This window comes from Argiope bruennichi, chromosome 7, assembly GCF_947563725.1.
Source record: "Argiope bruennichi chromosome 7, qqArgBrue1.1, whole genome shotgun sequence".
In the NCBI taxonomy this organism is placed as follows: Eukaryota; Metazoa; Arthropoda; class Arachnida; order Araneae; family Araneidae; genus Argiope; species Argiope bruennichi.
This window is the reverse complement of record NC_079157.1, coordinates 104,227,715-104,344,483: the sequence shown is the minus strand read 5'-3', so window position 1 is coordinate 104,344,483 and position 116,769 is coordinate 104,227,715. Positions and strand designations below refer to the sequence as shown.

General features: G+C 37.0%; 216 non-coding genes across 216 annotated transcripts; all 216 read left to right on the top strand.

The window, feature by feature from the left end:
* The first annotated feature begins 24,059 nt into the window (after positions 1-24,059).
* Trnak-uuu (transfer RNA lysine (anticodon UUU)) lies at positions 24,060-24,132 on the top strand. Its single transcript has one exon. It is a non-coding gene; the product is annotated as a tRNA-Lys (tRNA).
* Positions 24,133-24,244: 112 nt separating this feature from the next.
* Trnak-uuu (transfer RNA lysine (anticodon UUU)) lies at positions 24,245-24,317 on the top strand. The gene has a single exon. It is a non-coding gene; the product is annotated as a tRNA-Lys (tRNA).
* A 116-nt stretch (positions 24,318-24,433) lies between these two features.
* Trnak-uuu (transfer RNA lysine (anticodon UUU)) lies at positions 24,434-24,506 on the top strand. The gene has a single exon. It is a non-coding gene; the product is annotated as a tRNA-Lys (tRNA).
* A 115-nt stretch (positions 24,507-24,621) lies between these two features.
* On the top strand, positions 24,622-24,694 carry Trnak-uuu (transfer RNA lysine (anticodon UUU)). The gene has a single exon. It is a non-coding gene; the product is annotated as a tRNA-Lys (tRNA).
* Positions 24,695-30,431: 5,737 nt separating this feature from the next.
* Positions 30,432-30,504, top strand: Trnak-uuu (transfer RNA lysine (anticodon UUU)). Its single transcript has one exon. It is a non-coding gene; the product is annotated as a tRNA-Lys (tRNA).
* A 115-nt stretch (positions 30,505-30,619) lies between these two features.
* Positions 30,620-30,692, top strand: Trnak-uuu (transfer RNA lysine (anticodon UUU)). The gene has a single exon. It is a non-coding gene; the product is annotated as a tRNA-Lys (tRNA).
* Positions 30,693-30,807: 115 nt separating this feature from the next.
* On the top strand, positions 30,808-30,880 carry Trnak-uuu (transfer RNA lysine (anticodon UUU)). Its single transcript has one exon. It is a non-coding gene; the product is annotated as a tRNA-Lys (tRNA).
* Positions 30,881-30,994: 114 nt separating this feature from the next.
* Positions 30,995-31,067, top strand: Trnak-uuu (transfer RNA lysine (anticodon UUU)). The gene has a single exon. It is a non-coding gene; the product is annotated as a tRNA-Lys (tRNA).
* A 304-nt stretch (positions 31,068-31,371) lies between these two features.
* Positions 31,372-31,444, top strand: Trnak-uuu (transfer RNA lysine (anticodon UUU)). Its single transcript has one exon. It is a non-coding gene; the product is annotated as a tRNA-Lys (tRNA).
* Positions 31,445-31,559: 115 nt separating this feature from the next.
* Trnak-uuu (transfer RNA lysine (anticodon UUU)) lies at positions 31,560-31,632 on the top strand. Its single transcript has one exon. It is a non-coding gene; the product is annotated as a tRNA-Lys (tRNA).
* Positions 31,633-31,747: 115 nt separating this feature from the next.
* On the top strand, positions 31,748-31,820 carry Trnak-uuu (transfer RNA lysine (anticodon UUU)). Its single transcript has one exon. It is a non-coding gene; the product is annotated as a tRNA-Lys (tRNA).
* Positions 31,821-32,497: 677 nt separating this feature from the next.
* Positions 32,498-32,570, top strand: Trnak-uuu (transfer RNA lysine (anticodon UUU)). Its single transcript has one exon. It is a non-coding gene; the product is annotated as a tRNA-Lys (tRNA).
* A 303-nt stretch (positions 32,571-32,873) lies between these two features.
* Positions 32,874-32,946, top strand: Trnak-uuu (transfer RNA lysine (anticodon UUU)). The gene has a single exon. It is a non-coding gene; the product is annotated as a tRNA-Lys (tRNA).
* Positions 32,947-33,061: 115 nt separating this feature from the next.
* Trnak-uuu (transfer RNA lysine (anticodon UUU)) lies at positions 33,062-33,134 on the top strand. Its single transcript has one exon. It is a non-coding gene; the product is annotated as a tRNA-Lys (tRNA).
* A 115-nt stretch (positions 33,135-33,249) lies between these two features.
* Trnak-uuu (transfer RNA lysine (anticodon UUU)) lies at positions 33,250-33,322 on the top strand. The gene has a single exon. It is a non-coding gene; the product is annotated as a tRNA-Lys (tRNA).
* Positions 33,323-33,436: 114 nt separating this feature from the next.
* Trnak-uuu (transfer RNA lysine (anticodon UUU)) lies at positions 33,437-33,509 on the top strand. Its single transcript has one exon. It is a non-coding gene; the product is annotated as a tRNA-Lys (tRNA).
* Positions 33,510-33,812: 303 nt separating this feature from the next.
* On the top strand, positions 33,813-33,885 carry Trnak-uuu (transfer RNA lysine (anticodon UUU)). The gene has a single exon. It is a non-coding gene; the product is annotated as a tRNA-Lys (tRNA).
* Positions 33,886-34,000: 115 nt separating this feature from the next.
* On the top strand, positions 34,001-34,073 carry Trnak-uuu (transfer RNA lysine (anticodon UUU)). The gene has a single exon. It is a non-coding gene; the product is annotated as a tRNA-Lys (tRNA).
* Positions 34,074-34,188: 115 nt separating this feature from the next.
* On the top strand, positions 34,189-34,261 carry Trnak-uuu (transfer RNA lysine (anticodon UUU)). The gene has a single exon. It is a non-coding gene; the product is annotated as a tRNA-Lys (tRNA).
* Positions 34,262-34,563: 302 nt separating this feature from the next.
* Trnak-uuu (transfer RNA lysine (anticodon UUU)) lies at positions 34,564-34,636 on the top strand. The gene has a single exon. It is a non-coding gene; the product is annotated as a tRNA-Lys (tRNA).
* Positions 34,637-34,751: 115 nt separating this feature from the next.
* Positions 34,752-34,824, top strand: Trnak-uuu (transfer RNA lysine (anticodon UUU)). Its single transcript has one exon. It is a non-coding gene; the product is annotated as a tRNA-Lys (tRNA).
* Positions 34,825-34,939: 115 nt separating this feature from the next.
* Positions 34,940-35,012, top strand: Trnak-uuu (transfer RNA lysine (anticodon UUU)). The gene has a single exon. It is a non-coding gene; the product is annotated as a tRNA-Lys (tRNA).
* Positions 35,013-35,127: 115 nt separating this feature from the next.
* Trnak-uuu (transfer RNA lysine (anticodon UUU)) lies at positions 35,128-35,200 on the top strand. The gene has a single exon. It is a non-coding gene; the product is annotated as a tRNA-Lys (tRNA).
* Positions 35,201-35,315: 115 nt separating this feature from the next.
* On the top strand, positions 35,316-35,388 carry Trnak-uuu (transfer RNA lysine (anticodon UUU)). Its single transcript has one exon. It is a non-coding gene; the product is annotated as a tRNA-Lys (tRNA).
* A 115-nt stretch (positions 35,389-35,503) lies between these two features.
* Trnak-uuu (transfer RNA lysine (anticodon UUU)) lies at positions 35,504-35,576 on the top strand. The gene has a single exon. It is a non-coding gene; the product is annotated as a tRNA-Lys (tRNA).
* A 114-nt stretch (positions 35,577-35,690) lies between these two features.
* Positions 35,691-35,763, top strand: Trnak-uuu (transfer RNA lysine (anticodon UUU)). The gene has a single exon. It is a non-coding gene; the product is annotated as a tRNA-Lys (tRNA).
* A 115-nt stretch (positions 35,764-35,878) lies between these two features.
* Positions 35,879-35,951, top strand: Trnak-uuu (transfer RNA lysine (anticodon UUU)). Its single transcript has one exon. It is a non-coding gene; the product is annotated as a tRNA-Lys (tRNA).
* A 491-nt stretch (positions 35,952-36,442) lies between these two features.
* On the top strand, positions 36,443-36,515 carry Trnak-uuu (transfer RNA lysine (anticodon UUU)). The gene has a single exon. It is a non-coding gene; the product is annotated as a tRNA-Lys (tRNA).
* A 115-nt stretch (positions 36,516-36,630) lies between these two features.
* Trnak-uuu (transfer RNA lysine (anticodon UUU)) lies at positions 36,631-36,703 on the top strand. The gene has a single exon. It is a non-coding gene; the product is annotated as a tRNA-Lys (tRNA).
* Positions 36,704-36,818: 115 nt separating this feature from the next.
* Trnak-uuu (transfer RNA lysine (anticodon UUU)) lies at positions 36,819-36,891 on the top strand. The gene has a single exon. It is a non-coding gene; the product is annotated as a tRNA-Lys (tRNA).
* A 114-nt stretch (positions 36,892-37,005) lies between these two features.
* Positions 37,006-37,078, top strand: Trnak-uuu (transfer RNA lysine (anticodon UUU)). Its single transcript has one exon. It is a non-coding gene; the product is annotated as a tRNA-Lys (tRNA).
* A 115-nt stretch (positions 37,079-37,193) lies between these two features.
* Positions 37,194-37,266, top strand: Trnak-uuu (transfer RNA lysine (anticodon UUU)). The gene has a single exon. It is a non-coding gene; the product is annotated as a tRNA-Lys (tRNA).
* Positions 37,267-38,131: 865 nt separating this feature from the next.
* Positions 38,132-38,204, top strand: Trnak-uuu (transfer RNA lysine (anticodon UUU)). The gene has a single exon. It is a non-coding gene; the product is annotated as a tRNA-Lys (tRNA).
* A 115-nt stretch (positions 38,205-38,319) lies between these two features.
* Trnak-uuu (transfer RNA lysine (anticodon UUU)) lies at positions 38,320-38,392 on the top strand. Its single transcript has one exon. It is a non-coding gene; the product is annotated as a tRNA-Lys (tRNA).
* Positions 38,393-38,507: 115 nt separating this feature from the next.
* Positions 38,508-38,580, top strand: Trnak-uuu (transfer RNA lysine (anticodon UUU)). Its single transcript has one exon. It is a non-coding gene; the product is annotated as a tRNA-Lys (tRNA).
* A 115-nt stretch (positions 38,581-38,695) lies between these two features.
* Trnak-uuu (transfer RNA lysine (anticodon UUU)) lies at positions 38,696-38,768 on the top strand. Its single transcript has one exon. It is a non-coding gene; the product is annotated as a tRNA-Lys (tRNA).
* A 303-nt stretch (positions 38,769-39,071) lies between these two features.
* On the top strand, positions 39,072-39,144 carry Trnak-uuu (transfer RNA lysine (anticodon UUU)). The gene has a single exon. It is a non-coding gene; the product is annotated as a tRNA-Lys (tRNA).
* Positions 39,145-39,259: 115 nt separating this feature from the next.
* On the top strand, positions 39,260-39,332 carry Trnak-uuu (transfer RNA lysine (anticodon UUU)). Its single transcript has one exon. It is a non-coding gene; the product is annotated as a tRNA-Lys (tRNA).
* Positions 39,333-39,447: 115 nt separating this feature from the next.
* Trnak-uuu (transfer RNA lysine (anticodon UUU)) lies at positions 39,448-39,520 on the top strand. The gene has a single exon. It is a non-coding gene; the product is annotated as a tRNA-Lys (tRNA).
* Positions 39,521-39,635: 115 nt separating this feature from the next.
* Positions 39,636-39,708, top strand: Trnak-uuu (transfer RNA lysine (anticodon UUU)). The gene has a single exon. It is a non-coding gene; the product is annotated as a tRNA-Lys (tRNA).
* A 115-nt stretch (positions 39,709-39,823) lies between these two features.
* On the top strand, positions 39,824-39,896 carry Trnak-uuu (transfer RNA lysine (anticodon UUU)). The gene has a single exon. It is a non-coding gene; the product is annotated as a tRNA-Lys (tRNA).
* Positions 39,897-40,011: 115 nt separating this feature from the next.
* Positions 40,012-40,084, top strand: Trnak-uuu (transfer RNA lysine (anticodon UUU)). Its single transcript has one exon. It is a non-coding gene; the product is annotated as a tRNA-Lys (tRNA).
* Positions 40,085-40,199: 115 nt separating this feature from the next.
* Trnak-uuu (transfer RNA lysine (anticodon UUU)) lies at positions 40,200-40,272 on the top strand. Its single transcript has one exon. It is a non-coding gene; the product is annotated as a tRNA-Lys (tRNA).
* Positions 40,273-40,387: 115 nt separating this feature from the next.
* On the top strand, positions 40,388-40,460 carry Trnak-uuu (transfer RNA lysine (anticodon UUU)). The gene has a single exon. It is a non-coding gene; the product is annotated as a tRNA-Lys (tRNA).
* A 114-nt stretch (positions 40,461-40,574) lies between these two features.
* Trnak-uuu (transfer RNA lysine (anticodon UUU)) lies at positions 40,575-40,647 on the top strand. The gene has a single exon. It is a non-coding gene; the product is annotated as a tRNA-Lys (tRNA).
* Positions 40,648-40,762: 115 nt separating this feature from the next.
* Positions 40,763-40,835, top strand: Trnak-uuu (transfer RNA lysine (anticodon UUU)). Its single transcript has one exon. It is a non-coding gene; the product is annotated as a tRNA-Lys (tRNA).
* A 115-nt stretch (positions 40,836-40,950) lies between these two features.
* Positions 40,951-41,023, top strand: Trnak-uuu (transfer RNA lysine (anticodon UUU)). Its single transcript has one exon. It is a non-coding gene; the product is annotated as a tRNA-Lys (tRNA).
* A 115-nt stretch (positions 41,024-41,138) lies between these two features.
* Trnak-uuu (transfer RNA lysine (anticodon UUU)) lies at positions 41,139-41,211 on the top strand. Its single transcript has one exon. It is a non-coding gene; the product is annotated as a tRNA-Lys (tRNA).
* Positions 41,212-41,326: 115 nt separating this feature from the next.
* On the top strand, positions 41,327-41,399 carry Trnak-uuu (transfer RNA lysine (anticodon UUU)). Its single transcript has one exon. It is a non-coding gene; the product is annotated as a tRNA-Lys (tRNA).
* A 303-nt stretch (positions 41,400-41,702) lies between these two features.
* On the top strand, positions 41,703-41,775 carry Trnak-uuu (transfer RNA lysine (anticodon UUU)). The gene has a single exon. It is a non-coding gene; the product is annotated as a tRNA-Lys (tRNA).
* Positions 41,776-41,890: 115 nt separating this feature from the next.
* Positions 41,891-41,963, top strand: Trnak-uuu (transfer RNA lysine (anticodon UUU)). Its single transcript has one exon. It is a non-coding gene; the product is annotated as a tRNA-Lys (tRNA).
* A 115-nt stretch (positions 41,964-42,078) lies between these two features.
* On the top strand, positions 42,079-42,151 carry Trnak-uuu (transfer RNA lysine (anticodon UUU)). Its single transcript has one exon. It is a non-coding gene; the product is annotated as a tRNA-Lys (tRNA).
* Positions 42,152-42,267: 116 nt separating this feature from the next.
* Positions 42,268-42,340, top strand: Trnak-uuu (transfer RNA lysine (anticodon UUU)). Its single transcript has one exon. It is a non-coding gene; the product is annotated as a tRNA-Lys (tRNA).
* Positions 42,341-42,455: 115 nt separating this feature from the next.
* On the top strand, positions 42,456-42,528 carry Trnak-uuu (transfer RNA lysine (anticodon UUU)). The gene has a single exon. It is a non-coding gene; the product is annotated as a tRNA-Lys (tRNA).
* Positions 42,529-42,643: 115 nt separating this feature from the next.
* Positions 42,644-42,716, top strand: Trnak-uuu (transfer RNA lysine (anticodon UUU)). Its single transcript has one exon. It is a non-coding gene; the product is annotated as a tRNA-Lys (tRNA).
* Positions 42,717-42,831: 115 nt separating this feature from the next.
* Trnak-uuu (transfer RNA lysine (anticodon UUU)) lies at positions 42,832-42,904 on the top strand. The gene has a single exon. It is a non-coding gene; the product is annotated as a tRNA-Lys (tRNA).
* Positions 42,905-43,019: 115 nt separating this feature from the next.
* Positions 43,020-43,092, top strand: Trnak-uuu (transfer RNA lysine (anticodon UUU)). Its single transcript has one exon. It is a non-coding gene; the product is annotated as a tRNA-Lys (tRNA).
* A 115-nt stretch (positions 43,093-43,207) lies between these two features.
* Positions 43,208-43,280, top strand: Trnak-uuu (transfer RNA lysine (anticodon UUU)). The gene has a single exon. It is a non-coding gene; the product is annotated as a tRNA-Lys (tRNA).
* Positions 43,281-43,395: 115 nt separating this feature from the next.
* Positions 43,396-43,468, top strand: Trnak-uuu (transfer RNA lysine (anticodon UUU)). The gene has a single exon. It is a non-coding gene; the product is annotated as a tRNA-Lys (tRNA).
* Positions 43,469-43,770: 302 nt separating this feature from the next.
* On the top strand, positions 43,771-43,843 carry Trnak-uuu (transfer RNA lysine (anticodon UUU)). Its single transcript has one exon. It is a non-coding gene; the product is annotated as a tRNA-Lys (tRNA).
* Positions 43,844-43,958: 115 nt separating this feature from the next.
* Positions 43,959-44,031, top strand: Trnak-uuu (transfer RNA lysine (anticodon UUU)). The gene has a single exon. It is a non-coding gene; the product is annotated as a tRNA-Lys (tRNA).
* Positions 44,032-44,146: 115 nt separating this feature from the next.
* Trnak-uuu (transfer RNA lysine (anticodon UUU)) lies at positions 44,147-44,219 on the top strand. The gene has a single exon. It is a non-coding gene; the product is annotated as a tRNA-Lys (tRNA).
* A 115-nt stretch (positions 44,220-44,334) lies between these two features.
* On the top strand, positions 44,335-44,407 carry Trnak-uuu (transfer RNA lysine (anticodon UUU)). Its single transcript has one exon. It is a non-coding gene; the product is annotated as a tRNA-Lys (tRNA).
* A 303-nt stretch (positions 44,408-44,710) lies between these two features.
* On the top strand, positions 44,711-44,783 carry Trnak-uuu (transfer RNA lysine (anticodon UUU)). The gene has a single exon. It is a non-coding gene; the product is annotated as a tRNA-Lys (tRNA).
* A 115-nt stretch (positions 44,784-44,898) lies between these two features.
* Positions 44,899-44,971, top strand: Trnak-uuu (transfer RNA lysine (anticodon UUU)). The gene has a single exon. It is a non-coding gene; the product is annotated as a tRNA-Lys (tRNA).
* A 115-nt stretch (positions 44,972-45,086) lies between these two features.
* Trnak-uuu (transfer RNA lysine (anticodon UUU)) lies at positions 45,087-45,159 on the top strand. Its single transcript has one exon. It is a non-coding gene; the product is annotated as a tRNA-Lys (tRNA).
* A 115-nt stretch (positions 45,160-45,274) lies between these two features.
* On the top strand, positions 45,275-45,347 carry Trnak-uuu (transfer RNA lysine (anticodon UUU)). The gene has a single exon. It is a non-coding gene; the product is annotated as a tRNA-Lys (tRNA).
* A 115-nt stretch (positions 45,348-45,462) lies between these two features.
* Trnak-uuu (transfer RNA lysine (anticodon UUU)) lies at positions 45,463-45,535 on the top strand. Its single transcript has one exon. It is a non-coding gene; the product is annotated as a tRNA-Lys (tRNA).
* Positions 45,536-45,650: 115 nt separating this feature from the next.
* On the top strand, positions 45,651-45,723 carry Trnak-uuu (transfer RNA lysine (anticodon UUU)). Its single transcript has one exon. It is a non-coding gene; the product is annotated as a tRNA-Lys (tRNA).
* Positions 45,724-45,838: 115 nt separating this feature from the next.
* Positions 45,839-45,911, top strand: Trnak-uuu (transfer RNA lysine (anticodon UUU)). Its single transcript has one exon. It is a non-coding gene; the product is annotated as a tRNA-Lys (tRNA).
* A 115-nt stretch (positions 45,912-46,026) lies between these two features.
* Trnak-uuu (transfer RNA lysine (anticodon UUU)) lies at positions 46,027-46,099 on the top strand. Its single transcript has one exon. It is a non-coding gene; the product is annotated as a tRNA-Lys (tRNA).
* A 115-nt stretch (positions 46,100-46,214) lies between these two features.
* Trnak-uuu (transfer RNA lysine (anticodon UUU)) lies at positions 46,215-46,287 on the top strand. The gene has a single exon. It is a non-coding gene; the product is annotated as a tRNA-Lys (tRNA).
* Positions 46,288-46,402: 115 nt separating this feature from the next.
* Trnak-uuu (transfer RNA lysine (anticodon UUU)) lies at positions 46,403-46,475 on the top strand. Its single transcript has one exon. It is a non-coding gene; the product is annotated as a tRNA-Lys (tRNA).
* Positions 46,476-46,590: 115 nt separating this feature from the next.
* Positions 46,591-46,663, top strand: Trnak-uuu (transfer RNA lysine (anticodon UUU)). Its single transcript has one exon. It is a non-coding gene; the product is annotated as a tRNA-Lys (tRNA).
* A 115-nt stretch (positions 46,664-46,778) lies between these two features.
* Trnak-uuu (transfer RNA lysine (anticodon UUU)) lies at positions 46,779-46,851 on the top strand. The gene has a single exon. It is a non-coding gene; the product is annotated as a tRNA-Lys (tRNA).
* A 115-nt stretch (positions 46,852-46,966) lies between these two features.
* On the top strand, positions 46,967-47,039 carry Trnak-uuu (transfer RNA lysine (anticodon UUU)). The gene has a single exon. It is a non-coding gene; the product is annotated as a tRNA-Lys (tRNA).
* A 303-nt stretch (positions 47,040-47,342) lies between these two features.
* Trnak-uuu (transfer RNA lysine (anticodon UUU)) lies at positions 47,343-47,415 on the top strand. Its single transcript has one exon. It is a non-coding gene; the product is annotated as a tRNA-Lys (tRNA).
* Positions 47,416-47,530: 115 nt separating this feature from the next.
* On the top strand, positions 47,531-47,603 carry Trnak-uuu (transfer RNA lysine (anticodon UUU)). The gene has a single exon. It is a non-coding gene; the product is annotated as a tRNA-Lys (tRNA).
* A 115-nt stretch (positions 47,604-47,718) lies between these two features.
* Trnak-uuu (transfer RNA lysine (anticodon UUU)) lies at positions 47,719-47,791 on the top strand. The gene has a single exon. It is a non-coding gene; the product is annotated as a tRNA-Lys (tRNA).
* Positions 47,792-47,906: 115 nt separating this feature from the next.
* Trnak-uuu (transfer RNA lysine (anticodon UUU)) lies at positions 47,907-47,979 on the top strand. Its single transcript has one exon. It is a non-coding gene; the product is annotated as a tRNA-Lys (tRNA).
* Positions 47,980-48,094: 115 nt separating this feature from the next.
* Positions 48,095-48,167, top strand: Trnak-uuu (transfer RNA lysine (anticodon UUU)). The gene has a single exon. It is a non-coding gene; the product is annotated as a tRNA-Lys (tRNA).
* Positions 48,168-48,282: 115 nt separating this feature from the next.
* Positions 48,283-48,355, top strand: Trnak-uuu (transfer RNA lysine (anticodon UUU)). Its single transcript has one exon. It is a non-coding gene; the product is annotated as a tRNA-Lys (tRNA).
* A 115-nt stretch (positions 48,356-48,470) lies between these two features.
* Positions 48,471-48,543, top strand: Trnak-uuu (transfer RNA lysine (anticodon UUU)). The gene has a single exon. It is a non-coding gene; the product is annotated as a tRNA-Lys (tRNA).
* A 115-nt stretch (positions 48,544-48,658) lies between these two features.
* Trnak-uuu (transfer RNA lysine (anticodon UUU)) lies at positions 48,659-48,731 on the top strand. Its single transcript has one exon. It is a non-coding gene; the product is annotated as a tRNA-Lys (tRNA).
* Positions 48,732-48,846: 115 nt separating this feature from the next.
* Positions 48,847-48,919, top strand: Trnak-uuu (transfer RNA lysine (anticodon UUU)). The gene has a single exon. It is a non-coding gene; the product is annotated as a tRNA-Lys (tRNA).
* Positions 48,920-49,034: 115 nt separating this feature from the next.
* Trnak-uuu (transfer RNA lysine (anticodon UUU)) lies at positions 49,035-49,107 on the top strand. Its single transcript has one exon. It is a non-coding gene; the product is annotated as a tRNA-Lys (tRNA).
* A 302-nt stretch (positions 49,108-49,409) lies between these two features.
* Positions 49,410-49,482, top strand: Trnak-uuu (transfer RNA lysine (anticodon UUU)). The gene has a single exon. It is a non-coding gene; the product is annotated as a tRNA-Lys (tRNA).
* Positions 49,483-49,597: 115 nt separating this feature from the next.
* Trnak-uuu (transfer RNA lysine (anticodon UUU)) lies at positions 49,598-49,670 on the top strand. The gene has a single exon. It is a non-coding gene; the product is annotated as a tRNA-Lys (tRNA).
* Positions 49,671-49,785: 115 nt separating this feature from the next.
* Trnak-uuu (transfer RNA lysine (anticodon UUU)) lies at positions 49,786-49,858 on the top strand. Its single transcript has one exon. It is a non-coding gene; the product is annotated as a tRNA-Lys (tRNA).
* A 115-nt stretch (positions 49,859-49,973) lies between these two features.
* On the top strand, positions 49,974-50,046 carry Trnak-uuu (transfer RNA lysine (anticodon UUU)). Its single transcript has one exon. It is a non-coding gene; the product is annotated as a tRNA-Lys (tRNA).
* A 303-nt stretch (positions 50,047-50,349) lies between these two features.
* Trnak-uuu (transfer RNA lysine (anticodon UUU)) lies at positions 50,350-50,422 on the top strand. The gene has a single exon. It is a non-coding gene; the product is annotated as a tRNA-Lys (tRNA).
* A 116-nt stretch (positions 50,423-50,538) lies between these two features.
* On the top strand, positions 50,539-50,611 carry Trnak-uuu (transfer RNA lysine (anticodon UUU)). The gene has a single exon. It is a non-coding gene; the product is annotated as a tRNA-Lys (tRNA).
* A 115-nt stretch (positions 50,612-50,726) lies between these two features.
* Positions 50,727-50,799, top strand: Trnak-uuu (transfer RNA lysine (anticodon UUU)). The gene has a single exon. It is a non-coding gene; the product is annotated as a tRNA-Lys (tRNA).
* A 115-nt stretch (positions 50,800-50,914) lies between these two features.
* On the top strand, positions 50,915-50,987 carry Trnak-uuu (transfer RNA lysine (anticodon UUU)). The gene has a single exon. It is a non-coding gene; the product is annotated as a tRNA-Lys (tRNA).
* Positions 50,988-51,102: 115 nt separating this feature from the next.
* Trnak-uuu (transfer RNA lysine (anticodon UUU)) lies at positions 51,103-51,175 on the top strand. The gene has a single exon. It is a non-coding gene; the product is annotated as a tRNA-Lys (tRNA).
* Positions 51,176-51,290: 115 nt separating this feature from the next.
* Trnak-uuu (transfer RNA lysine (anticodon UUU)) lies at positions 51,291-51,363 on the top strand. The gene has a single exon. It is a non-coding gene; the product is annotated as a tRNA-Lys (tRNA).
* Positions 51,364-51,478: 115 nt separating this feature from the next.
* On the top strand, positions 51,479-51,551 carry Trnak-uuu (transfer RNA lysine (anticodon UUU)). Its single transcript has one exon. It is a non-coding gene; the product is annotated as a tRNA-Lys (tRNA).
* Positions 51,552-51,666: 115 nt separating this feature from the next.
* On the top strand, positions 51,667-51,739 carry Trnak-uuu (transfer RNA lysine (anticodon UUU)). The gene has a single exon. It is a non-coding gene; the product is annotated as a tRNA-Lys (tRNA).
* A 115-nt stretch (positions 51,740-51,854) lies between these two features.
* On the top strand, positions 51,855-51,927 carry Trnak-uuu (transfer RNA lysine (anticodon UUU)). The gene has a single exon. It is a non-coding gene; the product is annotated as a tRNA-Lys (tRNA).
* Positions 51,928-52,042: 115 nt separating this feature from the next.
* Trnak-uuu (transfer RNA lysine (anticodon UUU)) lies at positions 52,043-52,115 on the top strand. Its single transcript has one exon. It is a non-coding gene; the product is annotated as a tRNA-Lys (tRNA).
* Positions 52,116-52,230: 115 nt separating this feature from the next.
* Trnak-uuu (transfer RNA lysine (anticodon UUU)) lies at positions 52,231-52,303 on the top strand. The gene has a single exon. It is a non-coding gene; the product is annotated as a tRNA-Lys (tRNA).
* Positions 52,304-52,417: 114 nt separating this feature from the next.
* Trnak-uuu (transfer RNA lysine (anticodon UUU)) lies at positions 52,418-52,490 on the top strand. The gene has a single exon. It is a non-coding gene; the product is annotated as a tRNA-Lys (tRNA).
* Positions 52,491-52,605: 115 nt separating this feature from the next.
* Trnak-uuu (transfer RNA lysine (anticodon UUU)) lies at positions 52,606-52,678 on the top strand. Its single transcript has one exon. It is a non-coding gene; the product is annotated as a tRNA-Lys (tRNA).
* A 115-nt stretch (positions 52,679-52,793) lies between these two features.
* Trnak-uuu (transfer RNA lysine (anticodon UUU)) lies at positions 52,794-52,866 on the top strand. Its single transcript has one exon. It is a non-coding gene; the product is annotated as a tRNA-Lys (tRNA).
* Positions 52,867-52,981: 115 nt separating this feature from the next.
* On the top strand, positions 52,982-53,054 carry Trnak-uuu (transfer RNA lysine (anticodon UUU)). Its single transcript has one exon. It is a non-coding gene; the product is annotated as a tRNA-Lys (tRNA).
* Positions 53,055-53,169: 115 nt separating this feature from the next.
* Trnak-uuu (transfer RNA lysine (anticodon UUU)) lies at positions 53,170-53,242 on the top strand. Its single transcript has one exon. It is a non-coding gene; the product is annotated as a tRNA-Lys (tRNA).
* Positions 53,243-53,357: 115 nt separating this feature from the next.
* Positions 53,358-53,430, top strand: Trnak-uuu (transfer RNA lysine (anticodon UUU)). Its single transcript has one exon. It is a non-coding gene; the product is annotated as a tRNA-Lys (tRNA).
* Positions 53,431-53,545: 115 nt separating this feature from the next.
* On the top strand, positions 53,546-53,618 carry Trnak-uuu (transfer RNA lysine (anticodon UUU)). Its single transcript has one exon. It is a non-coding gene; the product is annotated as a tRNA-Lys (tRNA).
* A 115-nt stretch (positions 53,619-53,733) lies between these two features.
* On the top strand, positions 53,734-53,806 carry Trnak-uuu (transfer RNA lysine (anticodon UUU)). The gene has a single exon. It is a non-coding gene; the product is annotated as a tRNA-Lys (tRNA).
* A 114-nt stretch (positions 53,807-53,920) lies between these two features.
* On the top strand, positions 53,921-53,993 carry Trnak-uuu (transfer RNA lysine (anticodon UUU)). Its single transcript has one exon. It is a non-coding gene; the product is annotated as a tRNA-Lys (tRNA).
* A 115-nt stretch (positions 53,994-54,108) lies between these two features.
* Trnak-uuu (transfer RNA lysine (anticodon UUU)) lies at positions 54,109-54,181 on the top strand. The gene has a single exon. It is a non-coding gene; the product is annotated as a tRNA-Lys (tRNA).
* Positions 54,182-54,484: 303 nt separating this feature from the next.
* Trnae-uuc (transfer RNA glutamic acid (anticodon UUC)) lies at positions 54,485-54,557 on the top strand. Its single transcript has one exon. It is a non-coding gene; the product is annotated as a tRNA-Glu (tRNA).
* Positions 54,558-54,672: 115 nt separating this feature from the next.
* Positions 54,673-54,745, top strand: Trnae-uuc (transfer RNA glutamic acid (anticodon UUC)). Its single transcript has one exon. It is a non-coding gene; the product is annotated as a tRNA-Glu (tRNA).
* Positions 54,746-54,861: 116 nt separating this feature from the next.
* Positions 54,862-54,934, top strand: Trnak-uuu (transfer RNA lysine (anticodon UUU)). Its single transcript has one exon. It is a non-coding gene; the product is annotated as a tRNA-Lys (tRNA).
* Positions 54,935-55,049: 115 nt separating this feature from the next.
* Positions 55,050-55,122, top strand: Trnak-uuu (transfer RNA lysine (anticodon UUU)). Its single transcript has one exon. It is a non-coding gene; the product is annotated as a tRNA-Lys (tRNA).
* A 115-nt stretch (positions 55,123-55,237) lies between these two features.
* On the top strand, positions 55,238-55,310 carry Trnak-uuu (transfer RNA lysine (anticodon UUU)). Its single transcript has one exon. It is a non-coding gene; the product is annotated as a tRNA-Lys (tRNA).
* Positions 55,311-55,425: 115 nt separating this feature from the next.
* Positions 55,426-55,498, top strand: Trnak-uuu (transfer RNA lysine (anticodon UUU)). The gene has a single exon. It is a non-coding gene; the product is annotated as a tRNA-Lys (tRNA).
* Positions 55,499-55,613: 115 nt separating this feature from the next.
* Positions 55,614-55,686, top strand: Trnak-uuu (transfer RNA lysine (anticodon UUU)). The gene has a single exon. It is a non-coding gene; the product is annotated as a tRNA-Lys (tRNA).
* A 303-nt stretch (positions 55,687-55,989) lies between these two features.
* Trnak-uuu (transfer RNA lysine (anticodon UUU)) lies at positions 55,990-56,062 on the top strand. Its single transcript has one exon. It is a non-coding gene; the product is annotated as a tRNA-Lys (tRNA).
* Positions 56,063-56,177: 115 nt separating this feature from the next.
* Trnak-uuu (transfer RNA lysine (anticodon UUU)) lies at positions 56,178-56,250 on the top strand. Its single transcript has one exon. It is a non-coding gene; the product is annotated as a tRNA-Lys (tRNA).
* Positions 56,251-56,365: 115 nt separating this feature from the next.
* On the top strand, positions 56,366-56,438 carry Trnak-uuu (transfer RNA lysine (anticodon UUU)). The gene has a single exon. It is a non-coding gene; the product is annotated as a tRNA-Lys (tRNA).
* A 491-nt stretch (positions 56,439-56,929) lies between these two features.
* Trnak-uuu (transfer RNA lysine (anticodon UUU)) lies at positions 56,930-57,002 on the top strand. The gene has a single exon. It is a non-coding gene; the product is annotated as a tRNA-Lys (tRNA).
* A 115-nt stretch (positions 57,003-57,117) lies between these two features.
* Trnak-uuu (transfer RNA lysine (anticodon UUU)) lies at positions 57,118-57,190 on the top strand. The gene has a single exon. It is a non-coding gene; the product is annotated as a tRNA-Lys (tRNA).
* Positions 57,191-57,304: 114 nt separating this feature from the next.
* On the top strand, positions 57,305-57,377 carry Trnak-uuu (transfer RNA lysine (anticodon UUU)). Its single transcript has one exon. It is a non-coding gene; the product is annotated as a tRNA-Lys (tRNA).
* A 115-nt stretch (positions 57,378-57,492) lies between these two features.
* Trnak-uuu (transfer RNA lysine (anticodon UUU)) lies at positions 57,493-57,565 on the top strand. The gene has a single exon. It is a non-coding gene; the product is annotated as a tRNA-Lys (tRNA).
* Positions 57,566-57,680: 115 nt separating this feature from the next.
* On the top strand, positions 57,681-57,753 carry Trnak-uuu (transfer RNA lysine (anticodon UUU)). The gene has a single exon. It is a non-coding gene; the product is annotated as a tRNA-Lys (tRNA).
* A 303-nt stretch (positions 57,754-58,056) lies between these two features.
* On the top strand, positions 58,057-58,129 carry Trnak-cuu (transfer RNA lysine (anticodon CUU)). Its single transcript has one exon. It is a non-coding gene; the product is annotated as a tRNA-Lys (tRNA).
* Positions 58,130-58,621: 492 nt separating this feature from the next.
* Trnak-uuu (transfer RNA lysine (anticodon UUU)) lies at positions 58,622-58,694 on the top strand. Its single transcript has one exon. It is a non-coding gene; the product is annotated as a tRNA-Lys (tRNA).
* A 115-nt stretch (positions 58,695-58,809) lies between these two features.
* On the top strand, positions 58,810-58,882 carry Trnak-uuu (transfer RNA lysine (anticodon UUU)). Its single transcript has one exon. It is a non-coding gene; the product is annotated as a tRNA-Lys (tRNA).
* Positions 58,883-58,996: 114 nt separating this feature from the next.
* On the top strand, positions 58,997-59,069 carry Trnak-uuu (transfer RNA lysine (anticodon UUU)). Its single transcript has one exon. It is a non-coding gene; the product is annotated as a tRNA-Lys (tRNA).
* Positions 59,070-59,184: 115 nt separating this feature from the next.
* On the top strand, positions 59,185-59,257 carry Trnak-uuu (transfer RNA lysine (anticodon UUU)). Its single transcript has one exon. It is a non-coding gene; the product is annotated as a tRNA-Lys (tRNA).
* A 115-nt stretch (positions 59,258-59,372) lies between these two features.
* Positions 59,373-59,445, top strand: Trnak-uuu (transfer RNA lysine (anticodon UUU)). The gene has a single exon. It is a non-coding gene; the product is annotated as a tRNA-Lys (tRNA).
* A 115-nt stretch (positions 59,446-59,560) lies between these two features.
* On the top strand, positions 59,561-59,633 carry Trnak-uuu (transfer RNA lysine (anticodon UUU)). The gene has a single exon. It is a non-coding gene; the product is annotated as a tRNA-Lys (tRNA).
* Positions 59,634-59,936: 303 nt separating this feature from the next.
* Positions 59,937-60,009, top strand: Trnak-uuu (transfer RNA lysine (anticodon UUU)). The gene has a single exon. It is a non-coding gene; the product is annotated as a tRNA-Lys (tRNA).
* Positions 60,010-60,123: 114 nt separating this feature from the next.
* Positions 60,124-60,196, top strand: Trnak-uuu (transfer RNA lysine (anticodon UUU)). Its single transcript has one exon. It is a non-coding gene; the product is annotated as a tRNA-Lys (tRNA).
* Positions 60,197-60,311: 115 nt separating this feature from the next.
* On the top strand, positions 60,312-60,384 carry Trnak-uuu (transfer RNA lysine (anticodon UUU)). Its single transcript has one exon. It is a non-coding gene; the product is annotated as a tRNA-Lys (tRNA).
* Positions 60,385-60,687: 303 nt separating this feature from the next.
* Positions 60,688-60,760, top strand: Trnak-uuu (transfer RNA lysine (anticodon UUU)). Its single transcript has one exon. It is a non-coding gene; the product is annotated as a tRNA-Lys (tRNA).
* Positions 60,761-60,876: 116 nt separating this feature from the next.
* On the top strand, positions 60,877-60,949 carry Trnak-uuu (transfer RNA lysine (anticodon UUU)). Its single transcript has one exon. It is a non-coding gene; the product is annotated as a tRNA-Lys (tRNA).
* A 303-nt stretch (positions 60,950-61,252) lies between these two features.
* On the top strand, positions 61,253-61,325 carry Trnak-uuu (transfer RNA lysine (anticodon UUU)). Its single transcript has one exon. It is a non-coding gene; the product is annotated as a tRNA-Lys (tRNA).
* Positions 61,326-61,440: 115 nt separating this feature from the next.
* On the top strand, positions 61,441-61,513 carry Trnak-uuu (transfer RNA lysine (anticodon UUU)). The gene has a single exon. It is a non-coding gene; the product is annotated as a tRNA-Lys (tRNA).
* Positions 61,514-61,628: 115 nt separating this feature from the next.
* On the top strand, positions 61,629-61,701 carry Trnak-uuu (transfer RNA lysine (anticodon UUU)). The gene has a single exon. It is a non-coding gene; the product is annotated as a tRNA-Lys (tRNA).
* A 115-nt stretch (positions 61,702-61,816) lies between these two features.
* On the top strand, positions 61,817-61,889 carry Trnak-uuu (transfer RNA lysine (anticodon UUU)). The gene has a single exon. It is a non-coding gene; the product is annotated as a tRNA-Lys (tRNA).
* A 301-nt stretch (positions 61,890-62,190) lies between these two features.
* On the top strand, positions 62,191-62,263 carry Trnak-uuu (transfer RNA lysine (anticodon UUU)). The gene has a single exon. It is a non-coding gene; the product is annotated as a tRNA-Lys (tRNA).
* A 677-nt stretch (positions 62,264-62,940) lies between these two features.
* Trnak-uuu (transfer RNA lysine (anticodon UUU)) lies at positions 62,941-63,013 on the top strand. The gene has a single exon. It is a non-coding gene; the product is annotated as a tRNA-Lys (tRNA).
* A 302-nt stretch (positions 63,014-63,315) lies between these two features.
* Positions 63,316-63,388, top strand: Trnak-uuu (transfer RNA lysine (anticodon UUU)). The gene has a single exon. It is a non-coding gene; the product is annotated as a tRNA-Lys (tRNA).
* A 115-nt stretch (positions 63,389-63,503) lies between these two features.
* Positions 63,504-63,576, top strand: Trnak-uuu (transfer RNA lysine (anticodon UUU)). Its single transcript has one exon. It is a non-coding gene; the product is annotated as a tRNA-Lys (tRNA).
* Positions 63,577-63,690: 114 nt separating this feature from the next.
* On the top strand, positions 63,691-63,763 carry Trnak-uuu (transfer RNA lysine (anticodon UUU)). Its single transcript has one exon. It is a non-coding gene; the product is annotated as a tRNA-Lys (tRNA).
* Positions 63,764-64,066: 303 nt separating this feature from the next.
* On the top strand, positions 64,067-64,139 carry Trnak-uuu (transfer RNA lysine (anticodon UUU)). The gene has a single exon. It is a non-coding gene; the product is annotated as a tRNA-Lys (tRNA).
* Positions 64,140-64,254: 115 nt separating this feature from the next.
* Positions 64,255-64,327, top strand: Trnak-uuu (transfer RNA lysine (anticodon UUU)). The gene has a single exon. It is a non-coding gene; the product is annotated as a tRNA-Lys (tRNA).
* A 114-nt stretch (positions 64,328-64,441) lies between these two features.
* Trnak-uuu (transfer RNA lysine (anticodon UUU)) lies at positions 64,442-64,514 on the top strand. The gene has a single exon. It is a non-coding gene; the product is annotated as a tRNA-Lys (tRNA).
* A 115-nt stretch (positions 64,515-64,629) lies between these two features.
* Trnak-uuu (transfer RNA lysine (anticodon UUU)) lies at positions 64,630-64,702 on the top strand. Its single transcript has one exon. It is a non-coding gene; the product is annotated as a tRNA-Lys (tRNA).
* A 490-nt stretch (positions 64,703-65,192) lies between these two features.
* On the top strand, positions 65,193-65,265 carry Trnak-uuu (transfer RNA lysine (anticodon UUU)). The gene has a single exon. It is a non-coding gene; the product is annotated as a tRNA-Lys (tRNA).
* Positions 65,266-65,380: 115 nt separating this feature from the next.
* Trnak-uuu (transfer RNA lysine (anticodon UUU)) lies at positions 65,381-65,453 on the top strand. The gene has a single exon. It is a non-coding gene; the product is annotated as a tRNA-Lys (tRNA).
* A 115-nt stretch (positions 65,454-65,568) lies between these two features.
* Trnak-uuu (transfer RNA lysine (anticodon UUU)) lies at positions 65,569-65,641 on the top strand. The gene has a single exon. It is a non-coding gene; the product is annotated as a tRNA-Lys (tRNA).
* Positions 65,642-65,944: 303 nt separating this feature from the next.
* Trnak-uuu (transfer RNA lysine (anticodon UUU)) lies at positions 65,945-66,017 on the top strand. Its single transcript has one exon. It is a non-coding gene; the product is annotated as a tRNA-Lys (tRNA).
* A 115-nt stretch (positions 66,018-66,132) lies between these two features.
* On the top strand, positions 66,133-66,205 carry Trnak-uuu (transfer RNA lysine (anticodon UUU)). Its single transcript has one exon. It is a non-coding gene; the product is annotated as a tRNA-Lys (tRNA).
* A 115-nt stretch (positions 66,206-66,320) lies between these two features.
* On the top strand, positions 66,321-66,393 carry Trnak-uuu (transfer RNA lysine (anticodon UUU)). Its single transcript has one exon. It is a non-coding gene; the product is annotated as a tRNA-Lys (tRNA).
* A 115-nt stretch (positions 66,394-66,508) lies between these two features.
* Trnak-uuu (transfer RNA lysine (anticodon UUU)) lies at positions 66,509-66,581 on the top strand. The gene has a single exon. It is a non-coding gene; the product is annotated as a tRNA-Lys (tRNA).
* Positions 66,582-66,883: 302 nt separating this feature from the next.
* On the top strand, positions 66,884-66,956 carry Trnak-uuu (transfer RNA lysine (anticodon UUU)). Its single transcript has one exon. It is a non-coding gene; the product is annotated as a tRNA-Lys (tRNA).
* A 116-nt stretch (positions 66,957-67,072) lies between these two features.
* Positions 67,073-67,145, top strand: Trnak-uuu (transfer RNA lysine (anticodon UUU)). The gene has a single exon. It is a non-coding gene; the product is annotated as a tRNA-Lys (tRNA).
* Positions 67,146-67,447: 302 nt separating this feature from the next.
* Positions 67,448-67,520, top strand: Trnak-uuu (transfer RNA lysine (anticodon UUU)). The gene has a single exon. It is a non-coding gene; the product is annotated as a tRNA-Lys (tRNA).
* Positions 67,521-67,635: 115 nt separating this feature from the next.
* On the top strand, positions 67,636-67,708 carry Trnak-uuu (transfer RNA lysine (anticodon UUU)). The gene has a single exon. It is a non-coding gene; the product is annotated as a tRNA-Lys (tRNA).
* Positions 67,709-67,823: 115 nt separating this feature from the next.
* On the top strand, positions 67,824-67,896 carry Trnak-uuu (transfer RNA lysine (anticodon UUU)). Its single transcript has one exon. It is a non-coding gene; the product is annotated as a tRNA-Lys (tRNA).
* Positions 67,897-68,575: 679 nt separating this feature from the next.
* Trnak-uuu (transfer RNA lysine (anticodon UUU)) lies at positions 68,576-68,648 on the top strand. Its single transcript has one exon. It is a non-coding gene; the product is annotated as a tRNA-Lys (tRNA).
* A 115-nt stretch (positions 68,649-68,763) lies between these two features.
* On the top strand, positions 68,764-68,836 carry Trnak-uuu (transfer RNA lysine (anticodon UUU)). Its single transcript has one exon. It is a non-coding gene; the product is annotated as a tRNA-Lys (tRNA).
* Positions 68,837-68,951: 115 nt separating this feature from the next.
* On the top strand, positions 68,952-69,024 carry Trnae-uuc (transfer RNA glutamic acid (anticodon UUC)). Its single transcript has one exon. It is a non-coding gene; the product is annotated as a tRNA-Glu (tRNA).
* A 115-nt stretch (positions 69,025-69,139) lies between these two features.
* Positions 69,140-69,212, top strand: Trnak-uuu (transfer RNA lysine (anticodon UUU)). The gene has a single exon. It is a non-coding gene; the product is annotated as a tRNA-Lys (tRNA).
* A 115-nt stretch (positions 69,213-69,327) lies between these two features.
* Positions 69,328-69,400, top strand: Trnak-uuu (transfer RNA lysine (anticodon UUU)). Its single transcript has one exon. It is a non-coding gene; the product is annotated as a tRNA-Lys (tRNA).
* A 490-nt stretch (positions 69,401-69,890) lies between these two features.
* Positions 69,891-69,963, top strand: Trnak-uuu (transfer RNA lysine (anticodon UUU)). The gene has a single exon. It is a non-coding gene; the product is annotated as a tRNA-Lys (tRNA).
* Positions 69,964-70,078: 115 nt separating this feature from the next.
* Trnan-guu (transfer RNA asparagine (anticodon GUU)) lies at positions 70,079-70,151 on the top strand. Its single transcript has one exon. It is a non-coding gene; the product is annotated as a tRNA-Asn (tRNA).
* A 115-nt stretch (positions 70,152-70,266) lies between these two features.
* Positions 70,267-70,339, top strand: Trnak-uuu (transfer RNA lysine (anticodon UUU)). Its single transcript has one exon. It is a non-coding gene; the product is annotated as a tRNA-Lys (tRNA).
* Positions 70,340-71,018: 679 nt separating this feature from the next.
* Trnak-uuu (transfer RNA lysine (anticodon UUU)) lies at positions 71,019-71,091 on the top strand. Its single transcript has one exon. It is a non-coding gene; the product is annotated as a tRNA-Lys (tRNA).
* A 115-nt stretch (positions 71,092-71,206) lies between these two features.
* Positions 71,207-71,279, top strand: Trnak-uuu (transfer RNA lysine (anticodon UUU)). The gene has a single exon. It is a non-coding gene; the product is annotated as a tRNA-Lys (tRNA).
* Positions 71,280-71,394: 115 nt separating this feature from the next.
* Positions 71,395-71,467, top strand: Trnae-uuc (transfer RNA glutamic acid (anticodon UUC)). Its single transcript has one exon. It is a non-coding gene; the product is annotated as a tRNA-Glu (tRNA).
* Positions 71,468-71,769: 302 nt separating this feature from the next.
* Positions 71,770-71,842, top strand: Trnak-uuu (transfer RNA lysine (anticodon UUU)). Its single transcript has one exon. It is a non-coding gene; the product is annotated as a tRNA-Lys (tRNA).
* A 115-nt stretch (positions 71,843-71,957) lies between these two features.
* Trnak-uuu (transfer RNA lysine (anticodon UUU)) lies at positions 71,958-72,030 on the top strand. The gene has a single exon. It is a non-coding gene; the product is annotated as a tRNA-Lys (tRNA).
* Positions 72,031-72,521: 491 nt separating this feature from the next.
* Trnak-uuu (transfer RNA lysine (anticodon UUU)) lies at positions 72,522-72,594 on the top strand. The gene has a single exon. It is a non-coding gene; the product is annotated as a tRNA-Lys (tRNA).
* A 302-nt stretch (positions 72,595-72,896) lies between these two features.
* On the top strand, positions 72,897-72,969 carry Trnak-uuu (transfer RNA lysine (anticodon UUU)). The gene has a single exon. It is a non-coding gene; the product is annotated as a tRNA-Lys (tRNA).
* Positions 72,970-73,460: 491 nt separating this feature from the next.
* Positions 73,461-73,533, top strand: Trnak-uuu (transfer RNA lysine (anticodon UUU)). Its single transcript has one exon. It is a non-coding gene; the product is annotated as a tRNA-Lys (tRNA).
* A 2,188-nt stretch (positions 73,534-75,721) lies between these two features.
* Positions 75,722-75,794, top strand: Trnak-uuu (transfer RNA lysine (anticodon UUU)). The gene has a single exon. It is a non-coding gene; the product is annotated as a tRNA-Lys (tRNA).
* A 303-nt stretch (positions 75,795-76,097) lies between these two features.
* On the top strand, positions 76,098-76,170 carry Trnak-uuu (transfer RNA lysine (anticodon UUU)). Its single transcript has one exon. It is a non-coding gene; the product is annotated as a tRNA-Lys (tRNA).
* A 489-nt stretch (positions 76,171-76,659) lies between these two features.
* Trnak-uuu (transfer RNA lysine (anticodon UUU)) lies at positions 76,660-76,732 on the top strand. The gene has a single exon. It is a non-coding gene; the product is annotated as a tRNA-Lys (tRNA).
* Positions 76,733-76,846: 114 nt separating this feature from the next.
* Trnak-uuu (transfer RNA lysine (anticodon UUU)) lies at positions 76,847-76,919 on the top strand. The gene has a single exon. It is a non-coding gene; the product is annotated as a tRNA-Lys (tRNA).
* A 1,807-nt stretch (positions 76,920-78,726) lies between these two features.
* On the top strand, positions 78,727-78,799 carry Trnak-uuu (transfer RNA lysine (anticodon UUU)). The gene has a single exon. It is a non-coding gene; the product is annotated as a tRNA-Lys (tRNA).
* A 115-nt stretch (positions 78,800-78,914) lies between these two features.
* On the top strand, positions 78,915-78,987 carry Trnak-uuu (transfer RNA lysine (anticodon UUU)). The gene has a single exon. It is a non-coding gene; the product is annotated as a tRNA-Lys (tRNA).
* A 303-nt stretch (positions 78,988-79,290) lies between these two features.
* Trnak-cuu (transfer RNA lysine (anticodon CUU)) lies at positions 79,291-79,363 on the top strand. The gene has a single exon. It is a non-coding gene; the product is annotated as a tRNA-Lys (tRNA).
* Positions 79,364-79,667: 304 nt separating this feature from the next.
* Positions 79,668-79,740, top strand: Trnak-uuu (transfer RNA lysine (anticodon UUU)). The gene has a single exon. It is a non-coding gene; the product is annotated as a tRNA-Lys (tRNA).
* Positions 79,741-80,043: 303 nt separating this feature from the next.
* Positions 80,044-80,116, top strand: Trnak-uuu (transfer RNA lysine (anticodon UUU)). Its single transcript has one exon. It is a non-coding gene; the product is annotated as a tRNA-Lys (tRNA).
* Positions 80,117-80,795: 679 nt separating this feature from the next.
* Positions 80,796-80,868, top strand: Trnak-uuu (transfer RNA lysine (anticodon UUU)). Its single transcript has one exon. It is a non-coding gene; the product is annotated as a tRNA-Lys (tRNA).
* Positions 80,869-80,983: 115 nt separating this feature from the next.
* On the top strand, positions 80,984-81,056 carry Trnak-uuu (transfer RNA lysine (anticodon UUU)). Its single transcript has one exon. It is a non-coding gene; the product is annotated as a tRNA-Lys (tRNA).
* Positions 81,057-81,358: 302 nt separating this feature from the next.
* Trnak-uuu (transfer RNA lysine (anticodon UUU)) lies at positions 81,359-81,431 on the top strand. The gene has a single exon. It is a non-coding gene; the product is annotated as a tRNA-Lys (tRNA).
* A 116-nt stretch (positions 81,432-81,547) lies between these two features.
* Trnak-uuu (transfer RNA lysine (anticodon UUU)) lies at positions 81,548-81,620 on the top strand. The gene has a single exon. It is a non-coding gene; the product is annotated as a tRNA-Lys (tRNA).
* Positions 81,621-81,922: 302 nt separating this feature from the next.
* Positions 81,923-81,995, top strand: Trnak-uuu (transfer RNA lysine (anticodon UUU)). The gene has a single exon. It is a non-coding gene; the product is annotated as a tRNA-Lys (tRNA).
* A 304-nt stretch (positions 81,996-82,299) lies between these two features.
* Positions 82,300-82,372, top strand: Trnak-uuu (transfer RNA lysine (anticodon UUU)). Its single transcript has one exon. It is a non-coding gene; the product is annotated as a tRNA-Lys (tRNA).
* A 115-nt stretch (positions 82,373-82,487) lies between these two features.
* Positions 82,488-82,560, top strand: Trnak-uuu (transfer RNA lysine (anticodon UUU)). The gene has a single exon. It is a non-coding gene; the product is annotated as a tRNA-Lys (tRNA).
* A 115-nt stretch (positions 82,561-82,675) lies between these two features.
* Trnak-uuu (transfer RNA lysine (anticodon UUU)) lies at positions 82,676-82,748 on the top strand. Its single transcript has one exon. It is a non-coding gene; the product is annotated as a tRNA-Lys (tRNA).
* Positions 82,749-82,864: 116 nt separating this feature from the next.
* On the top strand, positions 82,865-82,937 carry Trnak-uuu (transfer RNA lysine (anticodon UUU)). Its single transcript has one exon. It is a non-coding gene; the product is annotated as a tRNA-Lys (tRNA).
* Positions 82,938-83,240: 303 nt separating this feature from the next.
* Trnae-uuc (transfer RNA glutamic acid (anticodon UUC)) lies at positions 83,241-83,313 on the top strand. The gene has a single exon. It is a non-coding gene; the product is annotated as a tRNA-Glu (tRNA).
* A 115-nt stretch (positions 83,314-83,428) lies between these two features.
* Trnak-uuu (transfer RNA lysine (anticodon UUU)) lies at positions 83,429-83,501 on the top strand. Its single transcript has one exon. It is a non-coding gene; the product is annotated as a tRNA-Lys (tRNA).
* Positions 83,502-83,616: 115 nt separating this feature from the next.
* Positions 83,617-83,689, top strand: Trnak-uuu (transfer RNA lysine (anticodon UUU)). The gene has a single exon. It is a non-coding gene; the product is annotated as a tRNA-Lys (tRNA).
* A 303-nt stretch (positions 83,690-83,992) lies between these two features.
* Trnak-uuu (transfer RNA lysine (anticodon UUU)) lies at positions 83,993-84,065 on the top strand. Its single transcript has one exon. It is a non-coding gene; the product is annotated as a tRNA-Lys (tRNA).
* A 492-nt stretch (positions 84,066-84,557) lies between these two features.
* Positions 84,558-84,630, top strand: Trnak-uuu (transfer RNA lysine (anticodon UUU)). The gene has a single exon. It is a non-coding gene; the product is annotated as a tRNA-Lys (tRNA).
* Positions 84,631-85,309: 679 nt separating this feature from the next.
* Trnak-uuu (transfer RNA lysine (anticodon UUU)) lies at positions 85,310-85,382 on the top strand. The gene has a single exon. It is a non-coding gene; the product is annotated as a tRNA-Lys (tRNA).
* A 115-nt stretch (positions 85,383-85,497) lies between these two features.
* Positions 85,498-85,570, top strand: Trnak-uuu (transfer RNA lysine (anticodon UUU)). The gene has a single exon. It is a non-coding gene; the product is annotated as a tRNA-Lys (tRNA).
* Positions 85,571-85,873: 303 nt separating this feature from the next.
* Trnak-uuu (transfer RNA lysine (anticodon UUU)) lies at positions 85,874-85,946 on the top strand. The gene has a single exon. It is a non-coding gene; the product is annotated as a tRNA-Lys (tRNA).
* A 303-nt stretch (positions 85,947-86,249) lies between these two features.
* On the top strand, positions 86,250-86,322 carry Trnak-uuu (transfer RNA lysine (anticodon UUU)). The gene has a single exon. It is a non-coding gene; the product is annotated as a tRNA-Lys (tRNA).
* Positions 86,323-86,437: 115 nt separating this feature from the next.
* Positions 86,438-86,510, top strand: Trnak-uuu (transfer RNA lysine (anticodon UUU)). Its single transcript has one exon. It is a non-coding gene; the product is annotated as a tRNA-Lys (tRNA).
* A 302-nt stretch (positions 86,511-86,812) lies between these two features.
* On the top strand, positions 86,813-86,885 carry Trnak-uuu (transfer RNA lysine (anticodon UUU)). Its single transcript has one exon. It is a non-coding gene; the product is annotated as a tRNA-Lys (tRNA).
* Positions 86,886-87,189: 304 nt separating this feature from the next.
* Positions 87,190-87,262, top strand: Trnak-uuu (transfer RNA lysine (anticodon UUU)). Its single transcript has one exon. It is a non-coding gene; the product is annotated as a tRNA-Lys (tRNA).
* A 679-nt stretch (positions 87,263-87,941) lies between these two features.
* On the top strand, positions 87,942-88,014 carry Trnak-uuu (transfer RNA lysine (anticodon UUU)). The gene has a single exon. It is a non-coding gene; the product is annotated as a tRNA-Lys (tRNA).
* Positions 88,015-88,129: 115 nt separating this feature from the next.
* Trnak-uuu (transfer RNA lysine (anticodon UUU)) lies at positions 88,130-88,202 on the top strand. The gene has a single exon. It is a non-coding gene; the product is annotated as a tRNA-Lys (tRNA).
* A 303-nt stretch (positions 88,203-88,505) lies between these two features.
* Positions 88,506-88,578, top strand: Trnak-uuu (transfer RNA lysine (anticodon UUU)). The gene has a single exon. It is a non-coding gene; the product is annotated as a tRNA-Lys (tRNA).
* A 116-nt stretch (positions 88,579-88,694) lies between these two features.
* On the top strand, positions 88,695-88,767 carry Trnak-uuu (transfer RNA lysine (anticodon UUU)). Its single transcript has one exon. It is a non-coding gene; the product is annotated as a tRNA-Lys (tRNA).
* Positions 88,768-88,882: 115 nt separating this feature from the next.
* Positions 88,883-88,955, top strand: Trnak-uuu (transfer RNA lysine (anticodon UUU)). The gene has a single exon. It is a non-coding gene; the product is annotated as a tRNA-Lys (tRNA).
* A 115-nt stretch (positions 88,956-89,070) lies between these two features.
* On the top strand, positions 89,071-89,143 carry Trnak-uuu (transfer RNA lysine (anticodon UUU)). The gene has a single exon. It is a non-coding gene; the product is annotated as a tRNA-Lys (tRNA).
* Positions 89,144-89,447: 304 nt separating this feature from the next.
* Trnak-uuu (transfer RNA lysine (anticodon UUU)) lies at positions 89,448-89,520 on the top strand. Its single transcript has one exon. It is a non-coding gene; the product is annotated as a tRNA-Lys (tRNA).
* Positions 89,521-116,769: the final 27,249 nt, after the last annotated feature.

Sequence of the window (116,769 nt, the reverse complement as noted above, 5' to 3'; positions counted from 1 at the left end):
GATGCATTTCAAGATATAAAACAAAAACTGTTCATAGAATGGTAATTTGTTCAACAGAAAATTAATTACCAAAGGAGTATAGTAAGAAATTAAATGATCAATTGAAAAAATCTTCTAATGTTAAAAAGAAAAGAGAACCACCAGTCCACCAGTCCCCCCCCCCATTTTTAACCAAAGCCTCTTCTTATGATATCAAAATGGAAAAATTGGTAATAAAGCTTATTATTTTATGAAATAAAAGATTATTTAATTCAATGTAGTTACATAGCACATGCAAATATGTTTCATAGTTTCACTCCAATGATGTGCTAAACGATTTTTTTAAAATTTGTAACTCGATTTCTACACCACTATGATTTCTAATTAAAAAGAAATTTGAACAAAATTAAGCAGCTCCTTCACAGGAATCATCTTTGGCAATGGTACTGCCATTCTTGCTCGATTCCAGCATCCATCTATGTCTAAGGGTGCTGAAATATTTTTATAATAAATAGAGAAGTGTAAAACAGAAAATTAAAAAGGAGATCGAATCTTTTGTCTGCTGCATCATCCAATGTAATGTTAGCAGTGAGCAATCTACAACGTTTGGGCTTGGTAAAATGAGTAAATTAATGAACGATCACTTCAGAAGAGTTTCAAAATCTCAGTTTCTAAGAGAGATAAAGCTATAATTCTTGTGTTTTCCAGAACTTGCATTTATTTTTTTGTCATAGGTCACTGGCTTGGCCTGCATTAATAATCTATGTAATTCTTAGTTTCTTACCATAAGACTAACATAGGAAATAGTAACAGTAGAGAAATAGCATATTGATTTCCTGTTATGATTCATGTTTCCTGGTTGGTAGAGCGTCGGATTCGCGGCCGTTGAGTTCCGAGTTCAAACCCCGCCGCCTGAAGATTCCCCGCGTGCTTGGTGGCTGACGCGCGTTAAATCTGTCGTGGTGACAAAGTCCTCCATGTCGAGAGTAATACCACTGGGGGTACTGGATCAGGGGTGATCGTTCTCTGATTCTGGTCTAAATTACGATCTGTGGTTGAGTAAATGAATTGCGTGAATGAAGTCCGCCCCGTAAAAAGGGTTGTGACGTGTGTGTGTAGCAAAGTCGTTCTCTTGACCCTAGATGGCGCTACTATAGAAACAAGAGGCGCTCCCCCAGGCTTAAATCCGCTGTCTTCGTACCAGCGGGCTTGCCCATTGCAAGTGCCATAAGAAACAACAACAAGAAAAATTTATGTTTATCTAGTTACGCTCCTAATCATATTTCTATTTTTAATATATCTAAAATTATAATTAAATAATTATTTTGGCTTAACTTTAATATAAAACCAAAGTAATAAATATGTATTCTTCTATAGAACAATGTTGTTACTACCTAATAAGGTCATTGAATAAGACATATAATGATATAAGAAGGACATATAATTAATAAGTTTGGTTAAAATCGGCCCAGCCGTTTAGAAGAAGGTGTGGTATACATATACATACATAGCCACAATGACTTTCATTCGTATTAAGAAAACAGGAAAATTATCATATATTCTCTATTATCATTGGTCTCAGATTCCACTATCGATACAAAGAAAACCGGGATCGCATGATATTAATTTTATCAAGCAAAATTGCGTAACATCTTGTATTAATGTGTGTTGTTTCGACAATCGATGTAAAATGGCTACAGAAATAGACAATATCTGAAAAACAAAATTTTTTACTCAGATTAAAATATTACGTTTTTCTGATAACATCTCTATAAAACTTTAAACTCACTTCCTTTACTTTTTTTTATTTCATGTGCAGCAAAAAGTACAAAAAAAAAAAAAAAATTCAATAGAGGGCACCGCTTTCTTATCACCGTTCTCTTTCTTATCTTATGAGTCATGCGTCATCTTTTTTCATGCCCCATCTCATCTTGGCTGCAACAATTTACGATTTTTATGCCGAGAGGGGCCTCACGGGTAATAAAAACCAACTCTCATCTGATTGTATTGTGAAGTTCGGATTCTCCAAAACTTTTTGGCAATTCTCCACAAGAGAAGACCTCATCCATTTTCGATAACAAGGCTCGGCATGTGTTGTCCTGGTTTGGTAACCAAAGCATGCTCTCAACAGTTTCTTCCAATGAAATTTTATAGTTCGAAAAGGCTTTGTCGTAATGAAATTTATAAAATGAATCGAAAAGAATGAAAGATACAAATGAATAATTTCTTTATTAACATGAATGATATTTTTAACTTACTTTTATACGAAATATACAAAGTATTGGAATCATTAAAAAATTCGATACCGAGACCTTGAAGGATTTCCACATTTAGAACTTTCTTGAGCCAGAAAGTTTGTTTTGGTTTAGTTCAGTTATATTAACTCTAAAGCAATACCCGTTTTAAAGCAATACTAGGGCTATTTTGGGACGGACCTCGTCATTTTGAACTTCGGTCAGATGACGAGGACGACATCTGAGCTGGAATCCCCCTCTGCAAACTTCCACATTACACAAGCGGGAGTTCTGAGCACATACTTGTACGTCTTATGTGTTTCGGCTTGTGAACACGACTACTCAAAAACATTTTGATCTAGAACGGATGAAATTTGGTAGGCGGTCTTCAAACGAAAATTGTAAAATTATATCAAATTAAAAAAAAAAATCCAATTTAAGAAGTTGGCCTGTTTGAACTGTCCAAGAGCAAGCGCTCACGATAGTTTCCAAATGCAATAAACTAAATAGATAATTTGACCAAATTTTTCGACGAGTTGACTTGTCTGTCGGTCTTTGCCTTCGTATGCATGCAAATGCGGTAAGTCAAAAACGCAATATTAAATTTGGCATGGGATTTTATAACTAAAATTGTAAATTTGTGTCTAACTTTTGACTCGATCGCTTGACAAAAAAAAAAAAAAAAAGAGTCCAAAATGTGTGCTTTTTCTTCCTCACCATGCTATAAAGTATAAAATGCTCATGTGCTTATAATTCTGAAATTGAAAATCTGACCTCAAAATATTCACAGAGTTGCTGAAGGTTGTTAATTTTTATGTGGAAGGGAAAGGGATACCACCTTATGCAAGAAAATTTCAGGGGGTATTCAAAAAGGGTTCCCTCCAAATCATTTACGAACCACGTTTGATGGCTGTGGATTGCCTTGGACAGACCTCTCACACACATACAAAACACAGACAACATATACTTCCCATTATTATTACTTGAGAAAGATGATTAGGTTTAGTTAGTTATATTAACATCCCATTTGCCGGCGTCCTGGCATAGGGGTAGCACGTCTTCCCCGTGATCTGGGCGTCCCGGGTTCGAGTCCCGGTTTGGGCATGGTTGTTCTTCTGTTGTTCTATCTGTGAGATGTGTGAATGTGCCCTCCTGTAAAAAGGGGTTGTGCAAGCGAATGAATGATGCGTGAGTGGTAAAGTCGTACTCTTGGCCCTAGTTGGCGCTGCTATAAAAAATAAGAGACGTTCCCCTCAGGCTTAAATCGCTGTCTTCGTAACAGCGGGCTTGTCAGTGGCAAGTGCCATAAGAAACAAACAAACGTCCCATTTGAATCAATACTAGGGCTATTTTGGGACGGACCTCGTCATTTTGAACCGCGGTCAGATGACGAGGACGACACCTGAGCGGCACCTCCCTTTCTACACCAGCGGGAGGATGTTTGGTCATGACGGATTTAACGTGCAACAGACCCCCTTACACGACGGTTCTTCGGTGGATTCAGATCACTAACCTGAAACCCTCCGGTACCGAAGCCGAGACCTTGCCACCATGCCACCGCGGCCCGCATAGAAAGATGAAGAGAAGAGATGAAGAGAATAAGAAGAGAGAGGTTAAAGAAAGATGATGAGAAGGTTAACAATAGTTTCAATGATTAATATTTCCAATTTTTTTTCATTATTTTAATAATAATGAAGTGCCTTAATAGATTTAGATGGCTGATAATCAACCACATTATCATGATCATATAATGTCTTTGAAATCCATGGACGCTCTATCATTTTCATTGCAGCTATCATTAATTTTAAATACGTTTCGGGAGCCCCCATTATTTCATCGTTTCATGGCTATAAATCTAAATTACGAGATCTGAGCCCGACTTACTGCGATGCAATTTTAAAATGGAACTTTAAATGAGGGCTCGATATCCGAATTGTTCTTTTATTACACCAATTCATTCCTAATGGAAAAAGCTTAAAATTTGAAAAAATCCATTTGATTTTCAAAATAAATAAACAGTAAACAAATACGATGCATATTAAATGAGGTAATGCTATTTAAAAGTCTTTCTGTAAGAAATTCATTCCACCGATCATCCGAGATCTTATTCTTTTTTACATAAGAATTAAAATGCAAATAATAATGTAAGGATGTCAGATAGGAACTATTTCTATGCATGAGGAATTCGATGTATTCTTGACTTGAATAGCATCTATAAATAAAAGAAATGAAGGTTTGTATGCATATTCTTTATGCAAACAGCTTTTTTTCTGGATCTTCATGAAATTCGGCATACGTGTTCTTCAAGACATAAGGAAGGTCATAACAAACTTTTACAAACATAGAAAGTAATTAAAAATTAGACTAATTAAGATCTAAGTAATATTTTGATGTTTTTCGTCTAATGATATTATTACTTTCAGAAAAATAATTTTTTTTCACCACTTTAAAATTACAAAAAAAATTATCATTTTGATTATTTTGTAGTTAAAAAAAAAAAAAAAAAACTGATTTTTTAAAAATATATTCCTCGCAAAAATTGAAAGGTTAGAAATAGGGGTCCATTGGTAATGTATCTTGGAATCGCGAACTTCTACATGAAATAAAATGTAATGAAATCTGTCGAGAAGTCATGATTGGCGGGCTGTGTTCTGATTTTTTCCTCGTAGAAAATGTAAATTAAAATAGTTATTTTTAGATTTCTCTCAAGAATTGGGAGAAGACAACATAAATGTTTTTTCTAGGATTCACCAACTCTCATAAAAAATAAAAATTGGTGAAATCGATACAATGATTAGTCTTGGGAACTCTGTGGTAGTTTTTTCCTCGTAGAAAATGCGCACTGAAATAGCGTTTTTTATATTATGCTAAAAAATGAAGCATTGTGGACGGTAGGTAATTACCGAATATGCATCTAGGGTTAATGAGTTCGCATAAAAATTAAAAATTATTGAAATAGGATCAGTGTTTGTGGTTGGGGGACTAGTTTTTTTAGATTTTCTTATTATTTAAAATATATAGAAAGAATATATGCATTGTCGGCTGAAACTGAATTTAAAATAACCTATTATCATTTGAAAAAAAATGGAAGCTAAGTCACAAAAACCAGATATTTTCTATCTCAAATAAAATGATAAGAATACAAAGGCAGATTGTGAGATACGATAAATCAAATTGTGCTACTTGAACACGTCTGTCAAGAATGACTTAAATCAATGTTTACTGAAATTATCTGCCAAAAATGGACCGCAGTTCTAACCTATTTTTGTATAAGTTGTCATGATAATTCTCCCCACCAGCAACCAGCAGGAACTTATTTATAAAATATGTTCCTACACATGTTCTTTTAATGCATTTTTCTTTCAAAAATTTCAGTCTTTTATGATCATTCATTTAGAATTTCTTTCTTTTGTTCCTTTTCAAAATCAAGCTATTATTATTATTATTATTTAATTATTTACGCTTTTATTTAACTTGATATCTTTTATGTTAGTTAAGATGGAATTTCGTCATTTTCTGTCCTTGATATACCGGGGGCTTCTGTATGTATTAGAGGTTCTGAATATTTATGTGTTCTTAATGATAAAACAATATTTATAGCAATAACTTCAATATTATCAAATTTCAATTATGAAAGGATTGCTTAATTTTAACTAAATTTTTATTCAATTTGGTGCCATCTTGTGGCGAATTTGAAATTGTTTTTTCATAATATTCCATAATAATTATGATAATGAATGAAGCGATGTATATATAAAGAACAATATGATAAAATTAACATTTTAAAAAATAAGTTTTTTATTAAGTTAAAATAATGCGAAAAAATCCCTTTTTTTTTTCTAAAAATTCTGGAAGTCAAACTAAAATTATTTTTTTAAATTTTAAGCTCTGAAAGCAACACGAAAAAGGAACTAAGCCGTATTGATTATGACAGAAAAGAAAAATTCTTTGACTTTCATTAAAAATTAAAATACTATAAAAAGATTATGTTCGAAATTCTAATTTACATATTATTTTGTTTTAATCACCATTTTGACTTTTAGATTTTTGGATTTAAAAAAAAGTTATTTTCCATTTCTTTTTTTATGTAGATAAAAACATGTTTCTAAATGCGTTTTTTTTTTGGGTACTAATTATCATTTGGTTTTTAGTCTTTCACAAAGTAAGCAGGAAAGTCTTCATTATCTAATAATATTTTTTCCACACAATTTTCCTTTTTTTTTTCTTTTTTATTTAGTAAACAACGTCTGAATAAGTTCTTTTTGTTCTAGCAGAAAATTTAAAATCTAAATTAATTAGAAACAAGCCCTGATATAAAAAAATCTACTGAAGTCAAAGTTTTATTTAACGATATGTCATGAAAATGGAGATCGGTGACGACCAGACTACCACTGACCGGCAGGTATGAGCATTCATATGCAATAAAAATTGGTAAAATTGTCTCAGTGGTCAAGAGGGTGGTTCGTTTTTCTCATAGAGGATATGCAGTGAAGTGGTGTTTTCAAGATTTCTCTCGAAAATGGAGGGTCCCCAAGGGCAAGCGATCATTGATGACATATTAAAAAGACATGAGCTTTCATAAATATGTATAATTATTCTGCAACGCAAGGTGGAGTTAAAAATATTCCTTTTGTTCTGTTTCATTATCGGAATCGATATCCCCAAATCTGTTTTGCGTCTAACAACCAACGCAGTTTTTCTTTAATGTTTCAGTTTATTGATTTATCGGTGTGCAAATAAATCTCAGCATGTATTAATTGCAAAGGTCAATGACCTGAAGGTCTGCAGGTTTTATTATTCATTATATTCTACTTTTACAGACCAAACTGAAGGTTAATAAGGTTATTATTAATATTTTCTTTCGATATTTCTTTTTAATTTGTAACTGGTATTGCATTTTTTGTTAGTAAATCACTAATTGTTTTAGTCTAGTTTGAGGGGCTTGAGAGGTTTTGATTTGAGGGGTGATGAACATTAATGGCAGTAACGATGCCATTATAAGAAAGCAGAATTTCAGTTATTTTTATTTATTTTCATCTAAAATCTGCTACAAATGATAATAATTTTTTGTATTTCTTAAGTACTCTGCCAATTCGTATGATATTTTCAGCTTCAATTTTCACTATTAAACCTATGATAATCAAATCAGAAATATTGTTATTGGGGAAGCAACCTATCTAGACGGCCACATCTATTTCTTTTAATATGAATTAAAATTGTTGAAGTCAGTACAATTGTTGTCGCCCTCTTGCTTTTTCCCGTAGAGGATACTGTGAAGAAGTGGTATTGTAATTTCTTTCGAAAATATAAGGTGGAGAAGAACAGGTAACTACGGTTTATACAAAAAACCGACTTTTTGAAAAACCGGTTTTTAAATTCAGTATTTCCAAAAAAACCGGTTCTATACCGTTTTCGAATTTTTGTCAAAAAAAAAATAGAATGGGGAAGAATATTTTATTTAATTTATATAAAATAACAACAACAAAAAAAAAAAGAAAAGAAAAGAAAAAAGAAACCAATATCAAAATCGTAGTCAAAATATACATAAAAAAATGTAAAGAGTACATATACATATTAAGTACATAAAATAACGAAAACTTAAATAAACATTTCAAATAATATTTATATTATTTTCACTCATTTTAATTTCTCATAAGAAAATAGGATTTTAAAAAACATAAAATATCCTCTAAACGGTTGTTAAGTCTTGTTCTTATGTTGGAAACAATATTACCTGAAATTGGAAATACTCGCTCACTAGCTACTGAGCTTGGTTTTATAGTTTTCATGGCATCAAATAACAAATCTAAGTTTTTTTGTTCTGTTATACGTTGCATCAAATAATGTAAATTCAGCTTTCAGTGTGTTTGGATTTGTGAGTTTTTCCTCATGAATTGATTTTTTTCATGACTGTTTTTTTAAAAGCATTGTTCTGATGAGTAGTTCCGATTTGCTCTTCATCAGAATCGGTTTTTCACATAAATATTTGGAAATATTCTAGACAATATCTTTCCAGATAACTTAATAATTTCGGTTTTTGAAACTAAAGAAATTATGCAAGATTTCTTCGCTGAATTAGAAATATTTTTTGGATTTTGCAAACACAGAGAAAGAATTGCTACTTCTACATGTCATCTTCTTGAATTCGATTTTCTAAAGCATATAATAATTTCAAACTTATTTCAGTGTTTAATTTTTTTAGTTCATTTATCAGAAATTCAAATATACCTTCACTTGTTAATAAATTGGCATCTATCGCCCTAAGCCTTCAGCTGCTAGACGAATCGGTTCCAACCGATAAAATTCAAAATATTTGTTTTTTGTTTCTGTTTTTTTGAAGAAGAGGAATATCTAGGCGTTCTGGAAAACCGGTTTCCTTAATTTAAAAATCGGTTTTTCAAATGTGACAAATTTACCTTAAAAAACCGGTTTTGAAAAACCGTCAAACCCTACAGGTAACCATTAGTGACATACCCAAGGGTCATGAGTTTTCATATGAAATATAAATTTTTGAAATAGGCACAGTTGTTGAGGCTGGGCAGTCTCTCGTGTTTTTTATCTCATAGAGGATACATAGTGAAGGTGTGTTTTTGAAGTTTCTTTCGAAAATGGGAAGTGGTGAGAGACAGGTGACTATTGATTACAAATTCAGGTTTACAGTTTTTTGAATTTGGGGAATTGATTCTTTAGTTTTCCTAATTATTTAAATATATAGATTTGATTTATAATTAAATTCTAAAATATTAAAATATTGTATCTTCGTAAGGACCACACAATTGTATGAATTTCATAACTTCAGTAAATTTGGAAAGGAAGGAACATTTCTATATTTACTAACAGAAAATTTTTAAACATGAATGAAATTCATGTAAATAAAAGCGTTCGAAAACGTCTCATTTCGTTCATACATAAAGAATCTTATGAATTAACTTCTTTTCGTATAGCAATTTATCCTTACTATTTTCAGTAGAAATATGAATATTTAAATAATTCGTATATTTTGATAAACTGAGAAGCCTTTTCACAACTACGGATTTTTCTTATTTATACTAACCTTAACCGTAACTCGAAACTTCAAACATCAACACGCAAGCAAATCAACCATAGTTGTTTATTAAAGCATGAAATTGGCAAGCGTATGAAATAAAAAAACTTACTTCCGGATTCTGCAGCTGGGTGAGAATCGTGTTTATTCAAAATTTTTGAAGTAAATTCTTGAATGCGAATTAACTGAAACGTTTTAAAAGAGGTCATATCTACTAGATTCCTTTAAAAAACACCTGCTTCAAATTGCCGAGTTTGTAAATTACGAGTTCATATGAACTCAGGAAAATATGCTTTTTCTTTCTTTTTAAATATATATTCATAGTGTTATTCACTTCAAGGGCATTCATTTGCATTTGTTTGTTTATTAGTCTTTTTTTTTCACATTTAAAAAATGCTGACAAAACATATGAATTCCGTTTTAATAGGAAGTGGAAACGGTAATTTTAAGTACATAAAAAAAAATCGAATTCAGCAATGATTATGCATTTCAAAAAAAAAAAAAAAATGTAGCATTAACAAAGACTACATAGAAAATTTCTGATACAAAAAAAGTATTCAACTGTTCCTTTGATGAGGGGAAAAAGAAAGATAAACAGAAAAAAGAGTAATAAGAATTCGTTAAGAATACTTTTCAATTTTTTCTATAATCATTCGTTTTTTTTTTTTTTTAACAAAAAGAATTGTTTTATTGCTTTTATAGGTATAGAAACGAGTGTAAAAAATTGAAAAGAATTTTAAATATTACACTTTATATACTACAGTTAAATTTCAAAATTAATATTACAAATTTGTAAAGTTTAACGAGAAATTTAATTGGAATATTTTGTTATTTTAAAATTTGTTTCTGATAAAAAATTTGTTTAATCTGAAATCTTAAAGAGCGATTGCTTATATTTTATGTATGTGTTTATGTGTGCTTCAGTTATGCATTCTTTTAAAACCTAACAGGTGTTTCTGGGTTTTATTTTATCTTACAATAATTCATCGAAATTCGCTTGAATGACATAATCATTCCAAAAATCTTATATGACAGTTATATCAACTTATAACATTCTATTATAATTATATTACATAAAACTTGCTAAAAAGTTATGTCAGCTTTAAATATTACACGAAAGCAGCTAAAAAGTATGAACTCAAGAATTTCTCTTCCATTTTAATACTCTTTCTAATCTTTTTTTTCTAGTTGAAAGCCAAAGTTTGGAAAAATAAAAGTATGACTTATATTCAATTGCAAAGACGAAACAAAATTAAGAAATTTTTTTTAGATATCTTTCTAAATTTTAAAACAATTGTCAAAGACTACTGCTATTTTTTAGACAATAAAAATAACGTATAAAGAATGCCAATTTTAAATTAAAATAATTAATATGTTTAGTCATATATCCCTTTAGAGCAAAAGATATTTGAATGTACGACGCATCGAAATTTTGACTTTCTAAATTTAATTTATTTTGACGAACAACAAAAAACAATAAATTTTAGATTTGGGGAAAATAAATGCTGCATTTCTTCAAGAAGCTGCTAATAGAAAAAACATAAAAAATAGAATAACATTTGTTTTCAATTCGCCATTTTGAACGAATGATTATAAGCAGTTAAAACAATCCATTTGCTTGAATGCAGATTCGTTTTCCTTTGTTGCGAATGATAAAAACGGAGTAAGACGAGCATAAAAATAACAGCCATGAATATAAAACGGGTAATAAATCAGAACCTTATTACCTCTTATATCCTTAAGGATCTATTTTATTACGGCGGAACCAACAAAAGCTGTTCTTTCCCTTTCCAAAAATTTCGAAAACTTTCGGAATAAACGATCCGTTTTAAAAAAAAGCAAACGATATTCTGCCCAGGAATAAAATAAAAATAAAATAGCAACGATATTCTACTTTCATTCTCTCTAAGTATATTTTTCTTTCTCCCTGGGAAAAAGAATAATTTAGTAGTGGCAACATGTATAAATGCATGAGTTGGAAAGTTCTGCTTCTGTGGAATTATTTTTATGTACGTCACATTTTATTCTCGAATTCTTCCGCTTTGTTAATGAGGAAAAATTCTATTTAAGATCCCCCTATCTTTCATCAACTCCCGCGTTTTGCATTAAAATGTAATTACTACGAAACAATACAGAGCTTTTTATTATCGTTTGATTTTATCTGCCTTTTGTTCCTCCTTTTTCTTTTACTGTTAAGCCTATTTTAGTTCTTAGTGTGAAAGGATCATTAAAAAGAGCGGGAAACCAGAAGCGTAAGAATTTAATTATAAGTTCACTTAGTTTCCATGGAGTTTCTTAATTTAGTTGTGAATTTCTGTGTCTAAGCTTATCTCTTACTGCTTTAGTGAATTTTTATTTCTGAATGGAGCTTACGCGATAATCCGTCACATTTAAATACACATTTTCTGAAAAATTTAATCAGCAAGAAAAAGCATATTATGAATTATATATATCAGACAAAAATTTTGAAGCATTATTACTTTTCTAACAATTTACTAGCATTATTATTAAAATTACTATGCTTCCAGTCTTATGTATTTAAGAAAGGAAATCTGCCATATCATATATATCTTTTACTGTTAAAGTATGAAATCCGTTATTTTATAGAATGCCTAGTTATTCCATGAAATAACTGATCGTGTCCGTTAAAGTGTAAAACTCTCTTGTATTTCATGGTTTAACTAGTTATTTCATAGAATAACGATCTGTAGCCCGTAAAAGTGTAAAATAATCTATATCATATATCTCGCACGACAAATACATTTACCTTCCACCCCTACTGCATTTATGTTTTTGTTTGTTTGTTTTAGAAATAAAAATTGTTTTTGTTTTAGAAATAATGTTCTTTGTAATTCCAAGTGTCATTTTAGTAATCCTTGTTGTAACAAATGATTTTATGGTGCGTTTCCATAAATACCATTTATACGATGCATAAATTAAATAAATTGCTTCTTTTTCATTTTAATTGTCCATCATTAGTTTAATTTCATTTTAGATAAATTGTTTATTTTACACTTTAACTGTCTCTCATTAGTTCATTTATAGAATACCTAGTTATTTCATAGAATAACTAGATAAAGTGTCAAATTAATAACATATTACACACTTTAACGGACACGATCAGTTATTTCATGGAATAACTAGGTATTCTATGAAATAACTGCATTATATACTTTAACGGTAACATATCGATAAATATGGATAATTTTGTATGATTTCAAAATTCTTTGAATGCCATTATTGCTCTATCCGCATTTTCTTCCATTTGGCGCATTTTTACTGCAAAATCTATTGAGGCATTTTTAACATTCGTTAAAAAAGAATTTAACTTCATGGAATTAATCGAGTTTAGATTGTTCAAAGAATTTTAATCCCATTTGTTTCTTATTTGTGAGGTGTCGGGTTTTTGGCAATTGCTATCATAAAGATTGGCTGAAACCATTTTAAATCCATGTTTAAAAAAATGCTTAGATATCAACAGGTTCATTCATCTTACTGATTAATATACTGTTAAGAATGCAATTACTATTATACAATTTCCTTGCCATGTTAGTCTTATGATTGACAAATGTTCCTTAATAGGACCAAACCAATGTCACTTGCCCTTGGCTACAAATTTGAGTGACTTTGGCAACAGTAATGAGGATTTAGGAGAATACAAGAATTATGACCTTATTAATAGCCGAGTTCTGAAGATTCATCCAGAAAATTCCATCCGCAAAAAAAGCCGAAGGTGCTGAGACAAGTTAATTCACTGTAGTTTTGTCCTTAATGCAAGCTAATAAATTATAAGATGATGAGTACTATTGATAATGCTGTTATTGTTATTTAATTGATATTGTGTAGTCAATTTTAAAAGTCCTGTTTTTGGCGCTATGTTTTTCTTACGTCCTTCATGCTTTCTGAAATATTCATGGAATAAAGCTTTATTTTCCATTACCCAATTTGTTGGACTGCATTCGTCCTACACCACAGGATAATTTTCTTAATAATATTTATTACACTTTCTTCAATAAATCTTGAGAAAATCTAAAATGTATTTCATTTATTTTTACCAAAAATATCCAAACAACTCTTTTTTTTTTTGTTTCAAATCTCATATAGAAAAAGTTTCTATTTTTCATTTTTTTTCTCATTAAAAGCAAACTCATTTGCTTACTTTACAGAAGGTTATGGCGGCGTCGAGGCAGAATCTCTCTCTATTCGTTATCGCCTCAACGATACACATTAAATTCGTCAGGATCGAAAGCCTTTGTCTGATAAGGTATGGAGAATTGAAGATGCGATGACAACGCTAATATCAAACTTCTCATTTTATTGCGATAAAAAATCACGAAGAAAGTCCCTAAATAGGCTACCTTTAGCATCTAAATGGGACTTTTAAATAAATAATTTAAATTTATCTGAACCTAAAATCTACTATTATTACATTTTTGTTGACAAACTTTTTGCACTTCATTACTTTTCTCAAAAGAGACACTAACACATTTAATCTAGAGTAAATTAATTGATTCATTCAAAAGCCTTTTATTAAAGAATATTTAATTTTAAATTCCTATTGTTAAGATTTTAATTTAAAAATAATTAATCAATATTAACGTTTCATTATCAAGAATTTAAATTTAAAAGATTGATAATAAAGTTTTTAAATTGAAGTAACTATTAACAATTTTTAATTAAAAATATCATTGATAAGAGTATGAAACTATCAATCCATAAGTAAACAATGTGCAAAAACACCTATATAATTTTTCTGAATCTATATAATAATAAAATATAAAATATACATTGTATTTAGAGAGCGCTAATGCTGCTGCAACTAAAACACAAATGAACTTAACCAAATTAGAAATAAATATTAAGTTAATAGTCAAAGAATCAAAAAGAAAGATTAACTGAATCCGGCCCGAAGACTTTTTCAAGGGTCACCCTCAGGCAAGGATTCAAACCAGGGATTTTTTCTGTGAGGGGTCTGACTTTTCGTCCAACAAATTGACCCCTCGTGACCCGAAAATCCCAGAAAATTGAGGTTTTAGAGATAAATTAGTATCACAAGATTAAAACAAGTAAAAACACTAGCAAAAAACAAACCAAATAAGACCACAGCAAATCAAACCACAAGATACATGAAAAAAAGTAATATAAACACAAGGCAAATTACTTACAAAATGAAAGTACAAATCTGAAGAAAACTACTTGAGGTTAAAACGTGCTATTGTAGATGTATTTCGTTGAACTAAACTAAGATTTAATTTTTCCACGTTTACAGCTATATCCGCCTCCCACGTTTCGTCATAATGTATCGTCATCAAACTTGAAGCGCCATCTATTGAATTAAAACTCAAAGCTAACAAACCAGAGGAAGTCAGAAATTAAACAGACCCTCTCTTATCAAAACTTCTATATTGCAAAAGTTTTTGGGAAATTCGTTAATAGTTAAATTTTTAATGAGATTGTTTGTTGCTAAGATATAAGAGCTTTTATTATTGCAAATTTTTTTAATTCTGTTAAATTGTGAAAATATCAAATTTTTGAAAATTTTAGAGTTTAAATTAGAATGGTAGTTACTAAGTTTAATTATTTTAAAGTTAAATTCATCCCTTTTATCATAAATACCTATCAAAGTTTTTCCATTGTCAATTTCTATATTTAAATCTAAATAATTAGCTTTAAGTTGATTTTCGTTTGTTTGAGTTAAAACTAATTCTTTTGGGTAACAATTAATAATATCATTAGGATTATCCACATTTAACAAAATTAAGTCATCAATATATCTCCAGCCTATTATTAAGTTAAGTTTAATTATTTCTTTTTCATAATAATGTAGGAAAATATTGGCTAACGCACTTGAAAAAGCTGTTCCCATTGGAATTCCTTTTTCTTGTTTATAAAAATTTATTCCGTTAAAAACATAGTTTTCTTTAATATTAAATTTACATAACTCTAACCAATTAGTTTTTGTAATAATATCTCTATTTAAATATTCTTCATATATATTAGTACAGACATCTATTAACTTTTCATGAGGTAGATTAGTGTATAAATTTTCAAAATCATAAGTATTAAGCTTATTAAAATTGTTATCCTTTAGAAAGTCCAAAATATCTTTGTTACTATTGATAATAAAATTATCTTCCTCTTTAATTTTGTTTAGGACAATTTTTAAGTATTTAAAGAAATGTTTTCCCGTATAGTAATTGTAACTGCCAGTGCTACAAGTTACGAATCTAAAATTTATTGGTTTTTTATGAAATTTTATTGTTGGGAAGAGGTAAGGGTAGTTTAAAGAGCAAGTTTTTATTTTAATTTTTTTAGCGAAAGCCAGCATCCTTTTATCCAATTCTTTTTTCCCGGTGATAATTAATTTGTAAGTTGAATTAGAGTTATATTCCTTAGTTAGAAGTTCTTTATAATAATATTTACAAATTAAACCGAAATTATTTGCCGATTTATCTATTACTGTAATAACAAACCTCTCTTTTAAATTTTTTATTTCTTTTTTCAAAGTTTTGTTGAAATAAATTCCTCGTTCTTTAGTTCTAACGTTGTCTGCATTAAATTCTGTTTTAATGTCTTCTAAAATCCTTACTTTCCATTCTCTGAAACCTTCTGGAGGCCAATGGTATTTCCTAGATAATTTGGAAATAAAAATATCCAAATCTTGTCCGATAGAAATTAAGATTTTTTTAATGTTAACTTTTTCTCTTAATCTAAATTTCGTGCCCCTTTCCATTAAATCTCTTAAAGAGTTAGAATCTATAATTTTTAAATTCCCTGTTATAATATGTCCTTTGTCAGCATCTATATAATCTTTATAAATATCTTTATTACAATTACAGTCTGTCTTGTCTATCTTATTTAAATTTTTGCTATAGTAATTATAGTTACAGATTCTTTTTCTTAAAGTTGCTGAATAACTAAATGCTATTGAAGCTATTGCATTATCCTTTAAAGGAAAAAATTCTTTATTGTTGTGCATAACTTTAGGTAACTTTAGGTTTTCGAAGCAAATATCCAAAAATCTCACTACACAGTATTCTTTATTAAAATACTTTTAGTTTTAAATAGTAAATCGTTTTTTCCTATATTAAGCTTGAATTTGATAAGATCTAGAATTATGTATTTAGTGAATGAATTTTCAAACTTTAAATCTTCAAATTTGTTATTAATAAACCATCTAATTTTATTTTTTCTAAAGCCAAATAGATATTTCTTAATTTTAAGAATATTTTCATTATTATGTTCCAAATTACACAAATTTTGAAAATCCTCAGTTACTATATCAAAATTGCCGCCTCTACCTTTTCCTCTCTTAAATCTTTTACTTTTGTTTTCATTATCTAGAAAGTCTTTAAAGATGTTAAGTTTGTTATAAATACAAATGTTATCCAAATCCCCGTAACCTTCTCCATTTAATTTACTATTGAGTCCATAAGGAAACAAAGTTTTTAAATTACATATATAAATATTTTCCAAGTCTAATCTTTTATTTAAATCAATAATATTATCTTCCAGAATGTAAATATTAATGTTATCAAAATTATGACATTGGAAGTGTAGTAGCTCATAATCAAAAGACTCATTTTTACTAAAGTTTTTAATGGCAGATCTGTGGCCATTTACTCGTTTATTTAGTTCAGTACTGGTTTGTCCTATGTAATTCAAATTACATTCTTTGCAATTTAATAAATAAATAAATTTTTTTTTTTTTTTTTTTTTTTTTTACAGAACAATTCTAGATTTGAAATTTCGTTATTAATTTGTTCTTTATTAGCAAGTGGACATGTCTTACATTTTTTGTTATTACAAATTCGATATTTTTTAGTATTTTTAAATTTTTTTAAACGAAACAATTGTGCAAGTAACTTTTTGTCCATGGATGCTCCAAGCACAAAGCTATCCACAGTGCCCCTTGGTAAAGCGCGCGACGGGCCATGCGCTATGAGAAATTCTTTTATTGACCTTTGCATAATTTATTTTAATGGTACCTAAAAGAAAAAAACTCTCCTTGCCTCAACAATCCGGAAATTTCGAATCAAATCCAAAAAAAGGGAGAATTTTTATTATTAAAGGATGCATTTAGTGGAAAAGCGCAAATGCAGCTTAATTCCAACTAGATGCAAGAATAAGAAACTATCAATCCATAAGTAAACAATGTGCAAAAACACCTATATAATTTTTCTGAATCTATATAATAATAAAATATAAAATATACATTGTATTTAGAGAGCGCTAATGCTGCTGCAACTAAAACACAAATGAACTTAACCAAATTAGAAATAAATATTAAGTTAATAGTCAAAGAATCAAAAAGAAAGATTAACTGAATCCGGCCCGAAGACTTTTTCAAGGGTCACCCTCAGGCAAGGATTCAAACCAGGGATTTTTTCTGTGAGGGGTCTGACTTTTCGTCCAACAAATTGACCCCTCGTGACCCGAAAATCCCAGAAAATTGAGGTTTTAGAGATAAATTAGTATCACAAGATTAAAACAAGTAAAAACACTAGCAAAAAACAAACCAAATAAGACCACAGCAAATCAAACCACAAGATACATGAAAAAAAGTAATATAAACACAAGGCAAATTACTTACAAAATGAAAGTACAAATCTGAAGAAAACTACTTGAGGTTAAAACGTGCTATTGTAGATGTATTTCGTTGAACTAAACTAAGATTTAATTTTTCCACGTTTACAGCTATATCCGCCTCCCACGTTTCGTCATAATGTATCGTCATCAAACTTGAAGCGCCATCTATTGAATTAAAACTCAAAGCTAACAAACCAGAGGAAGTCAGAAATTAAACAGACCCTCTCTTATCAAAACTTCTATATTGCAAAAGTTTTTGGGAAATTCGTTAATAGTTAAATTTTTAATGAGATTGTTTGTTGCTAAGATATAAGAGCTTTTATTATTGCAAATTTTTTTAATTCTGTTAAATTGTGAAAATATCAAATTTTTGAAAATTTTAGAGTTTAAATTAGAATGGTAGTTACTAAGTTTAATTATTTTAAAGTTAAATTCATCCCTTTTATCATAAATACCTATCAAAGTTTTTCCATTGTCAATTTCTATATTTAAATCTAAATAATTAGCTTTAAGTTGATTTTCGTTTGTTTGAGTTAAAACTAATTCTTTTGGGTAACAATTAATAATATCATTAGGATTATCCACATTTAACAAAATTAAGTCATCAATATATCTCCAGCCTATTATTAAGTTAAGTTTAATTATTTCTTTTTCATAATAATGTAGGAAAATATTCTGGGATTTTCGGGTCACGAGGGGTCAATTTGTTGGACGAAAAGTCAGACCCCTCACAGAAAAAATCCCTGGTTTGAATCCTTGCCTGAGGGTGACCCTTGAAAAAGTCTTCGGGCCGGATTCAGTTAATCTTTCTTTTTGATTCTTTGACTATTAACTTAATATTTATTTCTAATTTGGTTAAGTTCATTTGTGTTTTAGTTGCAGCAGCATTAGCGCTCTCTAAATACAATGTATATTTTATATTTTATTATTATATAGATTCAGAAAAATTATATAGGTGTTTTTGCACATTGTTTACTTATGGATTGATAGTTTCTTATTCTTGCATCTAGTTGGAATTAAGCTGCATTTGCGCTTTTCCACTAAATGCATCCTTTAATAATAAAAATTCTCCCTTTTTTTGGATTTGATTCGAAATTTCCGGATTGTTGAGGCAAGGAGAGTTTTTTTCTTTTAGGTACCATTAAAATAAATTATGCAAAGGTCAATAAAAGAATTTCTCATAGCGCATGGCCCGTCGCGCGCTTTACCAAGGGGCACTGTGGATAGCTTTGTGCTTGGAGCATCCATGGACAAAAAGTTACTTGCACAATTGTTTCGTTTAAAAAAATTTAAAAATACTAAAAATATCGAATTTGTAATAACAAAAAATGTAAGACATGTCCACTTGCTAATAAAGAACAAATTAATAACGAAATTTCAAATCTAGAATTGTTCTGTAAAAATAAAAATTTTATTTATTTATTAAATTGCAAAGAATGTAATTTGAATTACATAGGACAAACCAGTACTGAACTAAATAAACGAGTAAATGGCCACAGATCTGCCATTAAAAACTTTAGTAAAAATGAGTCTTTTGATTATGAGCTACTACACTTCCAATGTCATAATTTTGATAACATTAATATTTACATTCTGGAAGATAATATTATTGATTTAAATAAAAGATTAGACTTGGAAAATATTTATATATGTAATTTAAAAACTTTGTTTCCTTATGGACTCAATAGTAAATTAAATGGAGAAGGTTACGGGGATTTGGATAACATTTGTATTTATAACAAACTTAACATCTTTAAAGACTTTCTAGATAATGAAAACAAAAGTAAAAGATTTAAGAGAGGAAAAGGTAGAGGCGGCAATTTTGATATAGTAACTGAGGATTTTCAAAATTTGTGTAATTTGGAACATAATAATGAAAATATTCTTAAAATTAAGAAATATCTATTTGGCTTTAGAAAAAATAAAATTAGATGGTTTATTAATAACAAATTTGAAGATTTAAAGTTTGAAAATTCATTCACTAAATACATAATTCTAGATCTTATCAAATTCAAGCTTAATATAGGAAAAAACGATTTACTATTTAAAACTAAAAGTAATTTAAATAAAGAATACTGTGTAGTGAGATTTTTGGATATTTGCTTCGAAAACCTAAAGTTACCTAAAGTTATGCACAACAATAAAGAATTTTTTCCTTTAAAGGATAATGCAATAGCTTCAATAGCATTTAGTTATTCAGCAACTTTAAGAAAAAGAATCTGTAACTATAATTACTATAGCAAAAATTTAAATAAGATAGACAAGACAGACTGTAATTGTAATAAAGATATTTATAAAGATTATATAGATGCTGACAAAGGACATATTATAACAGGGAATTTAAAAATTATAGATTCTAACTCTTTAAGAGATTTAATGGAAAGGGGCACGAAATTTAGATTAAGAGAAAAAGTTAACATTAAAAAAATCTTAATTTCTATCGGACAAGATTTGGATATTTTTATTTCCAAATTATCTAGGAAATACCATTGGCCTCCAGAAGGTTTCAGAGAATGGAAAGTAAGGATTTTAGAAGACATTAAAACAGAATTTAATGCAGACAACGTTAGAACTAAAGAACGAGGAATTTATTTCAACAAAACTTTGAAAAAAGAAATAAAAAATTTAAAAGAGAGGTTTGTTATTACAGTAATAGATAAATCGGCAAATAATTTCGGTTTAATTTGTAAATATTATTATAAAGAACTTCTAACTAAGGAATATAACTCTAATTCAACTTACAAATTAATTAACACCGGGAAAAAAGAATTGGATAAAAGGATGCTGGCTTTCGCTAAAAAAATTAAAATAAAAACTTGCTCTTTAAACTACCCTTACCTCTTCCCAACAATAAAATTTCATAAAAAACCAATAAATTTTAGATTCGTAACTTGTAGCACTGGCAGTTACAATTACTATACGGGAAAACATTTCTTTAAATACTTAAAAATTGTCCTAAACAAAATTAAAGAGGAAGATAATTTTATTATCAATAGTAACAAAGATATTTTGGACTTTCTAAAGGATAACAATTTTAATAAGCTTAATACTTATGATTTTGAAAATTTATACACTAATCTACCTCATGAAAAGTTAATAGATGTCTGTACTAATATATATGAAGAATATTTAAATAGAGATATTATTACAAAAACTAATTGGTTAGAGTTATGTAAATTTAATATTAAAGAAAACTATGTTTTTAACGGAATAAATTTTTATAAACAAGAAAAAGGAATTCCAATGGGAACAGCTTTTTCAAGTGCGTTAGCCAATATTTTCCTACATTATTATGAAAAAGAAATAATTAAACTTAACTTAATAATAGGCTGGAGATATATTGATGACTTAATTTTGTTAAATGTGGATAATCCTAATGATATTATTAATTGTTACCCAAAAGAATTAGTTTTAACTCAAACAAACGAAAATCAACTTAAAGCTAATTATTTAGATTTAAATATAGAAATTGACAATGGAAAAACTTTGATAGGTATTTATGATAAAAGGGATGAATTTAACTTTAAAATAATTAAACTTAGTAACTACCATTCTAATTTAAACTCTAAAAAATTTTCAAAAATTTGATATTTTCACAATTTAACAGAATTAAAAAAATTTGCAATAATAAAAGCTCTTATATCTTAGCAACAAACAATCTCATTAAAAATTTAACTATTAACGAATTTCCCAAAAACTTTTGCAATATAGAAGTTTTGATAAGAGAGGGTCTGTTTAATTTCTGACTTCCTCTGGTTTGTTAGCTTTGAGTTTTAATTCAATAGATGGCGCTTCAAGTTTGATGACGATACATTATGACGAAACGTGGGAGGCGGATATAGCTGTAAACGTGGAAAAATTAAATCTTAGTTTAGTTCAACGAAATACATCTACAATAGCCCGTTTTAACCTCAAGTAGTTTTCTTCAGATTTGTACTTTCATTTTGTAAGTAATTTGCCTTGTGTTTATATTACTTTTTTTCATGTATCTTGTGGTTTGATTTGCTGTGGTCTTATTTGGTTTGTTTTTTGCTAGTGTTTTTACTTGTTTTAATCTTGTGATACTAATTTATCTCTAAAACCTCAATTTTCTGGGATTTTCGGGTCACGAGGGGTCAATTTGTTGGACGAAAAGTCAGACCCCTCACAAAAAAAAATCCCTGGTTTGAATCCTTGCCTGAGGGTGACCCTTGAAAAAGTCTTCGGGCCGGATTCAGTTAATCTTTCTTTTTGATTCTTTGACTATTAACTTAATATTTATTTCTAATTTGATTGATAAGAGTATATTTCAAAATTTCCTTTGATAGTTTTTTAATGAAAAGAACTATTAATAAACTTTTTAAATGAAAAAAAAAATCATCAATAAACTTTTGAGTTTATCTTGAATTCTTCTTCGTAAAAAAAGCTGATGTTCCTCAATTGTTGTAATAGATATTGTAAAGTCAATGTAACAGCGTTTAACTATTACACATACGCCAATCTCGGAATTGAAACTTTCTGATTATTTTGCAAAATTCGTCTAAATAAGAATAAAATGCCAATACAAAGCTGGAATTTTGGTAAAGGCGATAACCCAAGAGTTCTGGGAAACAAAATGTATTCTTTATTTTTGATATTTCCAGAGCTATATAATACTTGGCACAATTTGACAGGCATTGGCGGAAATCAGGAGCCCTATTCTTTAATTCTACCACGAAAATTATATAACCAGGACATATTTTTATCTCTTTGTTTCAAAACATTTTAGTTTAATTATTCTCCTGACTTTGAAGAAAATTCAGCATATGAATTTCTTTTTCTGTCTTCTTCCTCTTCTCCCCCCCCCATCCTTCTAACCAGTGTTCGCACAATGTGTAACTAGATGCCTAAAGAACACGGAAAGCTCAGTTGGTAAAGCGTTAGACTTTTAACCTAACAGTCCAGCGTTTGAGTACCAGGACAGGCGGAACTTTTCTAAGAAGACTCATGGGACTCTGTTTTTCTACCTTCTATGTCCCCATCCCCAGAGTCGGCAAAATTTATAATGAGAGGGTACGCGAGTCCGAATACCTCAGTCGGTAGAGCGTTAGGCTTTTGAACTAACGGTACAGGTTTCGAGTTAAAGTGAGGGCGGTTCGTATTATTTTAAGAAGAATCATATGAATTCCTTTTTATATTTTTTCAGTCCCATGTCACCCTTCCCAAAGTCAACGAAAACGCAAAATTTGCAATGAGGCGTTTCCGATCCCGGATAGCTCAGTCAGTAGAGCGATTGCCTTTCAAACTAACGGCTCAGGGTTCTAGTCCCTGTTCGGGCGGCAGGTAACTTTCTCAAAAAGGCTCATGTAAATTCCTTTTTCTGTTTTTTCCCTCTCATGTCCTCCTCCCCAGAGTCCGCGAAACCGCATAATTTGTAAGGAGAACTCAATCGGAAGTGCGTTAGGCTTTTAACCCAACGGAACACAGTTCGAGTCCCTGTTATTGCAGCCGGTAACTTTCTTAAGAGCGCTCATGTTAATTCCTTTTTCTATTTTTTTTCCCTAATATGTACTCCTTCCAGGAGACTGCGAAACTCAAAAATTTGTAATGAGATAGTTTTCTAACCCGGATAACTCAGTCAGTAGAGCGTGAGGCTTTTAACTTAACAGTACGGCGTTCGAGTTCCTGTTCGGGCGACAGGAAACATTTTTAAGAAGGCTGCATATAAATTCAGTTTTCTATTTTTTTACACCTATATACCCTTCCACATAGACTATCAAAGTTTTATAGCATAGTCTTTTAATGTAACGGTGCAGGGTCCGAGTCCCTGTACGGGCGGAGGGTAACTTCTTTAAGAAGGCTGATTTAGATTCCTTTTTCTAATTTTCCCACCTATACCAAATTCCACAGACTCCAAGAAACCGCAAAATTTGCAATGACACCGTCTCGAAGCCACCTTTTTTAAGAAGGTTCATGTAAATTCCTTTTTCTATTTTTTTTTTCCCACCTATATCCCCATCCCCAGAGTACTCGAAACCGGAAAATTTGTAATGAGACTTTCTCCGAGACCGGATAGCTCAGTCGGTAGAGCGTTAGGCTTTTAAGCTAACGGTCCAGGGTTCGAGTCCCTAATCGGGCGGCAGGTCACTTTTTAAAGAAGGCTCATGTAAATTACTTTTTCTATTTTTTTCCCACATACATCCCTATCCCAAGAGTACTCGAAACCGCAAAATTTGTAATCAAGCGGTCACCGAGCCCGGATAGCTCAGTCGGTATAGCGTTAGGCTTTTAACCTAACGGTCCAGGGTTCGAGTCCCTGTTCGGGCGGCTGGACACTTTTTTAAGAAGGCTCATGTAAATTACATTTTCTATTTTTTTCCACATATATCCCTATCCCGAGTACTAGAAACCGCAAAATTTGTAATCAAAAGGTTACGGAGCCCGGATAGCTCAGTCGGTAGAGCGTTAGGCTTTTAACCTAACGGTCCAGGGTTCGAGTCCCTGTTCGGGCGGCAGGTCACTTTTTAAAGAAGGCTCATGTAAATTACATTTTCTATTTTTTTTTCCACATATATCCCTATCCCAAGAGTACTCGGAACCGCAAAATTTGTAATCAAAAGGTCACCGAGCCCGGATAGCTCAGTCGGTAGAGCGTTAGGCTTTTAACCTAACGGTCCAGGGTTCGAGTCCCTGTTCGGGCGGTAGGTCACTTTTTAAAGAAGGCTCATGTAAATTACATTTTCTATTTTTTTTCCACATATATCCCTATCCCAAGAGTACTCGAAACCGCAAAATTTGTAATCAAAAGGTCACCGAGCCCGGATAGCTCAGTCGGTAGAGCGTTAGGCTTTTAACCTAACGGTCCAGGGTTCGAGTCCCTGTTCGGGCGGCAGGTCACTTTTTAAAGAAGGCTCATGTAAATTACTTTTTCTATTTTTTTTCCACATATATCCCCAAGCAGCAAAGAGAAGTCGCTAAACGATTGGCCAAGCATCGCATCCATCTGATATACGCCGCCCATATTTTGCCAATGTCACCTTTGCATTGGCGCGACATCGGATTCTGACCATATTTTTTTCTGTCGCCTCTGAAGATCGCTTTTTCATCGGGGCGAACTCCTACGGCGACTTAGTGAAAAAGACCGGCTCAAAGCAATCGGCCCATAGTCGCCTCGATGTCGGGAAAGTTGCTTTTCCTAGGCGGCGCTATGCGAACATATTTTAGAAATTTCCCATGAATCACCTGGCGTGTATTGGATTTTGAAATTCAACCAGCAACGCATACTGTCATTTCAAGAAACTTGGTAAGTGTAAAGTTTTTATTATTATATATTTGTAAATAATATATTATTTATTCTAAATAGTGAATAAAAAAGGTTATTTTTGTTGAAGCCGTTCTAACTCGTTGCTTACCTGAAACATGGAGTTGCACGTGATATTATTAGCGTTAGGCGTAAGCGACCATTATCATTTCTTTTCTTGTTTGTATTCTTTTCAAGTGATTTTATTTCTTATCTTTTTTTGTGTGTGTGTTCTTAAATTATTGCAGATATTTTTCCATTTCATTTACAATGCCTTTCCTTTTGTTAACAACAATTTCTAATGAAAAATGTTTTTAAAAAATATTAAATTGCGTTCTTATGTTTTGGTTTTGCAATAACATTTGTGTTATTATTTTTATTTCGACATAAGGCTAAAAAAATAGATTAGCAGAATATATTTATTGTAAATTTCAAAAAAAAAAAAAAAATCTTTAAAACTTGCAATTATGTAGTTATATTTGAATACTCTTATGTGAATAGTTTATAATTATTTCACCTTTCATAAAATAGTAACATAAATTTTACACCCATTAGTTTATATTATTTTTCTCTATTGTCCTAAACATTATTATAATATTTGCCTATATAGTTCATTATCAGATTGAAAACATTATTAAGCTTATGAAGTTCTATAAGACTTTTACTCCTTAATTACATATCTCCAATTGTCAACAAATATTTTATTTGTACTTTTAAAAGAAATGAAAGCTCAATCATTATTCTAATTAAGGAATATGTTTTTTAGGTTCATCAAATCTGCAAAAAGAAGAGTGAACTTGAAGAAAAACTATATGTATAATTCTTTATATGTATTACCAGCAAAATATGAAATCCAGTATTCTATAGAATGCCCAAGCATTGTATATAATGCCTAAAACAAGCCAGTAATGTATGAAACAATTTGTATTTTATACATTTTCTAAGCATTCTATAGAATGCCAAATGACAACCTGGCAAAGTATGAAATACATCTCTCATTTAATAAAATAAAAATTTTGTGCAACCTTTGTTTCAAAACTGAAAATGCAATTAAAGATAAAATACATTTTAAAATTGATCTATAAATATAAACAAAAAAAAAATTCTCACTATTTGTTTGGAAACTACTGTGCAAGTTTCTATTCCTGACTTCAAAAAAGAGCAAAATATTGGAAGTTACAATTAATGTGACGGAATATGGTTTCTACCAACTTGGAACATCAGAAGGAAATTTAAAACAATTATATGCGAGACAATTATATGTCCCAATTCACTTTATATCCTAAGAACTTGTTTAGAATTGAAGTTATTCCAAATCACAAAATTTCTCTCTGGTCAGTTGCAATTACTCAGATCAGTGGAAGCAATCAAGGATTTATCAGATGTATGTGTTAAAGTGCCAAAATATGTAATGTCTTTTCGTGAAAAATGTAGTAAAACTTCAAAATGTTGTAATGTGATAGGCTTGAATGACAAGTAGGTAGATTTTAATTTCTGATTTTTTTATCTGAAAACTTATTTGCCTTAATTAGAAAGGCATAAATTTTGTTTTGTACAAATTTTATTTTTCTATATAATTTGAATAAATTTTTTTTAATGGCAACCTCATTATTTTTGCAGACTGACAATTCAAGTGATTTTAATTCTATTTAGCTTAGTTAATTTTCCTTTTCATTTACAATTTTTCTATGAAAGAAGTTTAATAAAATATTAAATAACATTTTTATATTTTGGTATTGAAATAACATTTGTGTAATTATTTTTATTTTGACATGAGGCTAAAAAAAGTTTAGCAAAATGTATTTATTTTAAACTTTCTTTAAAATTTGAGATTATGCAGGCACTTTTGAGTACTCTTATATGAATAATTTCAAATTATTTCACATTTCATAAAACAGTAACATAAATTTTACTCCCATTAGTTTGAGTTTTTTTTTTTTTTCTTTATTATCCTAAACATTATTATAAAGTTTGCTTACACAGTCCAGTATCAGAACAAAAATATTATGCTTATGAAGTTCTATAATACTTTCGCTTGTTAATTACTCATCTCCAATTGTCAACAAATGTTTTATTTGTACTTTTAAATGAAGCGGAATCTCAATTACTATTATAACTGTTTTCTAGGTTCATCAAATGTAATCAAAAAGGAAAAATGAAATGTATAAATAAATGTATAATTCTCTTTATATGTAGCTGAAGATTCAGTTATACATATATATAATATTTATATAAATGTGTGTGGATTTTTAGAAATTTCAAACTCTTCAAGTATTACATAATAAATAAAGTTTAAATAAATTTTTTATAAATGACTTTGTGTCAATATTATTTATTCTTGTAAATTATAAGTCATAGTTTCAGGATTTTGCTTGGGTGTATAAGTCATTACAGAAAATTCAGTAAAAAATTTCAAGTAAATTATTATTTTACTTTGTATTTCTAAAATATTATTTAATGAAGGTCTTTGTAAATAAATTGTTTTGCATAATTGTTTTTCTTTTCTCCTAAAAATAAAGAGGGGAAAATAATAATTAAAAAAATATTTATCTAAAGAAATTTTGTATAATTGAAAGTAGTGTTTACATTTTTAGGTATGGAGTTTTTGTGAAATATTCAGAGTTAATCATAGATCAAATTTGGTTCTTGTGCCATGAAACAAAACCAAACTAATAGATTTAAAAAAATTAGAAATTTGAAGTAAATTGTTAATTTGTGCTTGTAAAATGTTATCAATTGGACATTAGCTAACACTAACATTTGTAATGAGGTATAAAATTTCTACACTATAAAGTAACTTTGTAAGTTAATAATAAATAAGATTTCGTATAAGTGTTGTATTTTTGTGCATGGAATTTTTGTGAAACATATTTTTCAAATATTCAGAGTTAATCATAGATCAAATTTGGTTATTTTGCCACAAATCTAAACCTCACTAAACATAAATTATGAAAATATTAGAAATTTGAAGTAAGTTATTAAATAAGAAGTAAGTTTGTGCTTGTAAATTGTTGTTTATTGAATATTAGCTAACACTTAACATTTATAATGAGGTTTAAAATTAATGCAATATGAAGTAACTCTGTAAATTAATAGTAAATAAAATTTCCTATAATGGGAAGAAGTGTTCCATGTTTGGGTATGGAATTTTCGTGAAATATTCAGTGTTAATCATTAATTAAATTTGGTTCTTGTGCTACAAAACCAAACAACTAAATATAGATCAAGAAAATATTAGAAATTTGAAGTAAATTATTAATTTGTGCTTGTAAAATGTTGTATGTTGGACATCAACTGACACTAACATTTATAATGTGTAAAATTTCTACAACTTGAAGTAACTTTGCATGTTAATAGTAAATATAAGGAATTTTGTAGAATTGAAAGAAGTGCTGCATTTTTGTGTATGGAATTTTTGAGAAATATTCAGTGTTAATCAAAGATCAAACTTAATTCTTGTGCCATAAAACCAAACTAATCATAGATAATAAAAAAAATATTAGAAATTTGAAGTAAATTATTATTTTGTGCTTGTAAAATGTTATCTATTGGACATTAGCTAATACTAAAATTTATAATGAGGTATAAAATTTCTTCATGAAGTAATTTTGTAAAATAAATAGTAAATAGAATCAGTAAAATTAAAAGAAGCATTACATTTTTGTATATGGAATTTTTATGAAACATATTTGTGAAATATTCGGGGTTTAACATAGATCAAGTTTGGTTATTTTGCTAAGAATCTAAACCTCACTAAACATAAATTATGAAAATATTAGAAATTTGAAGTAACTTAATAATTTGTGCTTGTAAAATATTTTCTATTGAAGAAACATATAATAGGAATTATATAATTTAGGGTTTTAAACTATTTTTAATCAATGCATTAAATTTTAGGGTGTTAAAATAGGAATTTGTGTTTTATTCATTATTCTTTAGGAATTATTTGTTGATTACTCACATTAAGCAATATAAAAGTGTGTATAGTAAAAAAAAATATTTTTTTAATAAGAATTATATATTTTTCTATTTCGAATTTAAAATAGCTTTTAAAAACAGATGATATAGGCAATATATGTAATACACCTACTTTTAAATTTCTAATATCAGTTAAAATCATTCTGATTAATTATGTAATTGAAATTATGATTATGTTAACATTTCTTCCCATGCATTAAACAATGAAAATAAACAGAAAATATCAATGAAGGAAATAAATCTTATATGTAGATAGATGTTCAGGGGATCAAATTTAAAATTATTTCAGATAATTTTAACATTTGTTTATTTTTTTAAAGAGCAGTAAAAAAATGTCATTTAAACATTTTATAGGGTAAGGTTGTGGTAAAATCTATGCTATAATAATAGTTAAAAAAAGTTGGAAGAATTATTAGAATGACATTTTCCATGAATTTTTATCAAAAGCAAGTATTTTATGGAATTTTAAATTTATCAAAATAAATAACAAACACTATTATTAATAGGTAAAAAAGAAAAGTAAACTATACAAAATTTTGAAAGTATGATAATTTTAAATATTATGACACTAGTTTCTAGAGTTTGAGAAAATTGAATAACCATTAAACTAATATTTCAATTTGACACCAGCAAGTGTTCAGAAATAAATTGCCTATTGATTGGCATTTGGTTGCCCATTGCTAAAATACATGGGGAAATGATTGGTATTGGGTCGCCGATTGTTAAAACACATGGGGAAATGATTGGTATTGGGTCGCCGATTGTTAAAACACATGGGGAAATGATTGGTATTGGGTCGCCGATTGTTAAAACACATGGGGAAATGATTGGTATTGGGTCGCCGATTGTTAAAACACATCGGGAAATGATTGGTATTGGGTCGCCGATTGTTAAAACAGGTCGCGAAATGCTTGGTATAACGTCGCCCGTGATACTAACAAGTCGCCAAAGGATCGGCAAATTCGTCGAAAACAAGTCGGGGCGGCCATCGCGCAGCGAACCGCCGGGGGACATGACCAATGTCGGGGCGAGATCGCCTCCGATCTCGCCCCAATCTCGCTCGTTCCGTGGGGCAATGGTTGGCCAACGATCTTTTGCTGCTTGGGTCCCTATCCCAAGAGTACTCGAAAGCGCAAAATTTGTAATCAAAAGGTTAACGAGCCCGGATAGCTCAGTCGGTAGTGCGTTAGGCTTTTAACCTAACGGTCCAGGGTTCGAGTCCCTGTTCGGGCGGCAGGTCACTTTTTAAAGAAGGCTCATGTAAATTACTTTTTCTATTTTTTTTCCACATATATCCCTATCCCAAGAGTACTCGAAACCGCAAAATTTGTAATCAAAAGGTCACCGAGCCCGGATAGCTCAGTCGGTAGAGCGTTAGGCTTTTAACCTAACGGTCCAGGGTTCGAGTCCCTGTTCGGGCGGCAGGTCACTTTTTTAAGAAGGCTCATGTAAATTACTTTTTCTATTTTTTTTCCACATATATCCCTATCCCAAGAGTACTCGAAACCGCAAAATTTGTAATCAAAAGGTCACCGAGCCCGCATAGCTCAGTCGGTAGAGCGTTAGGCTTTTAACCTAACGGTCCAGGGTTCGAGTCCCTGTTCGGGCGGCAGGTCACTTTTTTAAGAAGGCTCATGTAAATTACTTTTTCTATTTTTTTTCCACATATATCCCTATCCCAAGAGTACTCGAAACCGTAAAATTTGTAATCAAAAGGTCACCGAGCCCGGATAGCTCAGTCGGTAGAGCGTTAGGCTTTTGACCTAACGGTCCAGGGTTTGAGTCCCTGTTCGGGCGGCAGGTCACTTTTTTAGGAAGGCTCATGTAAATTACTTTTTCTATTTTTTTCCACATATATCCCTATCCCAAGAGTACTCGAAACCGTAATATTTGTAATCAAAAGGTCAACGAGCCCGGATAGCTCAGTCGGTAGAGCGTTAGGCTTTTAACCTAACGGTCCAGGGTTCGAGTCCCTGTTCGGGCGGCAGGTCACTTTTTAAAGAAGGCTCATGAAAATTACATTTTCTATTTTTTTTCCACATATATCCCTATCCCAAGAGTACTCGAAACCGCAAAATTTGTAATCAAAAGGTCACCGAGCCCGGATAGCTCAGTCGGTAGAGCGTTAGGCTTTTAACCTAACTGTCCAGGGTTCGAGGCCCTGTTCGGGTGGCAGGTCACTTTTTAAAGAAGGCTCATGTAAATTACATTTTCTATTTTTTTTACCACATATATCCCTATCCCAAGAGTACTCGAAACCGCAAAATTTGTAATCAAAAGGTCACCGAGCCTGGATAGCTCAGTTGGTAGAGCGTTAGGCTTTTAACCTAACGGTCCAGGGTTCGAGTCCCTGTTCGGGCGGCAGGTCACTTTTTAAAGAAGGCTCATGTAAATTACTTTTTCTATTTTTTTTCCACATATATCCCTTTCCAAAGAGTACTCGAAACCGCAAAATTTGTAATCAAAAGGTCACCGAGCCCGGATAGCTCAGTCGGTAGAGCGTTAGGCTTTTCACCTAACGGTCCAGGGTTCGAGTCCCTGTTTGGGCGGCAGGTCACATTTTAAAGAAGGCTCATGTAAATTACTTTTTCTATTTTTTTTCCACATATATCCCTATCCCAAGAGTACTCGAAACCGCAAAATTTGTAATCAAAAGGTCACAGAGCCCGAATAGCTCAGTCGGTAGAGCGTTAGGCTTTTAACCTAACGGTCCAGGGTTCGAGTCCCTGTTCGGGCGGCAGGTCACTTTTTTAAGAAGGCTCATGTAAATTCCTTTTTCAATTTTTTTTCCACATATATCCCATCCCAAGAGTACACGAAAACGAAAAATTTGTAATCGGAAGGTCACCGAACTCGGATAGCTCAGTCGGTATAGCGTTAGGCTTTTAACATAACGGTCCAATGTTCGAGTCCCTGTTCGGGCGGCCGGTCACTTTTTAAAGAAGGCTCATGTAAATTACATTTTCTATTTTTTTTCCACATATATCCCTATCCCAAGAGTACTCGAAACCGCAAAATTTGTAATCAAAAGGTCACCGAGCCCGGATAGCTCAGTCGGTAGAGCGTTAGGCTTTTAACCTAACGGTCCAGGGTTCGAGTCCCTAATCGGGCGGCAGGTCACTTTTTAAAGAAGGCTCATGTAAATTACTTTTTCTATTTTTTTTCCACATATATCCCTATCCCAAGAGTACTCGAAACCGCAAAATTTGTAATCAAGCGGTCACCGAGCCCAGATAGCTCAGTCGCTACAGCGTTAGGCTTTTAACCTAACGGTCCAGGGTTCGAGTCCCTGTTCGGGCGGCAGGACACGTTTTAAAGAAGGCTCATGTAAATTACTTTTTCTATTTTTTTGCACATATATCCCTGTCCCAAGAGTACTCGAAACCGTAAAATTTGTAATCAAAAGGTCACCGAGCCCGGATAGCTCAGTCGGTAGAGCGTTAGGCTTTTAACCTAACGGTCCAGAGTTCGAGTCCCTGTTCGGGCGGCAGGTCACTTTTTAAAGAAGGCTCATGAAAATTACATTTTCTATTTTTTTTCCACATATATCCCTATCCCAAGAGTACTCGAAACCGCAAAATTTTTAATCAAGCGGTCACCGAGCCCGGATAGCTCAGTCGGTAGAGCGTTAGGCTTTTAACCTAACTGTCCAGGGTTCTAGTCCCTGTTCGGGTGGCAGGTCACTTTTTAAAGAAGGCTCATGTAAATTACATTTTCTATTTTTTTACCACATATATCCCTATCCCAAGAGTACTCGAAACCGCAAAATTTGTAATCAAAAGGTCACCGAGCCCGGATAGCTCAGTCGGTAGAGCGTTAGGCTTTTAACCTAACGGTCCAGGGTTCGAGTCCCTGTTCGGGCGGCAGGTCACTTTTTAAAGAAGGCTCATGTAAATTACTTTTTCTATTTTTTTTCCACATATATCCCTATCCCAAGAGTACTCGAAACCGCAAAATTTGTAATCAAAAGGCCACCGAGCCCGGATAGCTCAGTCGGTAGAGCGTTAGGCTTTTAACCTAACGGTCCAGGGTTCGAGTCCCTGTTCGGGCGGCAGGACACTTTTTAAAGAAGGCTCATGTAAATTACTTTTTCTATTTTTTTTCCACATATATCCCTATCCCAAAAGTACTCGAAACCGCAAAATTTGTAATCAAGAGGTCACCGAGCCCGGATAGCTCAGTCGGTATAGCGTTAGGCTTTTAACCTAACGGTCCAGGGTTCGAGTCCCTGTTCGGGCGGCAGGACACTTTTAAAAAAAGGCTCATGTAAATTACTTTTTCTATTTTTTTCCACATATATCCCTATCCCAAGAGTACTCGAAACCGCAAAATTTGTAATCAATAGGTCACCGAGCCCGGATAGCTCAGTCGGTAGAGCGTTAGGCTTTTAACCTAACGGTCCAGGGTTCGAGTCCCTGTTCGGGCGGCAGGTCACTTTTTTAAGATTTCTCATGTAAATTACTTTTTCTATTTTTTTCCCACATATATCCCTATCCCAAGAGTACTCGGAACCGCAAAATTTGTAATCAAAAGGTCACCGAGCCCGGATAGCTCAGTCGGTAGAGCGTTAGGCTTTTAACCTAACGGTCCAGGGTTGGAGTCCCTGTTCGGGCCGCAGGTCACTTTTTAAAGAAGGCTCATGTAAATTAAATTTTCTATTTTTTTTCCACATATATCCCTATCCCAAGAGTACTCGAAACCGCAAAATTTGTAATCAAAAGGTCACCGAGCCCGGATAGCTCAGTCGGTAGAGCGTTAGGCTTTTAACCTAACGGTCCAGGGTTCGAGTCCCTGTTCGGGCGGCAGGTCACTTTTTAAAGAAGGCTCATGTAAATTACTTTTTCTATTTTTTTTCCACATATATCCCTATCCCAAGAGTACTCGAAACCGCAAAATTTGTAATCAAAAGGTCACCGAGCCCGGATAGCTCAGTCGGTAGAGCGTTAGGCTTTTCACCTAACGGTCCAGGGTTCGAGTCCCTGTTTGGGCGGCAGGTCACATTTTAAAGAAGGCTCATGTAAATTACTTTTTCTATTTTTTTTCCACATATATCCCTATCCCAAGAGTACTCGAAACCGCAAAATTTGTAATCAAAAGGTCACAGAGCCCGAATAGCTCAGTCGGTAGAGCGTTAGGCTTTTAACCTAACGGTCCAGGGTTCGAGTCCCTGTTCGGGCGGCAGGTCACTTTTTTAAGAAGGCTCATGTAAATTCCTTTTTCAATTTTTTTTCCACATATATCCCATCCCAAGAGTACACGAAAACGAAAAATTTGTAATCGGAAGGTCACCGAACTCGGATAGCTCAGTCGGTATAGCGTTAGGCTTTTAACATAACGGTCCAATGTTCGAGTCCCTGTTCGGGCGGCCGGTCACTTTTTAAAGAAGGCTCATGTAAATTACATTTTCTATTTTTTTTCCACATATATCCCTATCCCAAGAGTACTCGAAACCGCAAAATTTGTAATCAAAAGGTCACCGAGCCCGGATAGCTCAGTCGGTAGAGCGTTAGGCTTTTAACCTAACGGTCCAGGGTTCGAGTCCCTGTTCGGGCGGCAGGTCACTTTTTTAAGATTTCTCATGTAAATTACTTTTTCTATTTTTTTCCCACATATATCCCTATCCCAAGAGTACTCGGAACCGCAAAATTTGTAATCAAAAGGTCACCGAGCCCGGATAGCTCAGTCGGTAGAGCGTTAGGCTTTTAACCTAACGGTCCAGGGTTCGAGTCCCTGTTCGGGCCGCAGGTCACTTTTTAAAGAAGGCTCATGTAAATTAAATTTTCTATTTTTTTTCCACATATATCCCTATCCCAAGAGTACTCGAAACCGCAAAATTTGTAATCAAAAGGTCACCGAGCCCGGATAGCTCAGTCGGTAGAGCGTTAGGCTTTTAACCTAACGGTCCAGGGTTCGAGTCCCTGTTCGGGCCGCAGGTCACTTTTTAAAGAAGGCTCATGTAAATTAAATTTTCTATTTTTTTTCCACATATATCCCTATCCCAAGAGTACTCGAAACCGCAAAATTTGTAATCAAAAGGTCACCGAGCCCGGATAGCTCAGTCGGTAGAGCGTTAGGCTTTTAACCTAACGGTCCAGGGTTCGAGTCCCTGTTCGGGCGGCAGGTCACTTTTTAAAGAAGGCTCATGTAAATTACTTTTTCTATTTTTTTTCCACATATATCCCTATCCCAAGAGTACTCGAAACCGCAAAATTTGTAATCAAAAGGTCGCCGAGCCCGGATAGCTCAGTCGGTAGAGCGTTAGGCTTTTAACCTAACGGTCCAGGGTTCGAGTCCCTGTTCGGGCGACAGGTCACTTTTTAAAGAAGGCTCATGTAAATTACTTTTTCTATTTTTTTCCCACATATATCCCTATCCCAAGAGTACTCGAAACCGCAAAATTTGTAATCAAAAGGTCACCGAGCCCGGATAGCTCAGTCGGTAGAGCGTTAGGCTTTTAACCTAACGGTCTAGGGTTCGAGTCCCTGTTCGGGCGGCAGGTCACTTTTTTAAGAAGGCTCATGTAAATTACTTTTTTTATTTTTTTCCACATATATCCCTATCCCAAGAGTACTCGAAACCGTAAAATTTGTAATCAAGAGGTCACCGAGCCCGGATAGCTCAGTCGGTAGAGCGTTAGGCTTTTAACCTAACGGTCCAGGGTTCGAGTCCCTGTTCGGGCGGCAGGTCACTTTTTAAAGAAGGCTCATGAAAATTACATTTTCTATTTTTTTTCCACATATATCCCTATCCCAAGAGTACTCGAAACCGCAAAATTTGTAATCAAAAGGTCACCGAGCCCGGATAGCTCAGTCGGTAGAGCGTTAGGCTTTTAACCTAACGGTCCAGGTTTCGAGTCCCTGTTCGGGCGGCAGGTCACTTTTTAAAGAAGGCTCATGTAAATTGCATTTTCTATTTTTTTTCCACATATATCCCTATCCCAAGAGTACTCGAAACCGCAAAATTTGTAATCAAAAGGTCACCGATCCCGGATAGCTCAGTCGGTAGAGCGTAAAGCTTTTAACCTAACGGTCCAGGGTTCGAGGCCCTGTTCGGGTGGCAGGTCACTTTTTAAAGAAGGCTCATGTAAATTACATTTTCTATTTTTTTACCACATATATCCCTATCCCAAGAGTACTCGAAACCGCAAAATTTGTAATCAAAAGGTCACCGAGCCTGGATAGCTCAGTTGGTAGAGCGTTAGGCTTTTAACCTAACCGTCCAGGGTTCGAGTCCCTGTTCGGGAAGTAGGTCACTTTTTAAAGAAGGCTCATGTAAATTACTTTTTCTATTTTTTTTCCACATATATCCCTTTCCAAAGAGTACTCGAAACCGCAAAATTTGTAATCAAAAGGTCACCGAGCCCGGAGAGCTCAGTCGGTAGAGCGTTAGGCTTTTAACCTAACGGTCCAGGGTTCGAGTCCCTGTTCGGGCGGCAGGTCACTTTTTAAAGAAGGCTCATGTAAATTACTTTTTCTATTTTTTTTCCACATATATCCCTATCCCAAGAGTACTCGAAACCGCAAAATTTGTAATCAAAAGGTCACCGAGCCCGGATAGCTCAGTCGGTAGAGCGTTAGGCTTTTAACCTAACGGTCCAGGGTTCGAGTCCCTGTTCGGGCGGCAGGTCACTTTTTAAAGAAGGCTCATGTAAATTACTTTTTCTATTTTTTTCCCACATATATCCCTATCCCAAGAGTACTCGAAACCGCAAAATTTGTAATCAAAAGGTCACCGAGCCCGGATAGCTCAGTCGGTAGAGCGTTAGGCTTTTAACCTAACGGTCCAGGGTTCGAGTCCCTGTTCGGGCGGCAGGTCACTTTTTTAAGAAGGCTCATGTAAATTACTTTTTCTATTTTTTTCCACATATATCCCTATCCCAAGAGTACTCGAAACCGTAAAATTTGTAATCAAGAGGTCACCGAGCCCGGATAGCTCAGTCGGTAGAGCGTTAGGCTTTTAACCTAACGGTCCAGGGTTCGAGTCCCTGTTCGGGCGGCAGGTCACTTTTTAAAGAAGGCTCATGAAAATTACATTTTCTATTTTTTTTCCACATATATCCCTATCCCAAGAGTACTCGAAACCGCAAAATTTGTAATCAAAAGGTCACCGAGCCCGGATAGCTCAGTCGGTAGAGCGTTAGGCTTTTAACCTAACGGTCCAGGGTTCGAGTCCCTGTTCGGGCGGCAGGTCACTTTTTAAAGAAGGCTCATGTAAATTGCATTTTCTATTTTTTTCCCACATATATCCCTATCCCAAGAGTACTCGAAACCGCAAAATTTGTAATCAAAAGGTCACCGATCCCGGATAGCTCAGTCGGTAGAGCGTAAAGCTTTTAACCTAACGGTCCAGGGTTCGAGGCCCTGTTCGGGTGGCAGGTCACTTTTTAAAGAAGGCTCATGTAAATTACTTTTTCTATTTTTTTTCCACATATATCCCATCCCAAGAGTACACGAAAACGTAAAATTTGTAATCGGAAGGTCACCGAACTCGGATAGCTTAGTCGGTATAGCGTTAGGCTTTTAACATAACGGTCCAATGTTCGAGTCCCTGTTCGGGCGGCCGGTCACTTTTTAAAGAAGGCTCATGTAAATTACATTTTCTATTTTTTTTCCACATATATCCCTATCCCAAGAGTACTCGAAACCGCAAAATTTGTAATCAAAAGGTCACCGAGCCCGGATAGCTCAGTCGGTAGAGCGTTAGGCTTTTAACCTAACGGTCCAGGGTTCGAGTCCCTAATCGAGCGGCAGGTCACTTTTTAAAGAAGGCTCATGTAAATTACTTTTTCTATTTTTTTTCCACATATATCCCTATCCCAAGAGTACTCGAAACCGCAAAATTTGTAATCAAGCGGTCACCGAGCCCAGATAGCTCAGTCGCTACAGCGTTAGGCTTTTAACCTAACGGTCCAGGGTTCGAGTCCCTGTTCGGGCGGCAGGACACGTTTTAAAGAAGGCTCATGTAAATTACTTTTTCTATTTTTTTGCACATATATCCCTGTCCCAAGAGTACTCGAAACCGTAAAATTTGTAATCAAAAGGTCACCGAGCCCGGATAGCTCAGTCGGTAGAGCGTTAGGCTTTTAACCTAACGGTCCAGGGTTCGAGTCCCTGTTCGGGCGGCAGGTCACTTTTTAAAGAAGGCTCATGAAAATTACATTTTCTATTTTTTTTCCACATATATCCCTATCCCAAGAGTACTCGAAACCGCAAAATTTTTAATCAAGCGGTCACCGAGCCCGGATAGCTCAGTCGGTAGAGCGTTAGGCTTTTAACCTAACTGTCCAGGGTTCGAGTCCCTGTTTGGGTGGCAGGTCACTTTTTAAAGAAGGCTCATGTAAATTACATTTTCTATTTTTTTACCACATATATCCCTATCCCAAGAGTACTCGAAACCGCAAAATTTGTAATCAAAAATTCACCGAGCCCGGATAGCTCAGTCGGTAGAGCGTTAGGCGTTTAACCTAACGGTCCAGGGTTCGAGTCCCTGTTCGGGCGGCAGGTCACTTTTTAAAGAAGGCTCATGTAAATTACTTTTTCTATTTTTTTTCCACATATATCCCTATCCCAAGAGTACTCGAAACCGCAAAATTTGTAATCAAAAGGCCACCGAGCCCGGATAGCTCAGTCGGTAGAGCGTTAGGCTTTTAACCTAACGGTCCAGGGTTCGAGTCCCTGTTCGGGCGGCAGGACACTTTTTAAAGAAGGCTCATGTAAATTACTTTTTCTATTTTTTTTCCACATATATCCCTATCCCAAAAGTACTCGAAACCGCAAAATTTGTAATCAAGAGGTCACCGAGCCCGGGTAGCTCAGTCGGTATAGCGTTAGGCTTTTAACCTAACGGTCCAGGGTTCGAGTCCCTGTTCGGGCGGCAGGACACTTTTAAAAAAAGGCTCATGTAAATTACTTTTTCTATTTTTTTTCCACATATATCCCTATCCCAAGAGTACTCGAAACCGCAAAATTTGTAATCAATAGGTCACCGAGCCCGGATAGCTCAGTCGGTAGAGCGTTAGGCTTTTAACCTAACGGTCCAGGGTTTGAGTCCCTGTTCGGGCGGCAGGTCACTTTTTTAAGAATTCTCATGTAAATTACTTTTTCTATTTTTTCCCCACATATATCCCTATCCCAAGAGTACTCGAAACCGCAAAATTTGTAATCAGAAGGTCCCCGAGCCCGGATAGCTCAGTCGGTAGAGCGTTAGGCTTTTAACCTAATGGTCCAGGGTTCGAGTCCCTGTTCGGGCGGCAGGTCACTTTTTAAAGAAGGCTCATGTAAATTACATTTTCTATTTTTTTTTCACATATATCCCTATCCCAAGAGTACTCGGAACCGCAAAATTTGTAATCAAAAGGTCACCGAGCCCGGATAGCTCAGTCGGTAGAGCGTTAGGCTTTTAACCTAACGGTCCAGGGTTCGAGTCCCTGTTCGGGCCGCAGGTCACTTTTTAAAGAAGGCTCATGTAAATTAAATTTTCTATTTTTTTTCCACATATATCCCTATCCCAAGAGTACTCGAAACCGCAAAATTTGTAATCAAAAGGTCACCGAGCCCGGATAGCTCAGTCGGTAGAGCGTTAGGCTTTTAACCTAACGGTCCAGGGTTCGAGTCCCTGTTCGGGCGGCAGGTCACTTTTTAAAGAAGGCTCATGTAAATTACTTTTTCTATTTTTTTTCCACATATATCCCTATCCCAAGAGTACTCGAAACCGCAAAATTTGTAATCAAAAGGTCACCGAGCCCGGATAGCTCAGTCGGTAGAGCGTTAGGCTTTTAACCTAACGGTCCAGGGTTCGAGTCCCGGTTCGGGCGGCAGGTCACTTTTTAAAGAAGGCTCATGTAAATTACATTTTCTATTTTTTTTCCACATATATCCCTATCCCAAGAGTACTCGGAACCGCAAAATTTGTAATCAAAAGGTCACCGAGCCCGGATAGCTCAGTCGGTAGAGCGTTAGGCTTTTAACCTAACGGTCCAGGGTTCGAGTCCCGGTTCGGGCGGCAGGTCCCTTTTTAAAGAAGGCTCATGTAAATTACATTTTCTATTTTTTTTCCACATATATCCCTATCCCAAGAGTACTCGGAACCGCAAAATTTGTAATCAAAAGGTCACCGAGCCCGGATAGCTCAGTCGGTAGAGCGTTAGGCTTTTAACCTAACGGTCCAGGGTTCGAGTCCCTGTTCGGGCCGCAGGTCACTTTTTAAAGAAGGCTCATGTAAATTACATTTTCTATTTTTTTTCCACATATATCCCTATCCCAAGAGTACTCGAAACCGCAAAATTTGTAATCAAAAGGTCACCGAGCCCGGATAGCTCAGTCGGTAGAGCGTTAGGCTTTTATCCTAACGGTCCAGGGTTCGAGTCCCTGTTCGGGCGCAGGTCACTTTTTAAAGAAGGCTCATGTAAATTACTTTTTCTATTTTTTTTCCACATATATCCCTATCCCAAGAGTACTCGAAACCGCAAAATTTGTAATCAAAAGGTCACCGAGCCCGGATAGCTCAGTCGGTAGAGCGTTAGGCTTTTCACCTAACGGTCCAGGGTTCGAGTCCCTGTTCGGGCGGCAGGTCACTTTTTTAAGAAGGCTCATGTAAATTACTTTTTCTATTTTTTCCCCACATATATCCCTATCCCAAGAGTACTCGAAACCGCAAAATTTGTAATCAGAAGGTCCCCGAGCCCGGATAGCTCAGTCGGTAGAGCGTTAGGCTTTTAACCTAATGGTCCAGGGTTCGAGTCCCTGTTCGGGCGGCAGGTCACTTTTTAAAGAAGGCTCATGTAAATTACATTTTCTATTTTTTTTCCACATATATCCCTATCCCAAGAGTACTCGGAACCGCAAAATTTGTAATCAAAAGGTCACCGAGCCCGGATAGCTCAGTCGGTAGAGCGTTAGGCTTTTAACCTAACGGTCCAGGGTTCGAGTCCCTGTTCGGGCCGCAGGTCACTTTTTAAAGAAGGCTCATGTAAATTAAATTTTCTATTTTTTTTCCACATATATCCCTATCCCAAGAGTACTCGAAAACGCAAAATTTGTAATCAAAAGGTCACCGAGCCCGGATAGCTCAGTCGGTAGAGCGTTAGGCTTTTAACCTAACGGTCCAGGGTTCGAGTCCCTGTTCGGGCGGCAGGTCACTTTTTAAAGAAGGCTCATGTAAATTACTTTTTCTATTTTTTTTCCACATATATCCCTATCCCAAGAGTACTCGAAACCGCAAAATTTGTAATCAAAAGGTCACCGAGCCCGGATAGCTCAGTCGGTAGAGCGTTAGGCTTTTAACCTAACGGTCCAGGGTTCGAGTCCCTGTTCGGGCGGCAGGTCACTTTTTAAAGAAGGCTCATGAAAATTACATTTTCTATTTTTTTTCCACATATATCCCTATCCCAAGAGTACTCGAAACCGCAAAATTTTTAATCAAGCGGTCACCGAGCCAGGATAGCTCAGTCGGTAGAGCGTTAGGCTTTTAACCTAACTGTCCAGTGTTCGAGTCCCTGTTCGGGTGGCAGGTCACTTTTTAAAGAAGGCTCATGTAAATTACATATTCTATTTTTTTACCACATATATCCCTATCCCAAGAGTACTCGAAACCGCAAAATTTGTAATCAAAAATTCACCGAGCCCGGATAGCTCAGTCGGTAGAGCGTTAGGCTTTTAACCTAACGGTCCAGGGTTCGAGTCCCTGTTCGGGCGGCAGGTCACTTTTTAAAGAAGGCTCATGTAAATTACTTTTTCTATTTTTTTTCCACATATATCCCTATCCCAAGAGTACTCGAAACCGCAAAATTTGTAATCAAAAGGCCACCGAGCCCGGATAGCTCAGTCGGTAGAGCGTTAGGCTTTTAACCTAACGGTCCAGGGTTCGAGTCCCTGTTCGGGCGGCAGGACACTTTTTAAAGAAGGCTCATGTAAATTACTTTTTCTATTTTTTTTCCACATATATCCCTATCCCAAAAGTACTCGAAACCGCAAAATTTGTAATCAAGAGGTCACCGAGCCCGGATAGCTCAGTCGGTATAGCGTTAGGCTTTTAACCTAACGGTCCAGGGTTCGAGTCCCTGTTCGGGCGGCAGGACACTTTTAAAAAAAAGGCTCATGTAAATTACTTTTTCTATTTTTTTTCCACATATATCCCTATCCCAAGAGTACTCGAAACCGCAAAATTTGTAATCAATAGGTCACCGAGCCCGGATAGCTCAGTCGGTAGAGCGTTAGGCTTTTAACCTAACGGTCCAGGGTTCGAGTCCCTGTTCGGGCGGCAGGTCACTTTTTTAAGAATTCTCATGTAAATTACTTTTTCTATTTTTTCCCCACATATATCCCTATCCCAAGAGTACTCGAAACCGCAAAATTTGTAATCAGAAGGTCCCCGAGCCCGGATAGCTCAGTCGGTAGAGCGTTAGGCTTTTAACCTAATGGTCCAGGGTTCGAGTCCCTGTTCGGGCGGCAGGTCACTTTTTAAAGAAGGCTCATGTAAATTACATTTTCTATTTTTTTTCCACATATATCCCTATCCCAAGAGTACTCGGAACCGCAAAATTTGTAATCAAAAGGTCACCGAGCCCGGATAGCTCAGTCGGTAGAGCGTTAGGCTTTTAACCTAACAGTCCAGGGTTCGAGTCCCTGTTCGGGCCGCAGGTCACTTTTTAAAGAAGGCTCATGTAAATTAAATTTTCTATTTTTTTTCCACATATATCCCTATCCCAAGAGTACTCGAAACCGCAAAATTTGTAATCAAAAGGTCACCGAGCCCGGATAGCTCAGTCGGTAGAGCGTTAGGCTTTTAACCTAACGGTCCAGGGTTCGAGTCCCTGTTCGGGCGGCAGGTCACTTTTTAAAGAAGGCTCATGTAAATTACTTTTTCTATTTTTTTTCCACATATATCCCTATCCCAAGAGTACTCGAAACCGCAAAATTTGTAATCAAAAGGTCACCGAGCCCGGATAGCTCAGTCGGTAGAGCGTTAGGCTTTTAACCTAACGGTCCAGGGTTCGAGTCCCGGTTCGGGCGGCAGGTCACTTTTTAAAGAAGGCTCATGTAAATTACATTTTCTATTTTTTTTCCACATATATCCCTATCCCAAGAGTACTCGGAACCGCAAAATTTGTAATCAAAAGGTCACCGAGCCCGGATAGCTCAGTCGGTAGAGCGTTAGGCTTTTAACCTAACAGTCCAGGGTTCGAGTCCCTGTTCGGGCCGCAGGTCACTTTTTAAAGAAGGCTCATGTAAATTACATTTTCTATTTTTTTTCCACATATATCCCTATCCCAAGAGTACTCGAAACCGCAAAATTTGTAATCAAAAGGTCACCGAGCCCGGATAGCTCAGTCGGTAGAGCGTTAGGCTTTTATCCTAACGGTCCAGGGTTCGAGTCCCTGTTCGGGCGCAGGTCACTTTTTATAGAAGGCTCATGTAAATTACTTTTTCTATTTTTTTTCCACATATATCCCTATCCCAAGAGTACTCGAAACCGCAAAATTTGTAATCAAAAGGTCACCGAGCCCGGATAGCTCAGTCGGTAGAGCGTTAGACTTTTCACCTAACGGTCCAGGGTTCGAGTCCCTGTTCGGGCGGCAGGTCACTTTTTTAAGAATTCTCATGTAAATTACTTTTTCTATTTTTTCCCCACATATATCCCTATCCCAAGAGTACTCGAAACCGCAAAATTTGTAATCAGAAGGTCCCCGAGCCCGGATAGCTCAGTCGGTAGAGCGTTAGGCTTTTAACCTAATGGTCCAGGGTTCGAGTCCCTGTTCGGGCGGCAGGTCACTTTTTAAAGAAGGCTCATGTAAATTACATTTTCTATTTTTTTTCCACATATATCCCTATCCCAAGAGTACTCGGAACCGCAAAATTTGTAATCAAAAGGTCACCGAGCCCGGATAGCTCAGTCGGTAGAGCGTTAGGCTTTTAACCTAACGGTCCAGGGTTCGAGTCCCTGTTCGGGCCGCAGGTCACTTTTTAAAGAAGGCTCATGTAAATTAAATTTTCTATTTTTTTTCCACATATATCCCTATCCCAAGAGTACTCGAAACCGCAAAATTTGTAATCAAAAGGTCACCGAGCCCGGATAGCTCAGTCGGTAGAGCGTTAGGCTTTTAACCTAACGGTCCAGGGTTCGAGTCCCTGTTCGGGCGGCAGGTCACTTTTTAAAGAAGGCTCATGTAAATTACTTTTTCTATTTTTTTTCCACATATATCCCTATCCCAAGAGTACTCGAAACCGCAAAATTTGTAATCAAAAGGTCACCGAGCCCGGATAGCTCAGTCGGTAGAGCGTTAGGCTTTTAACCTAACGGTCCAGGGTTCGAGTCCCTGTTCGGGCGGCAGGTCACTTTTTAAAGAAGGCTCATGAAAATTACATTTTCTATTTTTTTTCCACATATATCCCTATCCCAAGAGTACTCGAAACCGCAAAATTTTTAATCAAGCGGTCACCGAGCCAGGATAGCTCAGTCGGTAGAGCGTTAGGCTTTTAACCTAACTGTCCAGTGTTCGAGTCCCTGTTCGGGTGGCAGGTCACTTTTTAAAGAAGGCTCATGTAAATTACATTTTCTATTTTTTTACCACATATATCCCTATCCCAAGAGTACTCGAAACCGCAAAATTTGTAATCAAAAATTCACCGAGCCCGGATAGCTCAGTCGGTAGAGCGTTAGGCTTTTAACCTAACGGTCCAGGGTTCGAGTCCCTGTTCGGGCGGCAGGTCACTTTTTAAAGAAGGCTCATGTAAATTACTTTTTCTATTTTTTTTCCACATATATCCCTATCCCAAGAGTACTCGAAACCGCAAAATTTGTAATCAAAAGGCCACCGAGCCCGGATAGCTCAGTCGGTAGAGCGTTAGGCTTTTAACCTAACGGTCCAGGGTTCGAGTCCCTGTTCGGGCGGCAGGACACTTTTTAAAGAAGGCTCATGTAAATTACTTTTTCTATTTTTTTTCCACATATATCCCTATCCCAAAAGTACTCGAAACCGCAAAATTTGTAATCAAGAGGTCACCGAGCCCGGATAGCTCAGTCGGTATAGCGTTAGGCTTTTAACCTAACGGTCCAGGGTTCGAGTCCCTGTTCGGGCGGCAGGACACTTTTAAAAAAAGGCTCATGTAAATTACTTTTTCTATTTTTTTTCCACATATATCCCTATCCCAAGAGTACTCGAAACCGCAAATTTTGTAATCAATAGGTCACCGAGCCCGGATAGCTCAGTCGGTAGAGCGTTAGGCTTTTAACCTAACGGTCCAGGGTTCGAGTCCCTGTTCGGGCGGCAGGTCACTTTTTTAAGAATTCTCATGTAAATTACTTTTTCTATTTTTTCCCCACATATATCCCTATCCCAAGAGTACTCGAAACCGCAAAATTTGTAATCAGAAGGTCCCCGAGCCCGGATAGCTCAGTCGGTAGAGCGTTAGGCTTTTAACCTAATGGTCCAGGGTTCGAGTCCCTGTTCGGGCGGCAGGTCACTTTTTAAAGAAGGCTCATGTAAATTACATTTTCTATTTTTTTTCCACATATATCCCTATCCCAAGAGTACTCGGAACCGCAAAATTTGTAATCAAAAGGTCACCGAGCCCGGATAGCTCAGTCGGTAGAGCGTTAGGCTTTTAACCTAACGGTCCAGGGTTCGAGTCCCTGTTCGGGCCGCAGGTCACTTTTTAAAGAAGGCTCATGTAAATTAAATTTTCTATTTTTTTTCCACATATATCCCTATCCCAAGAGTACTCGAAACCGCAAAATTTGTAATCAAAAGGTCACCGAGCCCGGATAGCTCAGTCGGTAGAGCGTTAGGCTTTTAACCTAACGGTCCAGGGTTCGAGTCCCTGTTCGGGCGGCAGGTCACTTTTTAAAGAAGGCTCATGTAAATTACTTTTTCTATTTTTTTTCCACATATATCCCTATCCCAAGAGTACTCGAAACCGCAAAATTTGTAATCAAAAGGTCACCGAGCCCGGATAGCTCAGTCGGTAGAGCGTTAGGCTTTTAACCTAACGGTCCAGGGTTCGAGTCCCGGTTCGGGCGGCAGGTCACTTTTTAAAGAAGGCTCATGTAAATTACTTTTTCTATTTTTTTTCCACATATATCCCTATCCCAAGAGTACTCGAAACCGCAAAATTTGTAATCAATAGATCAACGAGCCCGGATAGCTCAGTCGGTAGAGCGTTAGGCTTTTAATCTAACGGTCCAGGGTTCGAATCCCTGTTCGGGCGGCAGGTCCCTTTTTAAAGAAGGCTCATGTAAATTACATTTTCTATTTTTTTTCCACATATATCTCTATCCCAAGAGTACTCGGAACCGCAAAATTTGTAATCAAAAGGTCACCGAGCCCGGATAGCTCAGTCGGTAGAGCGTTAGGCTTTTAACCTAACGGTCCAGGGTTCGAGTCCCTGTTCGGGCCGCAGGTCACTTTTTTAAGAATTCTCATGTAAATTACTTTTTCTATTTTTTCCCCACATATATCCCTATCCCAAGAGTACTCGAAACCGCAAAATTTGTAATCAGAAGGTCCCCGAGCCCGGATAGCTCAGTCGGTAGAGCGTTAGGCTTTTAACCTAATGGTCCAGGGTTCGAGTCCCTGTTCGGGCGGCAGGTCACTTTTTAAAGAAGGCTCATGTAAATTAAATTTTCTATTTTTTTTCCACATATATCCCTATCCCAAGAGTACTCGAAACCGCAAAATTTGTAATCAAAAGGTCACCGAGCCCGGATAGCTCAGTCGGTAGAGCGTTAGGCTTTTAACCTAACGGTCCAGGGTTCGAGTCCCTGTTCGGGCGGCAGGTCACTTTTTAAAGAAGGCTCATGTAAATTACTTTTTCTATTTTTTTTCCACATATATCCCTATCCCAAGAGTACTCGAAACCGCAAAATTTGTAATCAAAAGGTCACCGAGCCCGGATAGCTCAGTCGGTAGAGCGTTAGGCTTTTAACCTAACGGTCCAGGGTTCGAGTCCCTGTTCGGGCGGCAGGTCACTTTTTAAAGAAGGCTCATGAAAATTACATTTTCTATTTTTTTTCCACATATATCCCTATCCCAAGAGTACTCGAAACCGCAAAATTTTTAATCAAGCGGTCACCGAGCCAGGATAGCTCAGTCGGTAGAGCGTTAGGCTTTTAACCTAACTGTCCAGTGTTCGAGTCCCTGTTCGGGTGGCAGGTCACTTTTTAAAGAAGGCTCATGTAAATTACATTTTCTATTTTTTTACCACATATATCCCTATCCCAAGAGTACTCGAAACCGCAAAATTTGTAATCAAAAATTCACCGAGCCCGGATAGCTCAGTCGGTAGAGCGTTAGGCTTTTAACCTAACGGTCCAGGGTTCGAGTCCCTGTTCGGGCGGCAGGTCACTTTTTAAAGAAGGCTCATGTAAATTACTTTTTCTATTTTTTTTCCACATATATCCCTATCCCAAGAGTACTCGAAACCGCAAAATTTGTAATCAAAAGGCCACCGAGCCCGGATAGCTCAGTCGGTAGAGCGTTAGGCTTTTAACCTAACGGTCCAGGGTTCGAGTCCCTGTTCGGGCGGCAGGACACTTTTTAAAGAAGGCTCATGTAAATTACTTTTTCTATTTTTTTTCCACATATATCCCTATCCCAAAAGTACTCGAAACCGCAAAATTTGTAATCAAGAGGTCACCGAGCCCGGATAGCTCAGTCGGTATAGCGTTAGGCTTTTAACCTAACGGTCCAGGGTTCGAGTCCCTGTTCGGGCGGCAGGACACTTTTAAAAAAAGGCTCATGTAAATTACTTTTTCTATTTTTTTTCCACATATATCCCTATCCCAAGAGTACTCGAAACCGCAAAATTTGTAATCAATAGGTCACCGAGCCCGGATAGCTCAGTCGGTAGAGCGTTAGGCTTTTAACCTAACGGTCCAGGGTTCGAGTCCCTGTTCGGGCGGCAGGTCACTTTTTTAAGAATTCTCATGTAAATTACTTTTTCTATTTTTTCCCCACATATATCCCTATCCCAAGAGTACTCGAAACCGCAAAATTTGTAATCAGAAGGTCCCCGAGCCCGGATAGCTCAGTCGGTAGAGCGTTAGGCTTTTAACCTAATGGTCCAGGGTTCGAGTCCCTGTTCGGGCGGCAGGTCACTTTTTAAAGAAGGCTCATGTAAATTACATTTTCTATTTTTTTTCCACATATATCCCTATCCCAAGAGTACTCGGAACCGCAAAATTTGTAATCAAAAGGTCACCGAGCCCGGATAGCTCAGTCGGTAGAGCGTTAGGCTTTTAACCTAACAGTCCAGGGTTCGAGTCCCTGTTCGGGCCGCAGGTCACTTTTTAAAGAAGGCTCATGTAAATTAAATTTTCTATTTTTTTTCCACATATATCCCTATCCCAAGAGTACTCGAAACCGCAAAATTTGTAATCAAAAGGTCACCGAGCCCGGATAGCTCAGTCGGTAGAGCGTTAGGCTTTTAACCTAACGGTCCAGGGTTCGAGTCCCTGTTCGGGCGGCAGGTCACTTTTTAAAGAAGGCTCATGTAAATTACTTTTTCTATTTTTTTTCCACATATATCCCTATCCCAAGAGTACTCGAAACCGCAAAATTTGTAATCAAAAGGTCACCGAGCCCGGATAGCTCAGTCGGTAGAGCGTTAGGCTTTTAACCTAACGGTCCAGGGTTCGAGTCCCGGTTCGGGCGGCAGGTCACTTTTTAAAGAAGGCTCATGTAAATTACATTTTCTATTTTTTTTCCACATATATCCCTATCCCAAGAGTACTCGGAACCGCAAAATTTGTAATCAAAAGGTCACCGAGCCCGGATAGCTCAGTCGGTAGAGCGTTAGGCTTTTAACCTAACAGTCCAGGGTTCGAGTCCCTGTTCGGGCCGCAGGTCACTTTTTAAAGAAGGCTCATGTAAATTACATTTTCTATTTTTTTTCCACATATATCCCTATCCCAAGAGTACTCGAAACCGCAAAATTTGTAATCAAAAGGTCACCGAGCCCGGATAGCTCAGTCGGTAGAGCGTTAGGCTTTTATCCTAACGGTCCAGGGTTCGAGTCCCTGTTCGGGCGCAGGTCACTTTTTATAGAAGGCTCATGTAAATTACTTTTTCTATTTTTTTTCCACATATATCCCTATCCCAAGAGTACTCGAAACCGCAAAATTTGTAATCAAAAGGTCACCGAGCCCGGATAGCTCAGTCGGTAGAGCGTTAGACTTTTCACCTAACGGTCCAGGGTTCGAGTCCCTGTTCGGGCGGCAGGTCACTTTTTTAAGAATTCTCATGTAAATTACTTTTTCTATTTTTTCCCCACATATATCCCTATCCCAAGAGTACTCGAAACCGCAAAATTTGTAATCAGAAGGTCCCCGAGCCCGGATAGCTCAGTCGGTAGAGCGTTAGGCTTTTAACCTAATGGTCCAGGGTTCGAGTCCCTGTTCGGGCGGCAGGTCACTTTTTAAAGAAGGCTCATGTAAATTACATTTTCTATTTTTTTTCCACATATATCCCTATCCCAAGAGTACTCGGAACCGCAAAATTTGTAATCAAAAGGTCACCGAGCCCGGATAGCTCAGTCGGTAGAGCGTTAGGCTTTTAACCTAACGGTCCAGGGTTCGAGTCCCTGTTCGGGCCGCAGGTCACTTTTTAAAGAAGGCTCATGTAAATTAAATTTTCTATTTTTTTTCCACATATATCCCTATCCCAAGAGTACTCGAAACCGCAAAATTTGTAATCAAAAGGTCACCGAGCCCGGATAGCTCAGTCGGTAGAGCGTTAGGCTTTTAACCTAACGGTCCAGGGTTCGAGTCCCTGTTCGGGCGGCAGGTCACTTTTTAAAGAAGGCTCATGTAAATTACTTTTTCTATTTTTTTTCCACATATATCCCTATCCCAAGAGTACTCGAAACCGCAAAATTTGTAATCAAAAGGTCACCGAGCCCGGATAGCTCAGTCGGTAGAGCGTTAGGCTTTTAACCTAACGGTCCAGGGTTCGAGTCCCTGTTCGGGCGGCAGGTCACTTTTTAAAGAAGGCTCATGAAAATTACATTTTCTATTTTTTTTCCACATATATCCCTATCCCAAGAGTACTCGAAACCGCAAAATTTTTAATCAAGCGGTCACCGAGCCAGGATAGCTCAGTCGGTAGAGCGTTAGGCTTTTAACCTAACTGTCCAGTGTTCGAGTCCCTGTTCGGGTGGCAGGTCACTTTTTAAAGAAGGCTCATGTAAATTACATTTTCTATTTTTTTACCACATATATCCCTATCCCAAGAGTACTCGAAACCGCAAAATTTGTAATCAAAAATTCACCGAGCCCGGATAGCTCAGTCGGTAGAGCGTTAGGCTTTTAACCTAACGGTCCAGGGTTCGAGTCCCTGTTCGGGCGGCAGGTCACTTTTTAAAGAAGGCTCATGTAAATTACTTTTTCTATTTTTTTTTCCACATATATCCCTATCCCAAGAGTACTCGAAACCGCAAAATTTGTAATCAAAAGGCCACCGAGCCCGGATAGCTCAGTCGGTAGAGCGTTAGGCTTTTAACCTAACGGTCCAGGGTTCGAGTCCCTGTTCGGGCGGCAGGACACTTTTTAAAGAAGGCTCATGTAAATTACTTTTTCTATTTTTTTTCCACATATATCCCTATCCCAAAAGTACTCGAAACCGCAAAATTTGTAATCAAGAGGTCACCGAGCCCGGATAGCTCAGTCGGTATAGCGTTAGGCTTTTAACCTAACGGTCCAGGGTTCGAGTCCCTGTTCGGGCGGCAGGACACTTTTAAAAAAAGGCTCATGTAAATTACTTTTTCTATTTTTTTTCCACATATATCCCTATCCCAAGAGTACTCGAAACCGCAAAATTTGTAATCAATAGGTCACCGAGCCCGGATAGCTCAGTCGGTAGAGCGTTAGGCTTTTAACCTAACGGTCCAGGGTTCGAGTCCCTGTTCGGGCGGCAGGTCACTTTTTTAAGAATTCTCATGTAAATTACTTTTTCTATTTTTTCCCCACATATATCCCTATCCCAAGAGTACTCGAAACCGCAAAATTTGTAATCAGAAGGTCCCCGAGCCCGGATAGCTCAGTCGGTAGAGCGTTAGGCTTTTAACCTAATGGTCCAGGGTTCGAGTCCCTGTTCGGGCGGCAGGTCACTTTTTAAAGAAGGCTCATGTAAATTACATTTTCTATTTTTTTTCCACATATATCCCTATCCCAAGAGTACTCGGAACCGCAAAATTTGTAATCAAAAGGTCACCGAGCCCGGATAGCTCAGTCGGTAGAGCGTTAGGCTTTTAACCTAACGGTCCAGGGTTCGAGTCCCTGTTCGGGCCGCAGGTCACTTTTTAAAGAAGGCTCATGTAAATTAAATTTTCTATTTTTTTTCCACATATATCCCTATCCCAAGAGTACTCGAAACCGCAAAATTTGTAATCAAAAGGTCACCGAGCCCGGATAGCTCAGTCGGTAGAGCGTTAGGCTTTTAACCTAACGGTCCAGGGTTCGAGTCCCTGTTCGGGCGGCAGGTCACTTTTTAAAGAAGGCTCATGTAAATTACTTTTTCTATTTTTTTTCCACATATATCCCTATCCCAAGAGTACTCGAAACCGCAAAATTTGTAATCAAAAGGTCACCGAGCCCGGATAGCTCAGTCGGTAGAGCGTTAGGCTTTTAACCTAACGGTCCAGGGTTCGAGTCCCGGTTCGGGCGGCAGGTCACTTTTTAAAGAAGGCTCATGTAAATTACTTTTTCTATTTTTTTTCCACATATATCCCTATCCCAAGAGTACTCGAAACCGCAAAATTTGTAATCAATAGATCAACGAGCCCGGATAGCTCAGTCGGTAGAGCGTTAGGCTTTTAATCTAACGGTCCAGGGTTCGAATCCCTGTTCGGGCGGCAGGTCACTTTTTAAAGAAGGCTCATGTAAATTACATTTTCTATTTTTTTTCCACATATATCCCTATCCCAAGAGTACTCGGAACCGCTAAATTTGTAATCAAAAGGTCACCGAGCCCGGATAGCTCAGTCGGTAGAGCGTTAGGCTTTTAACCTAACGGTCCAGGGTTCGAGTCCCTGTTCGGGCCGCAGGTCACTTTTTAAAGAAGGCTCATGTAAATTACATTTTCTATTTTTTTTCCACATATATCCCTATCCCAAGAGTACTCGAAACCGCAAAATTTGTAATCAAAAGGTCACCGAGCCCGGATAGCTCAGTCGGTAGAGCGTTAGGCTTTTATCCTAACGGTCCAGGGTTCGAGTCCCTGTTCGGGCGCAGGTCACTTTTTAAAGAAGGCTCATGTAAATTACTTTTTCTATTTTTTTTCCACATATATCCCTATCCCAAGAGTACTCGAAACCGCAAAATTTGTAATCAAAAGGTCACCGAGCCCGGATAGCTCAGTCGGTAGAGCGTTAGGCTTTTCACCTAACGGTCCAGGGTTCGAGTCCCTGTTCGGGCGGCAGGTCACTTTTTTAAGAATTCTCATGTAAATTACTTTTTCTATTTTTTCCCCACATATATCCCTATCCCAAGAGTACTCGAAACCGCAAAATTTGTAATCAGAAGGTCCCCGAGCCCGGATAGCTCAGTCGGTAGAGCGTTAGGCTTTTAACCTAATGGTCCAGGGTTCGAGTCCCTGTTCGGGCGGCAGGTCACTTTTTAAAGAAGGCTCATGTAAATTACATTTTCTATTTTTTTTCCACATATATCCCTATCCCAAGAGTACTCGGAACCGCAAAATTTGTAATCAAAAGGTCACCGAGCCCGGATAGCTCAGTCGGTAGAGCGTTAGGCTTTTAACCTAACGGTCCAGGGTTCGAGTCCCTGTTCGGGCCGCCGGTCACTTTTTAAAGAAGGCTCATGTAAATTAAATTTTCTATTTTTTTTCCACATATATCCCTATCCCAAGAGTACTCGAAACCGCAAAATTTGTAATCAAAAGGTCACCGAGCCCGGATAGCTCAGTCGGTAGAGCGTTAGGCTTTTAACCTAACGGTCCAGGGTTCGAATCCCTGTTCGGGCGGCAGGTCACTTTTTAAAGAAGGCTCATGTAAATTACTTTTTCTATTTTTTTTCCACATATATCCCTATCCCAAGAGTACTCGAAACCGCAAAATTTGTAATTAAAAGGTCACCGAGCCCGGATAGCTCAGTCGGTAGAGCGTTAGGCTTTTAACCTAACGGTCCAGGGTTCGAGTCCCGGTTCGGGCGGCAGGTCACTTTTTAAAGAAGGCTCATGTAAATTACTTTTTCTATTTTTTTTCCACATATATCCCTATCCCAAGAGTACTCGAAACCGCAAAATTTTTAATCAATAGATCAACGAGCCCGGATAGCTCAGTCGGTAGAGCGTTAGGCTTTTAATCTAACGGTCCAGGGTTCGAATCCCTGTTCGGGCGGCAGGTCACTTTTTAAAGAAGGCTCATGTAAATTACATTTTCTATTTTTTTTCCACATATATCCCTATCCCAAGAGTACTCGGAACCGCAAAATTTGTAATCAAAAGGTCACCGAGCCCGGATAGCTCAGTCGGTAGAGCGTTAGGCTTTTAACCTAACGGTCCAGGGTTCGAGTCCCTGTTCGGGCCGCAGGTCACTTTTTAAAGAAGGCTCATGTAAATTACATTTTCTATTTTTTTTCCACATATATCCCTATCCCAAGAGTACTCGAAACCGCAAAATTTGTAATCAAAAGGTCACCGAGCCCGGATAGCTCAGTCGGTAGAGCGTTAGGCTTTTATCCTAACGGTCCAGGGTTCGAGTCCCTGTTCGGGCGCAGGTCACTTTTTAAAGAAGGCTCATGTAAATTACTTTTTCTATTTTTTTTCCACATATATCCCTATCCCAAGAGTACTCGAAACCGCAAAATTTGTAATCAAAAGGTCACCGAGCCCGGATAGCTCAGTCGGTAGAGCGTTAGGCTTTTCACCTAACGGTCCAGGGTTCGAGTCCCTGTTCGGGCGGCAGGTCACTTTTTAAAGAAGGCTCATGTAAATTACTTTTTCTATTTTTTTTCCACATATATCCCTATCCCAAGAGTACTCGAAACCGCAAAATTTGTAATCAATAGATCAACGAACCCGGATAGCTCAGTCGGTAGAGCGTTAGGCTTTTAACCTAACGGTCCAGGGTTCGAGTCCCTGTTCGGGCGGCAGGTCACTTTTTTAAGAAGGCTCATGTAAATTACTTTTTCTATTTTTTTCCCACATATATCCCTATCCCAAGAGTACTCGAAACCGTAAAATTTGTAATCAAGAGGTCACCGAGCCCGGATAGCTCAGTCGGTAGAGCGTTAGACTTTTAACTTAACGGTCCAGGGTTCGAGTCCCTGTTCGGGCGGCAGGTCGCTCTTGAAAGAAGGCTAATGAAAATTACATTTTCCATTTTTTTTCCACATATATCCCTATCTCAAGAGTACTCGAAACCGCAAAATTTGTAATCAAGAGGTCAGCGAGCACGGATAGTTCAGTCGGTAGAGCGTTAGGCTTTCAACCTAACGGTCCAGGGTTCGAGTCCCTGTTCGGGCGGCAGGTCACTTTTTAAAGAAGGCTCATGTAAATTACTTTTTATATTTTTTTTCCACATATATCCCTATCCCAAGAGTACTCGAAACCGTAAAATTTGTAATCAAGAGGTCACCGAGCACGAATAGTTCAGTCGGTAGAGCGTTAGGCTTTCAACCTAACGGTCCAGGGTTCGAGTCCCTGTTCGGGCGGCAGGTCACTTTTTAAAGAAGGCTCATGTAAATTACTTTTTCTATTTTTTTTTAAACATATATCCCTATCCCAAGAGTACTCGAAACCGCAAAATTTGTAATCAAAAGGTCACCGAGCACGGATAGCTCAGTCGGTAGAGCGTTAGGCTTTTAACCTAACGGTCCAGGGTTCGAGTCCCTGTTCGGGCGGCAGGTCACTTTTTTAAGAAGGCTCATGTAAATTACTTTTTCTATTTTTTTTCCACATATATCCCTATCCCAAGAGTACTCGAAACCGTAAAATTTGTAATCAAGAGGTCACCGAGCCCGGATAGCTCAGTCGGTAGAGCGTTAAGCTTTTAACCTAACGGTCCAGGGTTCGAGTCCCTGTTCGGGCGGCAGGTCACTTTTTAAAGAAGGCTCATGAAAAATACATTTTCTATTTTTTTTCCACATATATCCCTATCCCAAGAGTACTCGAAACCGCAAAATTTGTAATCAAAAGGTCACCGAGCCCGGATAGCTCAGTCGGTAGAGCATTAGGCTTTTAACCTAACGGTCCAGGGTTCGAGTCCCTGTTCGGGCGGCAGGTCACTTTTTAAAGAAGGCTCATGTAAATTACATTTTCTATTTTTTTTCCACATATATCCCTATCCCAAGAGTACTCGAAACCGCAAAATTTGTAATCAAAAGGTCACCGAGCCCGGATAGCTCAGTCGGTAGAGCGTTAGGCTTTTAACCTAACTGTCCAGGGTTCGAGTCCCTGTTCGGGTGGCAGGACACTTTTTAAAGAAGGCTCATGTAAATTACATTTTCTATTTTTTTACCACATATATCCCTATCCCAAGAGTACTCGAAACCGCAAAATTTGTAATCAAAAGGTCACCGAGCCCGGATAGCTCAGTCGGTAGAGCGTTAGGCTTTTAACCTAACGGTCTAGGGTTCGAGTCCCTGTTCGGGCGGCAGGTCACTTTTTAAAGAAGGTTCATGTAAATTACTTTTTCTATTTTTTTTCCACATATATCCCTATCCCAAGAGTACTCGAAACCGCAAAATTTGTAATCAAAAGGTCACCGATCCCGGATAGCTCAGTCGGTAGAGCGTAAGGCTTTTAACCTAACGGTCCAGGGTTCGAGTCCCTGTTCGGGCGGCAGGTCAATTTTTAAAGAAGGCTAATGTAAATTACTTTATCTATTTTTTTTCCACATATATCCCTATCCCAAGAGTACTCGAAACCGCAAAATTTGTAATCAAAAGGCCACCGAGCCCGGATAGCTCAGTCGGTAGAGCGTTAGGCTTTTAACCTAACGGTCCAGGGTTCGAGTCCCTGTTCGGGCGGCAGGTTACTTTTTTAAGAAGGCTCATGTAAATTACTTTTTCTATTTTTTTTCCACATATATCCCTATCCCAAGAGTACACGAAACCGCAAAATTTGTAATCAAAAGGTCACCGAGCCCGGATAGCTCAGTCGGTAGAGCGTTAGGCTTTTAACCTAACGGTCCAGGGTTCGAGTCCCTGTTCGGGCGTCATTTCACTTTTTTAAGAAGGCTCATGTAAATTACTTTTTCTATTTTTTTTCCACATATATCCCTATCCCAAGAGTACTCGAAACCGTAAAATTTGTAATCAAAAGGCCACCGATCCCGGATAGCTCAGTCGGTAGAGCGTTAGGCTTTTAACCTAAGGGTCCAGGGTTCGAGTCCCTGTTCGGGCGGCAGGTCACTTTTTTAAGAAGGCTCATGTAAATTACTTTTTCTATTTTTTTTCCACATATATCCCTATCCCAAGAGTACTCGAAACCGCAAAATTTGTAATCAAAAGGTCACCGAGCCCGGATAGCTCAGTCGGTAGAGCGTAAAGCTTTTAACCTAACGGTCCAGGGTTCGAGTCCCTGTTCGGGCGGCAGGTCACTTTTTTAAGAAGGCTCATGTAAATTACTTTTTCTATTTTTTTTCCACATATATCCCTATCCCAAGAGTACTCGAAACCGCAAAATTTGTAATCAAAAGGTCACCGATCCCGGATAGCTCAGTCGGTAGAGCGTAAAGCTTTTAACCTAACGGTCCAGGGTTCGAGTCCCTGTTCGGGCGGCAGGTCACTTTTTAAAGAAGGCTCATGTAAATTACTTTTTCTATTTTTTTTCCACATATATCCCTATCCCAAGAGTACTCGAAACCGCAAAATTTGTAATCAAAAGGCCACCGAGCCCGGATAGCTCAGTCGGTAGAGCGTTAGGCTTTTAACCTAACGGTCCAGGGTTCGAGTCCCTGTTCGGGCGGCAGGTCACTTTTTAAAGAAGGCTCATGTAAATTACTTTTTCTATTTTTTTTCCACATATATCCCTATTCCAAGAGTACTCGAAACCGCAAAATTTGTAATCAAAAGGCCACCGAGCCCGGATAGCTCAGTCGGTAGAGCGTTAGGCTTTTAACCTAACGGTCCAGGGTTCGAGTCCCTGTTCGGGCGGCAGGTCACTTTTTTAAGAAGGCTCATGTAAATTACTTTTTCTATTTTTTTCCACATATATCCCTATCCCAAGAGTACTCGAAACCGCAAAATTTGTAATCAAAAGGTCACCGAGCCCGGATAGCTCAGTCGGTTGAGCGTTAGGCTTTTAACCTAACGGTCCAGGGTTCGAGTCCCTGTTCGGGCGGCAATTCACTTTTTTAAGAAGGCTCATGTAAATTACTTTTTCTATTTTTTTTCCACATATATCCCTATCCCAAGAGTACTCGAAACCGCAAAATTTGTAATCAAAAGGCCACCGAGCCCGGATAGCTCAGTCGGTAGAGCGTTAGGCTTTTAACCTAACGGTCCAGGGTTCGAGTCCCTGTTCGGGCGGCATTTCACTTTTTTAAGAAGGCTCATGTAAATTACTTTTTCTAATTTTTTTCCACATATATCCCTATCCCAAGAGTACTCGAAACCGTAAAATTTGTAATCAAGAGGTCACCGAGCCCGGATAGCTCAGTCGGTAGAGCGTTAGGCTTTTAACCTAACGGTCCAGGGTTCGAGTCCCTGTTCGGGCGGCAGGTCACTTTTTTAAGAAGGCTCATGTAAATTACTTTTTCTATTTTTTTTCCACATATATCCCTATCCCAAGAGTACTCGAAACCGCAAAATTTGTAATCGAAAGGTCACCGAGCCCGGATAGCTCAGTCGGTATAGCGTTAGGCTTTTAACCTAACGGTCCAGGGTTCGAGACCCTGTTCGGGCGGCAGGTCACTTTTTAAAGAAGGCTCATGTAAATTGCATTTTCTATTTTTTTTCTACATATATCCCTATCCCAAGAGTACTCGAAACCGCAAAATTTGTAATCAAAAGGCCACCGAGCCCGGATAGCTCAGTCGGTAGAGCGTTAGTCTCTTAATCTAACGGTCCAGGGTTCGAGTCCCTGTTCGGGCGGCAGGTCACTTTTTTAAGAAGGCTCATGTAAATTACTTTTTCTATTTTTTTTCCACATATATCCCTATCCCAAGAGTACTCGAAACCGCAAAATTTGTAATCAAAAGGTCACCGAGCCCGGATAGCTCAGTCGGTAGAGCGTAAAGCTTTTAACCTAACGGTCCAGGGTTCGAGTCCCTGTTCGGGCGGCAGGTCACTTTTTTAAGAAGGCTCATGTAAATTACTTTTTCTATTTTTTTTCCACATATATCCCTATCCCAAGAGTACTCGAAACCGCAAAATTTGTAATCAAAAGGTCACCGATCCCGGATAGCTCAGTCGGTAGAGCGTAAAGCTTTTAACCTAACGGTCCAGGGTTCGAGTCCCTGTTCGGGCGGCAGGTCACTTTTTAAAAGAAGGCTCATGTAAATTACTTTTTCTATTTTTTTTCCACATATATCCCTATCCCAAGAGTACTCGAAACCGCAAAATTTGTAATCAAAAGGCCACCGAGCCCGGATAGCTCAGTCGGTAGAGCGTTAGGCTTTTAACCTAACGGTCCAGGGTTCGAGTCCCTGTTCGGGCGGCAGGTCACTTTTTAAAGAAGGCTCATGTAAATTACTTTTTCTATTTTTTTTCCACATATATCCCTATTCCAAGAGTACTCGAAACCGCAAAATTTGTAATCAAAAGGCCACCGAGCCCGGATAGCTCAGTCGGTAGAGCGTTAGGCTTTTAACCTAACGGTCCAGGGTTCGAGTCCCTGTTCGGGCGGCAGGTCACTTTTTTAAGAAGGCTCATGTAAACTACTTTTTCTATTTTTTTCCACATATATCCCTATCCCAAGAGTACTCGAAACCGCAAAATTTGTAATCAAAAGGTCACCGAGCCCGGATAGCTCAGTCGGTTGAGCGTTAGGCTTTTAACCTAACGGTCCAGGGTTCGAGTCCCTGTTCGGGCGGCAATTCACTTTTTTAAGAAGGCTCATGTAAATTACTTTTTCTATTTTTTTTCCACATATATCCCTATTCCAAGAGTACTCGAAACCGCAAAATTTGTAATCAAAAGGCCACCGAGCCCGGATAGCTCAGTCGGTAGAGCGTTAGGCTTTTAACCTAGCGGTCCAGGGTTCGAGTCCCTGTTCGGGCGGCATTTCACTTTTTTAAGAAGGCTCATGTAAATTACTTTTTCTATTTTTTTCCCACATATATCCCTATCCCAAGAGTACTCGAAACCGTAAAATTTGTAATCAAGAGGTCACCGAGCCCGGATAGCTCAGTCGGTAGAGCGTTAGGCTTTTAACCTAACGGTCCAGGGTTCGAGTCCCTGTTCGGGCGGCAGGTCACTTCTTTAAGAAGGCTCATGTAAATTACTTTTTCTATTTTTTTCCCACATATATCCCTATCCCAAGAGTACTCGAAACCGCAAAATTTGTAATCAAAAGGTCACCGAGCCCGGATAGCTCAGTCGGTAGAGCGTTAGGCTTTTAACCTAACGGTCCAGGGTTCGAGTCCCTGTTCGGGCGGCAGGTCACTTTTTAAAGAAGGTTCATGTAAATTACTTTTTCTATTTTTTTTCCACATATATCCCTATCCCAAGGGTACTCGAAACCGCAAAATTTGTAATCAAAAGGTCACCGATCCCGGATAGCTCAGTCGGTAGAGCGTAAAGCTTTTAACCTAACGGTCCAGGGTTCGAGTCCCTGTTCGGGCGGCAGGTCACTTTTTAAAGAAGGCTCATGTAAATTACTTTTTCTATTTTTTTTCCACATATATCCCTATCCCAAGAGTACTCGAAACCGCAAAATTTGTAATCAAAAGGCCACCGAGCCCGGATAGCTCAGTCGGTAGAGCGTTAGGCTTTTAACCTAACGGTCCAGGGTTCGAGTCCCTGTTCGGGCGGCATTTCACTTTTTTAAGAAGGCTCATGTAAATTACTTTTTCTATTTTTTTCCACATATATCCCTATCCCAAGAGTACTCGAAACCGTAAAATTTGTAATCAAGAGGTCACCGAGCCGGGATAGCTCAGTCGGTAGAGCGTTAGGCTTTTAACCTAACGGTCCAGGGTTCGAGTCCCTGTTCGGGCGGCAGGTCACTTTTTTAAGAAGGCTCATGTAAATTACTTTTTCTATTTTTTTTCCACATATATCCCTATCCCAAGAGTACTCGAAACCGCAAAATTTGTAATCAAAAGGTCACCGAGCCCGGATAGCTCAGTCGGTAGAGCGTTAGGCTTTTAACCTAACGGTCCAGGGTTCGAGTCCCTGTTCGGGCGGCAGGTCACTTTTTAAAGAAGGTTCATGTAAATTACTTTTTCTATTTTTTTTCCACATATATCCCTATCCCAAGGGTACTCGAAACCGCAAAATTTGTAATCAAAAGGTCACCGATCCCGGATAGCTCAGTCGGTAGAGCGTAAAGCTTTTAACCTAACGGTCCAGGGTTCGAGTCCCTGTTCGGGCGGCAGGTCACTTTTTAAAGAAGGCTCATGTAAATTACTTTTTCTATTTTTTTTCCACATATATCCCTATCCCAAGAGTACTCGAAACCGCAAAATTTGTAATCAAAAGGCCACCGAGCCCGGATAGCTCAGTCGGTAGAGCGTTAGGCTTTTAACCTAACGGTCCAGGGTTCGAGTCCCTGTTCGGGCGGCAGGTCACTTTTTTAAGAAGGCTCATGTAAATTACTTTTTCTATTTTTTTTTCCACATATATCCCTATCCCAAGAGTACACGAAACCGCAAAATTTGTAATCAAAAGGTCACCGAGCCCGGATAGCTCAGTCGGTAGAGCGTTAGACTTTTAACCTAACGGTCCAGGGTTCGAGTCCCTGTTCGGGCGGCATTTCACTTTTTTAAGAAGGCTCATGTAAATTACTTTTTCTATTTTTTTTCCACATATATCTCTATCCCAAGGGTACTCGAAACCGCAAAATTTGTAATCAAAAGGTCACCGATCCCGGATAGCTCAGTCGGTAGAGCGTAAAGCTTTTAACCTAACGGTCCAGGGTTCGAGTCCCTGTTCGGGCGGCAGGTCACTTTTTAAAGAAGGCTCATGTAAATTACTTTTTCTATTTTTTTTCCACATATATCCCTATCCCAAGAGTACTCGAAACCGCAAAATTTGTAATCAAAAGGCCACCGAGCCCGGATAGCTCAGTCGGTAGAGCGTTAGGCTTTTAACCTAACGGTCCAGGGTTCGAGTCCCTGTTCGGGCGGCAGGTCACTTTTTTAAGAAGGCTCATGTAAATTACTTTTTCTATTTTTTTTCCACATATATCCCTATCCCAAGAGTACACGAAACCGCAAAATTTGTAATCAAAAGGTCACCGAGCCCGGATAGCTCAGTCGGTAGAGCGTTAGACTTTTAACCTAACGGTCCAGGGTTCGAGTCCCTGTTCGGGCGGCATTTCACTTTTTTAAGAAGGCTCATGTAAATTACTTTTTCTATTTTTTTTCCACATATATCCCTATCCCAAGAGTACTCGAAACCGTAAAATTTGTAATCAAGAGGTCACCGAGCCGGGATAGCTCAGTCGGTAGAGCGTTAGGCTTTTAACCTAACGGTCCAGGGTTCGAGTCCCTGTTCGGGCGGCAGGTCACTTCTTTAAGAAGGCTCATGTAAATTACTTTTTCTATTTTTTTTCCACATATATCCCTATCCCAAGAGTACTCGAAACCGCAAAATTTAAAATCAAAAGGTCACCGAGCCCGGATAGCTCAGTCGGTATAGCGTTAGGCTTTTAACCTAACGGTCCAGGGTTCGAGTCCCTGTTCGGGCGGCAGGTCACTTTTTTAAGAAGGCTCATGTAAATTACTTTTTCTATTTTTTTTCCACATATATCCCTATCCCAAGAGTACTCGAAACCGTAAAATTTGTAATCAAGAGGTCACCGAGCACGGATAGTTCAGTCGGTAGAGCGTTAGGCTTTCAACCTAACGGTCCAGGGTTCGAGTTTCTTTCGGCCGGCAGGTCACTTTTTAAAGAAGGCTCATGTAAATTACTTTTTCTATTTTTTTCCACATATATCCCTATCCCAAGAGTACTCGAAACCGCAAAATTTGTAATCAAAAGGTCACCGAGCCCGGATAGCTCAGTCGGTAGAGCGTTAGGCTTTTAACCTAACGGTCCAGGGTTCGAGTCCCTGTTCGGGCGGCAGGTCACATTTTTAAGAAGGCTCATGTAAATTACTTTTTCTATTTTTTTCCACATATACCCCTATCCCAAGAGTACTCGAAACCGTAAAATTTGTAATCAAAAGGTCACCCATCCCGGATAGCTCAGTCGGTAGAGCGTTAGGCTTTTGACCTAACGGTCCAGGGTTCGAGTCCCTGTTCGGGCGGCAGGTCACTTTTTTAAGAAAGCTCATGTAAATTACTTTTTCTATTTTTTTCCACTTATATCCCTATCCCAAGAGTACTCGAAACCGTAAAATTTGTAATCAAAAGGTCACCGAGCCCGGATAGCTCAGTCGGTAGAGCGTTAGGCTTTTAATCTAACGGTCCAGGGTCCGAGTCCCTGTTCGGGCGGCATTTCACTTTTTAAAGAAGGCTCATGAAAATTACATTTTCTATTTTTTTTCCACATATATCCCTATCCCAAGAGTACTCGAAACCGCAAAATTTGTAATCAAAAGGTCACCGAGCCCGGATAGCTCAGTCGGTAGAGCGGTAGGCATTTAACCTAACGGTCCAGGGTTCGAGTCCCTGTTCGGGCGGCATTTCACTTTTTTAAGAAGGCTCATGTAAATTACTTTTTCTATTTTTTTTCCACATATATCCCTATCCCAAGAGTACTCGAAACCGTAAAATTTGTAATCAAGAGGTCACCGAGCCCGGATAGCTCAGTCGGTAGAGCGTTAGGCTTTTAACCTAACGGTCCAGGGTTCGAGTCCCTGTTCGGGCGGCAGGTCACTTTTTTAAGAAGGCTCATGTAAATTACTTTTCCTATTTTTTTTCCACATATATCCCTATCCCAAGAGTACTCGAAACCGCAAAATTTGTAATCAAAAGGTCACCGAGTCCGGATAGCTCAGTCGGTAGAGCGTTAGGCTTTTGACCTAACGGTCCAGGGTTCGAGTCTCTGTTCGGGCGGCAGGTCACTTTTTTAAGAAGGCTCTTGTAAATTACTTTTTCTATTTTTTTCCACTTATATCCCTATCCCAAGAGTACTCGAAACCGTAAAATTTGTAATCAAAAGGTCCCCGAGCCCGGATAGCTCAGTCGGTAGAGCGTTAGGCTTTTAACCTAACGGTCCAGGGTTCGAGTCCCTGTTCGGGCGGCATTTCACTTTTTTAAGAAGGCTCATGTAAATTACTTTTTCTATTTTTTTTCCACATATATCCCTATCCCAAGAGTACTCGAAACCGTAAAATTTGTAATCAAGAGGTCACCGAGCCCGGATAGCTCAGTCGGTAGAGCGTTAGGCTTTTAACCTAACGGTCCAGGGTTCGAGTCCCTGTTCGGGCGGCAGGTCACTTTTTTAAGAAGGCTCATGTAAATTACTTTTTCTATTTTTTTTCCACATATATCCCTATCCCAAGAGTACTCGAAACCGCAAAATTTGTAATCAACAGGTCACCAGCCCGGATAGCTCAGTCGGTAGAGCGTTAGGCTTTTAACCTAACGGTCCAGGGTTCGAGTCCCTGTTCGGGCGGCAGATCACTTTTTAAAGAAGGTTCATGTAAATTACTTTTTCTATTTTTTTTCCACATATATCCCTATCCCAAGAGTACTCGAAACCGCAAAATTTGTAATCAAAAGGTCACCGATCCCGGATAGCTCAGTCGGTAGAGCGTAAAGCTTTTAACCTAACGGTCCAGGGTTCGAGTCCCTGTTCGGGCGGCAGGTCCCTTTTTAAAGAAGGCTCATGTAAATTACTTTTTCTATTTTTTTTCCACATATATCCCTATCCCAAGAGTACTCGAAACCGCAAAATTTGTAATCAAAAGGCCACCGAGCCCGGATAGCTCAGTCGGTAGAGCGTTAGGCTTTTAACCTAACGGTCCAGGGTTCGAGTCCCTGTTCGGGCGGCAGGTCACTTTTTTAAGAAGGCTCATGTAAATTACTTTTTCTATTTTTTTTCCACATATATCCCTATCCCAAGAGTACACGAAACCGAAAAATTTGTAATCAAAAGGTCACGGAGCCCGGATAGCTCAGTCGGTAGAGCGTTAGGCTTTTAACGTAACGGTCCAGGGTTCGAGTCCCTGTTCGGGCGGCATTTCACTTTTTTAAGAAGGCTCATGTAAATTACTTTTTCTATTTTTTTTAACATATATCCCTATCCCAAGAGTACTCGAAACCGTAAAATGTGTAATCAAGAGGTCACCGAGCCCGGATAGCTCAGTCGGTAGAGCGTTAGGCTTTTAACCTAACGGTCCAGGGTTCGAGTCCCTGTTCGGGCGGCAGGTCACTTTTTTAAGAAGGCTCATGTAAATTACTTTTTCTATTTTTTTTCCACATATATCCCTATCCCAAGAGTACTCGAAACCGTAAAATTTGTAATCAAGAGGTCACCGAGCCCGGATAGCTCAGTCGGTAGAGCGTTAGGCTTTTAACCTAACGGTCCAGGGTTCGAGTCCCTGTTCGGGCGGCAGGTCACTTTTTTAAGAAGGCTCATGTAAATTACTTTTCCTATTTTTTTTCCACATATATCCCTATCCAAAGAGTACTCGAAACCGCAAAATTTGTAATCAAAAGGTCACCGAGTCCGGATAGCTCAGTCGGTAGAGCGTTAGGCTTTTGACCTAACGGTCCAGGGTTCGAGTCTCTGTTCGGGCGGCAGGTCACTTTTTTAAGAAGGCTTATGTAAATTACTTTTTCTATTTTTTTCCACTTATATCCCTATCCCAAGAGTACTCGAAACCGTAAAATTTGTAATCAAAAGGTCCCCGAGCCCGGATAGCTCAGTCGGTAGAGCGTTAGGCTTTTAACCTAACGGTCCAGGGTCGGAGTCCCTGTTCGGGCGGCAGGCCACTTTTTAAAGAAGGCTCATGAAAATTACATTTTCTATTTTTTTTCCACATATATCCCTATCCCAAGAGTACTCGAAACCGCAAAATTTGTAATCAAAAGGTCACCGAGCCCGGATAGCTCAGTCGGTAGAGCGTTAGGCTTTTAACCTAACGGTCCAGGGTTCGAGTCCCTGTTCGGGCGGCATTTCACTTTTTTAAGAAGGCTCATGTAAATTACTTTTTCTATTTTTTTTCCACATATATCCCTATCCCAAGAGTACTCGAAACCGTAAAATTTGTAATCAAGAGGTCACCGAGCCCGGATAGCTCAGTCGGTAGAGCGTTAGGCTTTTAACCTAACGGTCCAGGGTTCGAGTCCCTGTTCGGGCGGCAGGTCACTTTTTTAAGAAGGCTCATGTAAATTACTTTTTCTATTTTTTTTCCACATATATCCCTATCCCAAGAGTACTCGAAACCGCAAAATTTGTAATCAACAGGTCACCGAGCCCGGATAGCTCAGTCGGTAGAGCGTTAGGCTTTTAACCTAACGGTCCAGGGTTCGAGTCCCTGTTCGGGCGGCAGGTCACTTTTTAAAGAAGGTTCATGTAAATTACTTTTTCTATTTTTTTTCCACATATATCCCTATCCCAAGAGTACTCGAAACCGCAAAATTTGTAATCAAAAGGTCACCGATCCCGGATAGCTCAGTCGGTAGAGCGTAAAGCTTTTAACCTAACGGTCCAGGGTTCGAGTCCCTGTTCGGGCGGCAGGTCACTTTTTAAAGAAGGCTCATGTAAATTACTTTTTCTATTTTTTTTCCACATATATCCCTATCCCAAGAGTACTCGAAACCGCAAAATTTGTAATCAAAAGGCCACCGAGCCCGGATAGCTCAGTCGGTAGAGCGTTAGGCTTTTAACCTAACGGTCCAGGGTTCGAGTCCCTGTTCGGGCGGCAGGTCATTTTTTTAAGAAGGCTCATGTAAATTACTTTTTCTATTTTTTTTCCACATATATCCCTATCCCAAGAGTACACGAAACCGAAAAATTTGTAATCAAAAGGTCACGGAGCCCGGATAGCTCAGTCGGTAGAGCGTTAGGCTTTTAACCTAACGGTCCAGGGTTCGAGTCCCTGTTCGGGCGGCATTTCACTTTTTTAAGAAGGCTCATGTAAATTACTTTTTCTATTTTTTTTTAACATATATCCCTATCCCAAGAGTACACGAAACCGTAAAATTTGTAATCAAGAGGTCACCGAGCCCGGATAGCTCAGTCGGTAGAGCGTTAGGCTTTTAACCTAACTGTCCAGGGTTCGAGTCCCTGTTCGGGCGGCAGGTCACTTTTTTAAGAAGGCTCATGTAAATTACTTTTTCTATTTTTTTTCCACATATATCCCTATCCCAAGAGTACTCGAAACCGCAAAATTTGTAATCAAAAGGTCACCGAGCCCGGATAGCTCAGTCGGTAGAGCGTTAGGCTTTTAACCTAACGGTCCAGGGTTCGAGTCCCTGTTCGGGCGGCAGGTCACTTTTTTAAGAAGGCTCATGTAAATTACTTTTTCTATTTTTTTTCCACATATATCCCTATCCCAAGAGTACTCGAAACCGTAAAATTTGTAATCAAGAGGTCACCGAGCACGGATAAATCAGTCGGTAGAGCGTTAGGCTTTCAACCTAACGGTCCAGGGTTCGAGTTCCTTTCGGGCGGCAGGTCACTTTTTAAAGAAGGCTCATGTAAATTACTTTTTCTATTTTTTTTCCACATACATCCCTATCCCAAGAGTACTCGAAACCGCAAAATTTGTAATCAAAAGGTCACCGAGCCCGGATAGCTCAGTCGGTAGAGCGTTAGGCTTTTAACCTAACGGTCCAGGGTTCGAGTCCCTGTTCGGGCGGCAGGTCACTTTTTTAAGAAGGCTCATGTAAATTACTTTTTTCTATTTTTTTTCCACATATATCCCTATCCCAAGAGTACTCGAAACCGTAAAATTTGTAATCAAAAGGTCACCGAGCCCGGATAGCTCAGTCGGTAGAGCGTTAGGCTTTTGACCTAACGGTCCAGGGTTCGAGTCCCTGTTCGGGCGGCAGGTCACTTTTTTAAGAAGGCTCATGTAAATTACTTTTTCTATTTTTTTCCACTTACATCCCTATCCCAAGAGAACTCGAAACCGTAAAATTTGTAATCAAAAGGTCACCGAGCCCGGATAGCTCAGTCGGTAGAGCGTTAGGCTTTTAACCTAACGGTCCAGGGTCCGAGTCCCTGTTCGGGTGGCAGGTCACTTTTTAAAGAAGGCTCATGAAAATTACATTTTCTATTTTTTTTCCACATATATCCCTATCCCAAGAGTACTCGAAACCGCAAAATTTGTAATCAAAAGGTCACCGAGCCCGGATAGCTCAGTCGGTAGAGCGTTAGGCTTTTAACCTAACGGTCCAGGGTTCGAGTCCCGGTTCGGGCGGCAGGTCACTTTTTAAAGAAGGCTCATGTAAATTGCATTTTCTATTTTTTTTCTACATATATCCCTTTCCCAAGAGTACTCGAAACCGCAAAATTTGTAATCAAAAGGTCACCGAGCCCGGATAGCTCAGTCGGTAGAGCGTTAGGCTTTTAACCTAACTGTCCAGGGTTCGAGTCCCTGTTCGGGTGGCAGGTCACTTTTTAAAGAAGGCTCATGTAAATTACATTTTCTATTTTTTTACCACATATATACCTATCCCAAGAGTACTCGAAACCGCAAAATTTGTAATCAAAAGGTCACCGAGCCCGGATAGCTCAGTCGGTAGAGCGTTAGGCTTTTAACCTAACGGTCCAGGGTTCGAGTCCCTGTTCGGGCGGCAGGTCACTTTTTAAAGAAGGTTCATGTAAATTACTTTTTCTATTTTTTTTCCACATATATCCCTATCCCAAGAGTACTCGAAACCGCAAAATTTGTAATCAAAAGGCCACCGAGCCCGGATAGCTCAGTCGGTAGAGCGTTAGTCTTTTAACCTAACGGTCCAGGGTTCGAGTCCCTGTTCGGGCGGCAGGTCACTTTTTTAAGAAGGCTCATGTAAATTACTTTTTCTATTTTTTTTCCACATATATCCCTATCCCAAGAGTACTCGAAACCGCAAAATTTGTAATCAGACGGTCCGCGAGTTCGGATAGCTCAGTCGGTAGAGCGTTAGGCTTTTAACCTAACGGTCCAGGGTTCGAGTCCCTAATCGGGCGGCAGGTCCTTTTTTAAAGAAGACTCATGTAAATTACTTTTTCTATTTTTTTTCCACATATATCCCTATCCCAAGAGTACTCGAAACCGCAAAATTTGTAATCAAGCGGTCACCGAGCCCGGATAGCTCAGTCGCTACAGCGTTAGGCTTTTAACCTAACTGTCCAGGGTTCGAGTCCCTGTTCGGGTGGCAGGTCACTTTTTTAAGAAGGCTCATGTAAATTACTTTTTCTATTTTTTTTCCACATATATCCCTATCCCCAGAGTACTCGAAACCGCAAAATTTCTAATCAAACGGTCACCAAGCCCGGATAGCTCAGTCGGTAGAGCGTTAGGCTTTTAACCTACCGGTCCAGGGTTCGAGTCCCTGTTCGGGCGGCAGGTCACTTTTTAAAGAAGGTTCATGTAAATTACTTTTTCTATTTTTTTTCCACATATATCCCTATCCCAAGAGTACTCGAAACCGCAAAATTTGTAATCAAGTGATCAACGAGCCCGGATAGCTCAGTCGGTAGAGCGTTAGGCTTTTAACCTAACAGTCCAGGGTTCGAGTCCCTGTTCGGGCGGCAGGTCACTTTTTTAAGAAGGCTCATGTAAATTACTTTTTCTATTTTTTTCCCACATATATCCCTATCCCAAGAGTACTCGAAACCGTAAAATTTGTAATCAAGAGGTCACCGAGCGCGGATAGTTCAGTAGGTAGAGCGTTAGGCTTTCAACCTAACGGTCCAGGGTTCGAGTCCCTGTTCGGGCGGCAGGTCACTTTTTAAAGAAGGCTCATGTAAATTACTTTTTTTATTTTTTTTCCACATATATCCCTATCCCAAGAGTACTCGAAACCGCAAAATTTGTAATCAAAAGGTCACCGAGCCCGGATAGCTCAGTCGGTAGAGCGTTAGGCTTTTAACCTAACTGTCCAGGGTTCGAGTCCCTGTTCGGGCGGCAGGTCACTTTTTTAAGAAGGCTCATGTAAATTACTTTTTCTATTTTTTTTCCACATATATCCCTATCCCAAGAGTACTCGAAACCGCAAAATTTGTAATCAAAAGGTCACCGAGCCCGGATAGCTCAGTCGGTAGAGCGTTAGGCTTTTAACCTAACGGTCCAGGGTTCGAGTCCCTGTTCGGGCGGCAGGTCACTTTTTTAAGAAGGCTCATGTAAATTACTTTTTCTATTTTTTTTCCACATATATCCCTATCCCAAGAGTACTCGAAACCGTAAAATTTGTAATCAAGAGGTCACCGAGCACGGATAAATCAGTCGGTAGAGCGTTAGGCTTTCAACCTAACGGTCCAGGGTTCGAGTTCCTTTCGGGCGGCAGGTAACTTTTTAAAGAAGGCTCATGTAAATTACTTTTTCTATTTTTTTTCCACATACATCCCTATCCCAAGAGTACTCGAAACCGCAAAATTTGTAATCAAAAGGTCACCGAGCCCGGATAGCTCAGTCGGTAGAGCGTTAGGCTTTTAACCTAACGGTCCAGGGTCCGAGTCCCTGTTCGGGTGGCAGGTCACTTTTTAAAGAAGGCTCATGAAAATTACATTTTCTATTTTTTTTCCACATATATCCCTATCCCAAGAGTACTCGAAACCGCAAAATTTGTAATCAAAAGGTCACCGAGCCCGGATAGCTCAGTCGGTAGAGCGTTAGGCTTTTAACCTAACGGTCCAGGGTTCGAGTCCCGGTTCGGGCGGCAGGTCACTTTTTAAAGAAGGCTCATGTAAATTGCATTTTCTATTTTTTTTCTACATATATCCCTTTCCCAAGAGTACTCGAAACCGCAAAATTTGTAATCAAAAGGTCACCGAGCCCGGATAGCTCAGTCGGTAGAGCGTTAGGCTGTTAACCTAACTGTCCAGGGTTCGAGTCCCTGTTCGGGTGGCAGGTCACTTTTTAAAGAAGGCTCATGTAAATTACATTTTCTATTTTTTTACCACATATATACCTATCCCAAGAGTACTCGAAACCGCAAAATTTGTAATCAAAAGGTCACCGAGCCCGGATAGCTCAGTCGGTAGAGCGTTAGGCTTTTAACCTAACGGTCCAGGGTTCGAGTCCCTGTTCGGGCGGCAGGTCACTTTTTAAAGAAGGTTCATGTAAATTACTTTTTCTATTTTTTTTCCACATATATCCCTATCCCAAGAGTACTCGAAACCGCAAAATTTGTAATCAAAAGGCCACCGAGCCCGGATAGCTCAGTCGGTAGAGCGTTAGTCTTTTAACCTAACGGTCCAGGGTTCGAGTCCCTGTTCGGGCGGCAGGTCACTTTTTTAAGAAGGCTCATGTAAATTACTTTTTCTATTTTTTTTCCACATATATCCCTATCCCAAGAGTACTCGAAACCGCAAAATTTGTAATCAGACGGTCCGCGAGTTCGGATAGCTCAGTCGGTAGAGCGTTAGGCTTTTAACCTAACGGTCCAGGGTTCGAGTCCCTAATCGGGCGGCAGGTCACTTTTTAAAGAAGACTCATGTAAATTACTTTTTCTATTTTTTTTCCACATATATCCCTATCCCAAGAGTACTCGAAACCGCAAAATTTGTAATCAAGCGGTCACCGAGCCCGGATAGCTCAGTCGCTACAGCGTTAGGCTTTTAACCTAACTGTCCAGGGTTCGAGTCCCTGTTCGGGTGGCAGGTCACTTTTTTAAGAAGGCTCATGTAAATTACTTTTTCTATTTTTTTCCCACATATATCCCTATCCCCAGAGTACTCGAAACCGCAAAATTTCTAATCAAAAGGTCACCAAGCCCGGATAGCTCAGTCGGTAGAGCGTTAGGCTTTTAACCTAACGGTCCAGGGTTCGAGTCCCTGTTCGGGCGGCAGGTCACTTTTTAAAGAAGGTTCATGTAAATTACTTTTTCTATTTTTTTTCCACATATATCCCTATCCCAAGAGTACTCGAAACCGCAAAATTTGTAATCAAGTGATCAACGAGCCCGGATAGCTCAGTCGGTAGAGCGTTAGGCTTTTAACCTAACAGTCCAGGGTTCGAGTCCCTGTTCGGGCGGCAGGTCACTTTTTTAAAAAGGCTCATGTAAATTACTTTTTCTATTTTTTTCCCACATATATCCCTATCCCAAGAGTACTCGAAACCGTAAAATTTGTAATCAAGAGGTCACCGAGCACGGATAGTTCAGTAGGTAGAGCGTTAGGCTTTCAACCTAACGGTCCAGGGTTCGAGTCCCTGTTCGGGCGGCAGGTCACTTTTTAAAGAAGGCTCATGTAAATTACTTTTTTTATTTTTTTTCCACATATATCCCTATCCCAAGAGTACTCGAAACCGCAAAATTTGTAATCAAAAGGTCACCGAGCCCGGATAGCTCAGTCGGTAGAGCGTTAGGCTTTTAACCTAACGGTCCAGGGTTCGGGTCCCCTTTCGGGCGGCAGGTCACTTTTTTAAGAAGGCTCATGTAAATTACTTTTTCTATTTTTTTCCACATATATCCCTATCCCAAGAGTATTTGAAACCGTAAAATTTGTAATGAAAAGGTCACCGAGCCCGGATAGCTCAGTCGGTAGAGCGTTAGGCTTTTGACCTAACGGTCCAGGGTCCGAGTCCCTGTTCGGGCGGCAGGTCACTTTCTAAAGACGGCTCATGAAAATTACATTTTCTATTTTTTTTCCACATATATCCCTATCCCAAGAGTACTCGAAACCGCAAAATTTGTAATCAAAAGGTCACCGAGCCCGGATAGCTCAGTCGGTAGAGCGTTAGGCTTTTAACCTAACGGTCCAGGGTTCGAGTCCCTGTTCGGGCGGCAGGTCACTTTTTAAAGAAGGCTCATGTAAATTGCATTTTCTATTTTTTTTCTACATATATCCCTATCCCAAGAGTACTCGAAACCGCAAAATTTGTAATCAAAAGGCCACCGAGCCCGGATAGCTCACTCGGTAGAGCGTTAGTCTTTTAACCTAACGGTCCAGGGTTCGAGTCCCTGTTCGGGCGGCAGGTCACTTTTTTAAGAAGGCTCATGTAAATTACTTTTTCTATTTTTTTTCCACATATATCCCTATCCCAAGAGTACTCGAAACCGCAAAATTTGTAATCAAAAGGTCACCGAGCCCGGATAGATCAGTCGGTATAGCGTTAGGCTTTTAACCTAACGGTCCAGGGTTCGAGTCCCTGTTCGGGCGGCAGGTCACTTTTTAAAGAAGGCTCATGAAAATTACATTTTCTATTTTTTTTCCACATATATCCCTATCCCAAGAGTACTCGAAACCGCAAAATTTGTAATCAAAAGGTCACCGAGCCCGGATAGCTCAGTCGGTAGAGCGTTAGGCTTTTAACCTAACGGTCCAGGGTTCGAGTCCCTGTTCGGGCGGCAGGTCACTTTTTAAAGAAGGTTCATGTAAATTACTTTTTCTATTTTTTTTCCACATATATCCCCATCCCAAGAGTACTCGAACCGCAAAATTTGTAATCAGACGGTCCGCGAGTTCGGATAGCTCAGTCGGTAGAGCGTTAGGCTTTTAACCTGACGGTCCAGGGTTCGAGTCCCTAATCGGGCGGCAGGTCACTTTTTAAAGAAGGCTCATGTAAATTACTTTTTCTATTTTTTTCCCACATATATCCCTATCCCAAGAGTACTCGAAACCGCAAAATTCGTAATCAAGCGGTCACCGAGCCCGGATAGCTCAGTCGGTATAGCGTTAGGCTTTTAACCTAACGGTCCAGGGTTCGAGTCCCTGTTCGGGCGGCAGGTAACTTTTTTAAGAAGGCTCATGTAAATTACTTTTTCTATTTTTTTTCCACATATATCCCCATCCCAAGAGTACTCGAACCGCAAAATTTGTAATCAGACGGTCCGCGAGTTCGGATAGCTCAGTCGGTAGAGCGTTAGGCTTTTAACCTAATGGTCCCGGGTTCGAGTCCCTAATCGGGCGGCAGGTCACTTTTTAAAGAAGGCTCATGTAAATTACTTTTTCTATTTTTTTTCCACATATATCCCTATCCCAAGAGTACTCGAAACCGCAAAATTTGTAATCAAGCGGTCACCGAGCCCGGATAGCTCAGTCGCTACAGCGTTAGGCTTTTAACCTAACGGTCCAGGGTTCGAGTCCCTGTTCGGGCGGCAGGTCACTTTTTAAAGAAGGCTCATGTAAATTACGTTTTCTATTTTTCTTTCCACATATATCCCTATCCAAAGAGTACTCGAAACCGCAAAATTTGTAATCAAACGGTCACCGAGCCCGGATAGCTCAGTCGGTAGAGCGTTAGGCTTTTAACCTAACGGTCCAGGGTTCGAGTCCCTGTTCGGGCGGCAGGTCACTTTTTTAAGAAGGCTCATGTAAATTGCATTTTCTATTTTTTTTCTACATATATCCCTATCCCAAGAGTACTCGAAACCGCAAAATTTGTAATCAAGCGGTCACCGAGCCCGGATAGCTCAGTCGCTACAGCGTTAGGCTTTTAACCTAACGGTCCAGGGTTCGAGTCCCTGTTCGGGCGGCAGGTCACTTTTTAAAGAAGGCTCATGTAAATTACTTTTTCTATTTTTCTTTCCTCATATATCCCTATCCCAAGAGTACTCGAAACCGCAAAATTTGTAATCAAGCGGTCACCGAGCCCGGATAGCTCAGTCGCTACAGCGTTAGGCTTTTAACCTAACGGTCCAGGGTTCGAGTCCCTAATCGGGCGGCAGGTCACTTTTTAAAGAAGGCTCATGTAAATTACTTTTTCTATTTTTTTTCCACATATATCCCTATCCCAAGAGTACTCGAAACCGCAAAATTTGTAATCAAGCGGTCACCGAGCCCGGATAGCTCAGTCGCTACAGCGTTAGGCTTTTAACCTAACGGTCCAGGGTTCGAGTCCCTGTTCGGGCGGCAGGTCACTTTTTAAAGAAGGCTCATGTAAATTACGTTTTCTATTTTTCTTTCCACATATATCCCTATCCCAAGAGTACTCGAAACCGCAAAATTTGTAATCAAAAGGTCACCGAGCCCGGATAGCTCAGTCGGTAGAGCGTTAGGCTTTTAACCTAACGGTCCAGGGTTCGAGTCCCTAATCGGGCGGCAGGTCACTTTTTAAAGAAGGCTCATGTAAATTACTTTTTCTATTTTTTTTCCACATATATCCCTATCCCAAGAGTACTCGAAACCGCAAAATTTGTAATCAAGCGGTCACCGAGCCCGGATAGCTCAGTCGCTACAGCGTTAGGCTTTTAACCTAACGGTCCAGGGTTCGAGTCCCTGTTCGGGCGGCAGGTCACTTTTTAAAGAAGGCTCATGTAAATTACGTTTTCTATTTTTCTTTCCACATATATCCCTATCCCAAGAGTACTCGAAACCGCAAAATTTGTAATCAAAAGGTCACCGAGCCCGGATAGCTCAGTTGGTAGAGCGTTAGGCTTTTAACCTAATGGTCCCGGGTTCGAGTCCCTAATCGGGCGGCAGGTCACTTTTTAAAGAAGGCTCATGTAAATTACGTTTTCTATTTTTCTTTCCACATATATCCCTATCCCAAGAGTACTCGAAACCGCAAAATTTGTAATCAAGCGGTCACCGAGCCCGGATAGCTCAGTCGCTACAGCGTTAGGCTTTTAACCTAACGGTCCAGGTTCGAGTCCCTGTTCGGGCGGCAGGTCACTTTTTAAAGAAGGCTCATGTAAATTATTTTTTCTATTTTTCTTTCCACATATATCCCTATCCCAAGAGTACTCGAAACCGCAAAATTTGTAATCAAGCGGTCACCGAGCCCGGATAGCTCAGTCGCTACAGCGTTAGGCTTTTAACCTAACGGTCCAGGGTTCGAGTCCCTGTTCGGGCGGCAGGTCACTTTTTAAAGAAGGCTCATGTAAATTACTTTTTCTATTTTTTTTCTACATATATCCCTATCCCAAGAGTACTCGAAACCGCAAAATTTGTAATCAAAAGGTCACCGAGCCCGGATAGCTCAGTCGCTACAGCGTTAGGCTTTTAACCTAACGGTCCAGGGTTCGAGTCCCTGTTCGGGCGGCAGGTCACTTTTTAAAGAAGGCTCATGTAAATTACTTTTTCTATTTTTTTTCTACATATATCCCTATCCCAAGAGTACTCGAAACCGCAAAATTTGTAATCAAGCGGTCACTGAGCCCGGATAGCTCAGTCGCTACAGCGTTAGGCTTTTAACCTAACGGTCCAGGGTTCGAGTCCCTAATCGGGCGGCAGGTCACTTTTTAAAGAAGGCTCATGTAAATAACTTTTTCTATTTTTTTTCCACATATATCCCTATCCCAAGAGTACTCGAAACCGCAAAATTTGTAATCAAGCGGTCACCGAGCCCGGATAGCTCAGTCGCTACAGCGTTAGGCTTTTAACCTAACGGTCCAGGGTTCGAGTCCCTGTTCGGGCGGCAGGTCACTTTTTAAAGAAGGCTCATGTAAATTACGTTTTCTATTTTTCTTTCCACATATATCCCTATCCCAAGAGTACTCGAAACCGCAAAATTTGTAATCAAAAGGTCACCGAGCCCGGATAGCTCAGTCGGTAGAGCGTTAGGCTTTTAACCTAACGGTCCAGGGTTCGAGTCCCTGTTCGGGCGGCAGGTCACTTTTTAAAGAAGGCTCATGTAAATTGCATTTTCTATTTTTTTTCTACATATATCCCTATCCCAAGAGTACTCGAAACCGCAAAATTTGTAATCAAAAGGCCACCGAGCCCGGATAGCTCACTCGGTAGAGCGTTAGTCTTTTAACCTAACGGTCCAGGGTTCGAGTCCCTGTTCGGGCGGCAGGTCACTTTTTTAAGAAGGCTCATGTAAATTACTTTTTCTATTTTTTTTCCACATATATCCCTATCCCAAGAGTACTCGAAACCGCAAAATTTGTAATCAAAAGGTCACCGAGCCCGGATAGCTCAGTCGGTATAGCGTTAGGCTTTTAACCTAACGGTCCAGGGTTCGAGTCCCTGTTCGGGCGGCAGGTCACTTTTTTAAGAAGGCTCATGTAAATTACTTTTTCTATTTTTTTTCCACATATATCCCCATCCCAAGAGTACTCGAACCGCAAAATTTGTAATCAGACGGTCCGCGAGTTCGGATAGCTCAGTCGGTAGAGCGTTAGGCTTTTAACCTAACGGTCCCGGGTTCGAGTCCCTAATCGGGCGGCAGGTCACTTTTTAAAGAAGGCTCATGTAAATTACTTTTTCTATTTTTTTTCCACATATATCCCTATCCCAAGAGTACTCGAAACCGCAAAATTTGTAATCAAGCGGTCACCGAGCCCGGATAGCTCAGTCGCTACAGCGTTAGGCTTTTAACCTAACGGTCCAGGGTTCGAGTCCCTGTTCGGGCGGCAGGTCACTTTTTAAAGAAGGCTCATGTAAATTACTTTTTCTATTTTTTTCCGCTTATATCCCTATCCCAAGAGTACTCGAAACCGTAAAATTTGTAATCAAAAGGTCACTGAGCCCGGATAGCTCAGTCGGTAGAGCGTTAGGCTTTTAACCTAACGGTCCAGGGTCCGAGTCCCTGTTCGGGCGGCAGGTCACTTTTTAAAGAAGGCTCATGAAAATTACATTTTCTATTTTTTTCCACATATATCCCTATCCCAAGAGTACTCGAAACCGCAAAATTTGTAATCAAAAGGTCACCGAGCCCGGATAGCTCAGTCGGTAGAGCGTTAGGCTTTTAACCTAACGGTCCAGGGTTCGAGTCCCTGTTCGGGCGGCAGGTCACTTTTTAAAGAAGGCTCATGTAAATAGCATTTTCTATTTTTTTTCTACATATATCCCTATCCCAAGAGTACTCGAAACCGCAAAATTTGTAATCAAAAGGCCACCGAGCCCGGATAGCTCAGTCGGTAGAGCGTTAGTCTTTTAACCTAACGGTCCAGGGTTCGAGTCCCTGTTCGGGCGGCAGGTCACTTTTTTAAGAAGGCTCATGTAAATTACTTTTTCTATTTTTTTTCCACATATATCCCTATCCCAAGAGTACTCGAAACCGCAAAATTTGTAATCAAAAGGTCACCGAGCCCGGATAGCTCAGTCGGTATAGCGTTAGGCATTTAACCTAACGGTCCAGGGTTCGAGTCCCTGTTCGGGCGGCAGGTCACTTTTTTAAGAAGGCTCATGTAAATTACTTTTTCTATTTTTTTTCCACATATATCCCCATCCCAAGAGTACTCGAACCGCAAAATTTGTAATCAGACGGTCCGCGAGTTCAGATAGCTCAGTCGGTAGAGCGTTAGGCTTTTAACCTAACGGTCCCGGGTTCGAGTCCCTAATCGGGCGGCAGGTCACTTTTTAAAGAAGGCTCATGTAAATTACTTTTTCTATTTTTTTTCCTTATATATCCCTATCCCAAGAGTACTCGAAACCGCAAAATTTGTAATCAAGCGGTCACCGAGCCCGGATAGCTCAGTCGCTACAGCGTTAGGCTTTTAACCTAACGGTCCATGGTTCGAGTCCCTGTTCGGGCGGCAGGTCACTTTTTAAAAAAGGCTCATGTAAATTACTTTTTCTATTTTTTTTCTACATATATCCCTATCCCAAGAGTACTCGAAACCGCAAAATTTGTAATCAAAAGGCCACCGAGCCCGGATAGCTCAGTCGGTAGAGCGTTAGTCTTTTAACCTAACGGTCCAGGGTTCGAGTCCCTGTTCGGGCGGCAGGTCAGTTTTTAAAGAAGGCTCATGTAAATTGCATTTTCTATTTTTTTTCTACATATATCCCTATCCCAAGAGTACTCGAAACCGCAAAATTTGTAATCAAAAGGCCACCGAGCCCGGATAGCTCAGTCGGTAGAGCGTTAGTCTTTTAACCTAACGGTCCAGGGTTCGAGTCCCTGTTCGGGCGGCAGGTCAGTTTTTAAAGAAGGCTCATGTAAATTGCATTTTCTATTTTTTTTCTACATATATCCCTATCCCAAGAGTACTCGAAACCGCAAAATTTGTAATCAAAAGGCCACCGAGCCCGGATAGCTCAGTCGGTAGAGCGTTAGTCTTTTAACCTAACGGTCCAGGGTTCGAGTCCCTGTTCGGGCGGCAGGTCAGTTTTTAAAGAAGGCTCATGTAAATTGCATTTTCTATTTTTTTTCTACATATATCCCTATCCCAAGAGTACTCGAAACCGCAAAATTTGTAATCAAAAGGCCACCGAGCCCGGATAGCTCAGTCGGTCGAGCGTTAGTCTTTTAATCTAACGGTCCAGGGTTCGAGTCCCTGTTCGGGCGGCAGGTCACTTTTTTAAGAAGGCTCATGTAAATTACGTTTTCTATTTTTCTTTCCACATATATCCCTATCCCAAGAGTACTCGAAACCGCAAAATTTGTAATCAAAAGTGCACAGAGCCCGAATAGCTCAGTCGGTAGAGCGTTAGTCTTTTAACCTAACGGACCAGGGTTCGAGTCCCTGTTCGGGCGGCAGGTCACTTTTTAAAGAAGGCTCATGTAAAATACTTTTTGTATTTTTTTTCCACATATATCCCTATCCCAAGAGTACTCGAAACCGCAAAATTTGTAATCAAAAGGTCACCGAGCCCGGATAGCTCAGTCGGTAGAGCGTTAGGCTTTTAACCTAACGGTCCAGGGTTCGAGTCCCTGTTCGGGCGGCAGGTCACTTTTTAAAGAAGGCTCATGTAAATTACATTTTCTATTTTTTTTCCACATATATCCCTATCCCAAGAGTACTCGAAACCGCAAAATTTGTAATCAAAAGGCCACCGAGCCCGGATAGCTCAGTCGGTAGAGCGTTAGGCTTTTAACCTAACGGTCCAGGGTTCGAGTCCCTGTTCGGGCGGCAGGTCACTTTTTTAAGAAGGCTCATGTAAATTACTTTTTCTATTTTTTTTCCACATATATCCCTATCCCAAGAGTACTCGAAACCGCAAAATTTGTAATCGAAAGGTCACCTAGCCCGGATAGCTCAGTCGGTATAGCGTTAGGCTTTTAACCTAACGGTCCAGGGTTCGAGACCCTGTTCGGGCGGCAGGTCACTTTTTAAAGAAGGCTCATGTAAATTGCATTTTCTATTTTTTTTCTACATATATCCCTATCCCAAGAGTACTCGAAACCGCAAAATTTGTAATCAAAAGGCCACCGAGCCCGGATAGCTCAGTCGGTAGAGCGTTAGTCTCTTAATCTAACGGTCCAGGGTTCGAGTCCCTGTTCGGGCGGCAGGTCACTTTTTTAAGAAGGCTCATGTAAATTACTTTTTCTATTTTTCTTTCCACATATATCCCTATCCCAAGAGTACTCGAAACCGCAAAATTTGTAATCAAAAGTGCACAGAGCCCGAATAGCTCAGTCGGTAGAGCGTTAGTCTTTTAACCTAACGGTCCAGGGTTCGAGTCCCTGTTCGGGCGGCAGGTCACTTTTTTAAGAAGGCTCATGTAAATTACTTTTTCTATTTTTTTTTCCACATATATCCCCATCCCAAGAGTACTCGAACCGCAAAATTTGTAATCAAAAGGCCACCGAGCCCGGATAGCTCAGTCGGTAGAGCGTTAGGCTTTTAACCTAACGGTCCAGGGTTCGAGTCCCTGTTCGGGCGGCAGGTCACTTTTTTAAGAAGGCTCATGTAAATTACTTTTTCTATTTTTTTTCCACATATATCCCTATCCCAAGAGTACTCGAAACCGCAAAATTTGTAATCGAAAGGTCACCGAGCCCGGATAGCTCAGTCGGTATAGCGTTAGGCTTTTAACCTTACGGTCCAGGGTTCGAGACCCTGTTCGGGCGGCAGGTCACTTTTTAAAGAAGGCTCATGTAAATTGCATTTTCTATTTTTTTTCTACATATATCCCTATCCCAAGAGTACTCGAAACCGCAAAATTTGTAATCAAAAGGCCACCGAGCCCGGATAGCTCAGTCGGTAGAGCGTTAGTCTTTTAATCTAACGGTCCAGGGTTCGAGTCCCTGTTCGGGCGGCAGGTCACTTTTTTAAGAAGGCTCATGTAAATTACGTTTTCTATTTTTCTTTCCACATATATCCCTATCCCAAGAGTACTCGAAACCGCAAAATTTGTAATCAAAAGTGCACAGAGCCCGAATAGCTCAGTCGGTAGAGCGTTAGTCTTTTAACCTAACGGTCCAGGGTTCGAGTCCCTGTTCGGGCGGCAGGTCACTTTTTTAAGAAGGCTCATGTAAATTACTTTTTCTATTTTTTTTCCACATATATCCCCATCCCAAGAGTACTCGAACCGCAAAATTTGTAATCAGACGGTCCGCGAGTTCGGATAGCTCAGTCGGTAGAGCGTTAGGCTTTTAACCTAACGGTCCCGGGTTCGAGTCCCTAATCGAGCGGCAGGTCACTTTTTAAAGAAGGCTCATGTAAATTACTTTTTCTATTTTTTTTCCACATATATCCCTATCCCAAGAGTACTCGAAACCGCAAAATTTGTAATCAAGCGGTCACCGAGCCCGGATAGCTCAGTCGCTACAGCGTTAGGCTTTTAACCTAACGGTCCATGGTTCGAGTCCCTGTTCGGGCGGCAGGTCACTTTTTAAAAAAGGCTCATGTAAATTACTTTTTGTATTTTTTTTCCACATATATCCCTATCCCAAGAGTACTCGAAACCGCAAAATTTGTAATCAAAAGGTCACCGAGCCCGGATAGCTCAGTCGGTAGAGCGTTAGGCTTTTAACCTAACGGTCCAGGGTTCGAGTCCCTGTTCGGGCGGCAGGTCACTTTTTAAAGAAGGCTCATGTAAATTACATTTTCTATTTTTTTTCCACATATATCCCTATCCCAAGAGTACTCGAAACCGCAAAATTTGTAATCAAAAGGCCACCGAGCCCGGATAGCTCAGTCGGTAGAGCGTTAGGCTTTTAACCTAACGGTCCAGGGTTCGAGTCCCTGTTCGGGCGGCAGGTCACTTATTTAAGAAGGCTCATGTAAATTACTTTTTCTATTTTTTTTCCACATATATCCCTATCCCAAGAGTACTCGAAACCGCAAAATTTGTAATCGAAAGGTCACCGAGCCCGGATAGCTCAGTCGGTATAGCGTTAGGCTTTTAACCTAACGGTCCAGGGTTCGAGACCCTGTTCGGGCGGCAGGTCACTTTTTAAAGAAGGCTCATGTAAATTACTTTTTCTATTTTTTTCCACATATATCCCTATCCCAAGAGTACTCGAAACCGCAAAATTTGTAATCAAAAGATTAACGAGCCCGGATAGCTCAGTCGGTAGAGCGTTAGGCTTTTAACCTAACGGTCCAGGGTTCGAGTCCCTGTTCGGGCGGCAGGTCACTTTTTTAAGAAGGCTCATGTAAATTACTTTTTCTATTTTTTTTTCCACATATATCCCTATCCCAAGAGTACTCGAAACCGTAAAATTTGTAATCAAGAGGTCACCGAGCCCGGATAGCTCAGTCGGTAGAGCGTTAGGCTTTTAACCTAACGGTCCAGGGTTCGAGTCCCTGTTCGGGCGGCCGGTCACTTTTTTAAGATGCTCATGTAAATTACTTTTTCTATTTTTTTTCCACATATATCCCTATCCCAAGAGTACTCGAAACCGCAAAATTTGTAATCAAAAGGTCACCGAACCCGGATAGCTCAGTCGGTAGAGCGTTAGGCTTTTAACCTAACTGTCCACGGTTCGAGTCCCTTTTCGGGCGGCAGGTCACTTTTTTAAGAAGGCTCATGTAAATTACTTTTTCTATTTTTTTTCCACATATATCCCTATCCCAAGAGTACTCGAAACCGTAAAATTTGTAATCAAAAGGTCACCGAGCCCGGATAGCTCAGTCGGTAGAGCGTTAGGCTTTTGACCTAACGGTCCAGGGTTCGAGTCCCTGTTCGGGCGGCAGGTCACTTTTTTAGGGAAGGCTCATGTAAATTACTTTTTCTATTTTTTTCCACTTATATCCCTATCCCAAGAGTACTCGAAACCGTAAAATTTGTAATCAAAAGGTCACCGAGCCCGGATAGTTCAGTCGGTAGAGCGTTAGGCTTTTAACCTAACGGTCCAGGGTCCGAGTCCCTGTTCGGGCGGCAGGTCACTTTTTAAAGAAGGCTCATGAAAATTACATTTTCTATTTTTTTTTCCAAATATATCCCTATCCCAAGAGTACTCGAAACCGCAAAATTTGTAATCAAAAGGTCACCGAGCCCGGATAGCTCAGTCGGTAGAGCGTTAGGCTTTTAACCTAACGGTCTAGGGTTCGAGTCCCTGTTCGGGCGGCAGGTCACTTTTTAAAGAAGGCTCATGTAAATTGCATTTTCAATTTTTTTTCTACATATATCCCTATCCCAAGAGTACTCGAAACCGCAAAATTTGTAATCAAAAGGTCACCGAGCCCGGATAGCTCAGTCGGTAGAGCGTTAGGCTTTTAACCTAACTGTCCAGGGTTCGAGTCCCTGTTCGGGTGGCAGGTCACTTTTTAAAGAAGGCTCATGTAAATTACATTTTCTATTTTTTTACCACATATATCCCTATCCCAAGAGTACTCGAAACCGCAAAATTTGTAATCAAAAGATCAACGAGCCCGGATAGCTCAGTCGGTAGAGCGTTAGGCTTTTAACCTAACGGTCCAGGGTTCGAGTCCCTGTTCGGGCGGCATTTCACTTTTTTAAGAAGGCTCATGTAAATTACTTTTTCTATTTTTTTTTCCACATATATCCCTATCCCAAGAGTACTCGAAACCGTAAAATTTGTAATCAAGAGGTCACCGAGCCCGGATAGCTCAGTCGGTAGAGCGTTAGGCTTTTAACCTAACGGTCCAGGGTTCGAGTCCCTGTTCGGGCGGCCGGTCACTTTTTTAAGAAGGCTCATGTAAATTACTTTTTCTATTTTTTTTCCACATATATCCCTATCCCAAGAGTACTCGAAACCGTAAAATTTGTAATCACGAGGTCACCGAGCACGGATAGCTCAGTCGGTAGAGCATTAGGCTTTTAACCTAACGGTCCAGGGTTCGAGTCCCTGTTCGGGCTGCAGGTCACTTTATTAAGAAGGCTCATGTAAATTACTTTTTCTATTTTTTTTCCACATATATCCCTATTCCAAGAGTACTCGAAACCGCAAAATTTGTTATCAAAAGGTCACCGAGCCCGTATAGTTCAGTCGGTAGAGCGTTAGGCTTTCAACCTAACGGTCCAGGGTTCGAGTCCCTGTTCGGGCGGCAGGTCACTTTTTAAAGAAGGCTCATGTAAATTACTTTTTCTATTTTTTTTCCACATATATCCCTATCCCAAGAGTACTCGAAACCGCAAAATTTGTAATCAAAAGGGCACCGAGCCCGGATAGCTCAGTCGGTAGAGCGTTAGGCTTTTAACCTAACGGTCCAGGGTTCGAGTCCCTTTTCGGGCGGCAGGTCAATTTTTTAAGAAGGCTCATGTAAATTACTTTTTCTATTTTTTTTCCACATATATCCCTATCCCAAGAGTACTCGAAACCGTAAAATTTGTAATCAAAAGGTCACCGAGCCCGGATAGCTCAGTCGGTAGAGCGTTAGGCTTTTGACCTAACGGTCCAGGGTTCGAGTCCCTGTTCGGGCGGCAGGTCACTTTTTTAGGGAAGGCCCATGTAAATTACTTTTTCTATTTTTTTCCACTTATATCCCTATCCCAAGAGTACTCGAAACCGTAAAATTTGTAATCAAAAGGTCACCGAGCCCGGATAGCTCAGTCGGTAGAGCGTTAGGCTTTTAACCTAACGGTCCAGGGTCTGAGTCCCTGTTCGGGCGGCAGGTCACTTTTTAAAGAAGGCTCATGAAAATTACATTTTCTATTTTTTTTCCACATATATCCCTATCCCAAGAGTACTCGAAACCGCAAAATTTGTAATCAAAAGGTCACCGAGCCCGGATAGCTCAGTCGGTAGAGCGTTAGGCTTTTAACCTAACGGTCCAGGGTTCGAGTCCCTGTTCGGGCGGCAGGTCACTTTTTAAAGAAGGCTCATGTAAATTGCATTTTCTATTTTTTTTCTACATATATCCCTATCCCAAGAGTACTCGAAACCGCAAAATTTGTAATCAAAAGGTCACCGAGCCCGGATAGCTCAGTCGGTAGAGCGTTAGGCTTTTAATCTAACTGTCCAGGGTTCGAGTCCCTGTTCGGGTGGCAGGTCACTTTTTAAAGAAGGCTCATGTAAATTACATTTTCTATTTTTTTACCACATATATCCCTATCCGAAGAGTACTCGAAACCGCAAAATTTGTAATCAAAAGGTCACCGAGCCCGGATAGCTCAGTCGGTAGAGCGTTAGGCTTTTAACCTAACGGTACAGGGTTCTAGTCCCTGTTCGGGCGGCAGGTCACTTTTTAAAGAAGGCTCATGTAAATTACTTTTTCTATTTTTTTTCCCACATATATCCCTATCCCAAGGGTACTCGAAACCGCAAAATTTGTAATCAAAAGGTCACAGAGCCCGAATAGCTCAGTCGGTAGAGCGTTAGGCTTTTAACCTAACGGTCCAGGGTTCGAGTCCCTGTTCGGGCGGCAGGTCACTTTTTTAAGAAGGCTCATGTAAATTCCTTTTTCAATTTTTTTTTCCACATATATCCCATCCCAAGAGTACACGAAAACGTAAAATTTGTAATCGGAAGGTCACCGAACTCGGATAGATCAGTCGGTATAGCGTTAGGCTTTTAACATAACGGTCCAATGTTCGAGTCCCTGTTCGGGCGGCAGGTCACTTTTTAAAGAAGGCTCATGTAAATTACATTTTCTATTTTTTTTCCACATATATCCCTATCCCAAGAGTACTCGAAACCGCAAAATTTGTAATCAAAAGGCCACCGAGCCCGGATAGCTCAGTCGGTAGAGCGTTAGTCTTTTAACCTAACGGTCCAGGGTTCGAGTCCCTGTTCGGGCGGCAGGTCACTTTTTTAAGAAGGCTCATGTAAATTACTTTTTCTATTTTTTTTCCACATATATCCCTATCCCAAGAGGACTCGAAACCGCAAAATTTGTAATCAAGCGGTCACCGAGCCCGGATAGCTCAGTCGCTACAGCGTTAGGCTTTTAACCTAACGGTCCAGGGTTCGAGTCTCTGTTCGGGCGGCAGGACACTTTTTAAAGAAGGCTCATGTAAATTACTTTTTCTATTTTTTTTCCACATATATCCCTATGCGAAGAGTACTCGAAACCTCAAAATTTGTAATCAAAAGGTCACCGAGCCCGGATAGCTCAGTCGGTAGAGCGTTAGGCTTTTAACCTAACGGTCCAGGGTTCGAGTCCCTGTTCGGGCGGCAGGTCACTTTTTTAAGAAGGCTCATGTAAATTACATTTTCTATTTTTTTTCCACATATATCCCTATCCCAAGAGTACTCGGAACCGCAAAATTTGTAATCAAAAGGTCACCGAGCCCGGATAGCTCAGTCGGTAGAGCGTTAGGCTTTTAACCTAACGGTCCAGGGTTCGAGTCCCTGTTCGGGCTGCAGGTCACTTTTTAAAGAAGGCTCATGTAAATTACATTTTCTATTTTTTTTTCACATATATCCCTATCCCAAGAGTACTCGAAACCGCAAAGTTTGTAATCAAAAGGTCACCGAGCCCGGATAGCTCAGTCGGTAGAGCGTTAGGCTTTTAAACTAACGGACCAGGGTTCGAGTCCCTGTTCGGGCGGCAGGTCACTTTTTAAAGAAGGCTCATGTAAATTACTTTTTGTATTTTTTTTCCACATATATCCCTATCCCAAGAGTACTCGAAACCGCAAAATTTTTAATCAAAAGGTCACCGAGCCCGTATAGCTCAGTCGGTAGAGCGTTAGGCTTTTAACCTAACGGTACAGGGTTCGAGTCCCTGTTCGGGCAGCAGGTCACTTTTTAAAGAAGGCTCATGTAAATTACTTTTTCTATTTTTTTTCCACATATATCCCTATCCCAAGAGTACTCGAAACCGCAAAATTTGTAATCAAGAGATCAACGAGCCCGGATAGCTCAGTCGGTAGAGCGTTAGGCTTTTAACCTAACGGTCCAGGGTCTGAGTCCCTGTACGGGCGGCAGGTCACTTTTTTAAGAAGGCTCATGTAAATTACTTTTTCTATTTTTTTCCCACATATATCCCTATCCCAAGAGTACTCGAAACCGCAAAATTTGTATTCAAAAGGCCACCGAGCCCGGATAGCTCAGTCGGTAGAGCGTTAGGCTTTTAACCTAACGGTCCAGGGTTCGAGTCCCTGTTCGGGCGGCAGGTCACGTTTTTAAGAAGGCTCATGTAAATTACTTTTTCTATTTTTTTTCCACATATATCCCTATCCCAAGAGTACTCGAAACCGCAAAATTTGTAAGCAAAAGGTCACCGAGCCCGGATAGCTCAGTCGGTAGAGCGTTAGGCTTTTAACCTAACGGTCCAGGGTTCGAGTCCCTGTTCGGGCGGCAGGTCACTTTTTAAAGAAGGCTCATGTAAATTGCATTTTCTATTTTTTTTCTACATATATCCCTATCCCAAGAGTACTCGAAACCGCAAAATTTGTAATCAAAAGGTCACCGAGCCCGGATAGCTCAGTCGGTAGAGCGTTAGGCTTTTAACCTAACGGTCCAGGGTCTGAGTCCCTGTTCGGGCGGCAGGTCACTTTTTAAAGAAGGCTCATGAAAATTACATTTTCTATTTTTTTCCACATATATCCCTATCCCAAGAGTACTCGAAACCGCAAAATTTGTAATCAAAAGGTCACCGAGCCCGGATAGCTCAGTCGGTAGAGCGTTAGGCTTTTAACCTAACGGTCCAGGGTTCGAGTCCCTGTTCGGGCGGCAGGTCACTTTTTAAAGAAGGCTCATGTAAATTACATTTTCTATTTTTTTACCACATATATCCCTATCCCAAGAGTACTCGAAACCGCAAAATTTGTAATCAAAAGGTCACCGAGCCCGGATAGCTCAGTCGGTAGAGCGTTAGGCTTTTAACCTAACGGTACAGGGTTCTAGTCCCTGTTCGGGCGGCAGGTCACTTTTTAAAGAAGGCTCATGTAAATTACTTTTTCTATTTTTTTTCCCACATATATCCCTATCCCAAGGGTACTCGAAACCGCAAAATTTGTAATCAAAAGGTCACAGAGCCCGAATAGCTCAGTCGGTAGAGCGTTAGGCTTTTAACCTAACGGTCCAGGGTTCGAGTCCCTGTTCGGGCGGCAGGTCACTTTTTTAAGAAGGCTCATGTAAATTCCTTTTTCAATTTTTTTTTCCACATATATCCCATCCCAAGAGTACACGAAAACGTAAAATTTGTAATCGGAAGGTCACCGAACTCGGATAGCTCAGTCGGTATAGCGTTAGGCTTTTAACATAACGGTCCAATGTTCGAGTCCCTGTTCGGGCGGCAGGTCACTTTTTAAAGAACCCTCATGTAAATTACATTTTCTATTTTTTTTCCACATATATCCCTATCCCAAGAGTACTCGAAACCGCAAAATTTGTAATCAAAAGGCCACCGAGCCCGGATAGCTCAGTCGGTAGAGCGTTAGTCTTTTAACCTAACGGTCCAGGGTTCGAGTCCCTGTTCGGGCGGCAGGTCACTTTTTTAAGAAGGCTCATGTAAATTACTTTTTCTATTTTTTTTCCACATATATCCCTATCCCAAGAGGACTCGAAACCGCAAAATTTGTAATCAAGCGGTCACCGAGCCCGGATAGCTCAGTCGCTACAGCGTTAGGCTTTTAACCTAACGGTCCAGGGTTCGAGTCTCTGTTCGGGCGGCAGGACACTTTTTAAAGAAGGCTCATGTAAATTACTTTTTCTATTTTTTTTCCACATATATCCCTATGCGAAGAGTACTCGAAACCTCAAAATTTGTAATCAAAAGGTCACCGAGCCCGGATAGCTCAGTCGGTAGAGCGTTAGGCTTTTAACCTAACGGTCCAGGGTTCGAGTCCCTGTTCGGGCGGCAGGTCACTTTTTTAAGAAGGCTCATGTAAATTACATTTTCTATTTTTTTTCCACATATATCCCTATCCCAAGAGTACTCGGAACCGCAAAATTTGTAATCAAAAGGTCACCGAGCCCGGATAGCTCAGTCGGTAGAGCGTTAGGCTTTTAACCTAACGGTCCAGGGTTCGAGTCCCTGTTCGGGCTGCAGGTCACTTTTTAAAGAAGGCTCATGTAAATTACATTTTCTATTTTTTTTCCACATATATCCCTATCCCAAGAGTACTCGAAACCGCAAAGTTTGTAATCAAAAGGTCACCGAGCCCGGATAGCTCAGTCGGTAGAGCGTTAGGCTTTTAAACTAACGGACCAGGGTTCGAGTCCCTGTTCGGGCGGCAGGTCACTTTTTAAAGAAGGCTCATGTAAATTACTTTTTGTATTTTTTTTCCACATATATCCCTATCCCAAGAGTACTCGAAACCGCAAAATTTTTAATCAAAAGGTCACCGAGCCCGTATAGCTCAGTCGGTAGAGCGTTAGGCTTTTAACCTAACGGTCCAGGGTTCGAGTCCCTGTTCGGGCAGCAGGTCACTTTTTAAAGAAGGCTCATGTAAATTACTTTTTCTATTTTTTTTTCCACATATATCCCTATCCCAAGAGTACTCGAAACCGCAAAATTTGTAATCAAGAGATCAACGAGCCCGGATAGCTCAGTCGGTAGAGCGTTAGGCTTTTAACCTAACGGTCCAGGGTTCGAGTCCCTGTACGGGCGGCAGGTCACTTTTTTAAGAAGGCTCATGTAAATTACTTTTTCTATTTTTTTCCCACATATATCCCTATCCCAAGAGTACTCGAAACCGCAAAATTTGTATTCAAAAGGCCACCGAGCCCGGATAGCTCAGTCGGTAGAGCGTTAGGCTTTTAACCTAACGGTCCAGGGTTCGAGTCCCTGTTCGGGCGGCAGGTCACGTTTTTAAGAAGGCTCATGTAAATTACTTTTTCTATTTTTTTTCCACATATATCCCTATCCCAAGAGTACTCGAAACCGCAAAATTTGTAAGCAAAAGGTCACCGAGCCCGGATAGCTCAGTCGGTAGAGCGTTAGGCTTTTAACCTAACGGTCCAGGGTTCGAGTCCCTGTTCGGGCGGTAGGTCACTTTTTTAAGAAGGCTCATGTAAATTACTTTTTCTATTTTTTTTCCACATATATCCCTATCCCAAGAGTACTCGAAACCGCAAAATTTGTAATCAAAAGGCCACCGAGCCCGGATAGCTCAGTCGGTAGAGCGTTAGTCTTTTAACCTAACGGTCCAGGGTTCGAGTCCCTGTTCGGGCGGCAGGTCACTTTTTTAAGAAGGCTCATGTAAATTACTTTTTCTATTTTTTTTTCCACATATATCCCTATCCCAAGAGTACTCGAAACCGCAAAATTTGTAATCAAAAGGTCACCGAGCCCGGATAGCTCAGTCGGTATAGCGTTAGGCTTTTAACCTAACGGTCCAGGGTTCGAGTCCCTGTTCGGGCGGCAGGTCACTTTTTTAAGAAGGCTCATGTAAATTACTTTTTCTATTTTTTTTCCACATATATCCTCATCCCAAGAGTACTCGAACCGCAAAATTTGTAATCAGACGGTCCGCGAGTTCGGATAGCTCAGTCGGTAGAGCGTTAGGCTTTTAACCTAACGGTCCAGGGTTCGAGTCCGTGTTTTGGAGGCCGGTCAATTTTTCAAAAAGACTGATGTAAGTTCCTTTTTCTGTTTGAGCTTCTAGTATAAAGCATTTTTGTTGGATAATATTTAAAATTGATTTTCATCTGATTTCATATTGTTAGCTGCAACATCAAGTGCTAAAAGATTTTTTAAACACTTTTTTTTCAAAAAAAATTCTTACTTATAAACTTTTTCCGATTTAAGAAAACATTTTCATGTTATAGCATGAAAACTAGTTTTTCTTTTCTTAATTCAACAATTCAAAAAAATATAAAAATTATTTTTTTGGATATTATACTACACAATGACTGCCAAAAATTCAATTAATTTTTAAACAATAAAAATTTTAATCAAAGTTTTGAAAAAAATCTGTTTTTTTTCCAATTTTTTTTTTCAAAATGTAAGTTTATGTTGCTACTTTGCCATTCTACGATAAATCGGTCCATCATGTAAAACATTTTAAGTTATTTAAGCATCATGTAATTTACAAAACATAAGCTAATGTATTCCAACTTATATAAAAATGCATCCTTATTGTTTCTATCGGTACAATTTTATATACATGCAAGCTATACTCGCGTCAGTCGGTTTTGTTCATAACAGCAAACGATTTTTTCTGCCTTACGATGTTACATTTGCACAAATCGTTTGCATCAAGGAAAGAGACCTACAAACAGTGCATTTTTTTCTTATAAATAAATGCAATTCAATTCAAATTGCAGACAATTGACCATTAGAAAGAACGGTCAATCAGTTACCCTTTTGTGGCCCTTCGGGTTGAATTTAGACATAATGTCAAATCATAGCAGCGTTTAGGTTGATCTTCATTGCTTGCTGCATGTTAAATTATATTATTTAAATGGAACACTTAAGGAAATAAAAGAAACATTTTGTAATAGTTTTTTCCGTTTCATTCTTTGATTGTATGTTTTAAACGATTTTACGTACAATGAACTTATGATTCATTTGTTATTTCTGCGATATTGTACTCCAGATTTATAATCATTTGATGGAACTCAGATTTATTTAGTGCTAGCCGCCCATGACGACAAGTGGAACACCGGTAATGCTTAATTTCAATTATGCACTGCTTGTTCATAATTCTTTCAAAAAGCATTTTTAATCAGCACATTTTGACACGTATCAAAGTCAAGCAATTTTAATAGCCTTACACACATTCCTTTTATTGGGAGCATGAACTTCTTTAATGGATATATTTAAGTCCCATAATATCGTTGAGCCAATAAAAAGCCATTCTTTATTAATGTAATTTATTTTCTTATTGCAAAATATCTTTCTCGGTTTTCTAACTTTACTTTCTTATTCCTCGTTCAAATTGCGCAGATTATATAATAGAATTTTTCTTCCTTAGCTTTTAACGATGGAAGAAAAACACGAAATCAAATATTTGGTGGTACTGTAAAGAAAAACTGAAATTCATTGCAGAAAATTATGCAAAAAAAAGTTGATATAATAACAAAAGACAAATTTTTGAGTTTTAAAATGACGTAAAATTCAGTTTTCTGCCGTTACTTTTATGATTCATTGTGGGGTGAAATGTATCGCTATGTAGAGCGCAACATCAATACATACGTTTTTATTAATAATAGTTATGAATACAATTTCAGATGATTTGGAATATTTAGTTAAAATTCCGGACAAAGAACACTAATTTCGAAACTGTCCGACAAATTTGGGATGTCTGGTTCCTTTTCTTGCTTCGCACTTTCCAAATTTTCATTATATTTTTGAATAAGAATAATAATTTTATATTTCAATAATATTTTTAATCGCAATTCCAATCTTGTGTGTATCTTTGAAGTGCATGACCTATAATTTAAAATTTTAACTTCGAAAAAAGTCAGATTCTTGTTACTGTAGTTTAATCTTGTAGAAAAATGTCAAAACAAAAAAATTTTATGAAAAAAAACTTATGAAAGAAGTATTTTTGAAATTTCTAGAATTCTTTAGTATGAAAGAGTATATTAACGTATATTTTTGGTGATTTTTTTGGCGATTAATCGCTTAACGCGGCTTATACACAAATTTGAGAATACCAAAATTTTGGTCGCCTTTTTTTGAAACCAAAATTTCACACAGAATTATAATCATAGCAAAAAAATCCCGTACCAAATTTTACATATCTAAGCTATTGCGTTTACAAGTATTAGAAAATACAGATCGTCTGCCAATATAGACTGTCAATCCCTTGATAGTTTTGCTTCCAAATTTGATAGAAATTTCCAATTTTAACTTTAAATTTACATATCAAACTTTATTCATCAAGATGTCTTCATTTTGTATTTATCATGTGGATTTCGTTTAACAATTGATAGAAATCTTCAAATTTAATGTAGAGATCATAAAGCAAATTTCATTCGTCTAGCTCATAGCGTTTTTGGGTTATCGTGTTCTCGGATCGATGGACATAGTTACAAAATTGCGTTTATCGGACTCAGAGAAATCTGAAATGTGGAGATTCGTCGAAATTCTGGAGTTCGAAGTTTGTGACGATCACAAGAGTTTCTCTTTGTATAACATCTTATATGAGAAAGTAAAAAAGGGGTGAAAGGTTTATTTTTTGTAATTCCAAATGAAACCTTTTAAACAGACTTCCCTTCTTAATTATTATTGTTCTATTGTGGAAGAATTGCATTGAAAAAATAAAAAAAAGCAACTTTATATAAAAATATATCTACCCAAACTCGATTTAAGATCGGGACCGACAATCTATTTTTCTAATCTAAAAGAACAAAGAAATTAATATAATCTAATTGGAAAACAACTTTTGTACATTTAAAAATAATCATTTCAAAATTAAAAATTTCACTTTGATAATTTCAAATAAAATTTCATTAACCTTTAAAAAAAGTAAAAAAACAATCGACAAATAACCTTGCTGAACTTTCATTTAAACACCTCCTTCAAATTTTAAAAATGTATAAATCGAATAAAAGGATGAAAAAAAAAACTCCTTTCATAAAGTAAATATTTTTTAAAAATCAAATCAAGCTAAAAGAGGTTATTTGCTAAGCAAACAAGCGTCTCCGAGTTGAGAGATTTTTTTTTTTTTTCTCAAAAAATATAAAATATCCGTAATCTTTGATCACATTTTCTTCAAGTTTTCTCAAGGGAATAACTTAACTCAATTTCCTTCACGACCTTTCATGTTTGCTTTACTCAAAAAAGTTCTGTTTGAATTGCTTTCATAAATCGGGTTTATTTGCTTTAATAATAATAATAAAAAATGGCAATATCAAAGGGTTTCTTCTGAGTCATATCTTCAGGGCTAAGATGGGTGTCAATTTCTGCACAGCTTGACATTTTTGTGTTCGCTGCTTTTTAATCTTGCTTTTACTTTTCCTATTACCATTAAAGTCTTACAAATGTAGAATTACGTCTGTGTTACTGAATATCTGCGAAATGGGTGAAAATGAAAATTAACTCAATTTACACGAAGAACTAAGCATTAGAGTTTAATATAATTTTCAAGACTAATAGAAAATCTACATTAAACCAGTGGGAGTTAAAATGTTATTAATATTTTATAAATGTAATTATATAGTGGGGTTTAAATGTTAAATCATTATACAGAATTTCATCTATCTAGCTCTCTTTGTTTGGTAATTATATTCAATAATATAATGTCAATATATATTCTCATAACATAGAACGCCTTACGTGGTACTGGCGTACAATAGATAACGAAATTTTTTTTACTTGAATTTCGCATTTTTTCTGAATCTGTAGTGTCATCCTTGGCGTGTTTTTTGGCGATTAATCGTTACCATGTATTAATAATATCCAAAAATCGAATTTGTACTTTAGACATCTTTCTCTCCATCAACTGAAGCAAAAATTTGATACAAAACTGCACTTCCAGTCACAAAATCCCATAAAAAATTTGAAATATTTAAGTCAATGCATTTTTGAACTATCGCGTTTACGTGTTTTTGAAAGTACAGATCGACAAACAGTCAATCCGCAGTTGGATTTGGCCCAAAATTCGACAACTGTCTACACTTTAAATGTGAAATCATTATACAGAATTTCATCTATCTAGCTCTCTTCGTTTGGTAATTATCGTGTCAACTTATATTCGAATAGCCGGACTGACGGACTTCCTCTCTCAGATTTTATCCAAAATTTTATGATAACTGATGTCTAAAAAAAATTGACGTAAAAACCATATAGCAAATTTCATTCGTCCAGCTCAAAGCGTTTTTTCAGTTATCTTTGTCATAAACAGACGGGCAGACATTTTTCAAAAACGTGTTTTTCGAATTCAGGGAGATCTAAAACGTGGAGATTCATAAAAATCTCGAGTTCGGATTTTTTTTTTTTTTTTTGACGATTATTATACTTTATATTACGTATATGAGAAAATAAAAAAGAGTGCATTTTGATTCACTTTTCATATAAAATATTTTTTATTAATGATTTAGACTGAATTTTGAAGAGAAATTGTAAGTTTTATAAAGATGGAAATTTTGATAAAAACATTCATTTATCCAACATGATTTAAAAAATCTCAAAAAAATCTCAAAAAAGTTATTATGAAGATGGAAATTTTGATAAAAGCATTCATTTATCTAACATGATTTAAAAAATCTTATGAGCATTGGCATATACAACAATCTTTAGCTACTGTTTTTTGAAAAAGATTGAAGCTATCACTTTGAAGGGATTTTACCCCGCGAAGGAGACGATACGTAGTCGGCTAGATGAGCGCATTTCGCGAGTTCATTGTTAGACTTTAAATTTCGTCCCATCAGATACGTTTTCTTTAGTTCTTTTCTTCTTATTATTATTATTACTCTTTATTTTGAACCTTACTATTACTTTATTTTAATTCGACAGTAGTATTTATTGTTTATATAACTAATTCAATTTTTCGGAATATGCTGTTTGTTATGCCATTTAATCTTATTGATAATCGAGGTTTTCTGTCTTTCTAAATAAAAGATTCCTCGTGATCTTCCATCCTATTCTTATTTTGATTCTGGTACATGCGTTACAGTTATTTTGATTCTGGTACATGCGGTACAGACAGTTTCCATTCCTGAGAACAGTCTGTACTTATACTTTGTTTAATCCTCGCCAGTAATCGATTTTATAATAATTAGAAATAATATGAAATATCGCTCTTGCATTAGAATTGAAAGAATTCTTTTATATATTTTTTTCTTATTATCATTGGAAGAAAGCTCAAATCTAAAGTAATGTGGAACTCAAAATTATTATGTTAAAAATTTCTATTTCAGTTAACACTTTATGAATTACGTATTTCCACGAAAAAACTTCGTCATTTCTTTATATTATTTTAAACGAACACAAACAGAATTTAACTAATTAAAATTAGGACACAAAGTGTGATTAGAATGTGAAGTTCTCTCAATTAGGAAAAGATTATTATTTATTTTGTTTATGGGCAAATGGCAACGGACTCAAATTCACCTTATTTCATTGATTCAATGGGAAACTTGTACCACCACATCAGAATGAAATGAATCTAATTATAGCTTTTAATTTTATTTGGACAAGAAGTAAAAATAAATTTAATTTATGATATGATAAATAGTCCCTAGTAAAGTCAAACTTGATGAAAAATAGAATATTTTCTCATGAAATGCAAAAATAAAGTTTTAAATTAGAGAAAAACAAATCCATCCACAATGCCATAAAAAACATTCTTTAGTCGAGGAAAAAAAATGGATGAGCAATATTAATAATAATTAAAAGTTTACGTCTACATTGTTTTCGGTTTTCAAATGCTTACGCTGATTAATTTTGTGGTAACTGTCTACTTACGTAGATAATTAAAAAAAACCCACAAGGAATAATTATCTTCATTAAAAGTAATTTAATCTAACTTATAAATAATGTCTTTAATTAAACTAATTGCCCATTTAATTCTGTTAAATGTAATTGAACGCGAACATTCAGTTTTTCCAATCTTTGTTAATTAAAAATGTCACGAACAATTAGTTCTGTTAGAACAGTTTGATAAATAGATTGAATTGCTTTTCATCAGCACTATTTGTTTTTGTTTTTAATAATATAATTACATAAAAACATATATAGGTACTTTTTTTGTTAAAAAAATTAGTCGCGGAACAAAGAAGACAGGAAGTGTAACTAAGAAGAATTCTTTTTGTAACTGTATTTCTATTTAAATAATTAAATTTTGTATTCTGTTTAATAATTAATTTTTATTTTCTGTTTAATAATTAATTTTTATTTTCTGTTTAATAATTAATTTTTATTTTCTGTTCAATAATTAATTTTAATAATTAATTTTTGTATTTCTGTTTAAATAATTAAAGATGCTAGAATGTGGTTTTTGCAAACATTCAAGAGTTCTACGAAATTCAGATCTGCAAACGATTTTTCTTTATGATTTTTTTTTCTTTTCCCTTCTCCCCCCCCCCCTTTTTTTTTCTTTAATTTGAATCATGCTGCTCAAAAACTATTTTTTTAGTAATTTAAAATTGTATTTAATAAACAATAAAAAGAAGACAGGAACAAAGAAGACAGGAAGTGTAACTAAGAAGAATTCTTTTTGTAATATTTCTGTTTAAATAATTAACGATGCAAGAATGTGGTTTTTGCAAATATTCAAGAGTTTTACGAAATTCAGATTTGCAAACGATTTTTCTTTACGATTTTTTTTTTCTTTTCTCTTCTCCCCCCTCTTTGTTTTTCTCTTTAATTTGAATCATGCTGCTCAAAAACTATTTTTTTAGTAATTTAAAATTATATTTAATAAACAATAAAAAAATAATAAAGATTTTGTTTTGTAAAAATTTTTGTAAATAATTTAAATATTTTGAAAATAATAAAAAATAAACGTGACAAAAATATTTCAGTGTGCTATGGTAGAAATAAATCTGCAGTAATAAAAATAATTTACACATGTATTAAATTTAGAAAATCAAAAATTTTGAATATACTAATAAAATTTTTCAAAGTTTCAAAATGAATTAAAGTATTTTTTAAATCCTTTCTAACAAAAATAAAAAAAGAACTGAAAGATTGTTTTTATAAAATTTAGGAAAAATAATTCACTTTATTTAAAATTATTTAAATTTTTAAAGATAATTATATAAAACTGGAAAAAGGTCTATTTTTTTTCGAAATTTACTATTCCAGCTCACTTTTTTTAAAATATATTACAGCTTATGGTTTATAAGATGGTTTTCTTACTATAAATATATATTCGCCACTTACATTGCATTCCAATGCTTATAAACATACTATTTTATTTGAGTTGCATTCTGGCTTTTGCTTGGAAAATAATATCTTGTTATTCATGCTGACGCACTTTATTTTGGAAGAGCAGAAAATGGAAATGTTTTCGCCAACACTCGCGTCAAGATAAATGTTCGCTTTAAAGAAATGACGTGCCTAGCACATAAAGCAGTATGATTCTTCCATCCAAATGGTTTGTAGAATGCAATATAAGCATTTTACAGATCATTTGGCCTTTTGTAGTTGCGGATCATCAGGAATATCTCTCATTTACAATGTAGATATGTAGAATGTAGAATGTAGTTACATATACAATGTAGAATGTAGTTGCATATCAGGAATATCTCTCATTTACAAAAAAGAAAATATAATATTTGTATAAATACAATATCTTACAGCGTTCGACAGTAATGTTTATCGAAATCAGAATTGTATTATAAAATATTTTTAGTTATTTCTTTATCGAACGAGAAGATGTGCCCGTGTGTGTGCTGTTACTTTATTAACAATATCTCAGATATGACTGGGAAGTTTTACTAATGAAAGTTGCAGCAGAAAAATCTCATGCATATTGGCAGCTGGTTTAAGGAATAAAAATAAATTATAAATAAAATTATTAAATTATATAAAATAAATCCCTAACGTGTTGATGAAATTTAAATTTTGTTGAAATGTGAAACTAACTTGACTAGTTTATTAAAAAGAAAGGAGATGGGGGGGGGGCTCATAATGTACATTACCAAGGGCCACAAAACGTCGGAATCCATCTCTGACTGGATATAACCATTACGATAAATAAAAGGAGCAAAAACGTCTAGTTTCTTAAAGAAATGAAAAGCTATAGGCATGCTTTGTTCCATGATTTTTAGTCTTAGATGTTTACATGTCTTACTACTACTGTTTACTTTCTAATTACATGTCTTAGCTCTATGAATTTTTTTTCATCTAATCTGTTACTTCTTCTCGCATTTCAGAAACTAATTTCCAAGAAACTATAGGCATATACATCCAATTGAAAAAATGTTCTAATTTAATTTAGAAAACTAATTATGTGTTATGTTTATTTTTTTAAAAATACTTGGATGCCTCATTTTGTATACCGGTTCCATAAGACAGTGAATAAAATATTTTGACATTCCCCCCTTACATTTTGAATAAAGCAAATTCCATTCTTCCACAATCTAAACTGATCACTTATAAAATTTTGAATTCAATTCATTCAATCAAAGGCAGCCTGGACCAAAAATCGCCCTTTGATTGGCGAATTATTCCGGAGATGGTATTTGAAATGGCGGGAAACATTTCAAAATAGATTTAAGCAGCTATACAACAATAACAATTAAAATAAAATTCTTTGTATCCTGTAGAGTATTTTTTCAATAGCAATATCCTGTAGAGTATAGAAATTAGTAGTTGGACCACGATTAGGGAGGACATCTTGTATATGTAATAAAATCTTCACTAAATGCTGTTGTTACAAGTTGAATCCCTGAAATTAGGTACGTTACCTTGAATTACAACTGTTAAATTTTAAAAGTGTTACAAGTGTTAAATTTTGGTGTTAATCGATCCCCCAAAATACGTATTCTAGAGATGGGATTGGTAAAAAGGCTAGATTCCCGCCAGAGTTCTATATTTGTAACTATTGTTCACCAATGCCATGCAAGATATTCATGGTCCACAATTGCAACAGACCCACAATTTTATGCGGAGGGAAAGGAAGAGTATGCGAGAAAGTTTCAGGGAGACAGTATCCGCTAGTTTTTCCTTCTTGAGTCACGGTTTCATAAAGTAGGTAAACGAAACAAATTAAAAGTTTCCTGGTGAATTAACTTTATTTAAGAATTCCTGTTTGAAACAGATATTTTTGAATCTCAGACAACCAAAGCGAAATAACAGATTTCTATCATATACCTTTTTCAAAACAATAGCATAAAAATTAGCAAGAGACGGTGGAAAATTCTTTTGACAAATAATGCTGCTGCGTAGCAGTAAAAGTCTTAAATACTGAACTAATTATAAACTTTCTTTTCTTTTGTTACTGTTTCGTAGATTAAATAAAAGAAATGAATGAAAAGTTTTGATGGCGAGTTAACCCTTAACTGGGGAGGTGAAATTTTAGGACTTAACTGGGGAGGTGCGGTCTACGAGACCGCATTTCATTTATACTCAAATTAAATTTTCTAATGAATGTATTAGTATGACAAACTGCCAATATATTTTGCAGATACTTTTCTTGATATATAGATATGTTTTATAAATTTTTTAAAATATATTATCATTGAAGAAAGTAAATGCGTTGGAACATACATTTTCTTCTCAAATTACAAGTTACAATAAATAATATTCTTGGAAAAAAAAATATTACTTTTTAGTTTTTAAATCATATTTATTTTTACAGTATGTGAAGGTATATAGAAGACAATATAATGTAAAATTCAACAATTATATGAAAAATAAAAAAAATGACAGTGGGTAAAGTTTGCCCTTTTTTTTATCGACTTGTGTGACTTTCATAGCGTGGTTTTCTAGGGCATTTTAAACATACAAGTTAAGAACTAGTATAAAAATCAACCTATAAATTCTGTATATATATATCTCTTGGTATATTAATATATTTTATCAATTTTTCGAAATACATTATCACTAGAAAAATTAATTGTGTTTGAACATACATATCAGAATCAGTTGAATGCGAACTTTCATCAAAAAACTCTTCTGTAAAATTATCCTTATCACTAACATCACTTTCTGCTTCATTTAAAAATGTCTGGAGCACAACTTCATAATATAATCAGTAAACTGGATGATAATTCGGGGCCCAAGTTTTAGCGCCATCTACTAAGCCTTGTTTATCACTGGAACACTCACAGGGAGATGCGATCTTAGAGACCGCGTTCGAAGAAATAACTGAATTATTTTAAAAAGCATCTGCTGAAATCGGTTGAAAAAGGGCACGTGTATTGAAGGTCACAAAACAGGAAGCTACAAGGTCAATCCATTCAATTGAGCTAAAAATAGAATAGGGGTGACAGAAAATCCATCGCTAGCGGTCTCACAGACCGCACGTCCCCAGTTAAGGGTTAACACTGTTAGAGTATCCCTGTTTGAAAGACATCTTTTTGAATCTCAGCGGACCAAATTGAATCACCAAATCTCAATCAAATATCTTCTCGACCAAACTCAATTTCAGCTACAGAGAATGCCCATACCTCGTAAATCAGGACAGTTCAGGATCCAACCGTATTTCCAGGTCTCTACGATGTCTGGGTAATATATCTACCCTCTACGACTTCGAACTACCGCATTCGAATTCAGTATTTTACCCCAGAACCCCTTCTGAGCTTACCTATTTCGAACACCGTCTCCGTGGAAATCTATTTAAGGAAAATGGATTCGTTCGCCCCCGTAGAAACGGAGGCTATTTTCAAAAGCAAGCCCCCCCCACCTCCCTCTTCTCTCTCGAAATAAATGGTGTGTCGCATTGTCGCCAGACGATAGCGAGGGGGTGGGTTGGGGGCGAAGGCAATCGATGATCCCCCATGCGACGTCTTCGTTCGAACGTTGACCCGCTTTTTGTTTGGAATGCGACGCTGCATCTCAAGAAAATGGCGATTGGATGTTGGGATCAAGAGATAGGTGGGGGCTAATGTTGTTGCAGGGAAATTAAAGCTCCCTGTTCTGGTAAACAAGGAGGGAGATAAAGCGATGTTTTCTGGAGATAATGGAAAGAATGTCGCAAAGATCAGCGATCTATCTTAAACGTCTTCTCTATACCTTTAATCAAACCTCTTAATCTTAGGCCCTGACTTCTAGTGAAAGTGTGTAAACAATATTTCGGATTCCTGAAGATAATGTCAAGTAGCTTTCCTGTTTGTTTCTGGAATATACTGGGCATCCGATAATTCTTGGACACATTATAAAATTATGTAAAAGAATGATCAGAAATAATGACGTTTATTAGATGCTATATATTACTAACGTGGTTCATAAAGTTTTATTTCGTCAATTGTTATTTCTCAGGATCCTATAGATGGCGCTATGCATTGTTAATGATTGATTTAATGAGAAAATTTCACTTAGTAGTCAAATCATGTTATTTTCAAAATTATGGAATAGATTTATAGATTTCCAAATTTGAACTGTTCTATAGATTTATATATTTGGAAATTTACAAATTTGGTGGTCCACATACCAGATTTCATCCGTAAAGCTCAAAATGTTCTTTAGGTATCAATTCACAGATATAATTTTTAAAATATGTTTTTGAGCCTCATGGAATTCTGAAACATAGATATTCGTCAAAAGTTGTCAAAATTTGGATATTCGAAGTTGAATTTTTGGACGATTGCAGTTCTTTCTCTTTGCATATGAGACAATAAAAGGTTGGGAATGCTTTAACACCACAGTACTTATACATGGAGCCACGCTCTGCTCATTAATACCCTCCCGAAATTACTTTCTCGAAAATCTTCTAATGAACCGTAGTTTGATTCTCTTTATGTCTTATTTTTATCATTCAGAACTTTCAAAATAAAAATAGAAAAAATCAATTAATAATTTCAAGGCGGCAAAGACGCAAACGAATTCCGAAACATCATTTTACGACTTCCGCGAATTTAAAGCGCGGGATTTCTCTCTCATAATTAACATCCATTCAAATATCCCGACATAAAATGGAAACAAATCATTTGAGCAAGCGTTTTGAACAATCATAAACTCAGGCGATACGACTCGTGTTTTAAAAGCTTTAAAAAAAGAGAACCGGAATTCGGTGCCTCCAGGAAGCCGCGAAGCAAAATCAGTTCTGAAAAGAAGTTTCACGTTCCGAAGGTGCCCCCAGGGCTTCATTAAGACTTGCTTGTAATTGAGCGGGGACGCTGGAATAATAGCGTTATTTCCGTCTAACGAAGGTAGTAAAAGAAAAGGAAAACACCAGTAAAGTTCTAATGAGAACATCTCTTCTATCCAATTATAATAAATGATGCTGGTGGCGCAAGAGACTTTTTCTCTGCTGTTGCATTTGCAAAAGTAGCGATTGCCATTTTCCTTATGGAGTTATATCCATTCGGATCGTTTGTTTCAAACATGTAACCTAAAGGTTAAGAGGGGCCAAATAAATACATCTGGTTGCAGTAAAAATAAAAAAGTTTGGTTTTCATAGGAAATAAGATTTTTATTTTCCCGTATATGAAGTATACAATGCGAAAGTATTGTGATCATTTAACATTCGGACTCGAGGTTTTTGATAAATATTCATGTTCCAGACTGAATTCTTCCCTAAATAATAATAAATTAACCCTTAACTAAATAATAATTAATTAATTAATAATAAAAATTAATAATAATAATAAATTAACTTTCTTGTGTATATAGAGTATAGAGAAAGTATAGCAATCGTCAAAAAATTCGAACTCGAGATTTTGACGAATCCTCAGGTTTTAGATCCCTCTGAATTCGAAAAACAAATTTTTGCAAAATGTCTGTCTGTCTATCTGTGACAAAGATCATTCAAAAACGCTTTGAGCTAGAAGGATTAAATTTGGTATATGGTCTTTGCATCAAATTTGCAGATTCTATCAAATTTTGAGTGAAATCTATTCGGAGGAAGTTCGTCTGTCCAGCTGTCTGAATATAAGTTAATACGATAATTACAAAACGAAGTGAGCTAGATGGATGAAATTCAGTATATAAATTTACCATCTATAGTGTAGACACTTTTAAAATTTTAAGCCAAATCCAACTACGGGTTGACTGTTAATCATTGGGGGATGCTAACTTAAAATGATAAAATTCAAAGCTTCATAATTCAGTCAGATTTTAGACGCGAAAAAGTGATTTTTTTTTTTGTTTGTTTGCTTAAAATGTTAGAGTATCAAGACTTTAGAGTGATATTACTTTATTAATATTTATTTATCATTAACAGTACAAGAAAATTGCATAAAAGTTCGTCATTTCTTAATTTATTTATAACATTCCATTTATTAATTCAAATAATGTAAAATATAATTCTTGATATGGTTTAAAGTATTTTCTCAAATCTAAATCATGGCCGGATCATTAAATAGACCAAATAGGAAATTGACTGAGGTCAGCCTAAGTTTGGGAGAGGGGGGAGATCCCGAATTTTTTAAAAATCAGATTTAGAAGATTATTTAATTTAGTGATTTCTTTTAATTAAAAAATACCATTAAATCTAACTTTTTCCAAATTGAAATTAAATATTATTTTCATTAATTTAGGAAAAATATTCAACTAACATTCCTTACTAATTGCCAAAGCGCAAATTCTATATTATACAATTTTACAAATCTAAAAAATATGTGATGCTTTTAAATTTAAGAAAAAGGGAAAATTCTATTTTTTTAAAAAAAATATTATTTAGATTGTGTTAAAATTTTTTTTATCATTTTTAAAAATCTATTTCAGTACATAAAAATTTGCTACTTAAAACTACTTATATACGAATATAAAAAAATATTTGTTTTGAAAGTTTAGAAGGAAAGAGACCTTGGGATTTACACTTTTAAGGACCCCTAGAAAGCTTTATTTGACTCTGCTGTAAGTGTTTACCTTTGACTAAAGGTTTAGTAATTAGCTATTTGTCCCCGATTAGAATTAACACCCTGTATATATTTTTAAAATTTTCATTACAAAAGTTTAAACATTAGAATGACTAAATCGACGTATTTCGTGACTCACTAATCTTTCGATTATCCTTGTTCAAAATTTTATTAGAAATCCTCAACCACGAATAAAATTTACATAAGTGGTCTCCTCAGAACTTTCTCAGATACTCTATAATAGAGGTGTTATCTCCTTCTTCTAGCATAAATTGTATAATTTAGAGGAGGCAGCGAATATCTTGCACAACACTGGCGGTCAATAGTTTCGAAAAATTGATCTTTGGCGTCAAGTTTTGATTATGTTTTAGTGCCAGAAACAGTTTCTAGCCAACTGGCAACACTGAGCTTCAATTGAGTAAATAATTTATCAATTGAGACAAATAAAGACTGAAATACATCACATTTCATTTGGTAACTTTTAATTCAAAATTGCAGCAGCAAATGTTGTGAACTAGTAAAACTCAAAACAATAGGGGGCTTTTCCCTCTATTCGCTTTCGTTCGCCAACCCCAACAGTGTCATCGAATCATGCATGTCCTCCAGTTAGTGGAATTTTCTGTTGGATTGATTCCCTCCCTCATTACAATTTAAAAGAACAATGCAAGATCAATATGTATATTTTTTCGGTATTTAGACGACTGCTAAGCGAGAGACAAAACATTTCCATTACCCGAAAAAGGGAAACAAACTGGAAAGCTATTAATAGTGTTGCCACAAACGATGTGTTTAAAAGTAGAATTAACAAATAATATTGTTTTAAACTCATTTGATGTTAATTAAAGCTTTAATTAACATCATCTATTAATTTAATGCTAATTAAAGTTTTCTTTTTACATTTTTACCACCATATCACTGTCAAGTGCAATATAAATACTTACTATGACGTAATAAAATTTTTCATTAAATTTTCCAACAATACTGGCAAAACAAGGTTCAAATGTATGGGCTAGATGACTCACTATTAACCAATCACAAAACGAATAAAACGCAAGGTTTACTTAAATTTTTTGGCATTAGCACTTAATGTATTTAATATATAATGTAATAATAATTAATATATTTAATATATAATATATTTTGGCATTACTACTTATAATAATCTTATTTTTATAATATTTTAGGAAGCAAAACTAGGCTTGTTGCTTAAAAGCTATTTTCAGCATTAAAAAATTAGATAATTTAATGATTTTTTTTTTGTAAAAATTTAAACCAGCGAAAAATTTAAACCAGCAATAGTATACAAATCTATTGCTTATTAAGTCATAAATGTATGTGCATATCCTATACTGTCAATAAGAATTGTTTTCCAGCAATTTTCGGATTATCTGCGGTTGCCATGGAAACCTATTCCTAAAATAATTGAGAATTCACTCTATTTATAGTCAAAATATTGCCATATGCTGTTGAATTCAATAAATACACCTCATTACAAGTCATCGCAATTATAAATTACTGCTTGAATGCTTACGGCTCTTAAGATTACATGTTATTTCATTTGATCTGGTTTAACACAATAGATTTCATATGCTTGTATGTTTCCTGATTCATTTACAGATTATGATCTTCATTATCAGTTGTATTATAGCAAGTGGGACAACATACAGTCGCGGCTGTACTTCGAAAATTAAAACACACTTTAAACAAATCCTTTGTTAGAGCATTCATTAATTATAATTAATTCTACTCGCGCACAATACTCTTCAGTTAATTAATCATGACATATTTAAGCTCATGATCCAAGAGTTACATATTAAGAATCTGTTCTGCCTTTTTTCCTACAGTTCATTACTAAAACATAATAATATTAATATATTTCCGTTTAACCAAATTTCATTCGCGTTTCTAATCAACGAGTTTTCTAAGATGATTTTCACTCCTCATTATACGCTATAGCTCTTAAATTCTACGCAGTTGTATGTTCCCGATGATGGCACAATATTGCTGTATTTTTAGAATCTAATAATCAGTTGATTTCTTATTAGTAATAATACGGAAAATTAATTACAATTGTAATTTAAAAACTAAAAAGAAGAAAATTATGATTTTTTTTAAAAAGGAATTTTTTAAAGCACATGCTTTTATTAATGTAATAGAAAATAAGAAAGAATTTTTTAATAAAAAATTTTGGTGACAAAACAAAAGATATCAAAAGCGATATAATAAAGGCGTGAAGCTACTAGGAAATTCAATTATAATAAAAAAGAAATTCCTAACATTTAAAATTTATTATAAACTAGCCGCCTTTGGCGACCAGCCGGTTCGCCAATCTTAATGCTCGTTAAAATTTTAATAATTAAATATTTTATGTAATTCCTACTTTAATAGCTTCTTCATCAAATATTTTAAAGCTTCAAATTTTGATAGTCATGTAATTCACTCATAATAATATAAAGTCCTTCAGCCATAACATAATATGTATCTCTCTCATTTTCTGTTGTTCCGATAGAATTTATGCTTAAAATTAAAATGGAAATGACTAAACTGCAATTAATATAATAATATTTTTTACTGAAACAAAGCATTTTTTTAATAATATGATTACTGATAATAGAGTCACTGAGCGTTTAAACTTTATGGGCAATAAAGAATATCTTTCTTAAGTTATGTAATATCTCAAGAATTTGTCAACAAAATTTTCTCAGATTCATCATGAACAGATCGATTCATTAACAATGTTTAATTTTAAATGCATCAAACTTTAAGAAAATAAAATGAATCGTTTAAAATAATCGGTCGAAAACAGGTTTAAAAAACTACTTAAAAAACGATGTACTTAAAAATATAAGCATATACAAAAAAATATATAACTAACATAAATACAATTTAATTACAAAAGCATGCAACTAACCTAAAAATAATTTAAATAATTGAAAACAGGTTAAAAAAATCTACTTAAAAAACGATGTACTTAAAACTATAAGCATATACAAAAAAATATATAACTAACATAAATACAATTTAATTACAAAAGCATGCAACTAACCTAAAAATAATTTAAATAATTGAAAACAGGTTAAAAAAATCTACTTAAAAAACGATGTACTTAAAACTATAAGCATATACAAAAAATATATAACTAACATAAATACAATTTACTTACAAAAGCATGCAACTAACCTAAAAATAATTTAAATCGTCCTTTGATAACGGTTGTCATGGCAACAATCAGAACAGAATGCGCATGCGTGAATTTTCTTCGCCGGTTACGTAACGCAAATACGTGAATTTTTCTACGCCAGTTGGGGTAACGCTATGCAGATTATACATTTTTAATTTCCTTTATTCTGTGTTATTTTAATTCAAAAGTACTTCAGAATGAATCTGAAACATGGATTAATTAACAATGTTTAATTTTAAATGCATAAAACATTAAGAAAATAAACAGAATCGTTTGAAATAATCCGCCGAAAAATATTAACCCTAGCCTCATTACTGTTGGGAGAAAAAAAACTGAAGCCTTACTCATTTGGCGGTGGGGAAAATGGAAGATTTTTTTGGCGGGAAAGTTAGTTTTTAATTAATAATTAAAATTCTAATTAAAAATTCGAAAAAAGAAACCCCAGGTGCACATTCCGAACCTAGAAGGTATACATGTACCAAATTTGGTAGCTGTAGGTCAAACGGTCTGGCCTGTAGAGCGCCAACACACACACACACATTGAGCTTTATTATAAGTATATAGATGTATTAAATGTTTTACAGTTTATTGCTATTTTATTTTATTAGGTAATATATACCCTGCTTTCACGTTTTGTGCTCTTAATTTTCAAATTTTTTTAAAAGAATAACTTTCTTCCTTTTAATAAAAGTTTGATTACTAAAAGACAAAAAAAAAATCTTTTCTGTCGGTATTATTTTTTGCCTTAGAAAATTATTTCAATGGCAACGACAGAAGTACCAGCGAAAAGTATAATAATAATCATGATATTGATTTTTCATTTAACAAAAACAACTTGTCTTCAAAATGAAAAGAAAATATATATGCTTTTTTTTTATTCTGATAAAAAGTTCATGATTTTCTATGGTTCTTTTTTGTGTAGTAAAAAAAAAAAAAAAAAAAAAAAATCAATAAAATGTGAAAAATGTAAAAAAAAAAAAAGAGGGGCATCGAAGCTTTTTTTTTCCTTCCATAGTTTAATTAGTAGCTAATGATACCTCCTTTCGTTATATTTTTTACAACAGTTCAAACATTGATTATGATTGAAAAGGGCACTCTTCATTCAAGAGTCCTCGAAATGAAGCACCTCATAATGATCAGATGCTTCAAGGGGAGAAAAAAAATAGCAAAGCTTAATTAACTCTTGAAAAGTAAAATGGCAACGCTTTTGTGATGAAATTCAATTAAAAATGAAAGTATTTCTGTGGACGAAATAAAGAAAATAACGATTCTTCCTCAAATTTTTCATGATATTTCTTATAAAAGTCATTGAGTAAATCACTTCTGTCTTTATGAATAAACTGTAGGTTAAGTAATTTATCACATAAAATTGGAATTTATATTTATACATAATCATTTTGACAGCTTTATAATTTTTTTTATTTTGAAATAATAGGGTTTACTAATCTCAAAAGTATGAACATAGTTTCAATTTAGTTTTAAATATTTTACAATTTATGTTCTTCTTCTAAAGTTCTGAGATGGAACGTATATACATTTAAAATAAAAATAAAAGTTCATTTTATTTTCAGACGATAACGATCAAGCTCCACGAAGCGCGTGCTTAAATCTTTTATATTTATTTATGACTCGCGTTGGAAAGAAAATTCAATTTGTAACTGAAATAAAAATAATAAAAATCGTTTGGAAGAAGGAGAACACTTTCGAGAACTTTAAATATAGAAACACCATTATGCGCAAAATTGTCTAAGAAGATTTAATACCTATAAAATATCGAACTGTTTTTGCACGAGACATGTTTTATTGGAATTTTGTTTTGTAATAAAGAATGTTTTGTAATAAAGAATTTTACTTTGGCCACAATATCGTGTGTGTTTGTCATAGGAATAATAATTTCAGCTATGAACTGACAGCTGCAACAAATATGATCGTAAATCTCCCTTTGTTGTAGAAAGAATACAATAAAGATACGGTAATGGCCGTTTCCTAGGAAGTGACATAAAATGATACATGAAAGAAAAGATATATTCTAAATATTGATAAATAACTTTGATTATTAGAAGTTTAACGATATTAATGCAAACTGGTTAAAATGTAATAATTTAAAAGTTAAGTATATAATAATTTTTACATTTAAAGTGGTTAACCCCCCTTCTCCAAAAAAAAAAGCCCATTCCGTCAATTTCACTAATTTTTACTTTGTCATATACTTAACTCGAGATTTTGACGAATCTCCGCATTTTAGACGTCCCTGTGTTCGAATGACACACTTTTAGAAAAGGTCTGTCTATCTGTGACTAACTCCACAACGCTTTAATCTAGATGAATGAAATTTGGCATACGGTTTTATACAAAATGTGCAGATTTCTATCAATTTTTGAGTGAAATCCCCCAAAGGAAGTCTGTTCGTCCGGCTGTTTGAATATAATTTAACACGATATTTACAAAAAGAGCTAGGTAAATAAAATTATTAACTTGCTAGATAAACAAATGACACATAATTAACATCTAATGTCTATTCACCTTTCAAATTTTGAGCCAAATCCAACAACGATTTGACTGTCTGTCAATCTGTACTTTCAGAAACATGTAAACGTGATAAATCAAAGATTCAATGACTTACATATGTCAAATTTGGTATATGATCAAATTTGGATTTTGTGATTATAATCATAGTTCGGTATCGATAGGTTTAGAAAAACGCGTCTAAAACACAAATTCCATTTTCGGATACTATTAACAGCATACGAGAGATTAATCGCCAAATAACTCGCCAAGAGTGACACGATAGATTCGGGAAAAATACTGAATTCACGCCAAAGGTTAATATTTCGTAACTGCTGTACATCAATGCGTTCTTTGGGATGACACCTTTATTAGGGAGTATGCAAGAGACCACTTCCGCTAATTATTTCATATGAGCAGCTTATGACCCTTAGAAATAATATCAGTGGTCGTCTGAACAAAAACAATGATAGAATAACTAACCTTTATACCGATTTCGCCAATTTTTTTTCATTTTAAATGAAGGTTTGTGATGCCTAGATGTGAACTATTACCCCTTGGATCCTCATTTAGGGAAAAATATCAAAAACACTAGTTTATTAACAGTTAACACAGTTAGTAACACTAGTTAAACACAGTCTCCGAAATCGATTTCCCCAATTTCTATTCCAATAGAAAGCGTATGATATTTAAATATGTCTCCTGCCTCCCTTCTCTGCCCTGCAAGTCGAGAGATATTACAAAATAAAATCTATACACAGTTCTTAGTCTTAATAGCTGGACCGATTTCACCAATCAATTTTGTCACATTGTGGGTATAGCTAATCAATCAGACGTATAAAAAAAGAATCAGAAATGTATAAAAGGTATTTTATTGTATTTTTGTAAATAATGCCTATTTAAATGCATAAACAACAATACTACCGTTCAAAAATATTTCTTAAAAGAAGAAAGAAATTTGAGATCATTTTTGTAGCATGTTTCTATTGAATTGATTTAGTTTCTCAAGGTCTGTAATAAATACTTAATACCTCCAGGTTAATAAATTCAATGCATATAAAAGCATTTACTGGAGTCCATTCATCTTATTTATATTACAAACACTGATGTGCGTGCCACCTTTCTTTTTACTTTCTCGTATATGAAGTATGGAGAAAGCATAATAATCATCATTCGAATCGAGATTTTGACAAATCACCATGTTTTAGACCTACCTGACTTCGAAAAACACATTTCTGGAAAATGTCCGTCGGTGCGTGACAAAGATAATTAAAAAAAAAACAATTTCAGCTAGATGGTTGAAATTCGGTATATGGACTTTACACCAAATTTGCATATTTCTATCAAATTTTGAGTAAGTATTGTTACGAATCTGTAATGTTGCTTCCCAGAATGGTTAATTCAATCACTGGAAAGACAGTTTTACTATCAGTTTTGTTAGACTTCAGGTGCAAAATAGATGTTACTGGAAACTTCCAGAATTTTAGCAATTGAGCCAATAGGAACCGAGATATGCCCGATTGTTCCAGAACCTCTTCTTCCCACCTATAATAGGCCGGCAGTCTCATTCCGCAGTCGTAGTCGTGTATAGAGTCGTCGAGAGGATTGCGAAGCAACTGCGAATAATTGGAATCGGTCCAGTGAAGAGCAATCGTTGTATGAACTCAAGAGATTACTGAATTGAACTGTGTGCCGAATCCTGGTATTTTTTATGGAAGCAGCATCGAGTCGTGTGTGGAGTAGCCAGTTATGTAATAGCGTGTCGGCAGCTGAATACAGCTAAAGCGAGGAGACAGTGGAGAATAGCAGGCGTTTGGAGAGTGAACTACGAAGATTCTCTCCTCCTGCTGAAATATGTTTGGCCGCTTTGTGTGCTGTGATTGTTATTACTACCGAATACTACTTATGGGCTACTGCTTGTTGTAGTGTGCTGCTGTGTATTACGTGTGTTCGTCTCGGCTGTATATTTGTCGTCTTTGTATTAGTAGCTTCGTATTTAATAAAAGACGTCATATTTCATTACTAGAGGACTGTTTTCTTCACCGACCAATAAATCTGAAAGAACCCCTTGATTTTCCGTAACAATATGTTCAAAAGAAGTCCGTTTGTCCGGCTGTTCGAATATAAGTTAACACGGTAATTACAAAGCAAAGAGAACTAGATAGATAAAATTTGGTACACATATTTAACATCTATGGGTAGATACTTTTCGTAATTTAAGCCAAACCCAACTACGGACTGACTGTCTGTTGATCTGTAATTTCAGAAATAAGAAAACGCGGTAATTCAAAGACGCAATGACTTACAGGTAACAAATTTGGTGCGGGATTTTGTGCCTACAAATCCAATTTTGTGTAAAATTTTTGTTTCAATAGGTTGAAAAAAAAAACGTGTCTAAAACACAAATTCGATTTTTGGATACTATTAACGCATGACGGGGATTAATCAAACCAAATCATTTGCCAAAAGAATACCACGATGGATTCAGTAAACATGCTATATTCACGCCAAAGGTTTATTTTTCGTAACTATTGTACGCCAGTGTTAAGGCGAGTTTGCGAGGAAATTTATGAGCAACCACTCCCATTGGTTTTAATTTTAATTATTTTTTTCTCTTCTTGATACAAGAGGAATGAAGTCCTTCTATTTTGTCTCACGATATCATTTTAATTTGATAACAATGACAATGTTTGCTAGTGGAGTAATTTCAAGTGACATCACAGTCATGTCACAAGTACAATTAATTGCATGAGTCATCTGGTATCCAACCAACTACACACCACTGATCCATTTTCTTCTCTGAAAAATCCACAGTTCTCTTTTATTACGTAAGTATTACCTGGCTAAAAATAATAACAATAATAGCATTTTATGCAGGGGAAACTTTTTAAAAATCACGCGAATGTAAAACAGGAATGTAACAGAATTTTTAATTGATCAGCTTTTTGAACTAGGCCTAACCTATCGGATTGTCTGTCTGTTAAGTTCATTTCAAAATATTTTTTATTAATTATACTAAAACCAACTTCTTATTCTAATTTGAGAATAAGGGTACCTTATTTTAATTCCTCAACAAAAATAACAAAATATTTCATCAAAATAACATAAGAATGTTGTATATAATCATGCTATAAAATATGATTTTAACAATAATAATAATAAAGGCTTACTGAAGCAATTGGAGTCTACCTACGTGATCCAATATCCAGATCCAAACTCCTTTTCCAAATAAAAATGCTACCCTACTTCAGAAATATTTTGTGCTTAACACTTGATCAATGAAAGCTTAAAATGTTGGAAAATGATGCTCTGTCTCGCTCAAGTTTTGGGCAATAAAGTTGAAGATAGGACACAACTTTTAATTTAAAATTTTAGAAAATTAAAAATAAAGCTTTTGATTACCAATCTACAAAAATATTAATTATTTTTAATTATTTTACGTTGAAAAATGTTTCATTTTTAAAATAAAAAAAAAAGAAAGAATTTTCTTTCCTGATTATATCATTATGAATCATTTCAAAAACAAGATAATTTAATCTAAGCTCCGAATAATTAGAATGTATAATTTAGGTCAATAAAGGATTTTCAAAACATTGATTTATTATAATGCAGTTTAAATGGTTAACCGTTAAATGCATATTTTATTTATTCTTTCTGCACTTTCAAATCCGCAAGAAAAGCAAAGTGAGAAAGAAGCAAAATCCACATTTTAAGTGCAATAAATTTTTAAAATAAAAAAAAAAGAGTAAAGAGAGGAATGTAAAAGTGAAAAGGCGATAAATTTTAATTATCGCGATACTATTAGCTGTACTGCAAACTTATTTTCTTACAATCTTAGCATTAGCCAAGTTCTTTCATGCCTGCCATCTATTATCCGAAGCAACCACACGTTTTATTTGTCCATTTACTATTTCCTCGAACCAGTTAACATTTCCGATCACATTTTAAATATCGTCTGCATTCTCTTCTTTTATTGGAAGAAGGGGAGGGGAAGGAACCTCCTGATGCGAGTAAAGTTCGAAAAACTCGGCAAGAGAAGACGCAGGTGCGGAAAAGAAAACGTTCCAAATGTATTTACGTTGGCAAAATGGAAGAGAGGTATGTGTGTGTATGGGAGGTGAAACTTCATTGATAGAATCTCATTTCCTCCTGCTAAGACAGAACGGTGTAGGTGAAAATGTAAATTGGCCACCGGAGAAATAAACTGGCAACTACTCCCGTTTCCGAGGAGCACCTAGTTACATAATGCAAAAGGGCGTGTGAAAAAGATTCTTACGTTTGTATTTAAAGCATCTGGCAATGGAACCTTCCGCATTGTTCAGATGGTTTTCAGACTCTTAGCCTTTTTTTTTTTTTTTTCTTTTTTTTATGGTTGGTTTAGATGCGGTGCCATTAAAAAGTTAGGATTTTTCTAACAGTCATTATATTCTATTCTTTAATCACCTAATTGTTAATTTCATTATTGTTTCTTTTTTTCGTATGTGACAGTAAACAAGAGTAGGTGATTCTACGACCAATTGAAAGAAACCACGAACCCCCGCCCCCATTTAAAGCTTAAAGCGCTGTTTAATTTCTCTGCCAAAAACTACGGTATTGTAGATGACCCTGCATTTGAAAAATTATGACCTTTAAACACTTGACTGATAAATTTTTTTCTACTATCTTGTTATAGAGAGCGATAATAAAGTCTTTTTCTGATTTAAAAAAAAATGTACAAAAATTACAATTTGGCATATGGCTGCTTCAGTACGGTATAAAAATGTTTATAAAATACTTAATAAAACCCTTTATTTTAGTAAATTTCAGTGTGAACACCCTTGGCACCTAGAAGAATTTCAAAATGGGAATTCAGTCCTCGCTTTGTTCAACCTTTCCGCTGTCACCTTAGGCAAAACATCTGTGTAATTTATGAATCATATGTAATTTAGAAAGAATCAATGTCTTCAACTGGCGTTGCAAACACTGTCCTACATAATCTCAAAACTGACAGTGAGCAATTATGATCGAATTGAATTCATGAAATTAAAGAATATTGAGCTTTTTCTTTCGTTGATGCCATTTTAAAAACAATATAATGTACAAATCACTATTACTATATTAATTGGGCCACCTATTGGATTAAAAGTCCAATGTTAAAAGCACGACTATTCTATAATAACAATTTTACAATGTTATACTCGAACGTTATGTCGCAGCATTTTTTTTTTTTTTAACCAAGGGAAGGTTTTGCTACCAACCTACATATCTTCAATCTTGAAAATATGTTCTATTGATTTAACTAATAGCCCTTGGTATATAAATTTTCAAGTAATTTTTTAAAAATATAATCATGATGTTTATGAATAGCTTCATTTTGACTTATAAGTTTACAAACAAAAGAATTGTATTCACTTATGATTCATGAATATAATGATTATGGGTTTAAGAACTGCAAAATACTTATCAAACAAAATAAATCACATCATTCACACTACAGTTTCTGTTATAAATTAATTATTTAAAAGTAAGCAAGTAATGTTCATAAAGTTATCTGATGTGATTTGTACCCCCCCCCCCAAAAAAAAAAGTAATCTTTGCAGGTAAAGTTGATGTGTTGTCTGTTAACAAATATCATCCGCGAAATAATAATGCTACTTAATTGTTCATTAAATAATCACCAAACTTTTTATGAAAATTTGAATGATTTATTCTGGAAATCCAATGTATATATATATATATGTAATGATATCTCTAATTCTGAATTAAATCCTAAATAATATTCAAAGTTTTATCTTAATTTAACTCATATTAACTTCATTCTAAAATGTTCTCTTATTTTCTTATGCAATTCTACCTTTTTTTTTTTATTTAATTAATTCAACACGAGCTCTGTAAAATTGCTGAAATCGACAATCCCACACTCCAATTGAAGGAATAAAATATCTGCCAAGCTAGTCAAATTCTTTTAAAAGATCCCTATAATTCCCTTGCCTAAATCGACACGTGTAATGAAATCCCTATCAGAATCTTATGGTATATAATCAAAGGGGAAAATATTTCTGTCTCTCTTATGCTCTTTTCTCTTTCTCTCTCGTCTGCTTTTGTTTCGTTTGTGAACGGACGTCAGTTCACCCTCACTTATTGTACTTAAATTATGCCTCCCGCGATGGAATAAAGCGAAATTTAAAATTTTCAAAAGTGTTTTTCTCTTCAGCCACGACTCTGCTTCAAAAATATGTGTTTATATTATATATATACAGGTGGTTATCAAAATAATGGAAACACTTGTGAATAAAAGTGACATTTTTGAATGCGCTTGGTAAGCATTAAAATATAATAATAGCCACAAATTTTTTTTATAAATAGCAATGTATATATTCTGGTAGTATATGTTAGCTTTATTGAAGTTCTGTAATTCTTGGATTTTTTTCAAAAGCGTAAATTGTCGAATCTCTCAGATTTTCAAAGAGGCCAAATTGTAGGAGCCCTCTAGCTGGAGCAAGTGTGACCGAAACATCCCAACTTTTAGGCGTTTTTAGAGGTACGGTGTCTAAAGTCATGACAGCATACACACAGAGCTGCAAGGCAAGTTCGGAAAAGTAAAACATTGGGTCAAAAGAGAAGCTCAGTTAAAGAGACCGACGGGTATTGAAGCAGATTGTCATGACTGCAGCAAAAGTGACCGCAGAGCTCAATACCCATCTGGATTCTCCAGTGTCAGTGATTACAGTTAGAAGGCACTTTCATAAACAGAACATTTATGGCAGAGCAGCAATTCCCAAGTCACTTGTCATAGATATTAATGGTAAACGTTGTCTACAGTGATGTCACACTCACAAAGCCTGGTCGATTGATAAGCGGAAGAAAGAAATATGGTCTGACGAATCGTGTTTCACACTTTTCCCTACAACAGGACGGTTGCACGTTTGGAGGACACCTGCACAAGCCTATGACCATGATTGTCTCTTTCCAATTGTCAAGCATGGAGGTGGATCTGTCATGATATGGACAGCCATGTCGTAGTTTTCTGTTGGACCAATCGTGACCCCTAAAGGAAGGATCACTGAGGAGAAGTATAGAGAAATTTTAGCTGCCCAGGTCCATCCTATGATGCAAACTTTGTTTCCTTTAAGAGATGGAATTTTCCAGGATGATAATGCAACTCTCCATGCAGCGAGACTTGTCTAATCATGGTTTGATGAACACGAGGATGAAGTTAAACATCTGCCTTGGCCCGCACAGTCACCTGACTTCAATATAATTGAACTGTTATGGTCTATTTTAGAGCATTCAATACGGAATCGATATTCTCCACCGGCACCTCTTCTAAAACTTTCACAATATCTCCAGGAAGAATGGTACAATATTCCTTTAAACACTATTCAACACTTGTATGAATCGATTCCTAGGCGAATCCAAGTTGTATTACATGCCAAAGATGGTCTTACACCATACTAATAAAGGATTCTTTATAAATCTAAGGTGTTTCCATTATTTCGATAACCACCTGTATATTAAATAAAGAGTATAATTTCCCAAGAACTTTATTTAGTATAGGATAATGATACTACTATCTTTTCTGAAGCC